General features: G+C 41.4%; 1 protein-coding gene across 1 annotated transcript; it reads left to right on the top strand.

Moving 5' to 3' along the window:
* Positions 1–2746: 2746 nt before the first annotated feature.
* sema5ba (sema domain, seven thrombospondin repeats (type 1 and type 1-like), transmembrane domain (TM) and short cytoplasmic domain, (semaphorin) 5Ba) lies at positions 2747–92758 on the top strand (the record flags this gene model as incomplete). The annotated part of the gene is made up of 21 exons (XM_080037795.1): positions 2747–2939; positions 14949–15048; positions 15498–15543; positions 36319–36381; positions 37200–37298; positions 37791–38004; positions 44909–45194; positions 53577–53712; positions 54750–54957; positions 55276–55483; positions 73770–73887; positions 74658–74842; positions 76673–76816; positions 77347–77494; positions 78581–78806; positions 79740–79952; positions 84228–84398; positions 87972–88109; positions 89469–89513; positions 90299–90504; positions 92579–92758. 21 exons carry the CDS (start codon positions 2747–2749, stop codon positions 92756–92758), a joined length of 3327 nt encoding a protein of 1108 aa, XP_079893921.1.
* Between the last annotated feature and the right edge of the window lie 21438 nt (positions 92759–114196).

Below are 114196 nucleotides of genomic sequence, written 5' to 3' on the forward strand. Positions count from 1 at the left end.
AAAAGGAATCATTTTCTATACAATTCATGCCAAGGTAACAATCTCTTTAATATCTTTGTTATACCGCTTTACAGCGACGCTGGACGTACCGTATTACCACATTTTTTGGCTCAATGGGCCTTGATTTTTCAGGAGTGAATGTCAGTTTTGTGGAATAAATCTCATTCACTCCACTTTGCTTAATTGAAAATGGCCAAGACTTCCAGAATTAAACGTGGTTTGCCAGACCAGTGTCAAAACCTGTGATAATGTGAATGATCCTATAGCATTGAACCTCCAGGGTCACCGCATGAAGTGATTTCCTAAATGCAGTATCACTGGGTCTAGAACAGTGATTGTTATAGTTGCTGCTATTGAACCTCAAAAACTGTTGGCATGGTTTCCTTCCCGCATACCATAATGAGCTATTAGCCAAAGTATATTATTAGCCTTTATTACATGGCACTTATAAATCCTATGTTCTGATTGGTCAATCATGCATTCCACAGGTCTGTTATTTCCAGCAAGACATACCTCTGTCAAGGATTGAATGACCGTTGCTAAGGGTCTACGTCATCATTTTGATACAATATTATAGGTATTCTAAAAATGTGCTGAGGGTCAACCAGGGGAATGACAACAGGTCTAGAGGACAAGGGGTCAGCATGCGTGGGAGACCATTCAGACGTCAATGGCTTCATCCATTTCTGAGAATCTCGACCTGATGGCACATTCCAATGTTCATGCATGCTTACTGAGCAAACAACTCTTTGAAAATCAGACATAAAGCTGCAGGCATACTTTGCATGTGTGTGTTAGTCTGTAGAGGAGTATAAGGCCCTTATTTATGTTGTTATGGCAGTTCAGTCTGGATGGCAAAGTGAGTGCATGGTCAAAACCTTTTCTAACAGAAACAAATATGTCTGTATTAGTGTGGGGATGGCCCGATGATGCCGTTAAAATGCCCTTGGTAGACACTTTATACTTTTGAAATGGGCCTGTATTTAGACAGATGTAATGTAATGTAACTTTATTTAAACAGGGACAATATACAAAATAAACATTAACCTTGTTAAGAGCAAGAAGAGATGCAGTTTACCAGGTTTTAGCAAACTGCTATTTTCCACCTGTAGATCTGAATGATGAACACAAGCTTTGTAGAAAGTGTCAAACACATGTACGTATGTTTTGATGAATATTTCAAGGATGCAACAATAAGAGAGAGCAAGAGAGAAATGGATGGATGTATCACTAAAACTGCACTACTTTGTATTTTATTGTCTCACCTGTACTTGTAGAAACACAGCAATGCAGACCTTTGCATCTTTTAACTGCGGTGCTGTCTTCAATTTGAATGTGGCCCCAAGCCCAGACGAGTCAAGTCGAGTGCAGACTGAGTAACTTGAAATACTTCCACCTGTTTTCAACAACAGTATGTTTGTTGGCAGTAGCTAGGGGGGGGGCCTGTTGACTCCACTTTTTGTTATGGCAATCATGGGCCCCTCTGTGCATTTGTCTAATTAGTTAGCAGCTGCAGTGAGAGGCATAATTGATTGCAGTGCAATGTGGTTGATAGGCAACTCAACCAAGCTAATAATTTGTTATTGATTGAAGCATTAGGGAGGGAAAACACTACGGAGAGACGTAACCCCAGCCAAAGTGCTGCGGAAAGTTGATGCTCTCAATTTTTTAATCTACTTAAATTATATTACACCTCGCCAAGCTAACATTGTGAGGAGCGCAGGGAGGGAGATGATGAACTGCTGGTTTCAACTCAGCACTGTGAACTCATATGTTATGAGTGGAAGAGATTACATTTACTCAGGAAGCATGAGGGTGTATCTATGTGTGTGTGATTCTTGTGTGGGAACATTTGTGTGGCCGTGTCTGTCTGCTGGCTGGATCTGCTTACATAATACTTGAATATAAAGGTCAAAAAATAACTTCTTCATTCATGTGTTGATTTGGATAACACACATGTGGTATGAAAGTCTTTTGAATGTACACAAATCAATGTAAATCGTTGTGCAAACATTTTTCCAGCACATCCCCTAAGATGCATCCACGTTAAGTGACTTAATTTCTGCTCCGTTCGCCTGTGAAAACCTTCCGCCTCATTGAACAGTCCACTGCTACATTCAATTTTCAAACATTAATCAGCCATTAAATTATAACTCCCAAAGTTTAATTGCACATTTTAAGTCGTTATCTCGAGGTCAGAGGTCGGGTGCTTCTTTGAGACAGCTCATTACTGAAGCTTGAGAGTTTTTCCGGGCAGTTTTTTTCCACTCTGTGTCCTTCACACGCTTCCTCCCTCTCCCTCTCTCTCTCTCTCTCTCTCTCTCTCTCTCTCTCTCTCTCTCTCTCTCTCTCTCTCTCTCTCCCCTTCTTCCCCTGTATCTTAGTTTACTCAGCCTTGCATATCTCGTCTTTCCAGTAACCCTCTGGTTACCTAACATACTTTGCTCTTATCCCACGTTTGTGTCCATTTTTACCCAATTCTTTTACCTTTGCATTATTCTTTCATTCTCTTTCCGTTTTTCTTCGCTCTATTCTGAGGCGGAACACCCCTCAGGAATTTGAAATCGGAGCGAAAGACATGATTTTGAAGCAAGATTCTTCTTTTCTTTGAACACACGTGTAACGAAAAAAAATGTTGTATGTTGTAATTCGGTGCTAAAATTGCCTATCTCCTCTCCTCTCCTTTCCTCTTATAGCTGTATCCCACCAGAGGCCCACCTTGGCAGTTAGAGGAGAGGTCGTCACCATGACAGCGTCCTCACAGGACTCCCCTCCCTGGTCTATGGCCGGCCTCTTCCTGCTTCTCCTCCACCTCCTTCCAACCATCGTCTTCACACAGAACCCTGCTGTCACCACCACCACCCAGACGCCATTGTTGTTTGACCCGCTCACCCAACCAGAGTGCACCAAGAAAGAACATCCAAAGGTCTCCATCCAAGGTCAGACATCATCCATCTACTGTATAACCACTCTTTTAAAGGTGCTACGAGGAACTTTTTTAATATTTTGGAAACAGTCTCATTTTTCGTCTGATGATCATAAATGACACGTGACAGCAAACCAGACCATCAGTGCAAATAATTCTATTTTTTATATTGTTTTTCTTAATGCCTTTGTCATGGGTACGCTCGCCCAGGAACAACAGCTGGCGTAATAAAAAACACTACCACTGTTGTCCAAAGGGGGTGCAAGACTGAACACTAACTGAAAGTCCCTCGAGGCACCTGTAATATAAATGTCTGATGATGCCATACTCACTATGTTTAAATACACAAGAACACTGGTCATTTACTGAACCAGTAATGAGATTTCCTCATCCGTATGCTGTTCTCTAGTGTCATTTTCCGTTTGAGTGAGACATTGGATTTAATTACTTGTATGCAAGGGCCCACTGCTCTTTAGTAATGATGTTGACTTTAATCCTGTCGCACCATGGCTGTCTGCTTTGTACATACACTCTTTAAAAAAAAACCCTGGTAGAAAGTGAACACGTGGTGGAGAAATATGGCTTCTCCAACTGAGTTTACCATGGTTGTCCCTTGCATGAGCCACTGAATGCATGCAGAGTAACACAAGAATAAGGGAGACTTATATACCTTCAACCTTGCCTGCTGTTGTGGTTTAAAATATCAACTGATATACAATGAAAGTGTTCAAGCCGACTTTAAGGGTTTTTCAACAAGGCTCAGTGCAGCACTTTATTGCTATCATGTTTCTCACTGGGGACATATCTCTGTGTATACAGCACATGCCTTAGAGACTTTAAAATCATTGGATGTGCTGCTGTTTATCCATTACCATTTTTAGTATGGAGACATATCCAAACCACTTTACACAGCGACAAAATAAAGTGGTTTCATAAAAAATATCCCTATGCCAGCTGCAACAAAAACCCTCACAGTTTGGCATTCAGGCAGGTCAGCATGCGGCTATGAAAGAACAATAAAAAGCAGAGGGGACAAGGGTAGAAATGATTGTATGGAATAAAAACTCACTATCTAGCCCCGTTCCATATGTACAGCGGGCCAAGTAACGAGGTATTTCTCATGGCGTGAAATAGAGACAGAACAGTTTGGTGCACGGAATGGCAGATAGCTTTGGCAGAATGAAAGGTAAACAAGCACACAATTGCAGTGTTTATTTTTGAATGAGGGCTGTTTGTGTTTCCGTCGCCAAGAGCTCTGACGAAGATTGGAGGACCACAAAATCGCTGGTGGGGATCGAGGACAGAACACTCCCAAAAAAAAAATTGAAGAGGTTGCCGGAAGGTTTTTGTGTGATTAGAAATATAATCTGTCCCCCTCCAAACCATATTGCAGACATTTCCTCAAGTCCTTTCAGGGTGTTTTGGACTGCAGTATTTTTCCTCTCCCAGTCTCCCTCTCTGCTTTAGGGCCAGCTCACCTGTGTGTTGTGATGGGCTGAAGCCTGGCTAATGGAACTGTAGATTGACTTAAAGAGCTCTGTGCCATTCACTCTTTATTCCCTAGACTTTCTGTGTTAATAGAATTTTTTAAGTTTGAAAAGTGGAGCCCTTACCTCTTTTGTATTGGATTTTTTTTAATCTATGGAGCTGCTGAAATGGCTGTTTTCATTCCCCCCACAAAGCTGAGCTGAGGTCACCTATAAAACGCCTCTGTCCTGCTTCACCCACCAGGGCCTCCAGATGTCCAGATTAGTCCCAACTCTCCGTCTGTGCCTCACTTCAAAAGGCTCTGCCACTTGAGAATGGCTCCCATGGCAAGGGGAGCTGCAGGGCTGCATGCCTGTCAAAGCAGGCAGAGCGAGGGGGCATTATGTGGAGGCAGCCGCATAGAAAAGGCCTGCACAATGGAAGTGTCTGCAAGAACCTGAGATTAGCCCTCTGTGATTGATGAGCGTTTTATAGCGTTTGGCGAAGCGCTACTTCAGTCACCTGGAGGAGACCAGGGAACCGGCTAAGAAGATTTTACTATGGGCTTGCATACTAAAGTATACATACATGAGTGTATGTGTGCCTAAAATGACAAGTCATATTTTTGCTGAAAGCCGAGGGGAGCTGCAGACTCGGGTGAATAGTCACTAAAGGTTTTGTCATTAGAAGCGACCACTTTCACATTTTATTTATTTATTTGATAGGGACAGTGCACATTAACTAACATCAGCATCACAAATACAAGACGTAAACATGCCAGAGTTAGCAAACATGCTAATTTGCATCTGTAGTCCTTGGGCAAAGGGAAAAAACAGACATGGTCACACTGTTGTCACATTTCTGCAATATTATAAAGAGGATGATAAAATGAAAAAATAATGATTGTATTTGTATGGCACAGTTCTAAACATGCACCAAGATGTATAATGAAAAAGAAAAGTACTATATTATTTGATTAGTATGGGTTTTACATTGGTAACTAGAACTTCTACCCAAACCAAACCCCCTCTAAGCTTATTTTGTGTGTGTGCAAATGTATACATACAGTACTTCACTGAAACCTCCTTCCCAAGGCTAATGCTAAGAAAAATAATTGGTTTGGAAAATTCCTCTTGGACAGACATGATTTTTCTACCTAACCACAATGCTACAAATCATTAGAGAAATCCCACGTCAAGATGTGACAGGATGCAAATACTTCTGTTGACAGCAGTGAAGACGCAGGAGGACGGTTAAGACAAACATCTCGAGGGGAATCAAACAGCTTTACTTTGGTCTCGACAGCAGCATTGTTGTTTTGCCAATCTCCTAAGAACACGCCATTAATGCTGCAGACCATGTTTGTGTGTGTGTGTGTCTGCCGTTCCAAAAGACGTGCCGGTGTTTTTATTGTCAACCACACACCACAGAATACAGCATTGGAAGCACGTAACCTCCACCCACAGGCACACACTGTTCGAAAAGCACAGCCAGCTCATGATCTAGATGGATGATACTATGGTTCTCGGCACAAGACTTTGTGTCTGATAAGAAGAGCATGGCATAAGGGCAGCGATTGGAACGCTCTGAATCTAGATATGGCAGTCTGTTGTTGTTGTTTGGGTGTTTATGGGAGTCAGTTGTGCATTATTATGTTATTGGGCACCTTAAGAACTGGCTTAAGGAGTGTGCTTAAAGGGTCAGCCTGATAAGGGAACTAGATACAAGTCTGCACCTTCATCACAACCACTGCTTAACTATCCATCAGGCAAAACAATAAGGTGTATAGGGTAGTAAGTAAGGGATAATGTAAAAAAAAAAAAGATTTATCCTTGACGGCGGACATTATCCAGAAATAACGTCCCGTAGAATGCCGTGATTGACCAATCTGTACACAGCATTTATCAGTGCCGTGTAATAATGGTTGATAATAAGTTCTTTGGCTCAGGCCTACACAGAGAAGATTAGAAGTTGCCTGATGGATAAGATGGCTTCCACCCTAGGTTATCTGCTCTGCTCAAATTACTCTAAGAGAATAGAAATAACCAGTCTCCATGCTCATTTTCTTTTCAATTCCTTTGCAAATCTTTTTCTATTAGCTTTTCATACTCTCTCTTCTTAAGCCCGGCCTGTCAGTATCATTGCCCATCTTATTATCTTATCTCGCATCCATTCTCCTTGCGCCTCTCAATCTGCCATGTCATTTTCTGTCCTCTCTCTTGTCTTCCTCCTTCACTTTTTGTTCATTCTGCCCATTCCATCACCTTTTCCCTCTGCCTCAGCCCACTCTTCGTATGCTCTGTAATAGGCGGAAAAAATGTATCGCACCCTTTTGTAGTACGAGTCCTTCCATCTCTCCATTTCATCGTTTTCGGTAATGGTTCTGTCATTTAGCCGTCGTGTTGCCATCTGAAGGGCGTTCTCCTGCAACATAAGTGCAATGCCCCTGGAAAAGATGTAAGTGTTCACTTGAAAGAAAAAAAAAAGCATTTCTGCAAATTTCCCCCGATCTTATATATTTTCTACTTTACATTGCTGTCTACCTTTTCGCCATGCACCTGCCTCCGATTCCCCTTATGATTACAGTGTTGGGGCTTAATTGGAGTGGGGTAATATTAGAGCTGTGGTGTGTTTTGCAGCCATCAATCAAGCAGCTGAATGGTTTGCAGTTAAGCATTCCGCTAGACTAGAGCAATCCTCTCACCCACTGATGGTATGTCTGGATATCTGATGCAGGGCCCGAGAGATAGCAAAGAGGTGTAGAGAACAGACACAATTTTTAAAGGCATATTGGACTGAAAAAGGAGAGAGGCGCAGCAGTGAAATTAGCTCTTTACTTGCTTTTCCGAGCCTATGCTGTCTCCTTGAACGGTCCCTTTCAGACATGTCCCCTCATTGTGTAAATGCATTGGTAATTGCACATGTCCTCCTCATGTTTGAATAGGAGTCACCTTTCCAGTCACAGTATACGTCCTTCAGTAATCTCTCCCTATGTCCACAGAGGGTAAATAATACCCATGGCATTTCTGAGCAGTAAAGTGAATTTTTGGGGGGGAAATATAGCCTAGGGTTCAGCACATTAATTAATTTATTCAAGTATAATTTCCCACACCGTGAAGAAATTAAAATCAAGTGGAATGCCCAAAGCGCTATGAAGGAGCCAATTTGGATTTTGTCAGTCAATAAAAATAATTAGTTTTTTTTCCCTTTTTAATTATTTCCTCTCATATTTCCGGTGGTCAAAGAGTAAAAAAAACCTTCAGGAGAACTCCAACATCATCAGACCATACAAGTCTGAAAAAAAATGTCAACTTGCATTCGTAACCAACTTCCTACACAGTGTGAATAGTCTGGCAAAAACACATCCTTTGAGAAAAACTGAAATGATATGAGAGTCACGGCCTGTTCAGCAGTCAGTCTGCATGAAATAAGCATATTCAATTATTTCACTTCTGTCAGAATTTTGCCAGTTTTATAAAATAAAAAGCAGATTCAGAATACTTTATTCATTCTCAAGGGGCAAGTCATTTTTAAAGTCTATCCTGTCCATGTAAATACAATAAATAAATACATCACTAACAAACTAACAATCTACTACTACTACTACTAAAAAGATTAACATCAGCATCAGCATCACCGTGCACAGATCAATGGTTTGTGTATTATAGCTTTATAGCTGAAGAATGAGTTCATTTGTGTATAGTTTTGTTTTCTGTGCTGGCACATAGTAGCGCATTGGACTATGGGAAAAATAATCAGTAAATGGATGTCATTGATTTAGCTCTAGCCTTGGATTTGCAAGCACAAGACAGACATCTTTATCGCTAGCTGACTGAGAGGCTATTACCCTCCTGGCCCCTTAGCGCCGCTCATCCTCTGACTGCTCAGTCCCAGTCTCTCTCCGGGATACTTCCCAACCCAACACTGCCTGTAACCTGCACACAGACACACACACACGCACGCACGCACGCACGCACGCACACACACACACACACACACACACACACACACACACACACACACACACACACACCACTATCTGAGTTCAGTCAAGTGGGAGGAGGAGAAGAGGAGGACGGGCGGATAGATAGAGGGAGAGTTATGCTCCACTGGGGCACAGCTGCCTCTCTCTCAAACTATTGCACTGTGCAAGCCAACGTCTGAAGTTAGAATAGAGAGGAGATAGCAAAGAAACGGGACAGGCAAGACTGGGGCCAGAGACGTGTACACATCGGGTTCTGCAGGGAAAGTTGTGCTCCTTCAGTATTGACTTGTAGTAGAAAATGTTGGGAAATGTTGCATTTATGGGGCTGGCTTTAAGCATTATCCGCACGGAAATATGCTTACAGTAAATGGATATTGTATGCAAATGTTCATTATACAGGATGGATCCATTTCTTTTGTCATTATTTGTCCATTATTGTTATTTTCACATTTCTTGCTGTCCGTTGAGCAAAAAGTATTCAGTATGCAATCATACACTAATTGACACTGGAGGTGATGCTTTATTAACAGAAGCATTTGCCAGATAGCGGCCCGCTAGGTTAACAATATTGGATCGACAACCTTGCCCCCGAAGAAAAAACATTTTTAATATTGCCTCTTGTTTTTCTAGTGAGTCTTACTCCTATTAGCAAGACATTGTGTTTCCCGTGTTCTACCCCGAAGGTAGATTATGATAGACAGCCACCTCGACTACAATATGTGTCATTCATAGCTCATTAAACAGTGCAGCGCTTGAGGGCAAAAATCAACTAGATGCCTGATTATAATGCTAATGATAAAAAAATAATATGATACTGTGCAGGATGGTATTCGGTGAACATTTGCTGTCAGACTGACTGCGGATGGAAAAGCCCAAGTGAAGAAAGTAAAGATTGAAATACTTTTTTAAAGGTCATCTGAACACAGTGGTTTGTCGAGCACTTTAAAGGCACGAGGCACTTCCTGACTCCAATCATCCAGGGATAGTTAGAGGACTGAGGATGCCTCTAGAACATTTTTATTACACTGTCACAGTGAGCAGCGTTCAATGGAAGGAATGTGGCGCAATTGTTGGACAAAGTGTCCAGTTCTCTTAACACAACCGTGGTTTGGACAGAAAAGGCCAGTGAGTGGACGCAGACAAAATGCACCTGATCTATCACCTGAACCAAGGAAGAGCATCTCTGTGAGGCTGTGCTTTGAGCTAAATGATACCATACACCACATGCCGTTGAAAACAGCAAATGTGGAATTAATGATACCGCAAAAGAAAGTGAGAGAATCACCAAATTCATTAGGGACCAGGAATGCCTGTACAAAGTTATATGGCAATACATCCAACAGTTGAGGATTATCACTCCATGGTATAACTATTATATACTGTATCTTCTATGGTTCATCCAGGAAACATGTACTTTCCGGTACCAAAATCCTTCTATATTTGAGTTTGCACCATGCCCTTAACGGCTGACACCGTACACCCAGGTCAGAGAGGGACAAAGTTTGATGGGCCAGCCAGCAGACGGACCCAGTGGCCCAGATTAGAAGGGATTAGATGAAGTTTAGATTGGTTTCCAGCCCTTCCTCTATAAGCTTTAACTTCAGGGAATCTCACATTCCATCAGGTTTGAAACGATAAACGGATTGGATTGCACTGGAGCTGTGTGGTTTTTTCTCTGCGTGTGTGTGTGTTCTTGTAAGTCTGTGTGTGTATGTGTATGTGTGTGTGTGTGTGTGTGTGTGTGTGTGTGTGTGTGTGTGTGTGTGTGTGTGTGTGTGTGTCTGTCTGTGTGTGTTTGTGTGTGTGTGTGTTTGCAAAAACTCTGTGTGTGTTTGCACAAACAAACGAACACACACACAGATTTTTTGGATCAGCAATATTTTGTGATTTCATTCCCTCAGCTCCATAATATGTTAGCATTTTCCATCTTAGACCGCTCTTCATCCAAACTGCAGCCTTATATAGCGATACTGGTTATGTCGGAAGTATAAGCACAGTTGGAATGTTTAAAAGTTCTTAGACAGAGAGATAGAGATGGATAGAAGGTTTATGATTTATGTCCGTGCGTGACACATTTTGTCGGCCACTGTCCTCATCCGTCTCCTCGTCCCTCTGGCAGCCATGGGCCTAATGCATTAATCCATCTGAAATAAGGACGCAATAATCGTTCATCAAGGCTAGACTAGCTTTGGGCCTGTGCGATTCAACCGGGAGGGAGGGAGAGGGGGGTGGGTGGGCTTCCATATTCATCCTGCTTTATTGTCCTGTCTTTGGCCCCACCACTCAGCCAGACAGTTATGAGGGTAAAGAGTGAGCAGTGCATAAAAACACTTGTAAGCAGGAGGATAAATGTCAGTCAATTGAAAGACCCCTTACTGTCAGGAAGACCTTTTCTCAAGCCCAGGGTTCACAAGCTCTCCTGTCTCCTACTTAATCGCATTCACACAGGCTTTTCTTCTTTTTTTTACAAGCTTTTCAAATACACCCATGAGGTTGCGCAAAACAAGTTGACAGTATACGCTCCGTAATGCTTCTTCGGTTCGAAATTTGAAGTGATTTATGCCCCACATTAAATCCTCTGAACTGAACGCTAACAGCTCCTGTTTTAACTATTATGTGCAAAATGCTCGAGTGGGAATAATTCTCTTGTTATCTGTTTTTTTCCCCCCGCTGCACATTCTTATTTTATGGTTCATGTCGTATGCTCTGTTTTAATGATCTTGTTTTTTACGGTGGTAAATAAGTCACGGTAACAGCCTGTCATTTGTCTAAATGACATGCTTTTTTTTATTTGTGTGTGATGTTTTCCAGAATATATTTAGAACGTTATATAGGGAGCTGGAGTTTGGATTTAAATGGTGCTGTATTTACCCCTGCACCACAGGCTGCCTTCTACTTTTTTGGACCTCAGTTTTCATCTTTTGCCACAACATTTCTCCCGTATAATCTCTCCACTTGTCTCCGCTTTCACCTCTACCCTTCTCCCTTGTTCGGTATCGTGATATGACTTTGGATGGGTGTGCGAAAAATGTGTTGACGGGGCACCCATGGAAAAGCTCTTATTTTTCCACTGCTAGCTACTGCTGTTCGAATTCGTTGGCACATCTGTTACCGTTTGAAATTGTTAGTATTTCAGAAGTTTGAAGTGTGTGTACATATGAAAGATACATGTTCACCACACATGAATAATACATTATCTCAAGAAAAGATGAGTTAGTTAGATAGTTGGCTCAAATGGTTTAATAGTTCTTAACTTTATAATTTCTACAGTGCACAACAATCCGACAAAGGCTCTTTTGAACCATATGAGGCCTGTTGTAGTATGCTGAACATGTCATTGCTTTTACATGTTGGTGTAAAAGCAATCCAGTGAGGCTCTCTCTCATTAGTTTTTTTTTTGTTCTGGATTTTGGCGCAACCAATAAATCATTTGTAAAACTCATGCTGTCAGCAGTTAAGACAGCTGCAGTATAACATTAACATTGCTCTGCGACGTTTGGACTATTTCAGTTTTGTCATCAGTAAACACAGCCCCTCAAGCAACAGAAGGGGACACAAAATAAAGCAGTGAATCATGTGCTACAACTAGAATGCTCTGATTGTGTTGTAAAGTCTGTGTGTGTGAATGTGGGCTTTTCATGACATTGAGACTGCACCGCAATTCAGTCTTTACCATTTGACACTTTTATGTGCAGATCATCTTCCCAACGTTAACGAGGTGTTGCTGTGCTTGTTAATGCAGTCAGTGTTTAATGGACTGATTTAGAGAATTTTTAATGATCTCATTTGCGTGTTTCAATCATGATTACATTTACAGGGACATTATGCACACACACACACACACATACGAGCTCGTTTTTTTTACACAGAACTTAAAGCAAAATCCCATGTTTGTTTTGGCTTCTTTAAGTCTACTTCAAGTTTGTTTACGTAAGCTGCTCCCCTCATTGGCCTATGCTGCCATCAATCAGACAGTAGTTATTTACAGATGGTCCCGAGTGCCGGCTTGCACCTCCTTGTATGGTTTCTACTCCCATACCGCCTGTCAAAGATGGTCAACCCTCAGATAAATACTCCAATATGAGAAATGGGTACAATAATCTACAGCATGTGCATATATGTAACATAAATGTTTATAGAGGGAGGGAGAGAGAGATAACTAGCAAATATACTTTAGAATTGCACATGGAAGTCCAGTGATTTACTATGTGTGTATTGGTTATCAGTGATCTAATCCTGTGTGTAAAGAAACGTGTAGTGGTTAGAGCGCTCGCCCATAGAGACTCAGTCCTCAGAAGCAGCAGACCATAGGTTTGAATTCAGCCCGTGGTCGTTCTCTGCATGTCATTCACCTCTCTTACACCATTTAATCTCTATCTCTCCAAACTGTATCTGAAAAAAGCCTACATTTACTATCAGATTCTGCTCCAAAGCAATGATCGTTGTTCCCTGTTCACGTTTCTCTTGTTATGTTGTCAATGAGACTAGAGCTGTTGTAGGTATAATTAACCATGTATAATTCTGTTGCTTCGGGCTGTGCATGTTCTGGCATCGACTGTACTGCTCGACACGATGTACATTACATATGTTACAGTTTGATAAGGGCTGAACGCGGAAAGCATATTTTTACAAGCTCACCATTTTTTATTTTTTATATATATTTCTTATGTCTTTATAAAATGATGACTCATCCAGCCCCTTCTCGCATCTCATAACTACGAAACCTTGAGTCAAGTCCAGTCCGACAGTAGCTCAGGGGAAGCTATACCCCCTCCTAATCAACATCTGGGAAAACAGATTGTGTGGCACGTAATTCACATTTCACTCAAGTCCCAAATCAATACTGGCACCCTTAAATACACAGTGTGTGTGTGTGTGTGTGTGTGTATTTTCTCTTTCTGTGTGCATGTATCACGTCAGTATCTTAAGTCAAGAGCACCCTAGTGCACTGTGGCTGCAGCCTTCTGTCTTTTTTTTTCACTGCTCATATATCTACTAATGTTTGCATATGACAGAGCCATATGGGCCCCATCAATCCTTAAGTCCAGACCCTCTGCATGATGGGGGGTGGTCTCACTGTGTTGGCTGTGACTTTTTCCAACACTTTGAAGTCGTCTCACACCAGTAACCTTGAGCTTATACGGAACACTTTAATGTTTGAAGAAATATTAAGTTTAAGGTTTTAAAGGACTGATGACTGTTTTCCTAATAAATAAAGTTAGCAGCAGTGTGGCCAAATGTTTCAGCCAATATAACCACACTTTATTCCTTGGCCTCATGTCCTTAAAACCTTAGCAAATAAAGGGCCAGTTTCACAGACATGGATTAAGCCTAGTCCTGGACTAAATGGAATTTTGAATGGAGATTGTCCATTGAAAGTACAATTTAGTCCAGAACTAGGCTTAATCCATGTCTGCGAAACCGGCCCCAAGTCTCTAACTATTAAACTAATACAATGAGGTTAACACTTTCACAATGTTTTACACAAAATGCAAGGCGATTTGTAATCATCAATTGCGGCCATTTACTGTATATCCTCTTTCTCAAAGCTTTGCGGAAATCGCTGAAAGCTATTCAACACAGACACCTTTTAAAAATTGGTTAAGGGAATCCAAATTCCCAGCAACCGCTGTGATACTGTGTATAGCAAAGGGAAATATGGCTAAATCCCTTTATGCCTCGCAAACCTCCGACGTGGTGAAATCCTGCAATTTGGAGTCGCACACAGCAGATAAATGGTCTTATCCTGTAGGTTCTAATGTGACATTAAAAGCCCCACCAGGCGGCCACCCCTCTCTGCTCCACTGCTTTGAAATTTTGATTTGTAAAAAAGCCAATTTTCAAACAGCGGCGAGGTTTCAGCTTAGTACACCACACACAGAGGGTTTGTTCCAGTGTCAGGTTGTATCAGGATTGTTTTGCCTGATTTGACCTGGACGGCTTTGTCCCTCTCTGCAGGCGGGGACACATGATCATAGCAATGAGCATTCTCTACAATGGCTCCAATAGCACTGTGTACCACGATTGACTGTCCAAATTATTCATTATGTTCCTCTGTTGATCTTTTAATTGTTTCAGCACTACTTTGTCACACACAGATGCACCCTCAGTGGAGTGTGACATACCAATATTACAAGTGCATCTGAAAAGACCCGAATAACATGGAAAAGTTCATCTAAAAAGTAAAACTTTCACAGAAAGGGAAATATGTCAGAAATATATATTTTTTTTATGATTACGGCTGACAGCTCATGGAATATAAAATCCACTATCTCAAAATATATGAGTGTTACATGAAACCAATAAAAAAGGATTTATAATACAGAAATGTCGACCTTCTGAAAAGTGTGTTATTCTAGATTCCTTTCACTTTATGAGAAATGACTCTACAATATATCAAAGTTTCACTTTTTGAATTAAATAACGGCAAAAAAACAATTGTTTTGAGATGTTTGTAAAAGTATACTGTGTTTATTATTATCTGTGAACGTCACTGCATTAATCTGATGAACTATTGCATAATGTATCTGTGTTTTGCTAATGTCTACCTATTATTGTTCTGTCTTTCAGCACTCAGTCCGTGGATCTCCAGCTTTTCCCATCCGGACGTGAGAGACTACTCCCAGCTCACCCTTGACCTGACCAGGAATGAGCTTATTGTGGGCGCAAGGTAAGACACTGTAAAACCACTCTGCTTTTCACCCCACATAGCACATCATAGAGAACATGATAGCAGACTCACACAGCGCGTTTTTATTTGGATACTGATGCTTCTTAAGTGCTTTAGATCTGGTAGGCCAGGTTGGAACAAGTCATGCTTTGGATTTGGCATAAGGAATGAATGAATTTGTAGACCCAAGAAGACCCTCTTAAGGCCATGTTAAAAACACATGCATAGACAAATGAAGTTGCTACTCAACTCAGTTTATATAACCCCAGAAAAAGTGGCTTAAGACTCATTGTTACAGTTACAGTATGGCTTAGCTTTAAGTTGACAGTAGCTCAAATGGCCTATTTCCTCCGTGATATGTAATTTGCATTATTCAACTTTTTCTTTCAGTATAGCCTTATTTAGCTCACACTCACACTCACAATAATTGTCTTCTCTCCTCCATTCAGAAACTACCTGTTCAGACTGGACCTCAGTAACATGTCGCTGATACAGGTAGGCAGACTGGTCTATCTATTGCTCTTCTGCTCTTTAAATTAGACATAAATGTCTCAAAGGATGTGGTATGCACGCTTACATAATTTACTCATGGAAGATGTCATATTATTGTCTTTTATACATTGCATATTTTTTGGTTTTGTTTACTGTGGAGTAAACAGTGACGGTGCCCTAGAGATAAGGCTGTTTCTTGTTTTGTTTGGTGACCGTTTGCCCTATGATGCAAATGATTTAATCCACTTGCATAGCTTTGCCTGTGGGAAGAATTGTACCTTACATGAGTACACTGTTGCTCATCAGTATGCATTGTAACATCGACATTTGGTTACAAATGACAACAATAAAATCAAATGTGTTTGGTGTCTTTGAACTCTAAACGGTCCCTTCGTTGCTGCTGCTATAGGCTGTATTTGCGTCAGTCGAGAACTAAAAAAGCACTTTGAGCACTTCGTCAAATTACTTTATTGAGATTTTTTTGGCAGCATGGTCGCTGCTGTGTTGCCTAGTTTCTACTACATTACAACTGCATCTAATGTCAGTGAAACATGATCGGCTTTTATGTGACATCTTTGATTCTCTGTCAGTGAGCTTGAGGTCTCTGTAGTTGATGTTTGATGTCTATTAAGCCACCAGTAACAGTCTTACTACAGACATATTTGTCAATTTTTTTCCCAAACTGCTGCTTTTTTTCAAGCAGAAAAAAAAACATACTCAGATCAAAGATATGGCGAAACCACTGTTGTATTATTAACGTTAATGATAGGGATATTTTCTTCTGAAGATAAGTGCATGCTGGGGTAAGAATCAACACGTATATTTGATTATCTCTCTATGTTGCAGGGGGTATAATGAAATTAACACTTGCATTTTCGTGCATCCTCTTTCATTCGGTGTAGTGTGTGTGTGTGTGTGTGTGTGTGTGTGTGTGTGTGTCTATGTCTGTGTGTTTGTTAATGTGTTGTAAAAGGCCTAGGGCAATAACGTTGATAGTGATGTGCTAGTAAGGTATCTCTGGTATAGCCAAGAGTGTTAGCTCTGGGGCACAGGGTTGCTGTATAGTTGCATCAGGCATTACCAATGACAAGTCTCCATGGGACTGTGTGTAATCTTTACCGGTATATGACTGTCAATGGAATAAAGAAAAAGCTGTGTTGTTTATATATAATCCAGAGAGTACAGTGCAGCAGTTTTCACACTTCAAATGCCCAGAGGATATCTCGTCTTCTGGGTTTTGCCCAAAGTTTACCACTGCTGCAGGGCAAACTGAATTAGCAATTCTGTTAAGGTTAACATCATTTGTAAAATATGTAATTGGAAAGGGACATGAGTATTAAGCATAATAAAAAACTCTCTAAAAGCAGCAGCAATACTTGTTGGTCAATGAGCGAAACCCAACTGTTTCTGTTGGAGGGTTATCTTGGCTGCTTTTGCACGTTTTAGCTCATTAACTACAAATAACCACAGTTGATGCCAGTGCAATATGCATAAATCATCAAGAAAGGAAACTTGATGTAATCGGCCCCTGTGAACATCTAGAGGGCTTTATTTGCTTATTCATTTTAGAAAATTAATTTATTGGTACAGCATAAAAGGAAGCTCTGACATTTGAAATGTCAGAGTTGGCTGCTGATAAAACATGCATGCTGCGTTGTTGGACTGTAAAGCACGAGTCAAACAGCATGGCTGATGTGAATTTGGATGATTTTTGCATGAAAAACATTACTGTTTTGACTTCTTTGATGTTAGATTTCCCTCAAATACACCAACAAAGAAGTTTCTGTTTTTTTAATGAACAGTTCTCACCTGGATCAACATTTTCACAACAGTGACTTTGTATTTTAACATTCACAAAAAATGTGGTGATAGTACTGCATTGAATGGATGTAGAGAGGTAGGGAATCAAATTCTAAAATGTGTGGAAATTTGGCAGGTTTTAAGTATAGCTGCGTGATTTGAAGTTAAACCACTAAGTATTTAAACTTATTACGTGCCCCCAGGCTTGTTGTGTGTGACATTTATAAAAATGTTCTGAAACTCTTTTTGAAGTATCCAAGAGAGAGACGCCGAAAGAATTGAATTTGCAGCATCAGTTACATTTTTATTTCAAGGACAACGACCTGCATTATTTTTAACACACTTACCCCCCTTCGGCACGCAAAAGGCAGCATCACCAGATTGGACTTTGGCTGACAAAGTCCCCTTTCACAGCAGACACAGCTGAATGACATGATGTGTGCGGCTGCCACCCGTATGCCACTGCCCATATCAATGCACTTTTTGTCTGTGTGTTCTAGTTGTCTATTTTTGGACGAGATAAGTTGACTTACGAAGGTTTTTATTTGTTTTAGCCCTGAGTTGTGTTGTTCTCTGAAGCTCTATGAAACTGATCTCTTTGTAGTAAAAAAACATTTCATGTCATCTTAGCAACCTTGGATTTGTAAGAAGAATGTACATTAAACATTCAGTTAACATACATACAATTGCTCACAGACCAACAATAAAATGTACATTATTCCTGAATTTTTTAATTTGGCACACTCACTCACACACTGAAACACACACACACACACACACACACACACACACACACACACACACATCCCGGGCTTCTTATTGTGAGCTATAGGGACAAAATTAGGTAGATCTTTCTTCACTCTGGGCCATTGCGGGGGTGTCATCCGTGATGCCAAGGCTGAAATCAATGAGAACATTATACAAACTGCCCGTTGAAGCAGAGAGCAGGGTCTGTGCCCCCCCTGTGCTTCATTTGCCAGGAAACGAAAGCTGTCCAACAGAGACGACAGAGGAGGAGGGCGGCATCTTAAAATACTACTCCCTTTTCTTTTGTTGTATAACCCAATGGAATAAAAGCAAATCCAAATCTCCCCACTTGCCAGTCCGTAGCCTCTGCCTTCCACTTCAAAGGCTCATTTCTCCAGGGCATTTAGTTTTAGAATTCCTGAACCGGCGAATGGTTGCTTCAGTATCCAACAACCACCTGTCAGCGGCAGAGGGCTGTTTTCACACTCCGTTTGTTTGTTTGTTTGAGTCCAGGCTTTTAGTTTAATTGTCTGCACTCCCTCATGACCCTCTGTGTTTTCCTCATCAAAGCGTATAGCTCTATTCTAACATCGCCGGCTTACCAATGTCTGCAACCAATTCCATTTGAAATGTATAGTTTAAAGGTGCTACAAGGAACTTTTAAATATTTCTGAAACAGTCTAATTTTTCCTCTGATGATCATAAATTACATGTTGCTATTTTTATATCGTTTTTCTTAATGCCTTTGTCATGGGTATACGCTCACCCAGGAACTACAGCTGGCGTAGTAAAAGCACTACCGCTTTTGTCCAAAGGGGGTGCAAGAATGAACACAAACTGAATGTTCCTCGGAGCACCTTTTAAGGACAGGTCAAAACTGCACTGAAAGTTGGTTAACTACAACACAATAGATTGTAATAGTGAAACATAGGATGAAAAGCAATAAAGTTACACATTAGCCAAGTGCTACTAGTGCTATCATCTTGTCAACAAAAGAAGCTAAAGAGTTGTAAAGGTACACCATACTGTCCAGAGGTGACATCATGCAGATATGAGTATTTTTTTTTAAAGCTAAGTAATTGCACCACAAGGAACATCTGAAATCACATCATTACAGCGATTGTGTCTTAATGCCATGATAGTAAGGTGCTACTGCTTCCTATTGTCCTCAGTTTAGCCTTGGATTTTTTTGTACATTTAGACTGGTTGTTTGTTTAGTTGTCTTGGATTGTTCAGTTCCCAGTGCAAAACCAGGCCTATACGATCCCCGTCTGTCTATAAGGGTTAATACTGAGACTCAGCAACCTATCTGCAGCTATTGCATCATGATTGTTATGTGGATTTTGTGGGATATATTCTGTTTATCACAACCGAGCTGACAGTTGAATGTCAGGTACATTTCAGTCCTAAGTGAGTGGAGCTTCTGTTTTAGAAAGCTGCTAGTTAGGGCTGTTGGTGATTCCGTTATAGGCTTGGGAAATTCTGTGAAAAAGATGTGTGTGCGGATTCACTGAACACCTGGACTCCACACACCATTCCTAACTCTTACACATTGAATGGCTCATTCAGTGCATCCACACCATTTTCAGAACACTCTCTGAAGAAGTGTGTCAACTAGAGCTGCACCGCTGCAATCTTAGGTGACATGTCCCTCTTGAATGCACCTTTACAGTTTGTACAGTACTTTTTTTCAAGCTCTCCAACTTTTTGAAACGGGAACGAAGTGAAGTTCTTTATATTGTCAGTCACCTTCCAATGGCGCTTTCTCCCAATTTACCACTTGAAAGCGAAGCATTACTTTGTACTTTTTTACTTCTAAAGTTTTAAGATTCAGCCAAAGTAAAATGCAGCAGCTACCATGGGGGACCCAGGTTTGAAATGGACCCATCCCTTAGGGACTCAAAGCATGACAGGCTTTTTTCCTCTAAAATAAAAGGTTGTCCATTGAGAGCAGGTGAAACTCACACCGAGCCTATTTAGAAAACGTCTTGCTGATTGATTGTAAAGCAAACCAAAGAGGGTGGCCCACTCACGGTCTGATCACAATGCTGCATTCTCTGCTCTCTCATTCATCTGTTGGGGACCGGTCAGCCGCTCTGCTTTCCTAAATGGGGGTCATTATCATGGCATTGTAACCACACACCAATGTCACCATTACCTTCCCCCTATTTTAGTGTCCGCTTTTTCTCTTCAGTGCGAAACCTATTAGAGAGTGTTGGTGTTTGTGTGTGTGTGTGTGTGTGTGTGTGTGTGTGTGTGTGTGTGTGTGTGTGTGTGTGTGTGTGTGTGGTTTTTTGTGTCATCAAATGGATTCTTCTCCATGACAGCTCCAAATTAGAGAGAGCCAACCTAGACCAATTTGTTTCACACTTGAGGCAAAAGCACCAAGTGCAAGCACAGGAGCCCTTCATCTCTTCTGCTGGCAGTACTTTTCTCACTCTGTATATAAACAGGGGCAACTAAAGACATTTGAATATCATGGGAAAGTTCATCTAATGTTGATAATTATGATTCAAAATGTCATGAAAAAATGAATCTTCTTATATTTGTGTCACTTTATGTGTAGGCACTAGGCCTAATTATTCTAGAATATATGAAAGTTTCACGTTTTGAATAAAATTACCGAGAACTCTTCCATGATATTCAAAAAAAGGTTGCAGATGCACCTGTATATGTAATGTATGTGAGTTGAGACACACACATGTGTACATGCCAGCACTGCAGTCTTTTCCAGTGTGGCAGAGGGTTTTGAGCTCAGGCTTTTCTGTTCAGGGCACCTGGGAGAGAACACCTGCCACGGCCATTAGTGAGCAGGCAAGCGTAGAGGAATGAATGCGTAGGCAATCAGCGGAAAGAGAGAGAGAGACAGATAGAGAGAGAACGAGAGAGTGAGAGAGAGGGATGTAGAATAGACAAACAACTAGAGCACAGGGATAAATAATTAGGCTGTAAGAGGGAGAAGATAACAGGAAGAAAAATGAATGAGAAAGAGAACAAGTAGTTTTTATTGTCATTTTGAACAAAGAGAGAAGATAAAACATCAAACTGCCTAAGTTATAAGAAGACAGACACACTTTTAAAAGAAAATTAACAGTAGAAAACGACAGCAAGTAATTAAAGGCAGATAAATTACTAAAAAATATATATAATCATATACATACATACAGTACATACATATGTTTTGACAGGTGTGAATGTGAGTGCCAGTGGTACATAAGAAAGAGAACAATACTGAAAATCCCACATACCCCATTCTGAGCTGAGACAAATGAGAATGATAAACAGAAGTGGATATGAGAGATAGAAAGAGAGAACGAGAGAGAAAGAAAGAGAGAAAGACCGAAAGAGAGAGAGATAGATAGAAAGAGTGCAAAGGGAGGTTGACAAGCTTTCAGTCTGCTCCAGCTTAGGGCTTTTCCCTCTAGACGGTTCTCCCTGGAGAGCTTCTGTGTCTCAGTGGAGTCATGATACAAGAATAGTATAAAACACCTACAACAGGACTTGTCGGTGGAGCACTTTCAGAGTCTTTACAGACACCAACTCCATTCATTTGATTTTGGCAAATGCGTCATAAAGTTTTCAATGAATAAGGAGTGGTAACGTTTCTCTACTGCCTGATTGAAAATATAAAGTGTCAAGAAATAAATTAAACGGACTACTTTTTACACTGTACGTTTGTTCACGGCATTTCACACAGGACTGTTTTCTCAACAGGTTTTTTTGGATATGTCCATTAAAGTAGAATTTTCGATTATTCTGTACTATAATATTGAATTCAACCAACCAATTAAACATATTTATAAAGATGGACAACTATCCAGAGAGGTGAACACAAGCCCTGAGCTTTTGAGTGGCGATATGTGACTAAATCGCACTTTTTGTCATCGCCGGAAGTTATTATAGTTCTCTCTGCTCTCCATCCGCGTACTGTACTTCAAGAAACACACACACACACACACACACACACACACACACACACACACACACACACACACACACACACACACACACACACACCATCACCCGGCCAGCTACCTCACAGTGGGACTTGCCAGCCAGCCTACTCGAGCTGGGAATCAGATGCTGCTGCATATTCTTCGAGTTTGGCGTCTCTATCCTTCATCCTCCTTCTCTTTTCATTTTCAAAACATTCTTTCGCTTCCACTCTGTCTTTTATTTTTGTGTGTGGGATGAAGTGTTGGATAGTTGTAATGCTGGTGGTGGGACTGACTGCAATCCGCCTACAGGCTCTGTCCTATACAGCAACACCCACTGTAAGAGCTATATCTCTCTCTCTGTCTCTTTCTCTTTCTCTTTCTCTCTCCCTCTCTATCTCTCTCTCACTCTCTGTCCCTCTCTCTCTCTCTCCCTCTGTTTTGTTGCTCGGCCTGATCTCCGCCGCAATCAGAACAGCGGGAGGAAGGTGGTGGGAGTTATGCGTATGTGTGTGTGTGTGTGTGTGTGTGTGTGTGTGTGTGGGAGTGGGAGAGAGTGGTAAAAACAGCAGAGGTAAAAGTAAAGCTCGATCTTTTTACGCTGATTGTTGGTTTGTTCTCTCTATATTGGAATGCACATACTGTATGTCAGATGTTCTATGAGCAATTCTAACTATTGTCAAAAAAAAAGAAACAACAGCAACTTTTGATGGGGCCGAACTTTATAAAGTCTGAAATTGGAATGAATGAACATCTGTCTCTTTCTTCTGCCTCCTTCCTCCTTACTCTGGTCCTTTTGTACTTTTCAAAGCAATAGAAAAATAACAAAATAACAAAAAGCCGCAGCAGTGCCCTCCCTGTTTAGATGGCTCCTCTCTTTCTTTTCTGTATGTTACAAAGCACTAACCGGAGATAGAATATTGATTTGTCTCCCGCAGCTTACATATTTGTACAGGAGCACTGAGCTACAGAATTGTACATTATGTCTTTGTCTTTATGGCTGGATTGCTGGATTTTTTAGTTTTTTGTTGTTGTGAGTCACGGTAGTCAGCGTTGCTTTTGCCAGCTTGTGTCAGATGCTTTGTAGTTTTTCTCTTTCGTGGGGCTTTGCCAAGAGAGGTTGTTATATCCCGCTGCTCTATAACCATTCTTCACATACTGTATATATACACATTTATGCACATGATTACAGCAGTGTTGGTGTGGTTAAATTCTTTCTATCTCTCATTCTTTCTTTCTCTCTCTCTCTCTCTGTCTCTCTTTTCTTCTGCCCTTTTCCCTTTTTTTCACATGCACTCACACATGAGCAGTTATTTGACAAGGTGGAGGCAGCAAAAGGTAGCAGCCTCAACCTTATGTGAGAATATACAGGGTCACAAACAGTACTGACCTCACTTTTTATACTGGGCTTGAGTACCAGTAGCGTTGACAGAGATGGAGCGCATTGAGAGAAGAGGACATTGAATAAAATGTGAATGTGATGTACTGCAGGTAGAAATATATTAACATTTTATTTTATTTCTGAAATTTTTTATGGAAATAGAATTCATGCATTTTGTACTGTTCTCGGGAAACTAAAAGAACATGTTAATTAAAAAGTAAAATTTGATAGGACGTGCGAAAGTAATTATACCATAGTTTTAAAGAAACTCTGCAGAGGATATGCTTTAATTGACTGTGTGTTTTTTAGTAACAAAAACACTAAACCCCCCCTGTAGGTTTGAAACGATTGTCACTTGCTCAGGGCAGACATCAGCTGTAGACAGCGTGGATCCACAGCAGTCGGTTGGATGGTTTCCAACAGTGACAAAGCTTCACAAACTCAAAGAGAGAGAATTACAGTCTCTTTAGAAAACGTATCATATCACTTCTGTAGCTTAACCCGTCTCTCAGCTGTGTAAGTATATACTCAGTGGGTTTCAAGCAAACCCCTAGTTTTGACTAAATATGGAGCTTTTGTTAGTTGAAGAATTGGATAGCTGTTTATTTTTAGTTCAATTACAAAGACAGGCAGTACTTGATCAAAACACTTACAGTTGGACCAGGGATACGTTGATTTAAAACGTGTCATATATGTGATATTGAATGTGCTCGAAAGCAAACAACTTGGTGGCTAGTTGCTATCCAATAGTGCTCACTTTAAAGTGCACTATGTAACTTTGGGTGTGTCAGAGAGGTGACTTTTTTTTAAAGGTATATTTTCATAACTGAATAAACAAGCTTTCCTCACAGTAATATGTGATCCCTGGAACACTGTTTGACGTTAGAAAGCTTCCTGAAAAGTTACTTTTTTGCTGTTGTTGTTTACAGCAGCAGGGCCCACAGTTTGGTTTATCGACATATTTTGGTCTTACGTTTGGTTCCGGGTTCTTCGAAATATTTGATGTTTGGATTTATGATGATAGAATTATTCAATGCTAAGAAGAACATATAGAGAAAATATTTTTGGCAAACTCACTGCAGGCTCTGTGAATGTAAAAAAAAAAATCCCCTTCCTCTGAAACTGCATTGTGCAGCTTTTAAGCAAAAGTGCACATACACAACAGAAGGCTTTTTCCGATGACAGCAACATGGCAGTAAATGCAATCTGTTTGTTCCTCCCGTCGCTGTATACGTGCTGGTGCAGAGAAGAAGTAAAAGCGTTGGCAGGGCAGGCGGAGGAGGAGAGGTCTTTGTCAGTCCATCAGATAATCTGTGCAGAGATAAGAAAGGCAGCAACATGGAGGTGGAATGTAAACACCGTATTACCGTCTGGATCTCGTACCTATCTGTCGCAATCCATCCACACTGCCTCAACCCAACCGTACCACAGTCTCCCACTCTCACTTTATTTTCCTCTATCGCTTTCCCCCCTGCCATTGTGCATTCTCTAGATCCCATCTAATGAAAAAAATCACCTCTGATTCTCCAACGCACGTTTCACCTCACAGGAGAACATATTATTTTCTCTAAAGGTGTGAAAGTCTGTTGCATATTATCAGAGATTACCTCATCGAGTCCTTTTTGCCGGGCACATTAAAGGTGGTGTCAGCGATTCTGGAGAATGCTTTTGTCAAAATCAATGAATATCTGCTCACAATCCGCAACCTGTCCATTGTGTTTATGCACAGAAAAAAGGATCCAGTGGTAATATATAGCCTAGGCTCTGTAAACGGACATGGGGCTATAGCTACTTTCTACGGTGCATGGGCCAACTTTGTTTACTTACCCTTTGTGTACACACCAGTGTACAGAGCCTAGACTGTGTATTAAAACCAGAATTATTTATATATAAGCGTCGTCCAGAATCTCTGTTTTTTCCACTGTATGGAACATTCATGTTGGACATACAATATTCAGACCTTCAAGCCAAAAAAGAATTCTATACACATACTTCACTGCTACAGATAATAATAATAGATGTACATGCCAAGAAAAAGTGGCTCATTTATCCAAACTGGGGGACTGTAAAAAGCAAGATGTGTTGGGAGAGGACTGGAACACATTTTCAGGAGTACAGAGTAGTGGGAAAAAAAACAGTTCAGCTTGACTTCTGATTTTTGTCTCTTTAAGCTCCAACACACACACGTCCTCACTGGTATCCCGCAGGTGTGTGCACGCTGTTGAATTGCAGTGTTCCATGTGACGGAGCAAAGTCGGGCGCTCCTGTCTGATTGGTGTGCCCTTTTTGGAAATGCATGGATGGAAAGGTAATGGGGTTATGTAAAGGTACCACCATGCTTGCTTTTTTTAAAATTTCACCCCAAAAAACACAGTTCTTGGTTCTACTCAATTTTTAACAGCCATTACTCGGCATGACATTGGACCAAACGTGGGGGTTCTTGTTTTTTCAGCTTTCTTTGTAGTTATTTTGCTTGCCCTTCAGGTCACCTCTGTGTTGTTTTGTGCTTATTTTCCAAGTGGGAGACTTTTTTTTTCCTTTTTGTTTGTTGTAAGTTGTGTCTTGCTGAGAGGAACATGTCAGACGCTGTGAGACAGGAGTGGTTCCCCTGTGTGCTCAGGGGGTCTGGGATTCTGTCCTTGAAGTGATGTTTGTGTTCTGTGGTCAGCCACAGCCGGCTGATGATGAGCAGCCCCCCTCCAGGTGCTCTGTCCCGCTGTGGGACATGATGGTTTTTCTCTTCAGGGGACCAATAGCTCTTTACCAGATGGCATGGTGTGGAGGCTGCGGATGCTCAAGCTAAAAACGGCACTGGTGTGACACTGTGTATACTGGCTGGCTGTGTTCTGAAAAGCAGAAGGGGAATTAATTAGATACAGTTCCTTATGTTGCTCTTACTAAGTAATTGTGCAGATTCACCTTTTTTTTTTTACAATTTTTTGTGGTCATTAATTTATTCTTGGCTGTGTTTCAGAGGCACCAATCGAATTAAATGAAAATTGCAGTTGTTAGTAAAACAACAAATGCTTTTTGGATTCGTCAATAGCTTAGCCCTGAAAGTGAACTTCCGCAAACTGCAGAGAATTTAATCAGTGAGCTTTAGCCTCCACTCACTGTTTTCGGCTCACATGATAGAATTTTAAGCTATGTAATTGGATGTTTCTTCCAAAATATGTACGTCAACAATATGTACTTTGTAATTGTTTTGGAGTGATGACTTAACTTGGAGAGTTGTATGCTAATTCAAGCCATGGAAGGGGTCACACTTTGAGTCGTGTAACATTGTCTACGAGAAAACTGAACTTGAACTTAACTTCTCCAACTGGGGCACCTGAAATTAATCTTTCCACTTTTATATAATAAAATATGCTAGACCTACAGGTAATAATTCAGCCATGTCATATCTAATGGAATTACATTTAAATGATTTGATCTTATTTTATTCTCGGCAAGGATTTATGTTGTCCAAATTAATAACGAAAGTATAACTAGAAGAATTAGTCAATTCATTAATTAGTCAAGTGACAGAAAATAAATCTATAACTTTTTTGACGATTTTTTAACAATTAAAAGTGAAACCAAACGTTACTGTAACACTGGAACTGCCTTTTGAATTCCTACTTTGCCCTGAAACCTGATAGTAAGTAGTAGAAGTATTTTGGGATGAGTTGGAACCATTAGAAGCTCATACACTGCCTAGTAAAACAGCTGGTCTTGACTGTTTGCTGTTGTTTGGTCCCAGTGTGCATCGTCTCCCCTGCGGTGCATCGAGGTCGGCAGAGCAGAGCTGACCTGAACGGGCCACAAGGTCAAGTGTCACTGTTTGCTCCTTTAAGCAGGAAATGCCTTGTGCAAACTCCCTCAGCAACAGAGACTGTTGGGAACGGTCCCAATACACCGGAACATAAATAACCGCTTCTGTTTTTGTAGGTGTTTTTGTTGGACACTTCCTTCAAAATCCTCTGGGAACAAGAGGAATTGGCATTTGGTTTATGCTTAAGACACAGGGACTTTTTTCCCTCGTGCAGGTAATATCGGTGTGAAGCTGGGTGTGTATACATCCCTATGATTTCTCAAGCCTCGTTTCCACTGAGCGGCGCGGTTCGGTGCTGCTAGGCAACGCATTTATTTGTGTTCCCACTATCAAAAGTTGGAAAGGGTACCAGGATAACTAAGCCAAACCTATTTTTGTCAACCTTTCGTTTTGGTACCAACAGGTCCTACCAAGTAAAAGGTGCTGTCGGCAGTGGAAACGCAAAGCCAGATCTAGCGTTACAGTGCTGACCAGAACCGTGCTGTGCCGACCCTGAACCGCACCGCTCAGTGCAAACGAGGCATTGTATGTGCATGAAACACAGTCCTCAAAGTGATGAAAGGCAGAGTGGATTAATAGACTAAGCAGTGGATCAAAATGAATGAAAGGCCACGTAATGGACAATAAGCTGACCCTCAGTGCTATCCATACCCACAGTATCATGCTCACTCTCTCTTGCACTGTGTTTTGTTGAGTCATGGCTGATTTTCATTCACACCTTTCATTAGTTTCTGTGCTGCAATGTGGCCGTAGATTTAATTATTGATGCTGTCTTTGTCAGAATGGAAGGGGTAATCTGTGCGCCACAGAGCTGGGAGCGAGAGGAGGCTACTTGTCACAGTGTAATGTGGCTGGGAAAGAGTAACGACCCCTAATGGCATACGCAGTGATTGTGCAGGGCTACCTGTACGAGACCTATGGCTAGTCGTTGTTTATGTTTTTTTAACAAAGTGGTTTTCACAGGGATTTATGTCCCCCGAGCAGTTGTGTTGACTGATGCCAGAGGAAAATGAGTTGTATGGGTTTCTATATGTCTAAAACTAATATATACATGGTATGCAAATAGATATGTACACAACATAAGGGCACTGGTTTGATAGAGTTTATCAGTGTATTGTAACATTTGTCCTCCTCACCTAATTCCTTATCTTAATCTCAATTTGTTAACAACCACATTGAATGGCTCATTATTCAAATGTTTGTTTTATGGGAAAAAAAGGATATCAAATTGGATCCAAACACAAGCTGAACATAGAGACTTGACACAGGGTGAAAACAAGCTGCATATTGCATCATGTCTTCTGTTAAAAGGTGCAGTATACACAATGGTATAATGGAGCCACACATTTTGCTTTGCTCTTGCCTTATAGTCATGCCAGCCAGCACTGTTTAGGTCGCGAAAGAACATAAAGTCAGAGAAAAGATGTGCACTGGTGTTTAGTAAATGCACATTTTTGTAGAATCCAATTTTTGCCCATTTCCTTTACCGTTTCCTGTGTTTTTACACAAGGTTATCTGTGAAAAAACATTTCCTTTAATGAAACAAATAAGAGCCCTATGCATTATCTGCTTTGATACTATGATAGGGTATATATGTGCTTTACCTGCATATGTACCCATGTGTGTGGGTTTTTACAGTACAATAGGTGTTAAAAGGAAGAGAATAAATCCACCGTGCTGGTTGGTTGGTGATGGAGGAGAGACTGTCTGCTTTCACCTGGCTGTCAGCCTCCCCAATGTGGATTTACAGTGAGTGGGAGGCAGCAGCAGGGTGAGTGGGCAAACACATACAGGCTGTTAGCACATACTGAACCATACAATGTATTCAGCTCAACACAGAAGGAGAAGGGGGGTTTCTTCTTCCCCGGATGTGACTACTTGAATCAGTTTAGTTTTAAAACACCCACTACCGGGATTGTGTTACATTTACATATTAATAAGAAAGCTTGACTTATAGACTCATATTTCTGTATTTCATCCGTATTCCAAAATGGAAGGCTCATTTTTAAACTCTTAGTTAATGTAATTACTTTAGGATTTATTGACCATTCAATGTCCCAAAAATGTATTTTATGATTATTAATACTATTATTAGGCATACGGTAACATACATTATGACACACTTTTGTTAAAGTTACCATGGAGGACAGTGTGTTGATTTCATTTCACTCATTTCAATTAGGGCTCAGCATTTCAGCTTTATTTTTCAAAAAGTAACTTAGTATCAAGCCAATGTTAAGAAACTATAAGTTGGCCCTAAATGCATGGAAGTGAATGCACGCTTGACTTGAGATATCCACACACCATGTCATTCCCTACCTGTCCACCAGATGCCATAGTCACTTCATACATCTCTCTGCACACCTGTTCTTTGTTCTCTCATTAAGCCCCAGTGGATATTTACTAGCCACTCTCTCATACCCAACTTTCTATGCTGTACATATTTGCCCTGTTGTTTTAACCATTCCTGCATGTATGTATATACACTCTCTATTGTCTTACAGTTCCTTTGTTACAACCTGCTCTGCTTGTCTGCATCCTCTTCCCTGTTTTTCACCTGCACTACTACTAAATACTGCTGCCACTTAAATACCTCTCAGTAGTTATTCTAAAACAATAACAGTATTTGTTTGAGAAATATTAACACGTTTCTCTATCCTTTATTTTTATGAAACCAAATGTTCCAAACATCTGAGTGGGAATAATTGCACCAAAAAATTATTTGATTTATATTAATCATTCCATTAAATGGTCTAAAACCAACAATGCCCAGGCATTCTCTGTACACTTGATGTGTTCAGTATGTGGTGTTATGGACACGTTTTGCTGTCTGTAAGTGGCAACCTCAGAGTAAAACATTTTCAATATCCATATCTGTCAGTGTCACGTCACGTCATATATACTATGCCAACCTTTTCAAAAGATATCCAGTCTGAAATGTGATCATTCTCACAAAGGGCAGTCAGGCATATTTGTTGACTTGGCCTTGCACTGGATATGTAGTGCTTTTAGGATGAAAAATGTTTTCAAATGTTGCGTTTGACAGTTAAATTGCTACAGGTTGTCAGAAGTGTTTGCATCACTGTGTTCATGGCTGAACGACTGTGGCTGCTGTTTGCTCTCCTATATTGCTGTCTGTCTAGCTTGGCTGTCTGTCTGTTGGTCTCTGCACCTGCTTCTATTTCACAACAACATTTATCTCAGAATTTTCAAAACGCTGCTGAAGCCTTTCCTTGTCTGCAACAGTGTGCAGATGACCTCATGCTGCACTGATCCAGTCTGTGAGCGTTGGTGTTTGACAAGGAGAAATACTGTATGAGCAGATGAGCTTTGTGTGTGTGTGTGTGTGTGTGTGTGTGTGTGTGTGTGTGTGTGTGTGTGTGTGTGTGTGTGTGTGTGTGTGTGTGTGTGTGTGTGTGTGTGTGTGTGTGTGTGTGTGTATGTGTATGTGTGTGTGCGTGCGTGCGTGCGTGCGTGCGTGCGTGCGTGCGTGCGTGCGTGCGGGTTTCTAAGAATGGGACAAGACTGGGATGTGTTTGTGTCTATGGATCAGTGATTAGAGACAATGAGCTACGAAGCGAAGGATTATTGAAAATCATCTTTCATCCATCTGTGGTTTTGAATGTGGCTTCATTTAGTTTCAACATTGAATTTGAACTTTGTGGGTGTTTAAGTATTTATTCTTATCTATTACACAGATTATTAACCTTGTAGGGACTATGTAAAATTAAACGATGTTCTAGTATTTTTCTAGAGTAAACTCACATCAGTCAGGTCCACTCCCATTACGTTGGTTTACACATCTATCACGGCTGTAACAAGTGCCAGACAGCTCCTATTCAAACAGCCATTTATTCCCCTGACACACTTATTTACATTATTCATGAGATATAATTAGTTATCAACACGCGATGTTTGCAGTTTGTCAATGAGGGGCGACTTTATCAACACGGCGCACAAACACATTTCAGGAAGGGACACATTTTGCGGACACCTCTCTCTTTACCTCATCACCTCATTCTCTGTTTCTGGTTAAACAAAAATAGAATTCATTTCGCAGCCCAGACGCCATATTTCTGCATTAAAAGTGATGAATCCTCTTCTCCTGCTACTAATTGTATTTTTTGATGAATGACATTTATTTGTCTCCTCTCTCCTTTAAGAGAGATGCCTTAGGCGCAAGATATTCGTATTGTGTCTAAGGAGTGGCAGAATGAGGAGAAATGTGGTGTATAAGGCTCTGGTTTGGAAGGGGGAATTGCTGGCAGGGGGAGAGCACATGGTTGTTGGCCTTGTTAATAAATGGAAATGAACTCTAACTTGCATCTGATGCTGGAGGCACCAAATAATAAACAGGCTCCGTCGCCTGGCACCTACTTGAGCATGAGAAATGGCTCCAACCTGTCACAAGCAGGCAGACGACTATTTAATTGTCTGGTGTGTTGTGCATCAAGGGACGGTGATTTTAAATTACTTTTCAAGTGCTTTGTTTTGCTATTTCTGTCATATGTTGTCGTAGTTCATATCTATGAAAAGCTCAAATGTGATAACTGATTATTTAACATGGACTGTTCACACAAGGAAAACACCAGTATTGGTTGTTTGTTCAAATGTCTAAAACAATGAACCTATGTTAATGTTTACCTGACAAAGACCTCTGTGCAAATCAGGGCTGTCGCTCACAAGCAAGGTCGGATGCTAATGTTGTCAAAGTGCCAGAAAACCTTTTACACTAAAGCTCAATGCATGCCCATTGCCTACTGTCATGGGATGGGTCAGAAGGCCAATTGAAGTATTATTATTATAAAGAAACTGTGCAGTTTGTTGTTAAGACGCATTTCCATTAATGTTGGGAAGTTTTTGCTTACTTGTTTAGTGTTTATCAAGCATTTTTTAATGAATACACTTTTGCAACTCATACAAGATATAACAGAAACAGGGCTGTACTGAACTGTGTGTGTCATAACCTTCATCTCGTATCAGGACATGAAGGACGTGACAAAAAGGAAAACGATAAAGTAAAATCCAATTCACTAAAAGTGGATGCCATTCTTACAGATGCAAGCTAAGCTGCTATACAAATATACAACTGACCTTGAAAGACTGTAAAAGGAAAAGAGCTTTGAATTAAATGGGTGAGAGGTTTCACTCATGTTAAATTGGCAGTGGATCATCTCCAGCTGTGTCGGAGTGGGAATGTGATACAATTGGTCAAGGTGACTGACTACTGTAGGTTAAGGGTGGGACCTCAACATGGGAGATCATTGTTTGGTTCACAATGTCCTACCACTATTTAACATTGGTTTCTTTAAACCATGACCACAGTGTATCCCCAACCTAAAAGGGATAGTTTGACATTTGGGGAAATTAAATTAGCTTTATTGGTACCGGACAGTTACCACCTTTTCTGTACAGTAGATATGAAGCTAACAGCCGGTTAGCTTCACTTAGCCAAAAGACTCATTTATAATTTCTACACTTAAGTTTGTGTACAGATTAAACAAGATATAACGGGTTGAATAAGTGAACTTCAACTCTCAAGTTCACTTATATAGATATATGCATATAGATGGATTTTGTTACCCTTCGACGCAGGTTTTGACTTGCCTGCTGTTTACTTTTTTAATTAAGACTTATTTTCTGGTGGAAATGCTTTTTTAACTAATTATTAATTTTTTGTTGAACATTTAACATTATCCTTTTGGACTTTGACATTGCATGCGCACTGAGCTGTTTGTGTGCATTACAAATGAGTTAGTTTAACAGGAAAAGAGAACATTGCTTTCTACATGGTATTTTCTCTCTTTATCTTTTACCTTTCTTTATGTGAGTTTGAATAAAATAAAGCGCTGCATCCCACCCCCACATTATACCACTTTAATTCATCCTGTTGATGGTATTCTGGCCATTCAGTGTTTGTTGGGCACAGAGGGAAAGGTATTTGAGGGAGAGGAGGATGTTGAGGCGGAATTGGTATTCTCACAGGCTGTGTGTGAGTGTGGCTTTGTTCCAGAGTGGTGTGAAGGAGAGGAGATGGACAGAGAGAAAGAGAGGAGGGAGGGGGGCAGGGGGGTTACTTTCTGGGTGAAGGTCAGTGGGTTAAGCCGATGGGGATCCTTGGAGATGGGGTCCTGCCCAAAAGATGGTAATGTCCCTAAGGCATGATTCATCGCAAAGGCATCCGTCACCCTCTGTGTGTGTGTGTGTGTGTGTGTGTGTGTGTGTGTGTGTGTGTGTGTGTGTGTGTGTGTGTGTGTGTGTGTGTGTGTGTGTGTGTGTGTGTGTGTGTGTGTGTGTGTGTGTGTGTGTGTGTGTGTGTGTGTGTGTGTGTGTTAGGAGGGGGGTTGTGTGTTTAAAGTGACGTCACCCCATCGGTCCCCAGGCTGTCAGGGGGTTGACAGGTTTGGGGCTTTGGAGGGAGGAGCAGTGTTTTCATTCCAACACATTGATGGAGTGCCACTGAGGGGAGGCGGGGCTGCCCAATGAATGGCAGGTGCCATGCTGTTCATGCTGTAGTCACAGGGAGTGGATTTGAGCTCGTTATTGGCTGCTGTCTGACTCTGTCTAATACTGTTTGGTGGTGGCACAAGCAGTGTGAAAAGACAGATGAGCTCAGAGCTACTTTTTGGTATTTTTAATTTTATTTCTTGGTCTACTACTTCCTATGCAGAGTCTGCAGCAACTCAAGTTTCATTTTAATCACAGTTTACACTGTATATCTCTCTCCTCGGTGCAGTCGGAGGCAGGTTAATTGAAGGGAGCTGATGTGGGACACGGGGGAGATGAGCTCTAACCATCAATATGAGCCACAGCATATTAATGGCTGCTCCATCAGCTGCAGGATATAAACATAGATTTATGAACCCTGATGCATTTGTCTCAATCTCAGCTTCGAAACCTGCTGTGTGTATAAAGTTGTAGAATACAGAGGTTGGTTTGGTCTGGTTTCATGTTTATAGTTTAGTTGAGTTGATGCAGCTCTGTGAAGCATGTAAGCATCTTTCAGCTCTTTTGGCTGCAAGGTCCCATCTTTGTATTGATGTGGGTTAAAAGATGTATTCATTTGTAATGTTGGCCAACAGCGGGCCGAGGAACTCAAAAACAAATGCACAGTCTTAACATGTAATGGCGTAACGTTTTTTGTCTAAACTGCACTTGTTTTGGAAATGGATTTCTGTCCACCTGATGTTAAAGCAATTCTCTTTTTAGCTCAGATTTGGTCAATTTCCTGTGCCTTTTTAGCTGATATACAGTATATTCCACTTTCTTCACTATAGCCATTTGCTGACTTTGTCCGTCCGTCATTTTTATACGCAGCTGTGTGAGTGTTCAGTGGGTGAGTTTGTTGATTAGTGGAGCTTTTGAAGTTGTCTCAAACAATCAAACATGGCATAGAAAATCATAATGTAATTCCTCTGCTGTGTTTTTATGCAGCACAAATCGTTCAGGCAGTTTGAACAATGAAATGAAAAACAATCACACACACACTCAGGGAATGTCAATGAATATCAGCGTCAGTATGAAAGCAATAAAAGAAATCCCAGAAGAGTGTGCAGATGTTTTGACAAGCTGATTAAGGCCGTTGGTGTAGCGCTGTGCAGTCTGCTGTTTCAACTCATTAGCAAAGAACTTGTGCAGAAGCTCATCATCCGAAAATCATCAACTTCCGCTCCTTCAAGCGTAGTCGATTTACTCCTCGATCTGTGGAATAAGAACTCTATTTATATGCTTTAAAACAGAAAGAGACACTCGGCACAGTTTAACTCAACATTTGTTACCCTATGAGTTCTCTTAGATTCTCATTATATTCACTCATACTGTTATATTTCCATTTGAAGAGCTCCATCTACTGCACCAAGGAGCTAAAAGAAAATTGAGTGAATATCTACAAAGTGCATTTTCTCGGAGCTATGTTTGGGAGTGTTTACTCCCTCCTGCTGAGCTAAAATCAAAGAAAGAAATGAGGATCCAAAAAAAAAAGAGTTATATTACTGCAGGCCAAATTCTCACCTAATAAGTCAAACTGACTGCATATTAGGGTTTAGGATGCATTACAGACAGAGGGAATCAGCCCCTAGTTTTATTCCTCCTCCTAAGTTTCCTGTTTGTTTGAGTCCTCCATTTGGCTCCTGGAATACTGACCCAGTTTAGAGTTGACTCTTGGTTGGCTTCACTGAACGTTAGGTCACAACTTGTATCCCACTACTAGCCGATTGTCCTGGGATAGCAATTCATTAAAAATAAATCTAAATAATTACCTTGTGCATCGCAAATAATAGTGAGAGAACATAAAACAAATAAAGACAAACAGACAAAGTTGGAAGATTCAAAAGACTGGAATTAATGGCAGACTCTTTTTTTTACTTTTACTTTTAGTCATTTAGGCAAGCTTCCTAGTCGGGCAGTGAGATCAGAGAAGGGGAGGAGCTGGAGGAGGATGAGTAAAATGAGGCCAATGACACACAACAGGGGGTCCTCATCTGGCACCTTGCACATACACAGTCCATGCCAACAGAGAGAGAGAGAGGGGCATCTCTCAGCCCACTTTTAACAAGAGCCAGTGCAGCTCTGGTGGCCAAGCAAGCAGCATTAGTGTGTTTGCAGTGCATTCGTGCAGTGCTGCTGCCGACCTGCATCCGTAATTAAGCCTTAGGCACAACCATCAACGGGGAATATAATTGGCCGGTAGGAGTGAATAGGGGGGAAGGGGGGAGGGGGCGAGTGCTGCAAACTTCCCCGAATGAGAGAGATAGAGAGAGAGGAAGAAAGAAGAAGAAGAAGATGGAGAGAAAGCTATTTACATGCTAATGCCGTCCCCTGCTCTTCAGCTGCCTTGTTGGGGCACCTTTCCTGTTACTCTCCAATGAGCTCTTGGCTGGCAGGCCGGTCGCCATGTTTACACAATAAACAAACAGCAATCAGGTTAAGGTCTTTTCAGGCATCTGTTGTTTGTGTGTGCCTGTACAGTATTAGCAACTGTCACTTGTTGCATAACTTTTTTGTTGTTGTTGTAGTGTCTGAAGGACTCAGCTGACTGCTTTTTTGTCCTCTTTTGTCATCACCCGTTTTTAATTTTTTTCTTCTTGTTTTTTGTTTCCTAGGCGACGGAATGGGCACCGGACGAGGAAACCAGGAGGTCCTGTCAGAGCAAAGGCAAAACAGAGGTAACCTCCATCCCACAACCCCAATTACAACACTGTATGTCAGCCCTGGCCCTGGCGCACACAGAGGCCATCCCCATATCTTCTGGCCATTGTGCCCTGTGTGGGGGCCCATGGGAGGGCTCTGTACAGAACAGCTATTTCAGACCCTTCAATCATCACTTGTTTTTTTTTCTTGCAGTAAAGAATGAGGGCAGAGGGGGAAAAAAAGGCGAACAAGAGAGAGAGGACTTTTTTTTTCAAGTATATGCCTGATAACAAGCGCTGCCATCAGCTGTCGAATTTCGATTACTTTTTGAGAATGTCAAATGTATATCCCACGCTGCCCGTAGAGTGAAAAATAATACACCTTATACAGAAAATAAAATAGACAATCAATTATCTTTGAAATCTGCATCACTGCAATGACCTCAATTCTTTGCTGCGACACAAAGCAAACCACCATTTACCAAAAAATAAACGGTATAAACATAAAACGTTTCATTATCAATAAATCCATTTCTTACCTTTTGTTAAAACATATCTGACTCTTTTCTTAAAGTATAGCCTCTTTCAGTGTCTCAAACTGGCTTTCCATTTAGTTGTAAATCATTATTCTTATTTTTGAACAATGGACATACAAGGGCTAACCCTGCACAGTGCACACACTGAATTGTGTTGTATTTGGTTGCATGCCACTCTGATACCAGAGGACTTGCTCCATTTTCCTGGTCCACACATTTTAGAATATATTGCCTGCCACCTCAGTGTTTCTCTGCTCCACTGTAACTTTTTCAAAGAGTTCTTTTTCTTCTGTTTCCCTGTCCACTGCTCCTGTGCAGATTGAATGTCAGAACTACATCAGAGTCCTGCTGGTGAACAGGACTGAGGTCATGACCTGTGGAACCAATGCCTTCCAGCCACTGTGTACTACCCGAGAGGTACGGATAAGGTGTTGGTAGAACATTCAGTGTAACATAATAGACTTGGAGGTTGGAGGCAGCAATTCTGGAGAATGCCTGTTGTCAAATGACATTTTTGCCCAAATCAGGGGAATATCTCCTCATGATCCACTACCTGTACTGTATTGTGTGTGCTTTAAAAAAAAGAAAACAATGTAAATCCACAGCATAGGCTCTGTAAATGAGCATGTTGCTAGCTACAGTTTAGTGAACTTTGTTTACATGCCCTTTATTTACATCCCTGTTTACAGAACCTAGACTGTGTGTTAGCCTTGATTTTTTCTTTAAGCGCACGCAGTATAGACAGGTCGCGGATCGTGAAGAGATATTAAATCATTTTGACAACAAGCTTTCTCCAGAATTTGCTGACTCCACCTTTCACTCTTGACCCTCCCTTTCTCCCCCCTCCTCAATCTACCTATTCTCTCCATCTCTCTATTCCTCTGTTTTTTTTCCATCCCTCCATCACAGGTTGGCAACATGAGCAGTGTGTTGGAGCGGGTGAACGGTGTGGCGCGCTGCCCGTACGACCCGCGTCACAACTCCACGGCGGTGGTGACAGAGAGCGGAGAGCTGTATGCCGCCACCGTCATAGACTTCTCCGGCCGAGACCCCGTCATATATCGCAGCCTGGGAGGGATGCCTCCTCTACGGACCGCACAGTACAACTCCAAGTGGCTCAATGGTACAGTTAGCTTTATTTTTATTTATCTTATTTAATTATTATTATTTATTTTTTCGTTCTCTATTTTCTCTTAATTGTTTGCACAAAAGAAAAAAAAATTTAGATAAAAGAAGATGACACATTATTACAATTGATAGAAAATTGTGCTACTGCGGAGACTTTTTTTATTTTTATACCAATTGATGATGATTCATTTTTCATTTCACCTCCATTTAAAGTGACTATAAGGAACTCTCTAATGTTCATGAAACAGTCTATTTTTTTTTACTCAGATGATTATAAATGACCAGTAACAACAAACGAGACCACGCTTGCAAAGATCTTTAGAACGAAGCAGGGGCTGGTGTCTGTGAAAATTGTCTGTGCAAAGTACTGTGGAAAAATTGTGCAGCAGTCCTTATGAACTCATCTGGGGTTCGTGGGTTTGAGTGACAGCCTTGTTTAGGGTTCCACATCGCCAGTGTTCTGTCTTGGCGTGAGCAGTCTAAACTAAAAAGATTAGTTATCTGATCGGAGCCTAAACTCTTGTTGGATTTCCAAATAATCCGCACGGTTCAATGGTAGGGTAAAAAGACCTGAGCTCAAACAATCTCTGAAAAATTCCTGACGTTACTTTAAACATTTTCCTAGTCCCTGCCTGGAGCAGCAGATGAGCCAAGGCTGCACTTTTTCCTTCCAACACAATCTCCTTCTTTTTTAGTTGTTGTTAAAGCTGAGATAGATCAATCCGACAGCTTTTTTTTATTTATTTTTTTTTATGAAGGATTACAAAGACAGTTTGGATTTATAGTTGTGTGTGGAACACGCAGTACAGGTTAGGCATGAGGAATCTGTGGGATTTATGGAATGGCGGAGCACATGAAACGCTGTCAATCCTGCCGGTGTCAGTGTCAATAATCTGCCTGCTGCTGACACTGTACCTTTTCCCTCTGAACACACCGCAGCAAGAAAAAAAATCCAGTCGCACACACAACCTGACTCCAGCAGAAATGTAGATGGACCTTCCCTTGGAACAGGCCTTCATGCCGCCTTTGATATGCAAAAAATAAAACTGGAATTATGGATATATACGCATTGGGTTTCTGCGACATAGACAATGTGAGGAGACTTACAGTCGGATCACTTTAAAGACTTGGATGAATATTATAACTCTGGTATAAATTTGAATTATTATGGCAGAAGATGAGCCACTGTCTGGTTCTGGTTCTGCCTATCTTCACTTGCTCATACTCACAAAACACGTTGGCCGGCTACACTCTTTCCATTTTGATTCCAGCAAATGAAACACATGGACACAGAATCAAAGCCTTCAAAATGACATGCATTAAGGTAAGGTAAATACAATTAAAATGCCAAGGATTAACATACAATTCGAATTATGAATATCAAGGCTAACTTTCACATTATATTCTCAGTTAAACTTAACGTTTAGTCTATACTTTAGATATTTCCAGAATTAAAGAGAGGTACGGAGGTAGAGTACGTAGGAATTGGTTAGATGAAAGTTTAGAGAGTGTGTGTGTGTGTGCGTGTCTGTGGTTGTGTGTGCGTGTGCGTGTGTGTGTGTGTGTGTGTGGAGAGTGTCGTGGGACAGAGAAGGAGGCAAGGATGAGGGCACAGCAGAAAAGATAGACTGAGCGAGTCAGCGAGCGATGTAATTATTCCTCCACAGTAGAGAGAGAGGGTGAAATTACACCACACAGCTTCACACCATGAAGCTCTCTGCCTGCATATGAGTGTGTGCTTGTGCTGTATATAATTAAACTGTATAGAAAAGATGCATACGCTTTTAAGAGTGCCCAAGTTACAGTATGTGTGTGTGTGGGCGTGTGTGTTTCAAAGCAACACACACTTGAGATAGAGTGTGTGGGAGGGCCAAAGATGAGTAGCAAAGCAGATAGTCTCCTCGTCAGCATAATCACAGCTGGCTGCACACACAGGCGAACACACATGTTGCACCGCACTCGAGCTACACGCACACACACACACACACACACACACACACACACACACACACACACACACACAATCCCTTACTCACACACGTGACTATACTTGTGAGGACATTCATTGACATAATGCATTCCCTAGCTCCTTACCCTAACCATCAATACTAAATCCCTAACCCCAACCCTTACACTTACCCTAATCTAAACCTTATTCATACCTGAACCTTAAAACCTAGTGTTAACCATCAAACGGCCCTTTTAAAGGCCTGTCTCGAAGTGTGAACCAGCCAAATGTCCTACTTTTTCCAAAAAAAATTCCTCACTTCTAAGGTCTAAAGCTGAAATTGGTTCTCACAAAAATAGCTGTTCAAGTACACACACACACACACACACGTCCACACACACACACACACATCCATGCCATCACAGACAAAGGCGGCTGCTTTGCTTCATGGATTCTGTGAGGGTTATGGAGTTGTGTCCCCGGTGGATTTGTGGTGTGAAGGAAAATCTCATTTCCAGCTCTAAGCCCCAGTGTGGTTCAGGAGAACAGGAGCCAGGGAAGGGGGTCCTGGATCTAATCAATCTGTTCCCTTATTGGATTGGTCGCCTGCCAGCCAGGCACAGACCAACAGTGTCCCATCATGCATCTGAATGACACTGGGAGCTATAGTTTCCTGTGAAATAATCTATACACTTTGGGGGCTGCGTGTCACTCAATTCCCCAGAGATGTAATGTGCATCAACATGTTCATTTATGTTGCTGTGGTTTATCGACTCTCAGCTTCAATAAAAAGGCATAAATAGTAAAAAAATAAATAATAATAAAAAAATCACACTCAATCATGACATTTCCCACACCCTTTATTCAACCACAATAATGCATACAAGCATGTGACAATTCGAACTTTTTCAAAATTAGAATTCCAATTTGTATATCCTCTTGCATAGGCAAACTACTGTGAGTTTTGTAAATTAAATACCGTGTTTTATATCTATATAACAAGGAAACGTTTATATTGAACTTTATTGAAATTTGGCAGACTGTTACACTGTCACATTTGGAATCCTTGGAGATTTTTCTGCAAATGTATATCAGACTAGAATGTAGAATATTTTTTTATGGCTGTGCTTTGGCAACTCAAAGTACTTGGGGATTTGAAAAGAAAAGGTCAAATCCATTATATTTCCTAGCCTTAACCAGATCTTGACTTTGCTTAAATCTAGCAACACATGGGTCACATTATGTAAAACTCCATGTCCCTTTGCTTTGTATGCCCAACACTTGACACTGAACATAAACCAGGCAGAAAGTACGTTCCCTCCAAAACCCTTTATGTCAAAACAAATTAGTATCATACAAACACATTTTGTAGTTTTTTCATTTTCATTTGCCCTGTCTACCGTTTTTTTAACACTTAAGCCGTCCAACATAGACCAGAAGAGACATACACAAACAAATCTAATCCAACTTAATATACGAAGTAAATACATAATTAATAAAATAATACATTTAAAAAATACCCCCAAAAAAAATCTTGGTGCTGCCACATTACCAGCTTACAAAAGTGGACATCGAACACAACCCCATCCCCTTATCATTAAATGATAATTTCTTGCATTCCGGCAGAATTTTCTTCATGTAAATACCATATAGCCTTTGCTCCTTATTATCTTACTGTGTTTTAATCTAAAGTGAAAGTGACGGCAGCTTCACTCTCTTAGCAGCCAAGCAGTCTGCCAGAGAGAAGAATCTGTTTACCACTCAGCAGGGAGAGAAAAAAACACTCTATCCGTCACATTCGCACCCACGCAGCGTCTGTAATATTATGCAGAATGTGTCAGCTCCACCTGCCCTTTGCCTGACACTCGTTCAGTATGCATAAACACAGGTATGTAAACACAGGGAAAAAACTCTGTTGAGCATCCACAGAGCATCTCAGGCGTGCTTGTATACACACACACACACACACACACACACACACACACACATTATCCCTTACATTACATAGCTGATTAGCTCCTTCACACAGCCTGTAGCTTTAGGGGAAGTAGCACTAACGCACTGTGATGGCTGCCTGTTTAGCCCCAGCTGCAGTAATTGACGGTGACCCTAACAACCGTTACCGTGACTCCACTCACTTGTTCATCTGCATGCTTGTTCGCACTAATTAACTTCCTGAATAGAAATACACAATGCAGTGATTGGTTTGGCTTTTTTATTATTTTTTTGTCAAAAATATGAACAATAAATGATACCTTTGGGTACAATAAAAAAATAATAATTATAATTACATAATAATAATAATCATCTATTGGGTTTGTTCTACTGTATATTATTTTATGAGATTGTTGCCCGTTAAGTATGATTATTTGTTCATGGATGAACCCATGATGAACATCCACTTAATTAAAGCTATAGTGCGTAACTTATGTCGCCCCCATGAGGAATTCTGAGTAATTAAAACAACACTGTCGCATCTGCATAAGTAAGCCTTCAGAGATCAAGCATGGATTTTATTATTTCTGCTTGTACGTCCAGGTTTTTCATTAGTAGAATCAACAACTGAAACATTTTTTTGGCGCTTCTTGAGCTCCTGCGCCAGTGTTGGGAGGGGGGGGGGGGGGGCGACACTAGTTTGTAAATGCTGCCATACTGATAAATACAGAGAGAGAGTTTTGTGGAGCTGTAAGGCTTAATCTCCATCTGAGTCGACTCATTTGAATATAACCAACATTCATTTATATGAAAGTCAAGAGTTATGCACTATAGCTTTAAATGGAAAATACTGTAGTTGATTAGACCACAAATTAGCCGTACCTGCCATGATTTCACTTCTACTCCGCAGTCTTGCAGAATAACTATGGTTGTTAAACAGTGAGGACTTCTGCAATGGTGGCCATTAAAATATATATGACAGTTTCCAAAAGTTTGGAAAGCTCCCTCAGCTCTGTCTCTTTGTCAAAATTGGTTTTATGCCTTTAAGCCCAAACCACAGGTGAAATGGAATTAGAGTGCCGCTGTAGCTGTGTGGACAGCAGTTTTGTCTTTTCCTGCTCCATTTCAAAATCTTATTCCCTTATAAAAACCTCACGAGCCCCAGAGGCACATTCCATCATGACTGTTAACAGGTTGTTTCTGCTGTTTGTGTGTGTGCGTGTGTGTGTGTGTGTGTGTGTGTGTCTAACTGTGTTTATAACATCAGCATCTCTCTTAGTTGTTGTTTATGGCTCTTCATGCATCTGTGCAAATTGAGGTTTATTCTTCCATTTGTGTTAGTGCTTGTGTGAGCGGGCTGTAGTGTGTCTGAGTGTGTGTGTGTGTGTGTGTGTGTGTGTGTGTGTGTGTGTGTGTGTGTGTGTGTGTGTGTGTGTGTGTGTGTGTGTGTGTGTGTGTGTGTGTGTGTGTGTGTGTGTGTGTGTGATATCACTTGCGATAAATGGTTCCCAGTGGGAAACTGAAGCGATGGCAGCAAAGAGAGGCAGTTTTTTTGTTTTTGTTTTTTCTAACAGTAGCTTCATCTTCTCTGCACACGAGTAGTACTTTCCTAAAGGACAAAAACACAGCCGTAGAAAACTTGACTTCAGTGTTATGAAGCCACACTCAGTTTATTGTCAAAAACAGAAGCATGGATGTCAAAAACATATGTATGTTATAAAAACAGTTTCATGATGTGACAGTTGATGACCTGTTTGAATTATTTGAAGACATTACAAAGTAGTTCCAATGAAAATGGTTTATAAAATGTTCTATGGACTATCCTAGAGTTACCAGGGCATTGATTCTGACAACATGTCACTCACGACACACTGCTTTTTTGATTTTTTCTAAATTAGAAAAGCTGTTAGCAGCACAAACACTAATACACTCTTCTCTTAAATATTATATATTGTATATCCTAAAATGAAAAATGTACACCAAGCCAAACCTATCTGCCCAATGACACACGAGTGCCCAATGACACACGAGTGCCCAATGACACACGAGTGGGGAAAATGTTATTTGGAGAATTTGGATGAACTGAACCTTGAAGCCATTACAAGCTTCAATTTTTAAACGTCCGAAAGATGTAGCTGTTTGAATCAGCTTACAAATTAAAGTTCTTTCTCCCCCCCCCCCCCCCCACCCTCCTGCACGCTCTCACAGCAGTGAATTAGCATTCTGTGTTAAGTCATGGTGTTTACAAAGGCGGACAGTAACGTCCCGCCTCAAACCCGTTTTTCAGTCTGCTTTGCGTGATAGCAGGGGAGGACCATTAATCATTGGCTGGTGTCACCCAGGGCAATAAAAAAGCAACATGGCCATCCGGTTAAACAGACATAGCCCCATGGATTTACCATCAAAACTTCAGACCGATTTATTAGTAACCATTTTTTATCTCCCATTCTCCTCCTCCCCTCCCTCTGCACCTTTTCACTCTCATTTACACATTTGACATTGAGGTCTCTTTTCTCACATCGTCTTAAACGGTAGAGCGGAAGTTTAGGTGGCCATGTTTGTTTGTGGTTTGTGTATCTGTTGTATTGAGGAATATATCCTTTGAGCGTATATATTTTAGAAAGTCTCTGTTTTGTTTTTGTCAAGATGAGGATTCTGTTTGTATGTATGTTTGGCCGATGTAAATTGTATTGTGCTGATGGGTGACGATGACAATTTTTCTGAGCTCCTGCACCAGTGTCAGGTTTGGGGAAGGATGCAACACCAGTTTGTAAACGCTGCCTTACTGAGAGTTTTGTGGAGCTGACTTAATTAACTTTATGTTAACTCGTTTGGCGATGGCTTGGATGTAACCAAACCTTCATCTATATGAGAAAAGTTATGCACTAAAGCTTTAATTAAAAAAAAAAAAAAAAAAAAAAACATTCATCATCATTTAGAATTTATAAATGTTGCAAATGTTTCCCCGGTTTCCATGGAGTCACTGTGTAATGACCCTCTCCCTTCCTCCATACAGAGCCCCACTTCATCTCGGCCTATGACATCGGCCTGTTCACGCTCTTCTTCTTGAGGGAGAATGCGGTGGAGCACGACTGTGGGAAGACGGTGTACTCCCGCGTGGCCCGGGTCTGCAAGAACGACATCGGCGGACGCTTCCTCCTGGAGGACACCTGGACCACCTTCATGAAGGCCCGGCTCAACTGCTCTCGCTCCGGGGAGATCCCCTTCTACTATAACGAGCTGCAGAGCACCTTCTACCTGCCCGAGCAAGACCTCATCTACGGCATCTTCACCACCAATGTGTGAGTAAAAACGGTTTTTATTTTGGTCTCTGCTTAAACACAAATGATCAGTTATGTTTGAATCAATTAATTTAATTATTTATCAAATTAATTCGATCAATATCTATTTGTATCCACTTTTATTTTATTGTAACTTTATGCAGCTCTTCCATGTAGCTATGTACTGTAAATGCTGTCTCCTTTGTACATGCTGTCTCTCCTTTCCACTGTTGTTGTTGAATGTTTAATTGTAACGTTAGGTCTCCTTTGCACTCGTTGTTCCACCTGCATTGTAAAAACAGATGTTGCCTTCCACTCTATTCATACTTACTCTGAACTACATAATGTGTTAGTTTCCAATTGACAGTATTAGGAAGACAAAGCAGCTGCTAAAAGGTTGATCAAGGGATGTTAATGTTGCCATTGGGATTTAGCCTCAACACATTGCTTCTGTTGAGATTGGGAGAGGGTGTCTTGTTTTTAGTGCATGCAATACCCATATGCACTCATGTGCTTAAACTCCAGGGTTAAAGCAAGTATTTTTCCTGGGAAGGGTGAGTGGATTTTGATTAAAATTCCTGGTCATAAAAAGGATCTCAGTTCCCAGTATTAAGACCCTGGTAAAGTTCCCCCCCACAGTTTATTATATCTGTAAAAGCACATTTTGATTGAGCACAAATGATTAGTTGACACCTTTTTTGATTACTAAAAAGTATCACTTATTACTTCAAATAAAATGAAAAGCTCCACTGTGAACTTTCTTATTTCTCCTTGAGGAGAAACACTGTTAAACACTTAACAGTCTGCTAATGTGCTACTGCATACTTTGTTTAAAGTGCTCGATAAAACAATTGATCTCAATTTGCAGGAATAACAGCGGTAACAGGATACTGTTTCTTTATGCAGCATTTAGGCTATGATTCATTAAAATATTGCACACTTTAAGCTAAAGAAAAACATGTTAAACCAGTGAAAAAGTATTGAGACTAATTTTAATATAAGCATGCTTTTGTTCAATCACCCCTCCTCAAGAGAAACAGAACAAGGTGGTCCTGTAACATCTGTATTGACATTGTCTCTAGACAGTAACATCATTGTAATGTCGTACTTATACATGCACTACTCTACAACATTGCCCTCAGTGTTGAAAAGAAGCGCTAAACAACTCCATCCAAAAACTGGCTGCAGCTGTGCACAACAGCAGCCTTTTCAACACCAACAGGATCATTACTGGCAGGGGGAACACACACACACACACACACACACACACACACACGCACACACACTTCAACTTCCGTTTAGCCTTCGGATTCCATCTCTTCATAAGGTTTCTAGAGTTGCGAGCCTCCTGCAGCTGCTAATGATCAGTGTGGATGCATGCAGCTCTCAGCCCAGTCGGACACACACACACTGACTCACACTCCCTCTGGTGTGTTATAGCTCCAGGTGGGGGTGTCATACACTTCATTACAGAGAGGGACCTGTGAGAGCCAAAGTGTTGAGTCTAGAACCCTTGTTATTTATAATTTATATATATTTCAAATATATTGTGTTAAATGTAATTGCATCACGTTTTTTGCCTGACTAGAGGCAAGATAACAAAAAGAGTTATAATTATTGGGCAGATTGCCTGTATATCTTTATATATATTCATGGTTCTCAGAGGAATACTCCTAATTATGTTTTATCTAGAGGCCCCGTAAGGTCAGAGATTTCCCCTGAATGACTTTTTGACCTGATCCATATTAGATCAGACCTACAGCTGGCGTCTTACTTTAGAACAAGTCATGTGAGACTGTTAACCCGTTAGTGTCCTCAGTAAGAAGAAAAAAATGTGTTTCTTGGTTTCCATGGTGGCAATTATTAGCCTATACAAAAATCAATAGTTTTCTTTTCTTCCATTGTTGTTTGCTCTTTTAGAACAGACGTGTGTGTGTGTGTGTGTGTGTGTGTGTGTGTGTGTGTGTGTGTGTGTGTGTGTGTGTGTGTGTGTGTGTGTGTGTGTGTGTGTGTGTGTGTTGTGTGTCTTGTCAGGAGAGAAGCTTTTTTCCATCAGCGGAGGCCATCTTTAGTGATGGATCATTAGAAATAGTGGACAAAGGAAAAAGAAAAATTTTGTAAGGAAGAGAGAGAGAGAGACAAGGGGGAGAGAGAGAGAAGGGGGAGAGGGAGAGAGAGAGACAAGGGGGAGAGAGAGAGAAGGGGGAGAGGGAGAGAGAGAGACAAGGGGGAGAGAGAGAGAAGGGGGAGAGAGGGGGAAAGGAAATGAGAAGCTAATGAGAAAAAAAATCTGTTGGCTTTCTAGCTTTTGTCCGTGGCCCTTTTTATCTCCAACCTCTTAGCCATTCCTTTCTGAGGCAACTTTTGTCGGTCCAAAAACCATCTCCCTGGCTGGGGTTGGATATGTTAATGCAATCACCCAAAACCCTGTCTCCATCTGTCTGGCCTAAATTGAACAGGCTCACAGTGGGCTCCCAGGAGTTTAGGGCTGTAAAACAGAGAGCAGAGAAGAGCACAGAAAACAGTACACTTATCCTCTCAGTCTACTCAAGATCTGGACCTGGTCTCAATATTGTAAGTGGCCCTCATCTCTCTGTCTCTGTCTCTGTCTCTCTGTCTCTGTCTCTCTCTCTCTCTCTCTCTCTCTCTCTCTTCCTTTTGATTCATTGTCAGATGTTCTGTAAATGACCAGGACAGCATCTTTTTATAGTACGTTTACCATCACTTGTCTTCAGATTATTGGGGGAGACTGCTCTTGACTTGACAATATGTTTCTGCTATTTTACTGTCTGAACAATTCAAGAGCTACTCCAGCAACTTAGTATCACACCTGGCTCTATAAAGTCTGGGGACATGCAAGATATTAATTTGGTCAAAATGGGAGCAGTAGAAGCCGAAATATCCTACATTTTAGGCCCCTTATATTAAATAAATAGCAACTCTTTAGTTTCTCCCCCATAGTTTGCATTACCCTGATGACATCACTTTTATAAACAGCTTTCCCTAGCTCAACAGTACCTCTTAAAAAATGGCAATCTGATTTTGATGTGTAAAATTAGTGTGAGAGTGCCCCATTAATTAATCATCCTAGCAAAAAAACATAATTTCATAATGATACGAATTATCACTGCCCTAATTCAGATAGACAGAGAGAGAGAAGACAAAGGAAAAAAAATGCAGGGAATAATTCTGCTTTATATTTGATGGGGCGTGCAGCACAGCCATCGGAGCCTGTCGAGCACTTTATATAGCGGAGAGAGTTTTTAACATTCCTTTAGTATAAGGGGACACTTAAGAGCTCAAGACACGGATAGGTCTTTTAATTAACTGTGAGCCCTTGTTGGCAGGGTGCTTCTGTCGTGGGCCATAAGAGAGCAGCCACATTCCCATGCCGAGGTGTCCGACCTGCCATTACTAACTCATTACGAGACTCCTTATCTGTTTCTGGGTGACTTCACTGACCCCCCCCCCCCCCCCCCCCACCACCCACCCCCCTTCACTTCACTTCACTAGTTCTTAGAGGGTCCCATATCTGAGATGATGATGAGCTCGAAGGCTGAAACAATTGTTCAATGATTTGTTAAGAAGATTGGTCTTTGACACAGTTATTCTGATAAACGATACATCGTTTAAAGGTGGAGTCAGCGATTCTGAAAAGCTTGTTGTCAAAATCTCTTTTTGTCAAAAGCTGTCAATATTTCCACACGATGTGCACTGAAAAAAAGCTGGTGTTCATACCAGGCTAGGCCCTATAAACAGGCATGTAAATGAAGGGGCCCGCACCGTAGCAAAAAAAACAAACATACCTGTTTACAAAGCATAGACTGTGTATAAAAACTGGATCTCTCCCCCCCCCCCCCCCCCCACCGCGTACACAGTACGGACAGTGGATCGTGAGGAGAGATACTACTGATTTTGACAACAAATTATTAGAACCGTGAGGATTTCATCACAAGTTGAATATCCTATCGGTTTTGGAGCTGTTTAATTGGACAAAATAAGCGATTTGAAGTCAACATGAGCTTCGGAGGCTTGAAATTGAAAACAAATACAGTAGGCCTATATGTAACCTGACATATGCACAGACATGTCTTAGGGATCCTATAATCCCTCCTGTCCTTGTAAAGCATGCGACTCACTCAAAGCGGTCATCATAACTGTATTATATTTCAGATTCTCCACAACACTCTCTTCCCCTCGTACCGACTTGTTGACATCAAATCTACCTTGAAATGAACTGAGGGTCCCCATAGGAAGACCGGGCCTGATCTGAATACAGTTTGACACATTATGCAGCTTGTGTTTTTCACAGATAGTCTTTAATCAATTACATCCACAACTTGCATTCTGTTTGGTTCACTAACAGCCAGGTTGCATTGGATTAGAAATGCAGTGAAAATAGCTCAAGTATATACTGTAGCTTAGACACAAAAAACATTTCTGTAATTCTATGTTTTCCATCTAAAAGTGCCTTTATACTGATGTGAATGCTGCACTTCTTTCCAGTAGCTGAAGTCTTACACACCTAGAGTTTATGTGCAACCTTTTGAACCTGCTGTATATATTGCTTCATTGTGTAGCCTAGGTTTTGCTGACTCAGTCCGCTTCAGAATGTGACTGTTTTGGGGCCAAAGCTGTTGCTTTTGCTGGCGTATTGTTGTGCAGTATAAAAATATGTATGGATAATCCTGGCAGCCTGGGTTGGACTTCTCTGGTCCCTGCAGCCTACGCGGCTCTGCTGAGTGGGCTCTTTTCCTCTTTTTCTGCTGCGATGCAGGTATTCACTGAGGTTGAAACATTGGCCCTAATGTAGTTTTAGCTGTTCCCTTTTTCACATAAAATGAGGTTAGGTGCATTAGCTTAAAAACTAGGGTTTCAGCTGAATTCCACGGGACACTTTCTGCTTAGCTGTGTGTGTGTGTGTGTGTGTGTGTGTGTGTGTGTGTGTGTGTGTGTGTGTGTGTGTGTGTGTGTGTGTGTGTGTGTGTGTGTGTGTGTGTGTGTGTGTGTGTGTGTGTGTGTGTGTGTGTGTGTGTGTGTGTGTGTGTGTGTATATTGTTTTTGCCAACGTCCATTCTCTTATCAATACAGTTTTTGTTTATAGTGCATATTGCCGAAGTGCTTTTCAAGAGCGGTTAATAAAAATGCAGTCGTAACAATTACATTTAAAAAAAAATACATAAGGAATTAAAAAAAATAGAAACATTGATCAATGTAAAGAAAACATGAGGCATATTGCACAGAAAACCACTAAATAATATGACAAATCATGTCAAAATACTATTTAAAAAGGGAAAGAAAAAAAATATGTAGCAGCCAGCAACTCTACCAACCAGAGAAGAAGATGAGATTCATACCAGCTGTTTGTGTTTTCCAGTCAGACACGCCGGTGTAGCGATCTGTACTGATTGTGTCTTGCAGAGAAACAGAGTGAAGAGTTCATTACCTCGCTAACACATCTTCTTCTCAGGCTGAACTGAGATACACATCCAGACAGAAGAAAGAGGGAAAAAAAACTGTCCTGGCACCTGCAGCGATGCATCCTATACGCTATTCTATCTTTCTTATTATCCTGAAAATCTTGTGAAAAGATCAAAACCAATTCAGCAATGCGTCAATGGCACAGAGGAATGAGATACAGTATATACCAGACTTAATATACACTAAATAGTTGTGGAATATAATGTGGAATATCACAAGAGTTATTCTCATATGACAAACTAACAATACAGCGCAAAGATGTGCCTTGTCCTTTTTCCAAGTGTCATTTAAATAGACAGATTGTAGAATTATTTTTACAGATGTATTCATTACGAGTAAGCAGCATTTCTCAAGGATCTAATTTCCTCTGCTTATCTGTGGCCAGGTAGCTACAACACTTTATACTGTTAGATATGATTGTTTGATAAAAAAAGGGTTTCGAACAAATTGGTTTACAGCACAGAAAAAAAAAAGACGGAGAAATCTGTTGAACACGACAGGAAATCAAGAAGTATTTCAGAGGATGACTATTGCGACATGGAACAGGTTTCTGAGACACGATGAATCACTCGAATACAGAATGTCAGTCATCATGAAAGCGATCATGATGGTGCCGGGGCTCTTTAGAGAGTGGCGGAGCAGCGGCATGCAAACAGCATAGCAGATGTCCAAACAGATTTTCAATCACTTTGCCCATGCTTTTAGAGCAGACTCAAAACATATGGGCTAGAATCCATTAGTGCGATAAACTGTAGCTATTCTCTCTTTTTTCCCTGAGCTCGGCTCTCTTGGCATTATGTGACAGTCAGCAGCAGCAGCAGCAGCAGCAGCAACCCACTGTCAAAGTGGAGAGATGTCTAATAATGTGGACAGGGTCAGGCTTTCTGTGGTAGAGAGCTTGGCTGAATCAATGCAACCAGAAACCCACAGTATAACTTCTTATTATGTCAAACTGCGTGCGTGTGTGTGTGTGTGTGTGTGTGTGTGTGTGTGTGTGTGTGTGTGTGTGTGTGTAAACGTGTCGTGGCTGCCACTTACGTAACGCAGCCCTTTCACAACCCCGTGGTTTCCTCAAGTTCTGTTGTGTTTGCTGCTGGTTCACCACAGCCATCCCTCGGCTTCACACATTTCTCTCTGCTTTCTTTGTCACTATTTTTTCCACCAGAATCATTGAAAAAAAGAGAGAGAGAGAGACATACAGAGAGAGAGAGAGAGAGAGAGAGAGAAAGACTTAATTTGACTGAATTCAAGAGTCTGTTTTCGTCTGCAGCCTGTGGATCAAGTCAGTGAACTGTGTGCTTGATCTCCCCTGTTGTTTAGCCACAGCTCATTTGGAGCTGCAGTGCGCTTTGCCACCCTGTGATAATGACTAAACACATTAGCTTCCTCACACGTTTGAACTGGGTGTCTGAGAAAGTCTTATTTAAAAAACAGAAGCCAAGAAAAGCGATCACAGATGTCTCAAGCAGGCTTAAAACATAGAAAAAATTAAGGATATGTTTTCCCATTTACATTTTACATTTTTACATACATGTCCAATGAATCACAACTATTTTCTTCTCAGTCATAAATCCGCCAGCTCCGATATTTGCAGACGTCATGAACACACACTGCTGCTCAGTGCAGCCTCCCAACTATACAGCGAAATCTTTTTTATTGGATATAAGTAAAGATAAAGTTTAGTTTAATTAGTAAATGGATCTTTTTGAGACTGGATTATTTTACCATATATTCCTCCCAAAGGTTTAAGAAAGAACATCCATGTACAGCCCATTAATCTGCTCTGATCTACAATCACATAAAGTGTGCACCTTATAACTTATGATCTCATTATCATCACATTCATACTTTTCCTTTCGTTTCGAGAGTGTTTCTGGTGGAGACAGTGCAAAAAGAATCCGTGAATAGCTACTTCAGCTTGATTGTATAGCGTTGCCACAATATCGAATGCTTGGTAATAAATGAGTTATTATGTCATAAGAAAAAGTATGTAAAAATGCAACTAAAACCAATCAAAAGCTGCCAAAGGGTTACTAACCAGACATGTGTAACCCTTTTTACCAAATCTTGTACACAGCTTTTCCAGCAAACTGCACTAAACATTATACTTTACCTTGGGTAGTGAAACGGCTCACATCGCATCACAACGTCCTCACAAAAGTATTTCTTGTCGTTTCTTTCTCTCTTTATTTGTCTCGCGTTCTCACTTTACCGTTATCACTCACCATTGCCTAACTGATGGTGTATCAGCATCCCACAAGCCAAGCTAACTTAAGCAGTAAAATGCCTTGTGTGTGTGTGTGTGTGTGTGTGTGTGTGTGTGCGTGAGCGTGCGTGCCATCGTGCGTGCGTGCGTGTGTTGTCCTGTCGTTGCATGGAAAAGAGGAGAAAACATTCAGCAGTAGCAGGCAGTTAAGAAACTCATTACCTTGCAGCACATTACGGCCTCGGAGCATCAATGGTAATAACTTTACTCACACACACACACACACACACACACACACACACACACACACACACACACACACACACACACACACACACACACACACACACACTGCCAGTTTAGCCAGGGTTTTCACTCTTGTATGTGGCACCTGTGTATGTGTGTGTGTTTGCACAATAATCTCTGCAGCTGCCTCCCATATCCTCAGCTTAATGCCGTCCCCATTCACTGTGCGGCGCTGATAGCATATAGCTTAGCCCTCCAGCCAAAAGCAAGACGGCGATGTTGCGCCTGTTTAGTGCAGGAATAGAAGATAGGACTTCCATTAAAGATGATGGAATATGTTACAAAATGGCTTTATTACACAGCTGATGATTTCAGATATGGCTTAACTGCCGGCAAGTAAAACTGCTATGAATATTAAAGTTGAAATAATATTCTTATTTTTTTTTCTTCTCTTTTCTCGCTCTATAAAGCAACAGTATTGCAGCGTCGGCGGTGTGTGCCTTCAACCTGAGCGCCATCACCCAGGCTTTCAATGGGCCATTCCGCTCCCAGGAGAACCCTCGCTCCACCTGGCTTCCCACACCCAACCCCATCCACAACTTCCAGGTTAGTTTAACCCACATCACCCACACTGGTTTAAAAGCCGGCAACATCTGTCTTGTGTTCTAGAGTCAACGCAGTTCACTCGGCTATTTGTGACATTATTTTTTTTTTTGCAAAGATGTCTGTACTTTGAGAAGCAACAATGATTCCTCACATCAATTTCTTTTATACATCATAGCTGAAATCACATATGTCAAATTTGTCAATCATACTAAAGCCTCTACCATTAGACCCTTGATTTGGCTAAAGAACAGCTCCTTAGTCCAGTCCCTCTAGGTCTAGGAATTAGCAATCTTGTGATCACAAATATTGTGTATAAATACAACTAAGCAGTAATATAGTCTAAAATAATGTTAATGGGCAGAACTGGCCACTAAAAGAGATATTCCTTAATAATTTTATTTTCTGAATATCAGTAAACATTTATAAAAAAGTCACCAAAGTGCAGATAAAAAAGTTGCTGTTGTGATTAAAAAACTGTAGCGAATACATTTTTGGTTCCAAAAGAAAATCCATCTTAAATAATCATAAGATAATTATCTGATACGACTCTGAAGTTGAACAATCATTACCCAACTTCCAAAACCATTAAACGCTCTAAACATCACCCAAAAATGGAATCCATGAACAAATCAATCCCTCATTCATTTCAAAGTCCTGCCCATTTCGAGGCAGAAGCTTGCAATCTAAGCTCTGCCAGCCAAAACAAAGCTTATTTTTTTCTTCTGGAGGCTGTCATTTCATATTTATTCTCCTGCTGTGTTTCATTAAACTGCTGTGTTGCTGATGCCTGCCGCCGTCACAACACACACAGTTACGCTGGAGTTTCGCTTCACTTAAAAAGTTGCAATATTAAAACTAATAGTTTTAAGATATAGAACAAAGAAATACCTGGAGTATATTAGTAATGTAATATGTACAATACTGACATCAGAAGAGTTACAGTGTAAATATGTGAAATAACTGTATGTCTATGAGATATTTTATACATATTTCCCTGCATCCATTCCATACCCACATCTCCCTCTCCTCCTCCCCAGTGTGGTACTATAGATGATAAGGGTCCCAACGAGGGTTTGACGGAGCGCAGTCTGCAGGACGCCCAGCGGCTCTACCTGATGAACGACGTGGTCCAGCCGGAGTCTGTTGATCCTCTGGTCATGCAGGATGACGTGCGCTTCTCCAACCTGGTGGTGGACATAGTTCAGGGCATGGACACACTCTACCATGTCATGTACATCAGCACCGGTTAGTAAAGAGGAGAAGGAAACACAAGTATTATCACTTATTTTCGCACGTCTAGGTAACACCTTTGTGCTGGCTGGACATTTTGAAATTGTATTATGCTCCTATTTATTGTGTTTTTTTTTCTCCTGTAGCTTAGTTGTTGTTTTGTCATGTGTATATGTGTTATAAACTTTGACTTGACTTGACTAGATAGGAACATGCCTTATCTCCAATGTATCACCCAAATAAAGAGAGATAAAACAGAGATGTGCATTTTAATTTGCCTGGCTGTATACAAGAACTTTGATATTTCTTTCTCCTCCTTATTTGACCAATCAGAATATGGCACCATCTTAAAGGCTCTGGCTACGCCCAATAAGAACCTACAGGGTTGCTACTTGGAGGAGATGGAGCTCCTCCCATCGGGGGTGAGGGAACCAATCCTGAGCCTGCAGATCCTGCACAGCGACAGGTCCCTCTTGGTCGGCCTCAAGAACCGAGTCCTGAAGATCCCACTGGAGAGGTGCTCCAACTACAGGACTGAGACGTGAGTAGCGCACAACATCTCCCCATCTAGTTATAACTTTGAGGGGTTAATGTGAATTATGTATCCGAGCTATCAAAGGGAACTATAGCAGAACCGTTCATAACATTTTTACCAATAGCTGTCCAAATTAACTGCACTTCTGTGGACTTTACTTGTGAGTGCCCGCCTCACTAAATATGACCAAAATCCATACTAATGTGGGTAGCAGGATCTCAGCATGGATCATATCCAGGGCAATGGTTCAATGCCAAGTATGTCACATACTTGACGACGACATTAAGCATGAGAGGGTATGAATGATTGAAAGATGAACTTGGTTTGAGAGGGTAGTTTCATGTCATTGCTCCTTTGATGTCCATTCACATTGTGATCGTTGTGAATTTTGTTAAAGTCCCATTTCAGGAATAAAGTGATGAACCATGCGAGGCCTCGCTTTTATGAATGCAGCGGTGTATAGTTTATTGTTCACTTTATTCATTCTGGCATTGGATTCATTCTCACCTAGTTGGTCCTCTATTGAAGGTAATTATCCCTCCTCAAACAGGATTAATGTCTGTAGAACCTGGCCTATAATCATTAAAGTCCTTGTGCAACCAGACAAATGAGTCGGGCAGTGTCAGCTCACTAGAGGAAATTAATTTGTTGTGTTTATTTTTTTCTCTCACTAATGAAGTTCTGGATAATACAGAGAAGGCACTGCTCCGGCTTCTGTTTGTGTCTAAATCCCAGGGTAAATAAAAAAGTGTTTGTGAAGCTTGTACACTGCCAGAGCTTTTCCGAAGGCACGTTTGAGTGTGAGAGAGCTATAAAGACACATAGAGAGAGAGAGAGAGAGAGAGAAAAATCTCCGTCTCGAGGGGCGAGCGAGGAGATGAAAAGCACACTGGCTGTTTGTCCAACCTCCTGTATCTCAATAGTGCTCTCAATCATGATCCACAGTCAGTCACCTCAGTCCTTCAAAGTCAACTGCATTTTAGCATACAAATGGTCTGATGCTTTTGTACCGTGTGTGTGTCCGTATTTGTGTGTGTGTGTGTGTGTGTGTGTGTGTGTGTGTGTGTGTGTGTGTGTGTGTGTGTGTGTGTGTGTGTGTGTGTGTGTGTGTGTGTGTGTGTGTGTGTGTGTGTGTGTGTGTGTGTGTGTGTGTGTGTGAGTGAGAGAGAGACAGAGAGACAGAGAGTGTGTGTCTGTATATGGAGGGCTGTCTACCCTGTTCGATTTGTGTGTGGGTTGGTGCTTGGACGAGTTCTTATGTGTGCACTGGCTGATGAGTCAGCTCGCTATTTCTAGTAAATCCAAACGCCTAGACACATGGGAGCAGACAACACATACACACACACACACACACACACACACACACACACACACACACGCGCGCGCACATACACACACACACACACACACACACACACACACAAGTCGTTGGTGAGATAGGCTAGATAATGAAGAGAGAAAGAGAGGAACAGGAAGAGAGACTGGGGAAAAAACTGAGAGAAATACAGATTCATATATGTAATGCTTTGGCAATACGTTTTTTTTTTTACAATGGTCATGGCAATATAGCTTTTTGAATTGGAAAAACAGAGCGAGCTGCGACATACCTTTTGATGACAGTGGGGTTAAAAGATAAGATGAGTGGGCACCAAGGGCACGGGAGAGGGGGATGGAGGGGAGGGAGGGGGGTTTAAGGTAATCCAGTCTGCAATATTCCTCTCACCTCTGTGGCTCACTCACTCACTCAGTGCTGACTTTCAAACGCACTGCAATCAGAGGCAAACTGAGCCGCAGCACACCACAGATGTCAACCTGTCTGCCAGTGTGACAGATGGCAGGTGGATGATGTCAATTCCGGAAATAAAAGGGCCCAGGTAGTGAGATAATGCATTCCAATATGGCTTCTGCTCATTCTAACATTAACAATTCAACTGTTGATTAGTTCTAATTTGCCAGAGCCAAAGGTGAAACATTTAAAAATATCCTGTTGTGTTTTTGAAAAGCTAAGAGTTTTTCAAGGAGGGGCGCTTGTTTTACCGCTGTGTACTCACAGACAACCACCCACATGCTCACAGCAAGAGGAGCAATTAACCCAGGAAAATGAATTGTTCTTTGAAATATTTTACCTGGGGATATCATGAGCTAAACTAGATTCAACCCTCACTATGGTGTCTGACCATCCACAACAGGCCACTTAACTGAGTGTGTGTCTATGGAGCTGGAAAGTATTTGATCCCACCTATGCATGAAATCTAAAGCTGCTGATATGGAGGGAACCCTGCAGGCAGCAAAATATGAGGATTATTGATCAACAGGCTTTTGTTGTGGAGGCTCATCCGACTGAGTTTTTCTCCAAAGGTCTTGTCAAAACCACTTATTTTTCAGTCCCTTCCAGACACATATTGGGCTCACCATCACTCCTCCTAAACCTGGCCCAAAATGTGCACAGTATTGCTACGTCTGCAGCACTAGATTAGATTTGTAAATGTAAGGCTTGCTTACATGGGAAACTGCAGTAATATCACGGCCATCATATCTGCATTCATAAATACTATATTACAGTGCAAGATTGCCAATTTATATTACATTTCAAAAAGGTTTGGAGAAAATGTTGAAGTTGTAAAGGCTGCAAGATCATTCATTTTGTCAATCTCAAAAAACTGCATGAGATTCTCAGGAGATTGGGTGATATTATACTACTGGTCTTGCTCTAACTATATTCTTTCATTCTATTTTTTCTTTCTTTCTTTCTTTCGTTCTATCCCTCTCTCTCTATCTCTGGTTCCTGTTCAGACTATGTTTAAAAGACCCACCTGCCGTCCTATACCCTGCTTTGTCCGAACACACACGCTGGCATTGTGCTGATCGCTGAATGAGCCATATTCCCTCCTCTCCTCTGCATTGTGTGTGGTCGTCCCATTCACATGCAGCCATACATTCAATCACACACTGATACAAGCTGAATTTATTGTGTAGATAGTTTTATAGCTGTCGGCGTGCTCAACTGCGGAAGCCACACATGCTGCTTTTCACCGTGTCACACACACACACACACACACACACACACACACACACACACACATTCAAATAAACAGTGAAAAATGGCAGTATTTAAAGTGCTGTGATGGGCGGAGAGACGCTGAGGCATGATTTATGGTGAAGTCATAACTTATCTGCTTTGTTATAAAATATGCCGTTGGTTAATGGAATGATGGATGGACTGTGGCTGTGCAGTAGTTTGTAATGCGGAAACGCTTCATGTATGTGAGTGTATGCATGTTTGTAATTGTTTAAACGAGTTACAATGCTCTCACAGTTTAGCTCACCGCAGCAAAAAAAAACTTGTTTTGTTTGAATGCCTGCCCAGTTATTGCAGTCTGGAAGCTCGATTTAATTTAAGTGCATTTAATGTCTAGGTTGGTTTCCTTAGTTATTGATCCGTGTTGGCAAATCTGGCAACCCTAAGAGGGGAATAACATTTGCATCATCATCTTTAACTGGAGTGCTGTTTTTGTTACACTGTTAAAACAGTTTTCCGGAGCAGGTGATTTGTAGCCAGTGAGTGAAAGCTTGCAGATAAATGCTGCAGGTAGTGTGTGTGTGTGTGTGTGTGTGTGTGTGTGTGTGTGTGTGTGTGTGTGTGTGTGTGTGTGTGTGTGTGTGTGTGTGTGTGTGTGTGTGTGTGTGTGTGTGTGTGTGTGTGTGTGTGTGTGTGTGTGTGTGTGTGTGTGTGTGTGTGTGTGTGTGTGCGCGTCTGTCCTCTATTTGTGGTAATTATATTTGACCTGGCCAATTGGCACCCCTAGCTAACAGCAGCACTCTGTCCTCCTGCCGGCCTCTATCTCTCTATCTCTCTATCCGTTAGTGAAGTGATTTATTTTGGCTGCAGCGAGCGGTGTGCTAGCTTAGCTGCAATGTTGCATCCATCAGGGATTTTTTTTCAGGCCTTTCACTGTGGGAAGAATGGTATTCCACACTGGCTGATGAGAGATATACCACTCAGCAGTATAGTGCTAACAACCCAACTTTTTGCAAAACTGGATTTTGGTTTGCTCAGTTGTGGAAAACTGAAAATGTATGACAGGGAACAGGGGGTTTAACATGAGGCTGTTTGAATCTTTGATTGTGTTCCCAGTTAGTGTGGAGCAGGAAAGAGAAAACGTCAAGAAAAAACATAGAAACATAAATAACTATGAGGAGAATGCAAAAGGAGGATAATGGTGAAAACAGGATGAAATGGAACAAATCAGCGTTTTCTGTGGAAGCTCCATTCCCCGCAGCCAAACCAGCGCTTACACTTCTGCTTACATAAACATTGCGTTTCTTTACAAGAGTTACAATTGTTCTTACAATGTGTGTGTGTGTGTGTGTGTGTGTGTGTGTGTGTGTGTGTGTGTGTGTGTGTGTGTGTGTGTGTGTGTGTGTGTGTGTGTGTGTGTGTGTGTGTGTGTGTGTGTGTGTGTGTGTGTGTGTGTGTGTGTGTGTGTGTGTGTGTGTGTGTGTGATTAACAGTGGAGCTGGCAGCCATCATGAAGCCGCAGAAGCAGCTCAGCCTTGAGGCAGCTGGATTTTAAAACAACATAAGAAAACCACTATGTGACCGTCGAGGAAAACCACTGACCATTAGCATCTTTGCCACAGTCTGTCTCTCTCTCTGTGTGTGTGTGTGTGTGTGTGTGTGTGTGTGTGTGTGTGTGTGTGTGTGTGTGTGTGTGTGTGTGTGTGTGTGTGTGTGTGTGTGTGTGTGTGTGTGTGTGTGTGTGTGTGTGTGTGTGTGTGTGTATGTGTGTGTGGCTGCTTGTTAAAACCGCAGCATATGACATGTTGCCGTGCACCTTTCCTTGTGCGTTAGCATCAGTTTGCCATAGGATTCCTATACAGTGGTTTGGACTTGGACCTGGCTGTCTTGTCTGTGTGTGAGGGGAATGGTGCGGGCCTGTCCCCAGCAAAACCCAATTTACTGTCAGCTGTGGCAGCCAACCTGTCAGCGGGCCTCAAGAGCTCACTGCTGCTAAGCCTGTATGACCAATCAGAGGAGCACTTCACCAGCCAAGGACTGCGAGAGAAAGAGAGAGAGAAAGAGAGAATGAGAGAGAGAGATGGTGTTCACGCCGGTGGATGTATTCATTATTGCTCCAGAAATGCTGTTATTTTTTTATAACAGGCTTTGTTCTGGGCGCAGCTCAGTGTAATAATTTTTGCTCTCTGTCCCTTTGTCTAGCCCTCCATATCTGTCTATATTGCTTTTCTCACCACCATCCTATTTATTATTCCTATTTTTATTATTTATTATATTTTTTTTTATCTTTTGCCTTGATTTCGTTCGGCACTATGGCGTAAAATCATACCTTTTAAATCCCCTTATGTTGACAAACTGCTCAGCTCTGTTTTCATGGATGGGATGCTTGTAAAATAAGAAAATAAATACTAACAAGCAGGCAGCTATGATAGCTAGCTACCTGGAATGGCTACACTGAAAATATAATGAATATCGTATAGATCCTTGTAATCTTTTATGTAAGCAGCAATCTACGAATCATCCTGGATGGACATTTTCATCAGAGTGAATTGACAAAAGGTCACTGTTAGAGAATTACAGTACATGAGCCGTCGCTTGTAATATTAATTGTGTCAGTAAGTTGAAGCCAGACCATAATACAACATTTGGCTGACTACATAATTGTGTGAGATTTCGGGGGCTCCATAACACTAACTGCAATGGACTTATGGAGAGAAACAATTCAGAAATTTGTGTCAGCCCAGTTTATGTACAGCATAGCAATGACCCATATACTGTAGCGGATGGAGGACCTTCTAATATTTGGCCAAAGTTGTTGTGAAAAATATACTTTTTCAGTTTTTTTCTGTCCTCTCAACACAACAATAGATGATTAAATATCTCAACTGAATATCTGAGTTTGTATTGTCAGTACTCCAACCTCCCTCTATTGAATGTCACCTGGGATTGTTCTCAAGCCCACTGTGACCCTGGAAGACATTTCACAAGCCGATTCAACAGTGGATTCAAATGAAACTAGAACTGCAAGCAGTTGTGAACGGGGGCCAAGCCTCCCACGCGACTCGGGATCGGGCGTCGTCGTCCGCGGCGCCGGCCCCTCACTTCACGGAATCCGGGGATGTAAAGTTTTTGAATGTGGGATGTTTGGTTTGGGAGTTATAGACCAAAAGGCAAAAATAATGGCAGAGAAAGATGCTCAAGTGTGTTTTTGGCGCCCCCTTTTGGAGCAATTTAAGGAAAAAGTAGAACCAGCCTGAGAACCATAGGACAAACACATGTGTGAAGTTTGGTGTTAATAGGATAAATCGTTTTGGATTTAGGAGCAGTTTGGTTAAAGGTAGCTAATGTGCAAATCTTTAAAGCGCTACCGTTTGGTCTTCCGATGGTCGTAGAAAAATTATATACACAACATTTGCTCGTGGGAGTCGGTAGAGCATAATGCTTTTGGTTTCGTCAAAATCGGACAAAAACTGTAGGAGGAGTGTGTTTTGGTGACTGACACAGTTTTTGCGATGTAGCGAAAGAAAATCCCATATGCAAATGGGCGTGGCCTATCTCAAAAGATGCAGCTGACTTGTGGGCATCTGTGGATATAAAGTGTTTGACTGTGGGATGTTCGGTGTGGAAGTTATAGCCCCAAACGCGTTTTCTTTGCTTTTTGTGGTTTTGGCGCCCCCTATGGATGACATTCGCAAAATTACGTTGGATAGAAAGATGCGGCTCAATGTACCGAACAAGTGGATGTCAAGTTTTTGAATGTGCGATGTTTGGTTGGGGAGTTATAGCAAAATCAAATTCTCAACCTCTCCATTGTAAAGACACTTTTTTGAATTTTCCCATTTTCCCGCCTAAAGACTTAGGAAATGGCGAAAACAGGCAAAAAAATTGAAAAACTCTTTTTTTTAATAAGTCCGGCCCACAAAGGAATTTCTTGCCCATATTTCTTCGATAGACTCAAGTATGCCCCATGATAGTCTCCCTTGAGTTTCAAGAAAATCCCTCTTTTTTTTTTTTTTTACGGATTTTCGCAAATCTTTAAAGCGCTACCGTTTGGTCTTCCAATGGTCGTAGAAAAACTATTTGACCAACTTTTGCTCGTGGGAGTCGGTAGAGCATAATGGTTTTGGTTTCGTCCAAATCGGGCGAAAACTGTAGGAGGAGTATGTTTTGGTGACTGACACAGTTTTCGCGATGTAGCGAAAAATGTATATATACGCAAATGGGCGTGGCCTATCTCAAAAGATGCAGCTGACTTGTGGGCATCTGTGGATATAAAGTTTTTGACTGTCGGACTTTCGGTGCGGAAGTTATAGCCCAAAACATGTTTTTCCTATGCTGTAGCGCCACCTAGTGGCCGGGATGTTTGAATTTTTTTGTCTGCGTACGGGGTACGGACTTGGATGAGCCCTGCAAGTTGCATGTCCCAACCCTTTACGGTTTGGGCTGCAGCACCACTTTTATGTGGAGAAGAATAATAAGAATAGGAACTAGAACTGCAAGCAGTTGTGAACGGGGGCCAAGCCTCCCACGCGACTCGGGATCGGGCGTCCTCGTCCGCGGCGCCGGCCCTTCGCTTCACGGAATCCGGGGATGTAAAGTTTTTGAATGTGGGATGTTTGGTTTGGGAGTTATAGACCGAAAGGCAAAAAAATGGCAGAGAAAGATGCTCAAGTGTGTTTTTGGCGCCCCCTTCTGGAGCAAATTAAGAAAAAAGTAGGACCAACCTGAGAACCATAGGACAAACACATGTGTGAAGTTTGGTGTCAATAGGATGAATCGTTTTGGATTTAGGAGCAGTTTGGTACAAGGTAGCTAATGTGCAAATCTTTAAAGCGCTACCGTTTGGTCTTCCGATGGTCGTAGAACAATTATTTATACAACTTTTGCTCGTGGGAGTCGGTAGAGCATAATGCTTTTGGTTTCGTCCAAATCGGGCAAAAACTGTAGGAGGACTATGTTTTGGTGACTGACACAGTTTTTGCGATCTAGCAGAAAGAAATCCCATACGCAAATGGGCGTGGCCTATCTCAAAACATGCAGCTGACTTGTGGGCATCTGTGGATATAAAGTTTTTGACTGTCAGACTTTCGGTGTATGAGTTATAGCCCCAAACGCGTTTTCTTTGCTTTTTGTGGTTTTGGCGCCCCCTATGGATGACATTCGCAAAACTACGTTAGATAGAAAGAAGCAGCTCAATGTACCAAACAAGTGGATGTCAAGTTTTTGAATGTGCGATGTTCGGTTGGGGAGTTATAGCAAAATCAAATTGTCAACCTCTCCATTGTAAAGACACTTTTTTGAATTTTCCCATTTTCCCGCCTAAAGACTTAGAAAATGGCGAAAACAGGCAAAAAATTAGAAAAACTCTTTTTTTTAATAAGTCCGGCCCACATAGGAATTTCTTGACCATATTTTTGCCATAGGCTCAGGTATGCCCCATGATAGTCTCCCTTGAGTTTCAGGAAAATCCCTTTTTTTTTTTTTTTTTTACGGATTTGCGCGAATCTTTAAAGCGCTACTGTTTGGTCTTCCGATGGTTGTTGAACAATTATTTGACCAACTTTTGCTCGTGGGAGTCAGTAGAGCATAATGCTTTTGGTTTCGTCCAAATCGGGCGAAAACTGTAGGAGGAGTATGTTTTGGTGACTGACACAGGTTTTGCGATGTAGCAAAAAATTTATCCTATCGCAAATGGGCGTGGCCTATCTCAAAAGATGCAGCTGACTTGTGGGCATCTGTGGATGTGAAGTTTTTGACTGTCGGACTTTCGGTGCGGAAGTTATAGCCCAAAACGCCTTTTCCTTTGTTGTAGCGCCACCTAGTGGCCGGCATGTCTGAATTTTTTTGTATGCTGAGAGACCGGGGGTCTGAACTAGTGATGCAAGTGGCATGTCCCAACCCTTTACGGTTTGGGCTGCAGCACCACTTTTACGTAAGGAATAGGAATAATAATAATCCCTACAAGAACAATAGGGTTCCCTGCCCCGCAGGGCTTGGGAACCGCGTTGCTCTGCAAAACGCGGTCCCAGCCCTTCTCGGGCTTGGCCCCCTAATAATCCCTACAAGATCAATAGGGTTCCCTGCCCCGCAGGGCTTGGGAACCGCGTTGCTCTGCAAAACGCGGTCCCAGCCCTACTCGGGCTTGGCCCCCTAATAATAATCCCTACAAGATCAATAGGGTTCCCTGCCCCGCAGGGCTTGGGAACCGCGTTGCTCTGCAAAACGCGGTCCCAGCCCTACTCGGGCTTGGCCCCCTAATAATAATAATCCCTACAAGAACAATAGGGTTCCCTGCCCCGCAGGGCTTGGGAACCGCGTTGCTCTGCAAAACGCGGTCCCAGCCCTACTCGGGCTTGGCCCCCTAACTAGAACTGCAAGCAGTTGTGAACGGGGGCCAAGCCTCCCACGCGACTCGGGATCGGGCGCCGTCGTCCGCGGCGCCGGCCCCTCGCTTCACGGAATCCGGAGATGTAAAGTTTTTGAATGTGCGATGTTCGGTGTGGGAGTTATAGCCCCAAACGCGTTTTCTTTGCTTTTTGTGGTTTTGGCGCCCCCTATGGATGACATTCGCAAAACTACGTTAGATAGAAAGATGCAGCTCAATGTACCAAACAAGTGGATGTCAAGTTTTTGAATGTGCGATGTTCGGTTGGGGAGTTATAGCAAAATCAAATTGTCATCCTCTCCATTGTAAAGACACTTTTTTGAATTTTCCCATTTTCCCGCCGAAAGACTTAGAAAATGGCGAAAACAGGCAAAAAAATTGAAAAACTATTTTTTTTAATAAGTCCGGCCCACATAGGAATTTCTTGCCCATATTTTTGCCATAGACTCAGGTATGCCCCATGATAGTCTCCCTTGAGTTTCAAGAAAATCCCTTTTTTTTTTTTTTTTAAGGGATTTTCGCAAATCTTTAAAGCGCTACCGTTTGGTCTTCCGATGGTCGTAGAAAGATTATTTGACCAACTTTTGCTTGTGGCAGTCAGTAGAGCATAATGCTTTTGGTTTCGTCCAAATCGGGCGAGAACTGTAGGAGGAGTATGTTTTGGTAACTGACACAGTTTTTGCGATATAGCGAAAAATATATATATACGCAAATGGGCGTGGCCTATCTCAAAAGATGCAGCTGACTTGTGGGCATCTGAGGATATAAAGTTTTTGACTGTCGGACTTTCGGTGCGGAAGTTATAGCCCAAAACGCCTTTTCTTTTGTTGTAGCGCCACCTAGTGGCCGGCATGTCTGAATTTTTTTGTCTGCGTACCAGGCATGGACCTGGATAAGCCCTGCAAGTGGCATGTCCCAACCCTTTACGGTTTGGGCTGCAGCACCAGTTTTACGTAAGTCCAAAGAATAATAATAAAAGGCCCAACAAAAACAATAGGGTTCCCTGCCCCGCAGGGCTTGGGAACCGCGTTGCTCTGCAAAACGCGGTCCCAGCCCTACTCGGGCTTGGCCCCCTAACTAGAACTGCAAGCAGTTGTGGACGGGGGCCAAGCCGTCCCGTGCGACTCGGGATCGGGCGTCGTCGTCCGCGGCGCCGGCCCCTCGCTTCACGGAATCCGGGGATGTAAAGTTTTTGAATGTGGGATGTTCGGTTCAGGAGTTATAGACCAAAAGGCGAAGAAATGGCAGAGAAAGATGCTGAAGTGTGTTTTTGGCGGCCCCTTTTGGAGCAATGTAAGGAGAAAGTAGAACCAACAATAGGACAAACACATGTGTGAAGTTTGGTGTCAATAGGATGAATCGTTTTGGATTTAGGAGCAGTTTGGTACAAGGTAGCTAATGTGCAAATGTTGAAAGTGCTACCGTTTGGTCTTCCGACGGTCGTAGAGAAATTATTTAGTCAACTTTTGTTCGTGGGAGTCCATAGAGCATAATGCTTTTGGTTTCGTCCGAATCGGATAAAAACTGTAGGAGGTGTGTGTTTTGGTGACTGACACAGTTTTTGCGATGTAGCGAAAAAAAATCCCACCCGCAAATGTGCGTGGCCTATCTCAAAAGATGCAGCTGACTTGCGGGCATCTGTGGATGTAAAGTTTTGGACTGTGGGATGTTCGGTGTGGAAGTTATAGCCCCAAACGCGTTTTATTTGCGTTTTGTGGTTTTGGCGCCCCCTGTGGATGACATTCGCAAAACTGCGTTAGATAGAAAGATGTAGCTCAATGTACCAAAGAAGTGGATGTCAAGTTTTTGAATGTGCGATGTTTGGTTGCGGAGTTATGAGCAAAATCAAATTGTCTACCTCTCCACGTTTTTGAATTTTCCCGCCAAATAGTTCGAAACAGGAAGTGAAAGTGCAAAACTAATATGTTGAATAAATCCGGCATACATAGGAATTTCTTGGCCAGATTTTTTTTATAGACTCAGGTATGCCCCATGATAGTCTCCCTTGAGTTTCAAGAAAATTCGCTTTTTTTTTTTTTTCGGGGGGATTTGCGCGAATGTTTGAAGCGCTACCGTTTGGTCTTCCGATGGTCGTAGAAAAATTCTTCATCTTACTTTTGCTCGTGGGAGTCGGTAGAGCATAATGCTTTTGGTTTCGTCCAAATCGGGCGAAAACTGTAGGAGGAGTATGTTTTGGTGACTGACACAGTTTTTGCGATGTAGCGAAAAATTTATATATACGCAAATGGGCGTGGCCTATCTCAAAAGATGCAGCTGACTTGTGTGCATCTGTGGATATAAAGTTTTTGACTGTCGGACTTTCGGTGCGGAAGTTATAGCCCAAAACGCCTTTTCCTTTGTTGTAGCGCCACCTAGTGGCCGGGATGTCTGCATTTTTTTGTATGCTGAGAGACCGGGGCTCTGAACTAGTGATGCAAGTGGCATGTCCCAACCCTTTACGGTTTGGGCTGCAGCACCACTTTAAAACATGGAAGAATAATAATAATAACTAGAACTGCGAGCAGTTGTGAACGGGGGCCAAGCCTCCCATGCGACTCGGGATCTGGCGTCGTCGTCCGCGGCGCCGGCCCCTCGCTTCACGGAATCCGGGGATGTAAAGTTTTTGAATGTGGGATGTTTGGTTTGGGAGTTATAGACCAAAACGCAAAGAAAACGCAGAGAAAGATGCTCAAGGGTGTTTTTGGCGCCCCCTTTTGGAGCACTTTAAGGAAAAAGTAGAAACAACCTGAGAACTATAGGATAAACACATTTGTGAAGTTTGGTGTTAATAGGATGAATCGTTTTGGATTTAGGAGCAGTTTGGTACAAGGTAGCTAATGTGCAAATCTTTAAAGCGCTACCGTTTGGTCTTCTGATGGTCGTAGAAAAATTCTTTATACAACTTTTGCTCGTGGGAGTCGGTAGAGCATAATGCTTTTGGTTTCGTCCAAATCGGGCAAAAACTGTAGGAGGAGTGTGTTTTGGTGACTGACACAGTTTTTGCGATGTAGGGAAAAAAAATCCCATAGGCAAATGGGCGTGGCCTATCTGAAAAGATGCAGCTGACTTGTGGGCATCTGTGGATATAAAGTTTTTGACTGTGGGATGTTCGGTGTGGAAGTTATAGCCCCAAACGAGTTTTCTTTGCTTTTTGTGGTTTTGGCGCCCCCTATGGATGACATTCACAAAACAACGTTAGATAGAAAGATGCAGCTTAATGTACCAAACAAGTAGATGTCAAGTTTTTGAATGTGCGATGTTCGGTTGGGGAGTTATAGCAAAATCCAATTGTCAACCTCTCCATTGTAAAGACACTTTTTTGAATTTCCCGCCAAAACACTTAGGAAATGGCGAAAACAGGCAAAAAAATTGAAAAACTCTTTTTTTTAATAAGTCCCGCCCAGAAAGGAATTTCTTGCCCATATTTTTGCCATAGACTCAGGTATGCCCCATGATAGTCTCCCTTGAGTTTCAAGAAAATCCCTTTTTTTTTTTTTTTTAACGGATTTTCGCAAATCTTTAAAGCGCTACCGTTTGGTCTTCCGATGGTCGTAGAAGAATTATTTGACCAACTTCTGCTCGTGGGAGTTGGTAGAGCATAATGTTTTTGGTTTCGTATAAATCGGGCAAAAACTGTAGGAGGAGTATGTTTTGGTGACTGACACAGTTTTTGCGATATAGCGAAAAATCTATATATACGCAAATGGGCGTGGCCTATCTCAAAAGATGCATCTAACTTGTGTGCATCAGTGGATATAAAGTTTTTGACTGTCGGACTTTCGGTGCGGAAGTTATAGCCCAAAACGCCTTTTCCTTTGTTGTAGCGCCACCTAGTGGCCGGGATGTCTGAATTTTTTCCTCTGCGTACGTACCATGGACCTGGATAAGCCATGCAAGTGGCATGTCCCAACCCTTTACGGTTTGGGCTGCAGCACCACTTTTACGCATGGAAGAATAAGAATAAAGAATAAAGAATAAAGAATAATCCCAGCAAAAACAATAGGGTTCCCTGCCCCGCAGGGCTTGGGAACCGCGTTGCTCTGCAAAACGCGGTCCCAGCCCTTCTCGGGCTTGGCCCCCTAATGACATAATTGTTTTAGATGATATCAAGCTCCAGCTGCAGTACTGATGTGATAGCAGTTCACTGTTCCCTATACTTCAGCTCTCTTGCTTTTCGTTTTCTTGTCCATCTCTGCACTTTCTTGCACCTTTCCCTCATCCCTGCCTCTCAGTTATATTCCATTTTCCAGCTTTCTGCCATCTATTACCTCGCCTTTAAAACATTCTCCTGCCCGCATTTCTCTTTCTGTCTTATCTCTGCCTCCCCATTGTTTCTCTGTGATGATGATGCAGCTCCTTTTTATTCACCAGGGGCTACAATTGTACGGACAGCAGGCATTTTCTGGCAGACAGCCATCTTACTTTTATTTTCCTGATTTTTTTTTAAACTTTTCTTCTTTTCTTTTTATTATAACCGACACCATCCGTCTTCAGCCTGGCTCCTACTGGGTATAATTGGCTGTATTAGCGCTGAGTGCTAGCAGGAGTTCCCTGAGTTTCCCATTCATCATAAGCACACACTTCCTGAATGGCAAAAGTCAGCCTATACAGTAGCTCTGTTGGGGGAAAAGAGCCCAAGGGACTGACTCTGTCTCCCCTTGAGAGCAAGAGTTTGACAGCAGGCATCTCCTGATCTTTGACTGTAAAATAAAAATGACATGGCCCTGGTGGAGTGATGCCGGCATTTGCAGACATATGTTTAACTTGAGCCAGACCCTCCAGACAGCCCTTCACTATAACGTATTCCATATTGTGTCAGCGCCGTGGCTAATAATGGCAGATTCCAATCCATAATTTATCAGCTCCGGTGATCATATGTGCAATTATACACTGACGGGCCTGCCGTTAAAAGACGAGGTGAACTATTGTTTTTATGTCTAGTTGTTAAAGGGGCTGCGGCAGTAAAAGGAAACACTGGTTTTTACAGCGTTCACAAACGATTTAAAATGCCAATTACATCCCCACAGAGACAATCCAGGAGATTTATCTCCCGATGCCACTCGACCAGACATATTGTTATATAGGCTGCTGGCTTTTTGCGGCTCGCTGTGTTTAAAATTTAACAGGCTGTGTTTCCGTGGCGTCTCTTTGTTTTGATATAGTGGGCCACCGGGCACGCACACTGCTGAATTAAATATCAGCCCCACTGCCCTGCAGCCTTGTCAAATGTGATGCTATCACACATGGTGACACACCCACTGCACAAAGACACATCCTACCTGTGTACAAAGACACACAATGGGGTATTCAGAAAATACACCTGTATTTTGCACTCTCACACACACACACACACACTTGTACTGCTATAGAGGACACTCATTGACATAATGCTTTTCCTAGCCCCTAACCCCAGCCCTAACCATCAAAACTAAATGCCTAACCTCAAACCTTACTCTAACCCTAACATAAACATATAACATACCTGAACCTTAAAACCTAGTCTTAACCCTCATCCAAAGTGAAAACCAGCCAAAATGTCCTCACTCTTCAAGTCTAAAACTCAATGGGTTCTCACAAAAATAGTTGTACAGGTACATACATACACACACACACACACACACAATAAATTAGCATCTGTATTCCGATCACACAACCTTCTGTCCAGAGCCCATACTGCCTCTAATAGACTTTTACATTCGTCCTGTTTTTGAAATGGGTAAGCTGTCAGGACAGGAGGAGAACAGAGAGCTTTTGGCCGGTGTTATATACAGCTGCAGAAAGGTCAGAGTGGGAGATAAACCCCGCCTAGCAGTAAATCCTGGTTTATTAAATGGCCCCTGGTGACGGAAATTATTGGAGAAAATACTGAGACTGCAAACCTGTGCTGCATCCAAATCCCACATATTATACAAGTAGAATATAGTGTATGTCTTACTAAACTGTCTTTGCTGTTAGTATAAAGTTATTTAATGCACTTTACTTTTCAGTTACTGAAAAAAGTTCAATATGTTTTGACTATCAATTAAAAAAACGTGAAGTCTGTCTGTTAAACTTAACAAAGACATTGCTAAATGTTTTGCCAAAGATCCATTGTCCGTTAGCTGTCCCCCCTTTATCTACTATTTGTTTTAATTCTTTGCAGCTGTGAACATCTCCTTTGTTTCATTTGGCATTGTCGAACAGCGGTATCCATCCAATGTACACTTACAAATCAAGCAGTTTTCATAGGGATGCTGACTGTTTGGGAATAGTTCATTTTCTCGTCTTTGTTTTATGGTAATCAACAATTCACAGTATATACACTCTTAAATCCTTATTAGATTTTCACAGGGACAAATGTATGTGGACTGGACACAGACATTACACTCCTATGTCATTGCACGCCACATTACAAAACTGTGGGCAGCCATCTGCTGCTAACACACCCGCCACTCTTTTGGTTGTATGCCTTCAAACCAATTTCAAAGGGATTTGCTTCTATTAGGCAAGCTTCAGGGTGGTGAATCCCTCACATAGTGTTTGTCTGTGATCCAGAGTTGTTTGACACCAAACTGGAAAATCCATTTATTCATGGACCAACAGTGTGTTAGGCATGGGGGCATTGTCATGGCTTTCCCCAACTGTTGCCTCAAAGTTGGAAGCACAATATTGTCTTCAATATACTTAAATCCTTGAATGGGTTGGTGGTTGGCCAACCTTATTTGCAAATGCATGTCACCATACTTAATATGACCATATAGTATCCAGGCAATTATATGCTGAATTATAATAAGTGTCAATATGTTGGAACACTGAAAAAGACCGAGTAGATGAATTCCTTGTGTTTTTGGGTTTCTGTGAACACATGTGCCTGCAGCTGTGTGACTATCTTACCCAACAGCATTAACCCTCATCTTTACCTGCACTGCAATCAATTTGTCAGCATTTCCTTTGTTCCTTTTCTGAAGAGCTTACAGCGTGAACACCTTAGTCAAACCATAGTTTCAAAATCCAACAAGTTTTTTTTCTCTCTAAATGAACTCAAACACTGTGAATCCAGAACTAAATGTGTCTTCCCTGAGGTCAGTACCCTTCCAGAATTGCTCTCGGCACACTTTACCCAGAACTAATTAGGCCTTAAATCTTTTTCTCCATCTCCCTTTCATACAACATTATTTATTCCATCCTTTGAAATGTGCACTTATTAATTGTTCCGCTTAACTGATTTTTGTAATGGTGTGTGCGTGTGTGTGTGTGTGTGTGTGCGTGTGTGTGCGTGTGTGTGTGTGTGTGTGTGTGTTTGTGTGTGTGTGTGTGTGTGTGTGTGGGTGCGTGCATGTGTGTGTGCCGGAGGTGAGTGCATCTGTAATCGAAAAGCCAAATGAGAATTCTCATGCCGCGATGACGATGCAAAGCCACACATCAAAGCCATCGCTCATACATTATCGCTGACCTTGAGCCAAAATGGCAAAACGCTCTTCCTCCCTCCACCCTTTGAAAATAAAACTATTAGCTTCACTGAACTGTGAATCTGTCGGCCGACCTCATTAGGATTATTGTTTCATCTGTATTGCAGATTGCATCCAGTGTCGCTGTAATAAATGTAAATGGCACACACAAAGGTTAGCGGTTAGCAGTGAATGTGTCAACCTCATGTAGGAAGTTCTTCTTCTTCATAACAGCAGAGCAGCAGAAAACATGGCCTCCCTTTCTTTTTTCCCCCCCTCCCCACTCTTTGTCTGCGGTCCCTGGGTCACCTCTGATGTGCTGGCTAAGCAGTAATGTCTTTATTGGATCCAAGCCGACCCCTAGGTTCACCCACACAAAGTTCCAGACCTGGCACACATCAGAGCTGTATCAACACTTGGAGAATACTCAACCTCCGGGGCTAAAGCACTACAGGCCTCTTCAAATAAACCACAAATGTCTGTGCCAGGAAAAAAAGGAAGAAAAAAACACAAGAAGAAGAAGAATCTCTCTTTTCAGCTAAATGGATTGAGAGAGAGAGAGAGTGGGAGAGAGGGAGAGAGGGAGAGAGAGAGTAAAGGAAGACAACCTACAGTGCTGTGGTGAAAGATGCGAATGAGAGAGAGGAGTCATTCGATGCCTTTATCCTGCGTTCCTGAGGCATCCGGAGGCTCAGCTCTGGCGGCTTAGCCCTCGTCATTAGCAGCTTTAGATTTAATTAGCCGTCATTAAGCCTCTGTTTTACTGGGGGAGCTTACAAATATTTAATCACTGTTTGGGTGATGTACCGTGTGCGTAGCGTTGTTTGTGTGAGAGAGCCGAGGGAGGAACGACGAACTAAAGAGACGGATTTTAGATCATCTCTCAGAGTCGTTTACAATGCACATAGGTCTGAGACGTGTTTGGATATGTGTTTTATTTTTTTGTCGCCATTCTAGGGAATACACATGTAAAATACACAATGTAACTCTGGTTGTTATTTGTAAAGGAGGAACATAGAATGCTAATGCTTAGGTACAAATGTGTGTACATTTCTTCATCTTGTAATCTAGTTCCAGCCTCTTTCACCCTCTGTCTGAAACGCTCCGTTTTAGCACATGCCCCCCCCCCCCTTCTGAAAAGCCCAATCTGCTTTGATTGACCAGATCATTTACCTACAAGCAAAGTTACCACCGCAGCCTCAGGTGGGGCTACCTATGTGGAGCATGATGCTAATGAGATTCAGAGTTACTGTACCTCACCATCCATAGCTCATTTTCTGACCCAAAATAAACTAACTGGGTTGTCTTTGGTCAGCCTTTATGGGTTGGTAGGGACACCAAATTCCCAAATATGTGTGCATAAACACTGAAAAAGTGAGTTATTCCTAATGTGTCCCTCTTTTTTCATCAACTAAACTCCCCACTTTGCTGACAACACCTCCTCCTCCTCCTTCTCTGCAGGCTGTGTTTGGAGGCGAGGGACCCCTACTGTGGCTGGGACTTCAGGCAGCGCCGATGCACCACTCTGGAAGACAGCTCCAACATGAGCCAGTGGAAGCAGAACATCACTGTTTGTCCGGTAAGAGCGACTCCGCCAACACAGCGTTTACTGTAACACGGTAACACATCTGTCCTCGGGGGGGCTGATAGACTCCCTGCTGATGATGTCATCTCAGGGTGACATCATCCATGACTCACGACTTGTCACTGTGTGTATTGTACAAGACAGAGAAGAGATAGAGGCGTATATAGTCGAGATTGAAACGATGGTGAATTGGAATGAACTGGAAGGAATTTGATTATACAGAGATCAACTGGGATTGAATTTAACTGAAGTGAATATTCCTCTATAATCCTGTTAAAACCTCTCTATCTTTAGCTCTTAAATAGAAAAGTCCCCGTCTGGCAGCACAAGTCATGCACTGTAATATTACTTTACTTCTATACGCTCAGAGCAATAACCGTGCACTATAGTATCACTCAGTTCAATCAGCTGTTAAGTAACGTTTTGCCGGCCTAACCAATTTTGCGCATGTTGGAAGGAAGGAGAGTGGACGTATAGGGCCTTTACAATTTGAAAAAACTTTTTTTATTAAGTCTCTCAAGTCTCAACTAATTTCTACCCTTAATTGGAATTGATTTATGACACTGTGCCCACCAATGATATGTGCTGTGGTTAGTCACCCCCCCCCCCACACACACACACACACACACATACACACGCACACACACACACACACACACACACACACACACACACACACACTACAAGGCCTATATACTTCTACTATACGCTCTGAGTAATAACACTACTGACTCAGTGGATGATTTTATTTTTTATTTTTTCAGCTGCGGAACCAAACCACCAATGGAGGCTTCGGACCCTGGGCTCCATGGCAACCCTGTAACAACGACGACGGTGTTGATGGCGTGAGCTCCTGTCTGTGTCGCTCCAGGTCATGTGACAGTCCGGCCCCGCGCTGCGGAGGCAGGAACTGTGAGGGCCCCACCATCGAGGTGTCCAACTGCTCCAGGTAGGCAAAGAACAAATAAATATACAGTATATTTTTTATTTAATTTTGTTTTGAAAAAAAATATTTAAGATAATGAAAAATAGCTACAATCACCATCATGTGTATTAATCATATTAATCTTGATTTTATTTTATTTTTGACTATCACTTGTCCAATCAAAGGCATGTTGTATTTAGACATTTTTATTACAATTAGACAGTCTTATGACAATATAACAATGAATGTGCTGGTAAAAAGATATTTTTCAATCAATGGACAAAAGAAAGTAATCATTGCCTTTGCTAAAAGTGGGAAAGACTTGATTACAAAACTACAAGGAGTATAGTTAGACATCTTGATTTTGTTGTCGCCCCCAATGTCAGATCAAGGTGGTCTCTAAATCTGCATTTTATAAGAACACAAACAAAAAACAGGACTAAAACAGGGTTATGGTTAGCATGCAGGAAAGACTCAGAGAGATGTATTCATATCCATGTATTCCCTCATCTCCAATACTGTGAATTACTGTAACAGTGTCTTGTCCAGTCTTTCTGAAATGAGCTGCAGATTTCAAACGCGAAACCAGGGGGGGATCAGTGCACATTAAAAACCTGTTCTTAAATCTTTAAAATGGCTACTTGTTCATTACAGAATAGATTTAAAGTGCAGTTGCTAGTTAATGAATAACTTAGCAGCCTTTGGGCAAAAAATTCATTTCTGATATGCTTGAAGAATATCAACCCCAATAGGTCCCTTAGATATTTAGGAAGCAGTCAGTCTGCAGCTCCCTCAGGTCTAAAGCTCAGTGACTATATGCAGATTCATATTCATTTCCCTATTGCACTTTTCCTCTATTACATTTTGCCCATCATTGTACAGAACATATTTTCTTCTCTGTTATGTACTGTTTTAATGCGTTTCATTTCATTTAATCCACTTCAATTGATTTTATTTAGCTGTTCATGGTATTCCAGCTATTGCTATACTGCATTTACAGTATATGCCTTATTTTAGTGTGCTTTACGAATTAGCCTATTTTGCCTAAAACAAAGCTGATGCTGTCGATTTGCATAATATCTATTAATATTACACACAATAATTAGAATCAATGTATCATAAATAAATATTATTTTTCTAATTGAGGTTGGGTGAGCTCTTTTTGTATTCTGGCTCAGTGGACATTATATTAATATGCAATGATCATTGTGCACATTAAGTTTTTATCATTTTGCAAATGAGTCTAGTCCAGGTTCAAGTTCAGAACTCCAACATGGTTTCGTGAACTGCTGCTATTGTAGCCGCCACGTCCTGATTGACTTAAACATACTCACCTCAGGGCACAATTTGCAGACTGACAGAACATGAGAAAAGATCATAAAAGTGAGGAATCCTATCAGATGAATGTAGGTGACGTCCATGTTTCTCCTTGTGACAGCTCTCAGCTGCTCTGTCTACCGGCCAATCAGTGTTACAGAGAACGGAGCTGACACACAGAGCCCAGGCACCTTCATGCTGTGCCACATTTAATCCTTGGTGTCCAAATTGAATTGTGCTTTTGCAGAAAGTGGCAATTAAATCATGAGGAGTGCAACCCAGGAACAGAGCACTTAAGCAAATTGAATGAATGTGTCTCAGTCTGAAGGAGCTCTGTATGTGTGTTTGCATTTGATTTTATGCAGAATCAGAGTCATTATTGGACCAAGCTAAAATCGCGCTTTTTCTTATTATTTTTTTTTCTTTCACATAACCTTGTGGCAGAATAATACCAAAATCGAGGGGAGAATACTTTTGCATGCTTCAGAACCATATGTGAGTTAAGTATGAGGTAATATTGAGTGTCTGTTGCCATAGAAACGGAGGCTGGACGCCCTGGTCGTCATGGGGACAGTGCAGCACAACCTGTGGTACGGGCTTTGAGCTGCGACAGCGTTCCTGTAACAACCCGTCACCCCGACACGGAGGCCGAGTGTGTGTGGGGCCCAGCAGGGATGAGAGGTGAGGAGGGGCTCATGTATCATAGTCCAACTAGGTTTATTCAATACAATGTTTGTCATTGACTTCATGTAAGTATTATAATAGACACCATAGGGTGAATAGGGTACAATGTAGATATCATTGTAAAACTCGCAGTTGATTACTTACATGGACCAATTTTTACGGAATGGTTTGAATAGATATAATATATTGGCAATATCTCATTTTATAAATCAAAAAATACAATGTTCATGTCTCAAAAATGCATATTTGGAAGGTTTTTAACAACAACATGTATCTTAAATCAGAAATATAACAACATATGAACAAATCCTACAGAAATGTGCTAAGAATGATTGTGGTTGGTAGATGTAAGTTGAGGTTTTTGGTTCAGAGTATTGAAAATAACTAAAAGGTGAAATCCAAGTCAAATCTCAATTCATTAATTTATGTGACTACAATCAGACTCAAGTCCAAGTGTCAAGTCCTTGGCTCTCTTCTCTACTGTATTTCTGCTACAAAATAACTTCCAATTGACATAATCTCCACAGGTTCTGCAATGAAGGTGTGACCTGCCCTCAGCCCATATTCTGGTCCCCCTGGGGCTCCTGGACCAAGTGCAGCACAGAGTGTGGGGGAGGGGTCCACTCCAGGGTCCGCAGCTGTGAGAATGGCAACAGCTGTCCAGGATGTGCACTGGTAGAATAAAACGCACGCGCGCACACACACACACACACACATACACACACACCGATTTATAAACATAAACAGATAAACAAAGACATAGAATAACATTCTTCAATCTCAGTATTATATATGCCAAGTCTGTATTTGTGCAAGGACAATTTAAAAATGTTGTTTGAACAGCGAAATGCTGTGGCTTTGTCAGAAAATCTTCCAGTTGGTCCTCTGTTTGTTTGAGGATAAACAGGGACACTTTAATGAAGCGAGAGCAAATTCCTTTTTAGAGGTGAACAGGGGATGAGGACAGCCGGTAAAGAAAAACAGACAGTTTTCGATTTTCTCTCCCGACCTTGGATGAGTCGGCTTAAGTCAGGACAGAGGCAGCGACGTGTACACAAAAGATGTCTGTAAAATGTCAATGATATGCTTGACGTCAAATCAAAATGTCACATATCTTTTTTTTTTTATGGTGATGGCTTTTGTCACTGTGAGGTGATTGACTCTGGGTGTTGACTGATTTGAAAACGTCACATCAATATTTCAGTGTCCCCACACACTTAGTACACTTGTAAAGGTGATACCCTGGTTAAACCTTTTACCTACAGTCAGAGATTGGTACCAAATTGATCTTATTTGCAGATTGGTAAAAAAAAGTCCCCCTCAAATCAAACAAGTAACCCCGACACTAATGGACAGATCCCTCAAGATTTTTAAAACTACATGACCTTTTCCTCAAATACCACTCTCAGAATAATCACATCTTGATAGCAAAATAATCATTAACTGGTGTTGGTTTGGTGATGGTTTAAAGCTATAGTGCTTAACATCTGTCCCCCCCCCATGAGCAATTCTGTTTATTTTTTATTTTTGTCGAGCTGATAGGCTCAATAAACCTTGTGTGAACTTGTTTGGCGAAGGCTTGAGGGTAACCACCATTTATTTTTAAACCAAAAAGTTACGCACTATAGCTTTAATGAACATTGCCAGAACTTTGCCAGAACTTTCTAGCAGGGCCTTTTCACATGCAGTTGTTTAATACATTGTGAACAACACTTTACCACACTATGCCTCCGCTGACTTTTGCCACCTTTTCTCCTGCAGGAATACAAGGCGTGTAACCTGGAGGCTTGTCCCGAGGTGAAGAGGAACACTCCGTGGACTCCCTGGATGCCTGTGAACGTGACTCAGGGCGGGGCGAGGCAGGAGCAGAGGATGCGTTACATGTGCCGCGCCCACCTGCCTGACCCACACGAGCTGCAGATAGGACGCAGGAAGGTGGAGACGCGCTTCTGTCCCAACGACGGCACGGCAGCATGCGAGACGGACAGTAAGTCAACCAGCTAACCAGACCACAGTGACAAGTCAATGTACTGTTGGTATTGTGTGTGAGGAGTTGTAGGAACTGTCGGTTTGTGTTCATTCTTGCTGCACCCCCTTTGGACAAAAGCGGTAGTGATTTTACTACGCCAGCTGTAGTTCCTGGGTGAGCCTAGGACCAACCCATGACAAAGCCATTGAGAAAAACTATATCAAAATAAAGGCAACGTCTTTTTTTTGTTCTATTGCATGTGCATGTGCTGGTAAATGTCAGTCGGATGATAATCTGTTATCTGTATCTGTGTGTAAACAGAAGCATTCAGTACTGCAGAGACCTCAACACAAAAACATTTAGAAAATCTATGAGAAGGCGAGATTTCTCTCCCAGTCAGAAGCTGACATGTTGAAACGGCCCTCCTGTGTGACCTGTTAGCTCCCCTACACGCTGTTAGTGACGGGGTCGCGGTCCAGCACCTCCAGACACACACACACACACACACACACACACACACACACACACACACACACACACACACACACACACACACACACACACACAGAGACTGAGCAACACAGGGTCACAGTCTGCTGCTCTCCACTGGTGGCTTTTTCACGGCCCCCCTCCCTCTCCTGAATCGATTACCTCTCTCCTCCTGTCAGCCTCCTTGGGGGGAACCACATCGACTGTGACAAACATTTGAAACTGTGTCAGCAGGGAGGGAACTGTGCGACGCATGATCGACACAGATAGAGTTTGAGAGAAAGGACAGAGCGAGAAAATATACCCGCTGGCAAAGTCATATACACGGTGTAGCTTCCCTCAGAATCAGTATGCTTCACATCTCGGGTATAACGTCTTTTAACTCTCTCCACCTGACAGTTACTGCACAATGCATAATGTATTCTAACCTGGAGCGGCTCTTTCTCTTTCTTCTGTCTACAGCCCTAGTGGAGGAGCTCCTGAAGACACCGGTGGTTAGAGTGGCGGGCGCCGGCTGGTCGTCATGGGAGACCTGGTCCAGCTGTTCACAGAGTTGTGCCAAAGGCTATCGCACCCGCCGGAGAAGCTGTGCCGGACCGGAGGGCAAGAGCGCCCCCGTGGCATGCAGGGGCTCACCGGTGGAGTACCAGGACTGTAACGTACAGGCATGTCCAGGTCAGTCAAGGATTTAATAAGAGCCATGTTTACACTGTGAATGATTTCAACACAACGCAAAAGTATTTTTTTTTTATCATTGGGGCCGTTTGTTTACATGATAACAGCGTTTGCAACGTCTTGAAAACGTAAACTTTTGAAACCAGCTTCCAGAGGGGAATCTTTTCGAAAAGCATCTCCAGCGTCACCATGTGAATAGCAATGCCAATCACTGTGTTAACGATGACATCACGGCTCCACTCCACGCATGCATTTATTGTCAAATAACCACACGTGCGTTAGAAGTTTACAAGACAACGCTGCAGCATCACTGTGATCAGTGGAGAGTGTTAATGCACTTGACCTGTCAACACCGTGATATGTGCGCCTTTCTCCCATTTGTTGCTTCGGTTTCTATTATTTGAAGTAAATTTTAATGCAAGATGACCTTATTAACTTTAAACTGTGGTGAAGAGTGGAGTCTTCCAGACAGTCTTTCAGACATATTGGCTCATTAAATCTCTGGCGTTTTAAAATCTGAGGGAAACCTTCAGTTTGGCAACTGTATTGAAGTGTACCAAAAAATTTAAAAAATAAATCTTGTTGCGCTTCTATCTGGTACTGTTGGATTTGAGAACAATCTCATATCTCTTTCTTTTTTTTATCAAGTCATTCCAAGAGTCTATTCTATACCACTTAAATACAGGAAATTACAGACCCTCAAATGTGGTAAAGATAAAGTCAGTTATTGGCCTCTTTTCTGGCGTTTTCAGTATATTACGGGTTCACAAAGAAGCGACCACATGCACGCTAAGAGACAGAGATGGAGACGGACAGAGAGAAAGGTCAATGGTGGTAGTAACATACTGCTGAGTGGATCATTAGCTTCATTAGCTAATGGTAAGCAGCAGCTGCAGCAGTGCGGAGAGAGTCTTTTGGACAAATGGAGTTATCTATTTCAAACTCCTCATCAAACCATAATCAGCTGACCTAGAACTCTGCTGACCACAGAGCGCTACACTGACAAGCTACACTTATTAAAGCAGACTGAGGTCGGGCATATAGATGAAGGCATGCATACTATCTCTCTCTCTCTCTCTCTCTCTCTCTCTCTCTCGTCTCATCTCTCTCTCACACACACACTCTCTCACACAAACGGCGCACACACACACACACACAATGGCATGCTGAAGGTCTGAACTCCTCTTCAGAGTTCGCCCTAAATATTCATGACTGGTACCTTTATGAATGAATGATTTATGATTGGTTGGGGCAAAGCTGATCAAATTCCTATGGTGTTCCTGCCGTAGAGTTGTATACATCGACATGAAATGCTTAGGAGGTTAGTTTAGCAACTGACATATGTAACTTGAAGAAGCTCAGGAGAGGTGGCCTTGGTTTCCTCCCATTGGGAAGAAGCCCAATCAGAAAGTCTTTTGCCATGACTATCACGTGTACAGTGAGTCTCATAGCGCCTGTCCCGGCTAGACACACGGCTTGAGAAGGACAAGGCCAGCGACAGAAGAGAGAATGAGTGCAAAATAGTAATTGAAAGTGACATTAGGGGAGAAGGATGGAGGCAATAGAGGTTGTAGGAGGGATATGAATGAATAGTGTGGTAGGGCGTGCGGTGGAAAAAGGTGTGTGTGTGTGTGTGTGTGTGTGTGTGTGTGTGTGTGTGTGTGTGTGTGTGTGTGTGTGTGTGTGTGTGTGTGTGTGTGTGTGTGTGTGTGTGTGTGTGTGTGTGTGTGTGTGTGTGTGTGTGTGTGTGTGTGTGTGTGTGTGTGTGTGTGTGTGTGTGTGTGTGTGTGTGTGTGTGTGTGTGTGCGCGCGTGCGCGCGCGCGTGTGAGAGAAAAGGCAGGCAGTCACTGAGGTGGTTGGTAAGAGCATACAGCTTTCACAAGATTGCATATCATTCTTACGTAATGAAAATGTATCTTTCATGTCTATAGTAAATTTGCAGAAATGTTTTTACTTTTTGGAATACCTCAGAATGCATCACTCAAAACCTGAAGTTGCATTTCATATAAATGATAAGGTAGCGCAACGAAAGATAATGAGTTGGCTCAAATAAAGGCAGTTTTCCTTCAAACTTAATGAGTTTTATTTGGCTTCAAAACTAAGGAATCCGGTGAAGACAGTTGCCTTGAAAATGGTCAAACCAATAGTCTTGAGTCAAATGTCAAGTCTGTCTGCTGCCTTTTTAACACAGGACTTGTGGCTCGGGTCAATGTCTGAATGTGTTGCTGCTCTGCCAATACATACGGCTCATCCAAATCAAAGTGTCTGAAAGTGAGCAGCATGGAGGTCGGGAATTTTTGCTCTTATGGACTTTGTATTTCTCAACATAAACAACAACAACAACATAACATGACAGCCGGCCAAGACAGGCAGGCAGTAAGAGAACCATAAAAACAGCATGTGAGTCAGGTAGCCGGCGGTGGGTTGGTCAGTAATTCAGTGAGCCCACCAGTCAGACAAACAGCCAGTTAAGTCTGAGAGAAAGGTGGCAGACTGTGTGTGTGAGCTGGGGCAGAGTTAAGTGGTCACAGCCTGCCTCACTCTCTGTGTGTCACACTAATCCACTCAGATAATGAAGTTTTCTTCAGCGCGGTAACCACGGCAACAGCGACTTGGGCATTAGCCTGTCAACCAGCCCGTCAATTAGTCAGTCACGCTCTTCTGATTAGATCTTATGCAACATTACCGGTCCCCATGGGAACACTGCATTCACTAGGACGGGACAATGCAAATACAAAAAGAAAATATAATAAGGGGGAGAGCGCAAAGAAAACCAAATAGACATGTTCTCTTGCTGTAAAACATAGAAGGTGGGAGAAAAGTTAAACATAGAATGAATGTGTAGGGCGTTTGCAACATTATAATATTTAAAAGTATGAGAAGACGAAGAAAGAAAGACTGATTGTGTTTATTGTTTGTAGTAGCTGCATAGGTATTCAAAATAGGCCAGCAGCACAAACAGCTGGAGTCCACTTTAAACTGATTTTTGGCCCCTGGGGGTTCACAACAACAACACAAAACAAAGAGAAAATAACAGAGCAGTCGCGTAGAGTCAAGTTGTCAACAATTCTTATACAGTAGGTTAATTGCAAGCTGTGTTAGTAAGGGTAAGTCTCTAGATACTGACCAGTGTTAATAGTGTTCATAGCTGAGGACAAATCCTTTCCATTAGTCTGGTATTTAAATATTAAATATGAGCACTTTATTGTTCTAGGATTGAAGAGCTCATAAATTGAGACAACTTTTTCTTCACTTTGAAGTTGCAAGTTGTTCAGGCTGAAAGGGAGTCAAGCATCAAGACAAGTCCATAGACATTATAACTACCATAACAGTCACACATAGTGGCAATAGTAAAAGATTAAACTAAATCAAGTAGACAAGAGGATTGTTAAATGTGCCAGAAATATACAAGAATATTAATAATTAAATCAATTAATTAGTAGCTCTGGATTAAATCACTCATAAATAAATTACATCGGCTCGACATGATGGTAAAGTTCTACACTTACATTAGAATGCATTTCCTCTAATAGCACTTTAAAAACTCTTTGAACTTAAAATGGATCTGATGTAAATTGGTAACAAATTTACATTAAACTCTCTTTCCTAAAGTTGGACTAAAGTTGAAACTTTTTTGTTTAAATTGTAAATTGGTAGCATATTCAATTCTTAAGAATCTCTGTGGAAATACAGTATGTCTCCCGCATAATTATTTCATTCATGTTGGGCTTATGAATAGATATTTGATCCTTCTAGGCTTTCTCTTTTAGATGTTTGCATTTGAGGTTATTCAACCTGAGCTGAAATGAATCCATGTTTGGTTGAGAAAATGTTTCTCCTGATATATTATATCACCGAAAGGAAAATAATAGTCTGAAATGGTAGCCGCGGGATAGTGTGTGTCTTATGGTAGGATGGCCTAGAGAGGAAGAGGGGCCGACCAGTAACCATAAGGTCGCTGGTTTGATCCCCGGCACAGGACAGGAGGGTGTTAGTACTAAAACTAGTGGTGGCTGGTATGACATCTACGCCCTCCATCTCTACCATTGTGTCCTTGAGCAAGGCACTTAACCCCAAACTGCTCCAGGGGTGCTGTATTATGGCTGACACTGCGCTCTGACCCCCTCCGAAGTGTGCTAACTTGAGATATGCGAAAAGACGAATTTCAATGTGCCTTGTGTAAATCGACTAATAAAGATAACTTAACTTATTATATTGACAAATTATATTGTGATTATGTAATGTAAACATGTGTGTGTGTCTGTGTGTTCCAGTAAAAGGTGCTTGGTCCTGCTGGTCCTCATGGTCTTCGTGCTCGGTGGGTTGCGGTGGCGGTCACTACCAACGCACGCGCTCCTGTAACAGCCCTGCGCCCGCCACCGGAGGAGACATCTGCATAGGACTGCACACTGAAGAGGCCCTGTGCAACACACACACTTGCGATGGTGAGTGAGGTCACACATACATTTGGAAATCTAAACTCTGTCATGGAAGTCCTTTCATCGCGCCTCCAGGCAGACATTCATCCCCCCACACACACACACACACAGTTTAATTTATGTGTTGTCCCCCTATTGCTAAATTGCTCATTTTTATGTTTTCCTAATGAATGAAGCAGGTCTTAGATATATGAAAAGATAAACAGACTCATGCCGAGCAAACAAGCACGTCCTCCCACCGTGTCATTTCCCTGCTGTGCTGCTGGAGGTCTAAGCGCCATGGCAACTTCTCTGGAAAGGTTATTAAAGAGGTTTCATTTGTTTGGGTCTGAAAATATGGAAATCTGACATAATGTGTCTGAAGCTGTGAGTACATGTTGGATACTGACAGTGTCACATGTACAGTTTATCTAACTCTAGTTCCTTCGTAGTTTTTGCGGCTTAAGTCATTTTATTAACAAAACAATTAAGCTTTTTGTTTATTTGTTCATTTGGCATTTAAAGGTCACCTATTATTTTTGCTTTTTCATGGTTTTTCAACATGAATATGGGTCCCTGTTTTGACAAGAGACCCCCAAAGCATGTACCTTTGATTAGCATGCAGGGAAGGCTGCTAAAAGTCAGAAATAAGCTCTTCTTCACATTTGTCTACTAGATTGGATAGCCATTGTAGCTAACACCAAGCTTAGAATAGAGATAGCAGGATTGGTGTACGAGTCCTTCCCCAGACTGACCTGCACATCTATTATTCCGTTGCTTTTATTAACTTTAATGGCAGTGTTAACATAAAAAGGCCCATGTAAAGAACTAAAGTTACAACTCAAATTCACAAACAAAAGTTGCTTATGCCCAAAGTTGGATGTAAAGTAAAGGTTAAGATAAGGTTTTGAAATGTTTTTTTTTTTTTGGTTCCTTGATTTGGAGGTTAGCCTTGCATGTGATGATGAGATTTATAACAACACCCTCTGCCCCCCAACCCCCCACCCCCTCTCTCTACTTCCATTCTGCTCCCACAAGGACACTAAAATATTCATGAGATATTCCTGCTAATCCAGGAGGGGGGGAAAAGTCCAGCATTGGAACTCACAATGAGGCTTCAGCCTAGAGTTTAATATCAAACAGCCTTCAACGTTTTGTCGCCACGGTGTGATTTCCATCTTTGTTTTATTGATTTTGCTGCAAAACAGTCGCTGCCTGGACATTGTTGTCTGGTGCACTCGTGTACGGTATATGTGTCCTTGTGTGTGTGGGTAGAGCACTGCCTTATAGAGAAAAGGATTTCTTCCTGAATTAAAGCCATTCAAGCCATTGCCAAACTATTGACAGAAAATTGATTATGCCTTTCACCTCCACAAAACTCTGTTTGTATTTCTCAGTATCGCAGCGTTTACAAACTGGTGTTGTCCCCCGAGACTGAGGCAGGAGCTCAAGAAGCGCCCACAAAATGTTTCAGTTGTTGATTCTTCTGCTAAGAAAAAACCTGGACGTACAGCAGAAGGAACAAAATCCATGAAGGCTTACCTCATGTAGATACGCCGACACTGTTATTGTAATAACTCAGAATTCCTAATGGGGGGCGACAGAAGTTACGCACTATAGCTTTAACTATTGTCTCCCTCAGTTGCTTTTCATTGTTAATCGGCCCGACTGTCATTCACGGGGAGGTTATCATAGCGCTTACAGTCAGCCTCCCTGGTAATTTTAGACAAGGAAAGGTAAACGGCTTTTTCGTCCCCCATTTGTCGAGATGCCCATCACTCTCCTTTATCAGGTCGTCTAGCAACATATCTCGTTATAGGACTGAGCCCATCCGCTGTCAGCCAAACAACCTCTCCTGCCCCCAGACTGTCTCCTTTGCCCGTTCATTTATTGACATCCGTCATCTATCTATCTATCTGGGTCCCAGGCTCCTGGTGCCGCCATCCATTCTGCATGTGTAATTACTACAGGCAAAGCTGGCTGTCAGTCACGGGTATATTTGATGCCCCTGTCACAGGTCATTTGATTAAAATCTCCTGCAGTAATGGGAGGGACAGCAGAGGAAGGACTGAATAGGACTGAATACTAACGAAGAGCCTTAGGGCCCTATGGCATTTTCCTTCTGACTCGACAGTGCGATCACGCAGCTTGTCTGGGTGACAAAAATAAATGGGAATAAATGAGACAACTAAAAGTGGACTGTTGTGATGCACTGTTATTAAAGGCGTTTGGGTTTTGAGTTGGTCGGTGTGTGTGGTTTTTTTTTGTTGTGTCTAGATAGTGAAGAGAGAAGTGAGCAGATGGTGGGGACCAAGCAGTTTCTTGTCGGTGAGTGGCAGACTGATAGAGAGGCCTGTCTTCTGTCTAAACTAAGGCCATCTTTGCCAACACTGCACACTCGAGAGCACCCTGAATAACAAAACCTTTTTCCATCCGTCTTTTCTTTGCAGTAGGCTGTGTGCTCCCTCCTCTCCGGTGCTTTTTATAGGGTGCAGCAGGTGGTGAAGTTAGCTTGAAGTTGGATTTTTGACAGATGGTTATCAGCAACGTCTTCACGTCTCCAACTTCCAACTAACTTCAACGCTGTGTCAGATTAGGGAACCTTCAAGGGCATTTCCTGGTTTCCTTTCAGTATGAGTTTGGTTTTTAAAAATGACAAAACATGTAAAAGATATATAGAGCAACAGAAGGTGGTAAATAAACAAGTCCCAAGTGTAAAGTTTTTTTCTTTTGACTGTCAGCAGAGGCAGGCTAACGTTCCCCTTGGCTACCAGTGTTTGAGCTAAGCTAACCTGGATGAGCGACCTTTGCCCATGTCTTAATCAAAAAATGCACGCACAGTTACAGGGACGGTTTCTGTCACCTTGTTCTTGTGCCGGAGAGTGAAAGGCATAAAGCTAAAAAAAAATTGTCGAACTATTCCTTTAAACCCTTTTTCAGTTGGCGGGTGTGTTTTCTGTGTGTGTGTCTAGAATATGGTTGTGCGCAAAGAAGGGAGCAGATGGTGGGGACTGAGCAGCTTGTCGGTGAGCAGAAGACTGATAGGGAAGGTAAAAAGAAAGAAGCCTAGCTGTCTCCTGCCTCTCTGGCCAAAACTGCACACTCGAGAGCACCCTGAATAACAAAACCTTTTTCCATCAGTCTTTTCTTTGCGGTGGCCTGTGTGCTCTCCCTCCTTCTCTGGTGCCTTTTTAAAGGGTGCAGCAAGTGCATGGTTCCAAAGGGGGTAGGAGGAGCTGAGTGAGGGGGTTTGGGAATTCTCTCTTTTTTCCTCTTGGGTAGGTGCCTTTTGTTTACCGCTCGGTCGCCCGCTGCGGGGAAACGCCACTAAAGCTTTGGCTCGTGGGACAAACATCTCCGCAATGCACTAAACAAACCCTCCACAGGTTTATACTTCCAATCCTGTTTACATCACAAGCACTTCTTCTTTTCGGTGTGTGTCCTCTTGTGGGCTATTCTGGCTGGTCAGTGAGGTCGGACGATTGTGGTGGTGGTGACAGCTTGGGTGGTCGACATTTTGGTTTGGTTTCCATGCCATCATCTGAGTTTGACTTGTGATGTGTTTGTATTCATTCATTTGCTTTTTGTTCTGTGTCTTAGGTGGCTGGATGGCCTGGTCCCTGTGGTCGGCCTGTGAGGAGTCAGGTTTGCAGATGAGGAGTCGGGTGTGTGGCGCTCAGAGCAACAGCCCCTGTGTGGGGAACAGCACGCAGCGAAGGGACTGCAACGAAATACCCGGTGAGTCAAGTCAGTAAGCGCTAAGATACACACACACACACACAGGACCAGGTGCAGTCTGCTTTGAAGTCCTCATAACAGGTGGTTGTTTGTCGTTTGAAGATAGCTAGAGTTGCAATGTTTCTTTGACATTTTCTCCGTGCACTGAAGTAATCTGCTCGTCTTAAAGGTGCACTATGCAGTTTCAGTGGAGGGGGATTTGTTTACATTTGAAGAACCTGCAATTAGTTTATAAAAAGTTAGTTTATAAAAAAATATTTTCACTGCATGTCATTCTAAATATTGAATAATTCGATCAGCATACATCAAAACTTAATTATTTTGAGTCACCTGGTACCAAAACTAAGACACGAATAAGTTTGTAAACAAAAAAGTGGGCCCTGCTGCTGTAAACAACAACAGTGAAACAGTAACTTTTCGGGTAGCTTTTCTAATTTCAAACGGTGTTCCAGGGATCCAATTTTCCTTTTCAGTTATAACAATAAATCTTCGAAAATGTTCACTTCTTTGTCACACCCAAAGTTGCATAATGCACCTTTAATGACCCATAATAAAGTTGTGAATGTGAATCCAACAGGTCCGTGGTCGACCCTGTTAGCCTGTCAGCGCACCTTGGTATTCTAATAACGATCCCAGAAAGGTTTCTACTGAAATGATCTTTCATGGCCTGCCAGCATTTGGCCCTCTCCACGCTCAGAATCCCTAATGAGTCCAGACCAAGGCCATTAATATTAATGGGTTGTCACAACACTAAACCACATTTTAATTTTATCGCAAAATCTCAATGTGGGGCTAGGGATGGATTTGTTAAGGTCACTTGCAGAGAGGGGCGGTGGCGGATGTGAGGAAGCTAAAAAAAAAAAAATTAGGCCAAAAAATTAATTATGAGATGTGGCACTGGATTTAAATCAGCTCACACACACACACACACACACACACGGTCATCAACCTTCCTCTTCTTTCGCTCTAGGATGTGTGGGGTACGGGACACATTGTAACTGTGAATTATTGTCCTGCTTTCAAATGTCTCCAACAGCAACCAAAGAGGATAAATCTGAACTGAGCAGACCTGTTTTCTCACTCAACAGTTCATGTTTTCTCTACAAAGTTTGTTGTTCATTGATTCAAAAAAAACCTCTCCCCGGACCGTTTACACAACATTTTTAAATGACATTTCAATTTCTCATCCACTGTTTTTGTTTTTGCATGTGTCAACTCCCCGTGATGTTACAGTCGGTGGTGGTTTTGTTCTGTAGGCTGTGTCTCCAGAGGAGAGTGTTTGCATGTGTGTGCATGTGTGTGTTTGCAATGCATGTATGTGTGTGTGCGTCTGACCCTGTGTTCCTCTCCTCTCCACAGTCATTCTCCCTGCATCTGGTTTTGATAAGGACCAACAGTGCGGAGGTAAGTGGATCAAACTGTGTGCATGTTATGTTCCCCCCCCCCCCCTATATGTTTTCCACAGATGCCTGTCCATGATGTGTGATTTCATGCATTATATGTACATTATTATTGTGTTCAGTTTGTTCAAAAGTTCGAGTAACATCCTCTCGGGAGAAAAGAAGAAACATAACTGTATGTGCAAAAATGTGTCTGGAACGGATTACAAGTTGTCCAACTATTGGGAAACTGACCATAGGCCAAGAAATGGCTAACATGGCATCGAAACTGAAAACTTTTTCATTATTGAGAGGAGGTATAAAACCAAAGTCCTTGAAAAGACATATCAACAAAGACATGCTAGACCTGTTTATCATGCAGGAATGGTTAGCGCTTGTAAAGTAGTCTTCCCTACCTGTCCTTGACCTACTGTTCTATTCAGTCCTATGAGAGAAAAAAATATGTTTTACTAAATCAGTCTCATTTTGCACCATCGAGTAGCCAGACGACATTTCATAAGTTCAATCAATCAAACTTTATTCATGTAACACTTTTCAAACACAGCGAAGGCCACACAAATTACTTCACCGAATACGGTTGAACGATTTTCCCTAACAACAGATATTTGATATCCAACTAACTCAATGGAAAGCTTAGCTGGGGATGATGTTTTACGGGTTGAGCTGATACAGCAAATAGCACGGTGTCAACAGCATAACATTTGTGAAAAAGCTATAGAATGTTATAGTTGAATCTGAGCCCTTTAATAACCATACATATATATTTTTTTTTTTTCATTTCCCCTCTAGCGTTTACCTCCATCCACCTGATCGCCACCGGTGTTTCCTGTTTCCTGGGGGCGGGGCTCCTGTCCTTCCTGATCTACGTCTACTGCCAGCGTTTCCACAAGCCTTCGCAGGAGTCGGCCATCATCCACCCCACCACCCCAAACCACCTCAACTACAAGGGCAACACCACGCCGAAGAACGAGAAGTACACACCCATGGAGTTCAAGGTGCGTGGTCCTGAGATAGGTGAAAGTAACACGAATGCAAATAGTAGGCCTATACTTTTTTTTTAAGTTTTTTTCTTTAACTTGGTGCACAAACCCACAATGTAAATGTGAAAGCATCAAGGTCGATGTATGTGATTCATGTTTTATTTACCAGCTTTATTCATGCATTTATCTCAATAGAGCGCTAATCGCAGCAAGATGAATTGCTCCACATTTTTTCTTCCTCCTCGCTCTTGTAAAGAACCTATATACTGTAGGCTTAATGCTTTTCTACCAGCATACAAACAAAGTCCTTTATTAATGGGCCCCATTATCTCACTAAAGCATTAGTAAGCCTTCCACCGCCCACTGCTATACGGGTCCGCTGTGCATTCACATTTACAATATGTCAAGAAACTTTTTTTCATAGACTTTTGGAGCACTTTTGTGTTCTATTCTCTCAAACCTCCATTGTTTTTGTCATTAATTGTTGTTTAGTCGAACTCTGGGAGATAATAGTGGAGTATTATGGCTCTGTAAAATGCATTAAATCATGCCTGTGATAATAAGCTGTAGATAAATGAACTTTTTTTGTTCCGAAACAATGGGTTGAGTTTAATACAGTATTTGTCACGACCCTCTAATTATTTGACAGAATGGAAGCTCTAATCAGGCCTTGGAAAGGGTAGTATCCTAATCACTGATTTACATGCATTTCCTCAAAATAGAATATGCCATCATATTTTCTAAAGCAGCAAAGTGATTCATTTCAACCTCTTACAAAATCAGCAACTGCATCTGTTTGACTTTGAAAATCCAGGTTAAACATCCTGCTGCCTCTCCAAGTTCTAACAGACAGAACAGCTCCGATTATTAAATAACAGTAAAGGCAGATATTTACTAAATCCTGTCAATCAGGAGAAGTCATCAGATTTCCCTGATGACAGTAATTCATAAGGTTGTTGCAAATTAAACACTGTCTTAGATTTTGTCCATATTTCAAACTATATTTTGGGTAAAATCCCAATTAGAAATTTGCTGTGGAGTGTTTTTGCAATTGATCCTTTTGTACATGAATGTATTTTTCAAACTGGACTTTCTCGATTGTCATTCATCTTCTCACTAGCATCCCATTCAGTGAGGCAAAAAGCAATAAAATTCTAAATGTTGAACTATTCCTTTAACCTCTTCCCCGCCAACCTAACCATACCTAAGATCGTACCCAAACATGGCAGGCTACACTTACACACACAGCCTAACCAAATCCAATCGTGTCCGCCTCCTGCCGACACTTGTTGTCCTTTGCTGTTATATTGTTGTTGCCGTTTGGTCGGGGCGCTGACAGTCATTTGCGGCGCTGAGAGCCTCAACTCATTAGCTTTAACGACCGGAAGGTGGGCCAGACTGTGCAGCCAAAGTCACCGTGTGCCACCACTACACAGCACTGTTTATCAAAGCAGGTCCCCCCCCTCCACTCCGGGGCCAATTTATAATGCCCCGTCGTTGTGTATTTCACCGACTCTAACCTGATTATCTCCCTACCTTGGTCCCAGGAGCTGTTTAGATGGATTACATTAGTCTAATGCTTCCCCTGGAAAAGTGTTTCACCTTATGTTCGGCTTTCAGAGACACAGCAATCGCATTAGAATAAAATGTGGGCTTTTTGGACTCTTTTTTTTTGTTTTTTATCTAAGAGAGCTGCAGTGTAGTCCCACCATCTCGTATATTAGTGTATTGAGTATGCTTGACACAAACAAAATTAAATTAGTTAAATCTGTTTTGGTCTGTTTTGGTTATGAATACACTTACACAAGCACACAGGCAAGTAGAGGTGTTTTTTATTCACCTGCGCCCAAGAATGACTGAGATTAGCAGAACACGGTGTCAACACTGCAAAAATATTCTTTATGTTCACTGTTGTAACATTGTCAGACAACATCAGACGGTGAAAGTCAGTAAGCCAGTTCAGCTCTCCTCTGGCAGTACAAAATAATTAGAAAAAAAAAAAATAATGCATAATACTGTATAAATATGCAAAAAAGTTTTAAAAAGCATCAATTCATTTATTGTTGTGTCTCTCCTGTGTTCATTCCAGACACTGAACAAGAACAACCTTCTGCCGGACGAGAGATCCAACTTCTACCCGACGCCGCTGCAGCAGACCAACGTCTACACCACTACCTACTATCCCACCGCGCTGGGCAAGTTTGACTATCAGCCCAACCAGTCCCCTTCGCCGTGCAGGACCTACAACAACAGTCAAAACAACAGCTGAGACACAACAACAACAACAACAACAACAACTGGCTCTCTGATACCCCCCTGCCAGCGCCCCCCCCCCCCCCACCCCCCACCCCCTCAAACGGACCAAAATCGCCCAATCGCCACGGTGACATGACTGAACCGACATGAACTGACTGAAAATATTTTCTCAGCGCTCTGCCAGGTTCCTGTGTTCACCGATGTCTCTTCCGCATGGTAGAGTTTGTTTCTTCAAGGGCGTTTTCTGGAACTTTCCATCGCGGAAATGTGCCTGTGTCCTACTGGTGCGTTCAGGGACTTATGCAAGCAGCTGGGGGTGTGGGTGATGTGTGTTATTCTAAAGGCTTGACTGGATATGGCAGTGTCAATTGTTGGGGGGCGGGAGGGGGGGGGGGTCTAGTGGAAAAACTCGAGCAGAAAGGAGTTATGAATTCGGACAGATTGTTATGACCGGAATATCTCAAGCGCAGGTGCTGAGGCAAAGCAAATCCAACATTTCGGAGCCGGAAATGAACAACACAAACAATTTCAAATGATATAACATTTCTATGGATCTGGGTCACCACTTCACGCCTCTGTGTCCATTTGTTAACCACATTAACAGCCAGTAATGAACTTTCGGTCTCTTAGCAACAAAAGCAGTTACCGAGATCAAACAGCGGGTATAATGTCCTTTTCCACACAACAACAACAACAACAACAAAAGAGAGAGAAGTCAATGAGGTCGATGATGAAATTAATTAGAGATCAATATCAGCTCTGTTGGGGGTGAATGATGCATTCCTCCATTGTTGTCTATTTCACATGACAGACGGAGATAAGGACTTCAGAGTCGATACCATTTGGGAAAGCTGTCAGGAAGAAGTTATAAAGGGTCACATCCGCCGGCGTTTGGGAAATATTCTCAAATTCTGCTCAAGATCAAAGTCACACGCCTTTTTGCGGATACAAGGACATTCAAAGGGGGATCGTGGGAAGAGGACCGAACTGTACATAAAGCTTCGGGAATGCCTTGGGTGCCTGTATGCAATAGAGGGACAGGGGCCAGATTTGTTTTTGTTTTCTTTATATTTCTTCAGTTTTTTTCCTTCCAAGAACATTATTAAAGACTTCTGAAAAAGGGAATTGATTGATTCTCCAATCGATTCTCCGATGGATGCATCGATTCTACTGAGTGCAAAAAAGATAAATAAAAAATAGCTCGTTGGTCATATCAAATATGGTCATTGTGCTGGACAACTGGATTGGGGTTTTCTATGATGGTAGAATAAGCTAGTAGACTGGCACTTGTTTTTTTTTTTTTTTAAACGTTAATTTTTTTATGATTGTTTTATTCTCAGACGAGCCGTAGCATAGGAGGAAATGTTTTGTTAAAATAAGATATAGCTGATTAATTTTCTTTTTTGTTTCTCTTAATTTCACTTCACTGAATGAACACATTCCTTTGTTTTTGCTTTCTTGATTTTGTCAGAAGTTTGGTAACCATTGCATCTTCAACACATGAAATATTATTAACACAAAATAAAACAATAAAAAAATTATTGATATTTTCAAAGAATGATTGTAAGAAGAAATACAAATCCATTTGGCCCTGCTTGAAAAACAAAAGGAAACAAAAATTCTAAAGTATGCTAACCTATGGGTTTGATTGTGTAAACTTCAAAATGGCTGCATGTGTGAGTGGATGTGTGTACATGCAAACACATGTACTCTCTGCGTGTCTGTAAGTCTGAATGAGCAAAGAGAGGGATGCTGTATTTTGTACAATGTAAATGCTTTCATACATATGACTATATATGAGGAGGTCTGTTAAAGGCGTTTTTTTTATTCCGCATTCTGTCGCTGACACTCCAGGCATTCTACTGTTTTTTTCTCTATATTTCATGTACGAGATGTTAATCATTGTAAGTTAAAGCATCGCACAGGTGGAACAGACACTATTTATAGTCAAAGCTTGGTTTATAAAGGGCATTTTTCACAGCTATATTGGTAACACTTTATAATAACTATCCATTGTAACTCGTTAATAGATCATTAGTAAACTCTTAATGAATGATTATTAATGATTTGTTAAGTGTTTGTTAGCAGTTTGTTAAGGATTTATAACAATGGTAGATAGTTAATAGCTTAATAATTGAATCAGTTCATCTGGGAGGTAATCCGAGATACCGACGAGGCTGAAATAGGCTATAGACTATACACAGTGCATGGGCAACTGAGGGCAGCCCCATTTTCAAATATTTTTAAATAAACTCAATACACACTGTGCATGCCATGGACTTGAACGTGACGTGATCAGTTAATCTCGGATTACCTCACAGATGAACTGATTCAATTATTAAGATATTAACTATCTACCATTGTTATAAATCCTTAACAAACTGCTAACAAACACTTAACAAATCATTAATAATCATTAATTAAGAGTTTACTAATGATCTATTAACGAGTTACAACGGATAGTTATTATAAAGTGTTACCGCTATATTTTATTATTGTTAATTTTTTTTGCCTGATTGATGAATGCTAACCCAGCAATGCTTTTTTTTTTCTTCAGTTCAGCTACTGTACAATGCACGAGATTGAAAGCTCTATCTGTATATAGGAGCAGCAGACTTCTGCGGCCCATTTAATGACCCCGCAGAGGACCGTGTAAATGTATCTGTATATTGTATAGCTAACACTGTTTGTTTAAAAAAAAGAAGAAAAAAAGCCTTATAGTTGTTTAAAAAAAAGTGCAGCAGCTAAGTACACACACACACCAACCATAAGGTTTGTTTGGGGGACAGAGCTCCACAATTTGACCGACCGCCTCTGGCTTATGACCTTCCCCAGCTGCTCAAACATCCAATTTTCAAAAACACATGAATTCGGACTGAAAATAACCATGTAGTTGCACTGATAAAATGATAGTATATCAAATATTATAGACTGCAAATCCTCACGTATAATAATTGGAGAAATGGAATTAAGTATAAGTCATTTTTTTGTATGACTAGCCAGGCTGAAAGCCAGGCCTCTGATTGGTGGATTTTATTAAGCTCTGTCCCCAGCGATGTGAGGCTCTGTGCCCTTCTATGCAACTTACCAGGTGTACTGTTAGACCTGTCATGTAGACTGTAATCACTGCCTTTTAGACACTGTGAATTTTTTGGTACCCTATATTTTTGTATATTGTACATTATAAAGGATAATAAACCTTGATGCCAACACAACCGTATATGGACAGTCATCTCTTTTCAGAATAACAGTTGTGGGAAGGATTGTATATTTTTTAAAGGGACTTTCATATGTCAAGATTCATGATTGATTGGAGATGCCGATCGACTGTTGAAAATGCTAATGTCTGACCTCTCCAAGTTATTTTTCGTAAATGAACAGTATGTTTATCATCCAACTTGATAGGTTTGCTTGATGAAAAACTCATGCAGGAGTAAACATTTCAACAGATTTTGGTTTACTCTGTCCAAACCAAACACTGTCATCAATTTATTTTGCCTGTCGCTCTTGAAATTGAAAAAGCTTCAAAAACTGGTTCATCTAATAATCAGTAAGCCTAACCCTCCCCTCTTGCTCACAATCTGGAGATAATCACCTGTCTGTGTGATTGGATGTCAACCTGCCCACGGCTCAACCTTTGGAATACAGCTAATTATAAAAGTGAGAGCAGAATGTGTGTGTCTGGTAATGATGACAGATTGTATGCAGCTGTATGCCTCAATGGCACTACAGAAATTAAGAATATGTTTTTTGTTCATTAGTGTATAAACAAAGGCCCTCAAGACTTCAAAACTAACCATTAATGTATCTTGCTAAAAAGTAAGTGTGTAGTGATGGACTGTTTTAGCTTATGCGTTGCTGAGATAGATTTTAGTCTAATAAACTTTTGAGACACATAAAGGAGAGAACCAAGTGGAGTCGTCAGTAGGCCTACCATGAAACAACTCTTCGTTAGTATCTCAGCATTGCCAAACACTTGTAAACAAGTATAAGCAAACTCAAACCTGTCAAACTTCAGTGCCATGATCATAAGTTGTATTGTATGTCAATGCAACAGGGCGCGGTGCATTTTTTGTTCTATGAAAGATACACAATTATCCTACTTTTTTTATATATATTTTCTATTCTACTTTTAATGCTTTTGACCAATTGAGAGAAATCCTTACCAAATGTCATTGTATATATTTTTTTGTATAATGACTATAAAAGTTCATTAACTCAGTAATTCGAGGCTGATTCCAATTAATGGTACTCCCAGTGTGGCTGTATAGTCCGTCAAACTTAGTTGGCATGTCTGTAGGGGGAAGCTAGTGTGAACATTCCAACATACTGTATGTAGAAATCTGCATAAATTATAAGAAAGAACTCTTTAAAAAAAGAACCAACCCTGCCTAAAACTGATTATTCCATACTAAACACCATGCCACAGTATGTGTATGCTAAGGTATGAACTCTCTCTAGGGTGCATCCTTCTCCCCTTCGTCCCCAGAACAAATGATTGCGGTGCTGGAATCCTTGGCCGTATGAGAACAGGGAGAGAGAGATGGATGGCACGAACGAGCCAAGTAGTCAGGGTGTGTCCAGCAGAGTGCCCGTGGATCACTGCTGGTGCCAGTGGCCTAGACACCCGCACTTTATCATTACACTACAATGATTCTGCTGCCGTGCTGCAAGAAAATCAAGATCAAAGCCTGGAGAACAGCTTCTGTCACGCGGGACAGCAAGAGACATTAAATTAAATCTGATAAAACATGCTGTGTGTGTACGCTCACTCAGTCTTTAGCCCCCTCATAAATAACTTGAGTGCACTGTTTGTATTTTTGCACCGGAGCACCTACATAATTTTGGTTGTCAGAATGGGAGAGTCATCCACTTTGCATCCAAGAAAACACACACACACACACACACACATACACACACACACACACACACACACACACATTATTGTACTTCAATCGTTGTGAGGACTGGCATTGGCTAATGCATTGCGTAGCCCCTTACCCTAACCATCAAAACTAATTGCTTAACCCAAACCCTAACACTATCCCTAACATAAATATGATTCTAACCTGAACATTAAAACCAAGTCTTAACCCTCAAATAGGCCTTTAAGGAAGTGAGGACCAGTCAAAATGTCCTCACTTTACAAAAATGTCCTCACTGCAATGGAGAAATGCGCTTGCAGTGGTCCTCCCAAAGATACCTGTACTAGTACACACATACACACACTCATCAATGATTTCACATATCCCTGCTGTATATCCCTGCTGTATACGTTCTACTCATTTGCTTCTATGCAGCCCTATAGCTGTACCCAAGGACGTAGGTTTCGCTTCAACATTGGGGGGACACATTATAAGTGGGGGTCTGGGGGTACTCGGATGCAGATAAATCAATTTTGAAAAGCACCCCCTCTCAAAATTGATTTTTCTTCATCCGAGAATCAAATCCTTTGGTGGGTATATTTGCATGACTGATGTTAACAAGGGGAGTAAATTTCAGGGGAGTCAGACTTTCCTTGTAGGAGTTAGCAACCCTAGCTCAACCCTAATCCTATAGAAAATGTATGTAATTCAATGCAAATAGCCCACAAATGGACTGGCTTGCTGTGAAAAGCAATCCCTCTCAAAATTGATTTCTCTTCATCTGAGAATCAAATCCTTTGGTGTGTATATTTGCATGACTGATGTTAATAAGTGGAGTAAGTTTCATGAGCGTCAGACTTTCCTTGTGAGAGATAGCAACCCTAGCCCAATCCTAACCCTACAGAAAAGGAATGGAATTCAATGTGAATAGCCCAAGAATCGACTGGCTTCATGTGAAAAGCACCCCCTCTCAAAATGGATTTCTCCACATACGAGAATCAAATCCGTTGGTGGGTATATTTGCATGACTGATGTTAATAGGTGGAGTAAGTTTCATGAGCGTCAGACTTTCCTTGTGGGAGATAGCAACCCTAGCCCAACCCTAATCCTACAGAAAATGAATGGAATTCAATGTAAATATCGCAAAAATGGACTAGCTGGCTGTGAAAAGCTGCCCTCTCAAAATGTATTTCTCTTCAGCCGAGAATCACATCCTTTGCATGACTGATGTTAATAAGTGGAGTAAGTTTCATGAGCGTCAGACTTTCCTTGTGGGCGATAGCAACCCTAGCCCAACCCTAACCCTACAGAAAATGAATGGAATTCAATGCAAATGGCCCAAAACAAAAATGGCCTGATGTAAATAAGTAGAGTAAGTTTCCTGACTGAAAGCCTGATGCTCATGAAAACAACTCCACTTTGTAACATCCGTCATGCAAATATACCCACCAAAGGATTTGATTATCTGATGAAGGGAAATCAATTTTGAGGGGGTGCTTTTCAAATCAAGACAGTCCATTTTTGGGCTATTTGCATTGAATTCCATTCATTTTCTGTAGGATATGGGTTGAGCTAGGGTTGCTATCTCCCACAAGGAAAGTCTGACTCCCCTGAAACTTACTCCACTTATTAACATCAGTCATGCAAATATACCCACCAAAGGATTTGATTCTCGGATGAAGAGAAATCGATTTTGAGAGGGGGTGCTTTTCCCAGCAAGCCAGCCTTTTCTTGGGCTATTTACATTGCATTCCATTCATTTTCTGTAGGATTAGGGTCATGCTAGGGTTGCTATCTCCCACAAGGAAAGTCTGACTCCCCTGAAACTTACTCCACTTACTAACATCAGTCATGCAAATATACCCACCAAATGATTTGATTCTCGGATGAAGAGAAATCGATTTTGAGAGGGGGTGCTTTTCAAAGCAAGCCAGTCTTGGGCTGTCATTTTCTTTAGGATTAGGGTTGGGCTAGGGTTGCTATCTCCCACAACGAAAGTCTGACGCTCATGAAACTTACTACACTTATTAACATCAGTCATGCAAATATACACACCAAAGGATTTGATTCTCGGATGAAGGGAATCGATTTTGAGAGGGGTTGCTTTTCCCAGCAAGCCAGTCTTTTCTTGGGCTATTTACATTGCATTCCATTCATTTTCTGTAGGATTAGGGTTGTGCTAGGGTTGCTAGCTCCCGAAACAAAAGTCTGACGCTCATGCAACTTACTACACTTATTAACATCAGTCATGCAAATATACACACCAAATGATTTGATTCTATGATGAAGAGAAATCGATTTTGAGAGGGGGTGCTTTTCAAAGCAAGCCAGTCTTGGGCTGTCATTTTCTCTAGGATTAGGGTTGGGCTAGGGTTGCTATCTCCCACAAGGAAAGTCTGACGCTCATGACATTTACTCCACTTATTAACATCAGGCATGCAAATATACCCATCAACATCCTGAACTGTAATTTTTACCTATTTTGAGGAGAATAGGGTTGTCTTCCTTACTTTTTGAGGGGGACAAATGTATCTCTTCTAATTATTGAGGGGGACACGTACCCTGCGTCCCCCCCTAAATCTACGCCTATGGCTGTACCTCTCAATTAGTAGAGAGCAGCTTCTCGGTAGTTTTTTTTATTAATGGTCGCAGTGAAAGCATTAATCAGCTGCTATTCTGCTGACGGACAGATGCAGTGATCGGCACTCTGGCGGGCAGCCAATAGGAGGTCGCCGGTAGGGAGGCTGTGGGCTAGAGGGGGCCGCCAAGATAAGATGGTAAATGAGTGGGAAGGACGCACATCGAGCTTTATAATACACTTCTATGTGTGACAGTGAGGAATGACTGAATGAATAACATTCAAGAAAAACGGAGGAAAACACCAACTACTGCACTGTGATGATCCCTGATATAAACGAGGATGTTTTCTTTAATAAGAAGAGATAGCAGCTGTGTGAAAAATGAGTCAGCACCTTCCACAAATTGAGAGCCCCATTCATCATGCATTATCTTTTGAAATTATTGGTCACTTGAAAGACATTGTTAACAATTTTGTTAACATTGAAGAGGAAGGAACTTTTGTGCATTTATTTTTAAAATGGTGGTGCGTGCTTTGTTTTAAAAATGTGCTTATTTAATCCTTATCATTATTTATGCTAGTTAAATTAGTAATTAGCCATTCATTTGTAAGAGCTTTTCATTTTCTGGGTTACTGAAAATTACTTTTATCAGTGTACATTCATCCTCTTGACTTAACATAACCTTTGTTGTTTTGTTTTTTTATCTAGTATAGAACTGCAAAAAAAAAAAAAAAGACAGAACATCCAGGACCAAATTAAAACATTAAAGCTGCATCATGTATCTTTATTTTTCATGGCTGCTATAGTTCAAAGACGGAAGATAAAGAAATCCTTGTAATACATGTTGCAAGGAGAGTGGGGACAACTTCTTCACCTACTTCCAAAGTGCATGGGGGAAGGGGATAAAAAATACTGAATAGGTCAAAAACTCCAGCAGCACTTACAGACAAATTTCACTTGTCAGACCAATGCGTTTCAAATTGTAGCCTTCTTAAGGGGTATCCATAAATGTTTGAAGTCCACTACCACTCGATAACATTACACTCAGCATTGATCACGGTTGCATAATAGGACCAGTTGATGTTTATTTAGTATTGCTTTCTTTACAGAGGAAGCAGCCGGTTGCTTTTGGGATGTGTGTTGTTGTTGTTGTTGTTGTTGTTGCAAAGACCCACGAGGCTTATGGTGAACAGACCTTACTGCACGCACACAACAACACAGGATGGGCAGATCACACACAATGTCTGAAGTCGCTGCAAGAACATTCTCTCATCGGTAACACTGTACGACAAGGTACACGCATCTACTACATAGTAATACAAAGTTTTTTTGCAAAGTTTTTTTTAGTAACTTCTACAGTTATGCATTATAACAATGGTTTATTTTTTAGTAACTAAATAGTCTTTTAGTATTTCCAAAAAAAACTAAAAACATATGTAGTAGGTAATGCATAACCATGTAGTAGTGATTAAAAAAAAATCTGAAAAAAACCTGATTGTCCTCACAAGTATAGCTGTACAAACAAGTTTGTGTGGGTGTTTTTTTTTTTTTTTTTTTTTTGTCCGTGTATGTGTGTGTGTGTGTGTCAAAGCCTGCTAGCGTGGGAGAAACCGTGAGAGAATTGGCTGTATTGAAAATTCAATCAAAAGAGTTAAAGCCTCCAAAGTGAAATCTGTTGCAGCACAAATTCAAGCTGTCTATTCCGAGGGGTTTCATTGCATTAGCTGCCTCGACGAAACCTAAAAACCCAATCAGAGATAATAGGCAGCACAGTGGTGGTTATCAACTTTATGGGTTAACACAGGTTCTCTTCATCAGGCTCTGTGCACGTTTGATCAAATGAATTCTCCTGCACAAAATGGACCATGTAGTGCCTACTTAAGTCAAGAGCAACAGGTTGTTATAGTGGCTAGCTTTGAAGAATATAAAAGGATAGCTATGAAGATTATAAAATATGTACAATACAGCAAAAAGCTGAGAGGAATGCTAGTCATGTACTAGTTCAATGTTAAATATTTAAACATTTTATTTCAAAGGTCACATTGCAGAGGTGTTTGCAATCTCTAAAATATCAAAAATGAATACAGAACAGTTTATTTGAACATTGATGCTATGAATATCATGCTCCAGTGGTGGCATGTGGGTGCAATCTACTGTACCTTTGACCCTATAATGCGAGTAATGTCATACTTCTTGTTATATAGAAGACTTTCACAGCATGTGCAAATGGTCAGAGAACACCACAAACATATTCAGTAGTTAGTTGAGTTAGAGCTAAAAAATACAATGTTCCTGCTCAGATTTTCTGCATCACCGACTGAATGCATGTATGTAGGTTCCCGTGGCAAAAACACTGAATTTGATGCGTGAGGTTTGCACCACTGTGACTGCACTGCTTCAATGCGGCCTCATTAATCATTGGCTCAACAAGTATGTATATATCAAGTATTCCCTCAGCTAAGAATCGACAGAATCTATCATAAAATATCATCAGGAAAAGTCAAAGGAACACGGTCGGTTTCTCTCTCTCCCTCAGAAGACATCTTCTTACAATTCTAGAACCTATACATCCATAGGATTTCCAAAGGAGCTGATTAGCAAAAGTGTGCCATACATTTAATAGCAGATTTAAATTAGAAATCAGAACATACTATTTCCTTTAGGCATTCAGCATTAGTTAGCAAGGCGATCTGGTCAGGTTAAAACAGAGCCCACCTTTGTGATATTGAACACTCAGGCTTCAGGCCAAAACTCACCAACCCATTCATCTTGGTTCACCTCTCAGGTCTGTCCCCCTCTGATCTGATACTGTTGATGTTTCATTCATCGACCAACAAAACAAGTGGAGACACAGACGATGCATCAAACTCACTTCTCAAACCACTCACTTCACCCTGGGGATAGTTTTACAAAGTTTTACTGTGTGATATTAAAGCTACAGTGTGTAACTGTTTCATATAAATGAATCTGGGATGAATGTGCGGAACACTGTGAGAGCAAAGCTCAGAATGCCCCAACTCTGTAAACCACTCTTACAAGTGTTTGTAAAACCAGCCCCCCTTTTGAGGTCATACGACCATGTTGTTGAATAAGAAGTTGGGACACTCTCCTTGCATTTCCCTTGAAGGAGAACAGGATGGGTTCATGGTGCCACGAATTAACCCGGCATGACAGAGAGAGATGAGCGGGAGCGACAGAGCCGGCAGTGATGGAGGGTCCTCTCCTCCTCCTAATAAAGCAGAGAGGAGAGACCAAATGATGTTAAATCACCTCCAACGCCTCCCTCAAAGCCTCCATACTCCACCATTAAAGTATAGCAGCTACATACTGTGTATGTGTGTGTGTGTGTGTGTGTGTGTGTGTGTGTGTGTGTGTGTGTGTGTGTGTATGTGAGTGCATGTGTTTGTTTGTGTGTGTGTGTCTGCGTGTGTGGGGGCTCATTTGACGCACATTGGGGTTTATGGGTAGTTGTGGCGCGCGGTGGCTGAGTGAACCATTTGCGTTTCATTCAATCTACTTAACCAGCTGACGGAGGTTGTAAAGGCAGCGCGGCCGTACTGAGTGGGAGCGATATTGATGACACCGTCGTAAATAAAAAACTGCTGATGGCAACAGAAATATTGATGGGGACGCGGGGACCTCCGAGTGCGAAGCCAGGCAACGTAACCTCCCTGCTGCTGCGAGTGCATCTTAAAGAGAAGTCAGAGTAATGTATAGGAGCAGACCATAGCCCTTTCAAATTCATACTAATAGCCCACATAAGGTTTACCCTATACCCTTTTTTCTGTTCACTCATACAGTAAATTCCCACAAGGCTTAGCACCCACATTTTGCTCCAAAAACACAATGCAGTCATCGGTGAATGCTCCTTGATTTATATGCAAACCAATTCAATGACAGCTTTGTGTTGCAATATGGACCACTCTCCTTGTGTCAGGGTTAATGCATCCAACACACATTGATAAAAGCCATTGACACTTTCATAGGTGGTAACACGTTGTTCGATGTGAATAATTTATAAGCCCCATTTTCGGTTTTCGACAATACAGTTTGCCTGGATAGGCCTGAATCTGAAGCAAGAGGGATTTAGACATACTTAAACAACTAAAAAGGGGGCAGCATTGGTATCAAAGTTGGCAAACATTAGACATTGACAAAGTAACTACAACAGTGGTGTCAGGCCATTTATTCACAACACGCACCGACAGGCTTTAAGCAATTTCCTTGTCCTTGTGTCCGTTTGATGCCTTTTCCTGCAATGTCACTGACACACACACACACACACACACACACACACACACACACACACACACACACACACACACACACACACACACACACACACACACACACACACACACACACACACACACACACACGTGCATCAAAGCCATTGTTTTCCATTAACTGCCATTTTCTCTCAAAGAAAATCTTCCATAAAAAGGTTATAAAGTTCAGGAGTTTCCCTCTTCTCTGCCCTAAAAACGGCGACATTAGCACAGCAGACAGTATAGGCACATTTGAATCACACTGAGTCAACAAGGACAAAAACAACTTGAACATTTCTTTCACAGCCTCCAGTGTGTGTTGACACAGACAGACAGACAGCTATCCGTATTGACCTCCGATGGCTTATTCTAAATGCTACACACACCGCTGCACAGATAGACGAGGTAATAAATGGACTACGGGGTCATTTTTCAACATCTTTCTTTTCCCTCCAGCCCCTTGGCATCATTACTTCCACTACTAATTTAGCTTCCCTCCTCCTCCTCCTTCTCCTCTGCCGTGCCGTCAAAGCAATAACTCTGATGTTCTGTGCAGTCATCACATTAAATGAGTCATGGTGGCATCTCTCTACCTGCTGCAGAGAAAAACTGGGCCTGTTTTCTTAGTACTTTGTGTATGGATTGATCGAAAATGTGCATTCAAACATCAAAACATACACCCCACATTCCCCAACACATAGACAGTCACAGCACACCCTTGGAAAACTGAAGAAAAAAACAGACAGACATAAGTGAAACAATACACACTATGGGATGAAATCTATGTTATTCAGTTCAACAATAGAGGGGGGAAAAGGCAATTTTATGCATCCATTTGCTTCCCTCCAGCAAATGAACTGAGACCCAGTGGAAATAAATGAAACTATTTTAGGGGCTGGAATCACTCAACAATCAGACGGTCACCCAATGGCAAGAATATACAAACAGTGTATGCTCTCTTAAAGGTGAAGTCAGCGATTCTGGACAATGTTTGTTGTCAAAATCTTAATTTATCAAAATCAGTGAATATCTCCTCATGATCCACTACCATTCCACAAGGATACATATAGCCTACGCCATTACAGCTAACCAAAGATGCTCAAAAATATCAACACACATAACAACACTGCAGCCGTGATTCAAGCCAGGCCTGTTATGTGGAGGAAAAGTGCAGATAGTTTTTTTCATCTCCTTCATCAGCACTCTTGTGAGATCAGCGCTGCGTGTGGGCGTTGGAGCCATGGAATGTGTAGAATTACAGTCTGGCTGTGCACAGTTTGGCTCTGCGTCTCAGCTGTGAAATCAGTCACTCCGGAAAATAACTGCAAGCTATTGGGGTTTTTTGAACATCACAGGAAAAAGATTTGGCAACAACTTTTCATCCCTGCTCCCTCTCCCCCCCCCCCCAACCCTCCCTCCCCACACACACTTCCATACCAGGTAAACATACAAGTTCATTGTTACAAAGTCCCCTGTCGTGTTTTTTACACTACACTTATTGTTACCTGTTGGTGAAGAGATCAGGAGGTTTTCATAACACCCTGCCGGGGAACAGACTTGAACACTGCGGTGAAGTCGCTACACGGGGGTGTGAAAATGAAAAGCTGCACAAGTGAAATTAATTGAGATGGATGGCACACTGTCAGCTCTCTGTGCGTGTCTGTTCTCTTGTACCTCTTTACTTTTCAAGGACCAATTCAGCCTGAGGACATTTTTTTAAAAAGTGGGAACATTTCTGCTGCCAGACCCTTTTCTGAGGATTAAGACTTTGTTTTTCTTGGCTGTGATTTAAGGATTATCATCATTAAGGCCAAATCTGCCAATTATACACACATGTTCTTGATTAGTGTATAAATTGTTGAAAAATTAAAGAAGTTATAGCATTCCTTTTTTAGTGGCCCGAATGCAGCGATGTTTTCAATTTCCTCGTTTTGTCTGACCAACAGTTAAAACCTTATGATGTAAAATTTAGATAATTGTGTCATATAGAACGATAAGCAACCAAATACTTCAAAATATCAAAACATTTGCAGGTACATTTTTTTTCCAGTCAACTCAATCAATTATATTAGAGAATCCCTTGAAATATTGCATTCGCAGATCATATAATGTTCAATCGTTGTTGAACTTGTGTCCAAGGGATGTTGATTTTAACTCTTTGGTCAATAAGGACAAACACATCATATCTCTGACACAATGTTAATAAAAAGAGCAATAATATTGTTTTCATAAAGATATGTAAAAATGAACATGAGTGCATGGTAAGGTTAAGTCATTGAACGTTTACATTATTTTACACACAATAAAAACAAATGCTAACACTTTACAATAAGGGTACATTAATTAACTGTTAGTTAATGGTTAGTTTATGCTATTAACGGTTAGTTAATGTTTATAAAGCATAAACTAACTATTAATGCTTAGTTATAAGTGGTTAGTTAATGTTTGGTGAAGCATTAACTCTGCCTAGTTAAGTAATGCTTAGTTAAGCATTTACTAAGCATAATGGTTAGTCAATGCTTACTTTATACTTAGTAAGTAACTTAGCTGTTAGTCAATGCTTCGTAAATGATTATTAAGCATTAACGAAGATTTACCCATGTACCCTCATTGTAAAGTGTTACCCATACAATCATTTTCCTAACCATAACTTAAAGCATCACACAATGTGATTGAAACAATACCCACTGTGTGAGGAAATCTGTGTTATTCAGTTCAACAATACAGGGGGGAAAAGGGCAATTTTATGCAGCCGTTCTCTTCCCTCCAGCAAAGGAACTGAGACCCAGTGGAGACTTCTTTGTGCGGGTCACTTGGCTCCAAATTGAGGCTCAATTTTCTTTTCTTCCGTTCAGTATTCATCAAACACACACACACAAACACACACACACACACACACACACACACACACACACACACACACACACACACAAAATTCACACTTTCACTCTGTTTCTCACAAACACACCACACACCTCCCTGCAATGTCTCAAGGCAGCGGTTTGGCATCCTACTGCAGCTCTCTGACGTCACCATTGAAAAGCACACATGGCCCTGTCTGTACGCTACAGCAATGACAGACTGATGTTTAGTGTTGAGATTCTGACCTCCTTATCCCCACACGAGTATACAGTAAACCAAGGTCATCACAAAAGAGACATGAGTGTGACAATAAAAACTTCATATGTTTTTGGTCAAGTTATCTTTATCCACGTCTTTTTAATACTGTGCATCTGCCATTAGAGAGACAGAACTGATTCTTACTGTATATAAACTAAACTAACTAAAGTACATCTCAGCATAAAGCTGCCTGATGCACTGTCTGTGGCACGCACACTAACACTTCCTGTTTATGAGAAACTTCATTAACTTTTTTAGAACAGTTGGGCAATGCAGTTTTTTATTGAATTCCACCAAAACTATCAGAAAGATCATTGCAGACATAATAAACCACATGATGGCACAGGGGAAAACTTTGATGAGATTTTTTCAAGTTTCACATTGTAATTGAATTCAAATTTGTTCTCGTTTTATTTACTGCACGAGTACACTAACTTGTTAACAGCTTTAATTAAATGTCTGCGCCATCTGTGCATCTCCCTCTCCGCTGACGAGTTGATGTGCGACAGTTCGCTGATTCTTTCCCTCAATGTAACACTTTGGTGTTCAGGGACGTGGGTCAAACAGAGTGCCATTCTTCTGTTTTTTTGTCCTTTTCTGTAGAAAGAAATCTACTTTTGTTAGCTTGTCTAGCACTGTCGGAACAGTCTGGAACCAAAGAGCTTTACAGAGGCTTGTATTGCATTCTTTTAATTGAGCTAACTGTTCCACCGAAAGCAATTACGGTGTTTCAATGTGCCTCCAAAGAATATGCTACTGAGGCGTATAGGCCTACTGTCTAAATTGCCATGAAAAGGGGAAACATTACTCACCGGTCGGCCCCTAAAACAAAAGCACTTTCCCTCTCACCTTTGATGAGGAGGATTAAGGACAGGGATAAACAATAGCATAACACGACAAAGGAGCCCATGGGTGCCTGCAGTGTGTTTGCTAGGATGACTGCCTTCTTTTTTGAAAAGCCCCATCTACATTAGCTGAGGATGGTGTCTGTAGTGGAGGTGAGCTGTGATTTAAATAGGCAGCCTGCTGGATCAAAGCCCGGCGAGCGCTGTTCTTGTGGTTAGAGCCTTTCCGCTTGCATGGTTATCATAATTGCTCTTGCTCAGAGGACATGCTGCTTCCGTCAGGGCCACGTCCGCCTGCATTAGAGCTGAGGAGGCCCAGCCAAGCACAACCTGACTGAGCAGGTACTGTGGTAGATGCCTTTACTTACCTCTCCTCTCCTTAAAACATGGCAGGAAGTTTGACATAAGGACTAATAAGAGATAGTATACAGTATGTAAGTGACACAGCACTATGGCTCATCTGTTATAGCAAGTCGGCTTTCATTCAATATATCCTTTAATTCCCCTGGTAAAATGCATTGATATTAAAATATCTCTTCCAAGAAATACCTGGATCAAATTGATAAAACATTTTTAAAAACAATTACAGTGACCGAGTTGACTTGACCTTTCTACCTATTCATTCACCATTGAAATCACATTTAAGTTCCCTTCCTGTAGGAAGACTCAAACCCAACCCAGAATGTATCTACTTACTTGATGTCCGACTTTCCACGCAGAGGCTTGGAAGTTGTAAAACTGTGGAGCAGAGGCTGTGGTCATCATGAATCACACTATAGTTAGAAAGCTATTCCAAAATGGTATGCTTCCAAACATGGCTAAACACTAAAGCTCCACCAGAAGCAATTAATTTTGTAGCATTGGTGTTTTTGCAAAGTATCAATAGAGGTAACATTTATCTCCCATTGCAAACCTGTCTGCATTTGGGAATCCAAGGTAATTTAAAAATCATGTAGCTGCCGTCCTCTGCAAAGGAGCAACCTTCACACTGTCTGAAGCCACTCTTTAAATCCTGAGAGGATAAGTGTTGAGTGTTTGATACTCATAAAGATTTGGAGTGGAGAGTCACATTGTCTCTTGGGAGGACATGACAAATGCAACACTTAAACAGAATACAAGGCAAGGTCTTCATGAGATGGGCAAATATTATGGGTAACATTCTGGCATTTTCTCCCCTGATAGCTTTATTTTCTCTCTATGCCATCATTACTTTTATTTAGCACAGGAAAAAAAGAGAAGCTTTGCTCAAATCTTTATCCAGTTAATAAGGCTTGTTTGAAGTCTATTTGGTAATAACAAGAATCAGAACACACTCATTTGGTGATTTGCAAGTCAAAATACATCAAGACTTGTTTTTTTTTTCTAAGATGTTGAGGCTACATTTACAATATCAGCTGCAATGTAAGCGTTTAGAATGAGTATTTAAGCTGGAAACGTGTTCACATCAAAATACAAGGATTTAAAAACTCAATGGTCAACCACCATCCAGATATTTTGCCTACATTCAGTTTATTTGTAGGAACAAAAGGAATCTATAATCCATAATCTATACAAATTCAATTATTATTCTTAACAAGCACAAAAAAACTAAAATTAAAAACAAAAACAAAATGTAGATATGAAGATATGAAGGTTGTCAATCACATCATCTGCTTAAATGAAAAACACTTTTTACAAAGGTTGAAATGTATCTTACTTATTAGTATACATCATATCGTGTTCCCTCACACTCATTTCTGACAGTGGCTGAGTCTGAGTTTTAATGAGTCCTCACACCTGTCGCACCTATTTAAGAGAGTGTGCTTAACTCTCTCCTTTTTATATATAGGCTATTTTGTTCATGCACTCAGCTGACTCTTTCATACAGAGCAACTTCTAATGTGCACATAAAGTTTGATATGTTGCGTTGGACAGACAGCTGTCACACAGTAACTGTCACAGCCCATAAACCTGTGACCACAACGCTCTGTAGACACTAAATCAACCTGTCCGTTAGCCCGTAAGGCATGTGTGCATCATCCATACATTCCCCATATGTCTGTCATTAAGTTTGTATTAATACTGGTGGAGCGTCAATGTATTCATATATTTTGTGATTTCCCACCAAAATTCCTCAAATTTGCCAGTGATGAATTGGCAAATGAGTGGGCAGCTGTCATGTGCCGGTAGCTTGGGCTTTGGCTGCCTCATCGCTCCTCATCAAGAGCACCTAGACCTTTTTTAATATGTTGAAGATAAAGTAACAGACGCTGTGATAGCACTGCTGCTAAATGAGCCATTTGAAAGCGCGGCTCATTTTTCATAATCCTGGAGAGGTCAATTAACGGACTGGTGGCGCACAGGGAGGCCCAAGGAGACATGGAGGGGCAACGCTTTAAAAAAAGAGACAAAAGTGATTATTTTACTTTAATATTCATAGAGTTTTGGTATAATAAATAACAGTATCATATACAGCATATCAACAGAGGATTTTCTTTCCAACCCAACATGAATGAAGATTACATGAATTAAATGAATAGATAAAATAAAAGAATACAAATGTTACTAATAATAATAATAAAAAAACTATAAGAAAATTACACATTGAACAAAAATGTGTCTGTCAACGTTACAGGTGTCTAGTCATTGACAAAAGTGAGTTTAAGTAACAAGAGAAAGAAAAATGTGTTGTTTAAAAAATGTCATAGCCTACGCGTGATAGGGACACCAGTTTTCCTCAGCACAGCCAGCATGCTTTCATAGACTTTGACAGGAACAGCAACAAAAGCCCAAAAGAAAAAAAAAAAAAAAAAAAAAGCTTGTTGGTAAAAGGAAACTATTGTTAAACTTTATGGGTCTCTTTCTTCTGCCCAGACATCCCCAGATATCTACAATACCACATCCTATTCTGAAATAACCACAGGAAGGGATTTGGATTGAACTCCTGCTGAAAAGGGCTTTTAAGAAACAGTTAGAACTGTCTTTGAACAGTGGGAACTGATGCCTGGTCGTTACTTTGTCTTTCCCTGGCAAGAACACGCAGCATCCTCCTCTGTCCTGTGCTTGTTCGGGAAGTAGAGTGTAATTGCTTACATTGAGAATTCATTGTAAAATAGAAAAGTGTTTTCTCCCCTTAATAGCATCCCTACAGGTGAGTTAAAATGACTGTCATTTTTGTGATAATAATTTCCACATCTACCTTGCGTTCCAAATTGCATACTCTTTCTTTTTTCAATTCTACAAACTACATCTCACCATAAAAAGAATCGTGTTAGTATGCAGTGGACATACAATTGGGGCATACCTTTTTTTATATTATTTTTTAGCATTTTCAAGCTTTATTAGACAGTACAGAGTTGAAATGGGGAGACAGAGAGAGAGGGGGGATGACCTGCAGTAAAGGTCCACGAGCCGGATTTGAACCAGTGACCACTGCAACAAAGGCCGGAGGCAATATGGCACGCGCTCTATCCACTACGCCACCGGAGCGCCCCAACTTGGACATACTTTTACTTATTTATTTGATCATTACATTGCGCCTTGATCTTTCCTCTTTCATATCTGTCGCATCCCTGGTTGTTCATACGGTGGCTCCGTCGATGTGACGTCACTTCTGGTGCGCACTGGATTGTGGGTCAGAATCGCCCAAATTGCATGCCGATTTCAACACGAAAAAGACTCGGCCGGATGTGGTAGGCATCAGGATATTTTTAAGCATATATTTTTTATGCAAATCTGACCACAAGAATTGGGACATCCTAAATCTTTTTTCTACCATTCTAAATAATAGAGAAGTATGGGTATTGGAACGCTTCCCAGATAAAAACTGATTTGAATTGGATTTACCAATGTGAGTTAGCGCCTCCCGCAGCTTCTCGTTGTCTCTGACACAAATTTGAAACTCCTAAAGGCAAAGATTTGCTTGAGTCCACCGGGAGACCAGATCGGTTCATCGTTTGATTATACAACACATCTGGATATGTTTGTGTTTCTGCATCTCATTGGAAAGGATGTAATAAACCAACAGATAGAATGAAAATGTTGATGTAGGACTATGACATTCATTCTGTTTATGAATTTGAATCCTCTTTTAACTTTTTAACAACTTTAAAATAATACCACAACAGCGGCCATATCATGTTAATGCAACCATTGTAAATTCATTGAAGTTTCTTTGAAATACAATAGTTTTTATATTAACAGCTCTGCAGGATTTTGGCCAAAGACCTTGTGAAGCAACTCAATGACCTTCTCCTCCAGACCCATTGCTTGGACTTCCTACTCCACTTCACAAGCAAACATACCCACGATAAAATGTATATTAACCATACTCAGTTTATTCTACTGGGCAGGGTATCAATGTCATTTTTTTCACACAATTTTCCTTTTTTTCTGTGTTATTTCATGTATTCCATCTCTGAGATTCTGGCTGTTTTCCAAATGCACAGAGAAACACGGGGGACCAAAGCTGGGAAGAGAGGAGGAATAAGCTGAAACTGTGTCAATAAACTGACTCTCTCCATATAGCCAAAAGCCAAAACAAAGCACGTTTTGCTTCAGTGCAGGATTTGTGATGAATACATGTGACAGTTCCTCTAAAACAAAAACGGATCACTATAAACCAACAGTTGGATTAATTTCACATCCCCGCAGGCTTGCAATAATTTAGAGGCACACCCAACCTTATAAACGACCACGCAGCCTTGTCTCAAAATGGGGCCAAATTCATTTTATAGCAACTGCTTTTCACGTCATTTGTGACTTTGATTCTTGATAAAAGTCTTTGTTGTCTTGGGTCAACACCCGAGTTCCTGCCAGCTATAATGGCACCGGTTTAAAGGTTCACGAATGATGTCGATGTGATGAAATTATTCTCAGCATATTTCGGTTCACACACACACACACACACACACACACACACACACACAGTCACTAATACTGATTGAAAGCAGGCTGAAGACTTCAACAGTCAGTTGCATACAGACATCGCCCCAGAGAGCTTAAGTTCTTGCCAGTAACAGAGTATGATCTCATGTCCTGCTGGGCCATCAGGGGGGAATGGTTCTATACATACGGGCTCTTAATGGAACACATGAAAACAGTGAGGTCATGCCTATAGGTCACGCACATTCATACTGATTTGTATGAAATAAAAGACCACAATAAGGGGAAACTTCCTAGAATAAAAGGTGTCCTTTGAGAGCTTCCTCGATCGATTCACGCTTTGGGACGATGTGTGAAAATGTTACTGCTTTGCCAAAAAAAAAAACACAGCCAGCAAATGAGGTCAGAGTGACATAATGTCCTCCTTAAAAGGTGCAGCATGTATTTAGTGGCATCTAGTGGTGAAAGTTCCAGATTGCAATGGTCCCTCCCTTCCCTTTGTTAGATTTAAAAAAAAAACTAAGGACAATTTGTATTAATTATTTATTCCGACAGAACTTCTTCTTCTTCCAACATGTGCATTTCTGGCGGACACCCACTAAACATAAAACAGCATAAGGCTGTTCGGTTTGTCTGCTCTCCGCTACTGTAGAAACATGGCAGCGGTGCAACATGGCATTCGGCAGCTTTAAAAGACAAAGCTACAGTAAGTGCACTTGGTCATGGTCAAATCTACTCAGCCTGTGAAATCAGTTATATGATGTGACTCTGGAGGTTTGTCAAGTCTGAAAACATAACCCCGATGATGTCACTGGTTACACTGTAGTCTGTAATTGGACAGCGAGACATTGTGCTATTGTGTTGGCTCCGTACTCAAGCACACAGGAGGTAAAAGCACAGACAGTGTTTTA

This window comes from Ammodytes marinus (genome assembly GCF_949987685.1).
Source record: "Ammodytes marinus genome assembly, chromosome: 12".
NCBI lineage: Eukaryota > Metazoa > Chordata > Actinopteri > Uranoscopiformes > Ammodytidae > Ammodytes > Ammodytes marinus.